Source organism: Bos mutus, chromosome 20, assembly GCF_027580195.1.
Source record: "Bos mutus isolate GX-2022 chromosome 20, NWIPB_WYAK_1.1, whole genome shotgun sequence".
Lineage (NCBI taxonomy): Eukaryota > Metazoa > Chordata > Mammalia > Artiodactyla > Bovidae > Bos > Bos mutus.
The window spans coordinates 67,448,751-67,592,258 of record NC_091636.1 but is presented as its reverse complement, the minus strand read 5'-3'; the positions used below and the strand labels follow the sequence as shown (position 1 = coordinate 67,592,258).

The 143,508-nt window shown below is 47.9% G+C and overlaps 1 protein-coding gene across 3 annotated transcripts; it reads left to right on the top strand.

Moving 5' to 3' along the window:
* The first annotated feature begins 61,701 nt into the window (after positions 1 to 61,701).
* ICE1 (interactor of little elongation complex ELL subunit 1) lies at positions 61,702 to 125,641 on the top strand. 3 transcript variants are annotated; one of them, XM_070357753.1, is made up of 19 exons: positions 61,702 to 62,724; positions 76,802 to 76,860; positions 77,544 to 77,578; positions 79,980 to 79,998; positions 80,774 to 80,885; positions 83,057 to 83,133; positions 84,078 to 84,115; positions 86,801 to 86,883; positions 87,095 to 87,134; positions 87,212 to 87,268; positions 94,340 to 94,426; positions 96,556 to 96,929; positions 98,943 to 103,490; positions 104,731 to 104,899; positions 110,184 to 110,344; positions 113,132 to 113,322; positions 115,138 to 115,244; positions 121,973 to 122,071; positions 124,349 to 125,272. In XM_070357753.1, the coding sequence occupies exons 1-19, from the start codon at positions 62,641 to 62,643 to the stop codon at positions 124,528 to 124,530; spliced, it is 6,522 nt and encodes a 2,173-aa protein (XP_070213854.1). In that variant the 5' UTR covers positions 61,702 to 62,640; the 3' UTR covers positions 124,531 to 125,272. The 3 variants fall into 3 exon arrangements, with proteins under 3 accessions (XP_070213854.1, XP_070213853.1, XP_070213852.1); XM_070357751.1 differs by lacking the exons at positions 61,702 to 62,724; positions 76,802 to 76,860; positions 77,544 to 77,578 and adding an exon at positions 125,324 to 125,641 and having other exon boundaries at positions 79,718 to 79,998; positions 124,349 to 124,497; XM_070357752.1 differs by lacking the exons at positions 61,702 to 62,724; positions 76,802 to 76,860; positions 77,544 to 77,578; ... (3 more) ...; positions 121,973 to 122,071; positions 124,349 to 125,272 and adding an exon at positions 105,887 to 105,993 and having other exon boundaries at positions 78,337 to 79,998.
* The last annotated feature ends 17,867 nt before the right edge of the window (positions 125,642 to 143,508 follow it).

The following is a 143,508-nucleotide window of genomic DNA, read 5'->3' as shown; positions in this document are numbered from 1 at the left end:
AATCCCAAACTCCTAATTCATTCCTCCCCGCCTTTCATGTTTGGTAACCATAGGCTTGTTCTGTGGGTCTGTGAGTCTGTTATCAAAAGTGTGTGGTGGGATCGAGCTGCTCAACACTTAAAAGCCAGTGAACAGGCCAGGTTGGTGGAAAGGAAAGTTTGCTTTACTTTAGATGCTGGCAAATGAGAGGGGAAGGTGACGGCCATCTTCCCAAAGGTTGCAACCAGTGGGCAACAGCTTTTATAGACAGAAGCGGAGGGGCTACATGCAGAAACAGCACAGTCATCTCTAACAGCCATATTCACGTTGTCGTAGATGGCCTGACCAGCGTCATCTTGGCTGTTTTAGGGACAGCTAATCTTCAGCTCCAGGGTCCATTTTTCTCCATTTCTTTGCAGTTAGTTCTCAGAATTGCAGCAGCTCAAGTCCTGGGCACAGTCTGGTCATCGTGTAGTTAACTTCTCTACCTGGTATTTCAGTATCTATAAGACAGCTCACAGGATATGGCTCAGAATATTATCTATAGCCCTCAAGAAAGAACTAAAAGTCCTTGACTGTGCTTAATGACACATTATTATTATTTAGTCTCCTTTGACTGTTTTCCCTTGTTTCCACATTTCTCATTTTTCTGGTTAAATTCATTATTTGACTAAAGTTTTCCACAGACAAAAGGCAGTCACAGGACATGGCGGGGCAAGGACCATAGGTCCCTGCCCTGTTTCAAGTTTGTTTCCGCTTTGTAAATAAGTTCATCTGCACCGGTTTTCAGCTTTCACGTATAAGTGGTATCAAATGATACTTGTCTCTCTCTGTCTTCACTTAGGATGATAGTCTCTAGATCCACTCATGTTGCTGAAAACAACATTATTTCATTCTTTTTTATGACTGGGTAACATTATGTTCTGGGCTTCCCAGGTGGCTCTAGTGGTAAAGAACCTGCCTGTCAATGCAGGAAATTTAAGAGACTCGAGTTGGATCCCTGGGTCAAGAAGAACCCCTGGAGGAGAGCATGGAAACCCACTCCAGTATTCTTGCCTGGGAAATCCCATGGACAGAGAAGCCTGGTGGGCCACAGCCCATGGGGTCACAAAGAGTCGGACATGACTGAGCACGCAGGCTCACAGCTTCTTTCAGAGAACAGAAGAGGGGGCGGTAAGGAAGCAAAGTAAAACAGTCAGAAGTTTTGCAGATATCTCCTGAAATGATCAGCCCTGGGAAGGGGGTGTCTTAATTTCCTTTTTCTTGCAGGCATACACAGGTGGACAGGGTCAGGATATCTCTCTAAACAAAGGCACTTCGGTTTAACATTCAGGCAGAGGGGCAGGGCCCTCAGAGGCAGGCCATTATGTATAGATAGTATCCTTTGAGTGAACAAAAGCCACGGGAAGCAAAGGTTAAAGTAAAAGAAACTGATCCAACATTAGTCAGATTTTGTTCTTCACATAAAAGTGATGGATAGCCACATCCCAACTGAATGGGGAGCTGCCTTCTTTTTGATATTCTGGGCTTGACTGTGTTTGAAGCCATTGTTTTATGCAACAGTCTCAGATGATAGTCTTTTGCATTAGTAAAAAAAAAAAAAAAAATTAAAACCTCCTATAAATTAAAAAAAGGTTAAAATGACCATTTTATTGTAGTTTGCTTTATATAAGTGTAATATTGAGACTAGTTAGGTTTTACCTGATGTATAATTTACATTCACTCTACAAACAAAGACAAATGACTTTTTTAGAGATGTTTATAAATAGAACTGTGTGGATCACAAAAAACTGTGGAAAATTCTGAAAGAGATGGGAATACCAGACCACCTTACCTGTCTCCTGAGAAATCTGTAGGCAGGTCAAGAAGCAACAGTTAGAACTGGACATGGAACAACAGACTGGTTCCAAATAGGAAAAGGAGTACGTCAAGGCTGTGGATTGTCACCCTGCTTATTTGACTTCTATGCAGAGTACATGAGAAACGCTGGGCTGGATGAAGCACAAGCTAGAATCAAGATTGCTGGGAGAAATATCAATAACCTCAGATATGCAGATGACATCACACTTACAGCAGAAAGAGAAGAACTAAAGAGCCTCTTGATAAAAGAGAAATAGGAGAGTGAAAAAGCTGGCCTAAAGCTCAACATTCAGAAAAGTAAGATCATGGCATCCGGTCCCATCACTTCATGGAAAATAGATGGGGAAACAGTAGAAACAGTGGCTGACTTTATATTTTGGGGCTCCAAAATCACTGCAGATGGTGACTGCAGCAATGAAATTAAAAGACGCTTACTCCTTGGAAGGAAAGTTATGATCAACCTAGACAGCATATTAAAAAGCAGAGACATTAACTTTGTCAACAAAGGTCTGTCTAGTCAAGGCTATGGTTTTTCCAGTGGTCATGTATGGATGTGAGAGTTGGACTATAAGGAAAGCTGAGCACTGAAGAATTAATGCTTTTGAACTGTGGTGTTGAAGAAGACTCTTGAGAGTCCCTTGGACTGCAACCAGATCCAACCAGTCCATCATAAAAGAAATCAGTCCTGAATATTCATTGGAAGGACTGATGCTGAAGCTGAAACTCCTATCCTTTGGCCACCTGATGTGAAAAAGTGACTCATTTGAAAAGACCCTGATGCTGGGAAAGATTGAAGGCAGGAAGAGAAGGGGATGACAGAGGATGAGATGGTTGGATGGCATCACCAACTCAATGGACATCAGTTCAGTTCAGGCGCTCAGTCATGCCTGACTCTTTGCAACCCCATGAATCGCAGCACACCAGGCCTCCCTGTCCATCACCAACTCCCGGAGTTCATTCAGACTCACGTCCATCGAGTCAGTGATGCCATCCAGCCATCTCATCCTCTATCATCCCCTTCTCCTCCTGCCCCCAATCCCTCCCAGCATCAGAGTCTTTTCCAGTGAGTCAACTCTTTGCATGAGGTGGCCAAAGTACTGGTGTTTCAGCTTTAGCATCATTCCTTCCAAAGAAATCCCAGGGATGATCTCCTTCAGAATGGACTGATAGGATCTCCTTGCGGTCCAAGGGACTCTCAAGAGTCTTCTCCAACACCACAGTTCAAAAGCATCAATTCTTCAGTGCTCAGCCTTCTTCACAGTCCAACTCTCACATCCATACATGACCACTGGAAAAACCATAGCCTTGACTAGATGGACCTTTGTTGGCAAAGTAATGTCTCTGCTCTTGAATATGCTTTCTAGGTTGGTCATAACTTTCCTTCCAAGGAGTAAGCAACTTTTAATTTCATGGCTGCAGTCACCATCTGCAGTGATTTTGGAGCCAAAAAAAATAAAGTCTGACACTATTTCTACTGTTTCCCCATCTATTTCCCATGAAGTGATGGGACCGGATGCCATGATCTTCGTTTTCTGAATGTTGAGCTTTAAGCCAACTTTTTCACTCTCCATGAGTTTGATTAAACTCCGGGCATTGGTAATGGATAGGGAGCCCTGGCGTGCTGCAGTCCATGGGATTGCAAAGAGTCAGAAACGACTGAGAGACTGAACTGAACTGAACTGTACTGATCAGAATCTAGACACAGACTCAGGACTTCTTGTTTCTGCCTTTATTTTTCCCAATTTTTAAATCTTTTCAGTGACGTATAATAATAAATTTATGATAATTCATAACAACAATTATTTATGTTTATGTATAATTATAATAATAATTTATAATAAATTAATGTTCTCTAGCTCATTGAAGACTTCCCTGGTGGCTCAGTGGTAAAGTATCCACCTTCTTATGCAGAAGACTTGGGTTCAGTTCCTGGGTCGAGAAGATCCCCTGGAGAAGGGAATGGCAAGCCACTCCAGTGTTCTTGCCTGGAGAATCCTATGGACAGAGGAGCCTGGCGGCTATAGTCCATGATGTCAGAAGAGTCAGACACGACTGAACAACTAAAGAACAGTAATAACAAGCTCATTGACATTTCATTTGCAAAACGGGTTCATAGATTCAATAACTGCATTGTTCTTGGAGAAAACAAAGGCTTTGCAACTCTTTTCCCTCATGAAACTATTCCCCACTTTTGGCAGAAGTGAATTTGAGTCAGGGTTTTGCCCGCTGCAGATGAAACTGTTTTACCTGACAGGTTATGTTTGAGGAGAACATTCCTGAATAGTGTCTTAAATAGTCACATTTTCTTTCAGGTCTTCCATATATTCTCTTGAAATCTTGCCTGAGGACTCTTCTCTTTCCCAAGGTGATGTGGCTGGGCGACAGCAGGGCTGTGTTTCAGAGCTGAAGTTGGGACTCTGATCTCATTCCCCTTAACTTCTGCAATGCCAGGAATGAGGCCTCCCTTGCTCCGCAGGGAAAATGAAGGGATGTGCTGCCTCTCTGGGATCTTTCAGCTCAAACTGACCAAAGTGTGCCCCGCTAATCTTTTCAGTTTCTCGTCTAGACCATATGGTCTCCCAGAGGGTCAGGTCCTCAGTGGGGTTATCCCCAACCTCGGGCTTCAGCCCCAGAGACAGAGGTGAGCCTGGGGGTCCGTGACCCCCTGAAGGCAGCTTGCACCCTGAGCACACTCTCCCTGCCAGGCTGCCTGGGCTCAATGCCAGGCCTGCCCGCCCCAGAGGGTGACTCAGGACCTCCAGCCTACAGAGTAACTGCGTGATTACATCCAGTGACTGCGTCCCACCCTCATAGCCACGGCCCTTGAGGTTCCTCGGGTGTCGGGCAGCTCTGGGTCACAGGGCCCACCTGCAGGGCACCCCTGTCCCCCCAGGGGCCAACTGCTGGGCAGTGACAGGCTTCAGGAAGCCACGGTGTGGCCATTTCCTGAGTTCCTTCATGGTCTGCTGAGGTCGCTTCAGCTCAACATCTAATTAAAACCTAGTGCGGACTGATTGAAGAGGGGCTTTATTAAGGGGATTCCTGCAGGAGGAAGAGGGGTCATTGTCATGTGGGGAGCAGTGACAGGTGTGCCAGCTTCTCATGAGTTAGGGGGCTTCTCTCCGGCAGAGATAAGTAACCGGTACGGGGAAGTGGGAAGAAACGGTGGCCCGGACGACGGTGTCCTATCCCAGAGGACGGGAAAGGGGAGGCTTCTGGGCAGGAGTGACCTGTGCCTCCGGCCTGGAGCAGGAGACGCCCCCCAAATGGGCCGCAGACACAGAGCCACATGCAGAGGGTGGGAGTCAAGAGGCCTCCCCTTTATCTTGAGTAGCCCAGCACCCACATGCTGTGTACATGCCAGGATTTGGTGGCTCATCTCCAGGGACACAATTTTGCTGCAAAAGCAGCAATTTTTTTTTCACAGATGTTCCATTTTATTATTTTTTCAACTTTTTATTTTGTATTGGAGTATAGCCAATCAGCAATGTTGTGATAGTTTCCGGTGGACAGCAAAGGGACTCAGCCATACATACACACGTATCCTTCTCCGCCAGACTCCCCTCCCTTCCAGGCTGCCACACGACGTTGAGCAGAGTCCCCTGTGCTGTATGGCAACTGGCCCTTGCTGGTTTTCCGTTTTAAATATAGCAAAGCTGAAGTTACAGTTTCTCTTCTCTCTCTGCTGTGTGCTCTGTTGTGTACAGTTCTTTGCGACCCCCATGAACTGTAGCCCACCAGGCTCCTCTGTCCATGGGATTCTCCAGGCAAGACTACTGGAGTGGGCTGCCATTTGCTACTTCAGGGGATCTTCCCGACCCAGGGATTGAACCTATGTCTCTTTTGCATCTCCTGTGTTGGCCTTGATGGTTATCCATTTTAAATATAGCAAAGCTGAGGTTACAGTTTCTCTACATGAGCTCAAAGAAGAGCCTTCAAGGAGACCCAGGCAGCTGCAGGGAGCCTGTGAGAAGAAGCCTGTGATGGGCTTCAGGCCAGGCCTCCTCGGGACTGCTGAACTAGGGTTCCAGGAAACCGACCCCAGTATCTGCATTCTCTTCTGAAACACCGTGTAGAAGACTCCCGGGCATAGACCCTGGGGCTGGAAAGTGAAGTTGCTCAGTCGTGTCTGACTCTTTGTGACCCCATGGACTGTAGCCTACGAGGCTCCTCAGTCCATGGAAATTTTCCAGGCAAGAGTACTGGAGTGGACTGCCATTTCCTTCTCCAGGAGATCTTCCCAACCCAGGGATAGAACCTGGGTCTCCTGCATTGCAGGCAGACGCTTTGCCATCTGAGCCACCAGGGGGCTGGAAAAGAACGATCCATACTGAGGGAATGATTTGAAAAAAAAGAGGCAAGAATTAGTTTTCAGAAAGCAGAGAATATTCTGTAGACCCAAGTCAGCTTAAAAGGAAAATTCTTGTTCAGGCAAGAGTGGAGGGTCCCTGGAAAAAGAGGCAGGTGCCTGTGAGGAAATTTCCAACACGGCCCCAAAGACAGGGGCTTCCTCTCCCAAATGGTGAGGAGCCTGGTTCACCTGAGGGCTACTTCTTGAGGTTTATTTTATGTTATTTAATTTTTATTTTGATAAAATTCACATAACATTCACCATAGTAATTATTTTCAAGAATGCAACTCAGTAGCATAATACATCAGTTCAGTTCAGTTCAGTCGCTCAGTCGTGTCCGACTCTTTGCGACCCCATGAATCCCAGCACGCCAGGCCTCCCTGTCCATCACCAACTCCCAGAGATTACTTAAACTCATGTCCATCGAGTCGGTGATGCCATCCAACCATCTCATCCTCTGTCGTCCCCTTCTCCTCTTGCCTTATGTACGTACATCATGTATAATACATACACATAGCAATACGATGGCGCTAGTGGTAAAGAACCCACCTGCCAATGCAGGCATAAGAGATGCAGGTTCAAGACCTGGGAAGGGCAGATCCCCTGGAGGAGGAAATGACAACCCACTCCAGTATTCTTGCCTGGAGAATTCCATGGACTGAGGAGCCTGGTGGGCCACAGTCCATGGGGTCACAAAGAGTCAGACATGACTGAAGCCACTTAGCAGGCAGGCAGGCCTGTAATGCATACTTTATGTTGTTGCTATTGTTCAGTCAGTAAGTTGTGCTGGACTGTCCTTTGCCAACTCCCGGAGAATACTCAAACTCATGTCCATCGAGTCAATGATCCCATCCAACCATCTCATCCTCTGTCACCCTCTTCTCCTGCCTTCAATCTTTCAGGCACCCTTCAATCTTCAGGGTCTTTTCCAGTGAGTCGGTTATTCACATAGGTGGCCAAAGGCATTGGAGCTTCAGCCTTTAGCATCAGTCCTTCCAATGAATATTCAGGATTGATTTCCTTTAGTATTGACTGGTTTGATCTCCTTGCTGTCCAGAGACCTCTCAAGAGTCCTTCCCAGGATCACAGTTCAAAAGCATCAAATCTTTGGCATTCAGCCTTCTTTGTGGTTCAACTCTCACATCTGTTGATGACTATTGGAAAAATGAGAGCTTTGACTATACAGATCTTTGTCAGCAAAGTGATGTCTCTGCTTTTTAATACACTGTCTAGGCATATGTATTATGATATTAGTATATGTATAATGCATATGTATTATATATAAGTAAAAGTGAAAGTCGCTCAGTTGTGTCCAACTCTTTGCCACCCCATGGATTATACAGTCCATGGAATTCTCCAGACCAGAATACTGGAGTGGGTAGCCTTTCTCTCCTCCAGGGAATCTTCCCAACCCAGCTCTTCCACATTGCAGGCAGATTCTTTACCACTTGAGCCACCAGGGAAGCCATAATCTTATTAAAATCCTCAGTGATTGATAAAGGAATTGGCTCTGGGAGGTGAAGGCATAATCCCAGGTATACCGCTGGCAAGACACTGGGTTTAGAATTCAGGATCACAGCTGCCACCAAGCCTCCAACGCCCTCCTGACAATCATAAATGTTTCTTTCTTCCATGACCATATCTGTCAGACTAAGGTGTTGGTTCTTTACAAAAGCAGAATGAAATAAAGTAAATAAAGTAAAACATTTGCCACCTGCCTGGGCAGCACTCCAGCCTACGCTTCAATTGCTTCAAAGGCTGAGCCTCCCCAGCCATCCCTACCATGCCCGAGACCCAGATCCCACCATCTCTTTCTTCCCTCCCCTCCACGTCTCTTTCCTTCTCCTTCTTGCCACTCCCTCATAACCACCAGGATTCTTGTTGACTGAAGGCTACAAGGAGACTGCACACACACTCACACACTGCAAATGGATGCTCTCACAGTCACACGCACACACACATACACACATACACACTTGTACACTGAACACACATGAGCATATAAACACATATGCACATTCACGCGTGCACACAAATACACACATATACACATATGTACTCACACATACATGCTTGTACACACTGAATACACACAAGCATATACATACACCATGCACACACATATACACATTTATGCACACTCACACATACACACAATGGCCTTCCAACCCCACTTGTCTCTCTTTAGATCCTTTAGAATCCTCTTTTCTCAGCCCTGTAACTCATTCCCTGCTGCTTCCTCTTTTAAGAATTTTCCTTTAGTAATCACTTTAGCGCTGAAACATGGATTATATCAGGAGACTAACTCTAGTTGGAGAAAAAATTTCACACGTTCCTCCACCTCTTCATAGCGTCTTTTGCAGATTATCGAACAACTGGCCATTCTTTTTGCAGGAGAACAGGATTCTCTTTCCCCCCCACCTGCTCTCCTCTCTGGACAGTACTGGACTGGTCCCTCCCCGTGGAGAATCTTGCATGACCCCAGCTCAGAGGCCACGCAAAGAGATACCACTTACGTTTAGGATGGAAGAAACTCAATGGTGAAAACGAGGGGTAGGACCACAAGTTATAAGAAGCGACTGCCTCTCCACTTCCTGCCAACGGAGCAAAGACTTCCACAGCTTCTACTTGCTTTATGTTAATATTTTATTATTGAAGTATAGTTAATTTACAATAGCATGTTAGTTTTAGGTGTGCAATATAGTAATTCAATATTTTTATAGACTACACTCCATTTAAAGTTATTGATAAAGAAGATGTGGTACATGTGTGATGGAATATTACTCAGCCACTAAAAAGAATGAAACAATGCCATTTGCAGGGATATGGATGGACCTAAAGATTATTGTACTAAGAGATGTAAGGCAGACAAAGAGAAATATATATTATACTGCTTCTATCTATGCACAATATTTTAAAAATTACACAAATTAACTTATTTATGAAATAGAAACAGACTCACAGATGTAGAGAATGAATTTATGGTTTCCAGAGGGGGAAGGGAAACATTAGGAGTTTGGAATTGACAGGAAAAAAACTGCTATATTTAAAATGGATAACCAACAAGGGCCTATTGTACAACACAGGGAACTCTGCTCAGTACTCTGTAATAACCTAAATGGGAAAAGAATTTTAAAAAGAATTGTTGTTGTTGTTCAATCACTCAGTCATGTCTGACTCCTTGCAACCCCATGGACTGCAGCATGCCAGGCTTCCCTGTCCTTCACCATATCCCAAAGCTTGCTCAAACTCATGTCCATCAAGTGGGTGATGCCATCCATCCATCTAGTCTTCTGTCGTCCCCTTCTCCTCCTGTCTTCAATCTTTCCCAGCATCAGGGTCTTTTCTAATGAGTCAGCTCTTCACATCAGGTGGCCAAAGTAGTGGAGCCTCAGCTTCAGCATCAGTCCTTCCAGTGAATATTCAGGACTGATTTCCTTTAGGATGGACTGGTTGGATCTCCTTGCAGTCCAAGGGACTCTTCAAGAGCCTTCTCCAACACCACAGTTCAAAGCTTCAGTTCTTCAGCGCTCAGCTTTCCTTATGGTCCAACTCTCACATCCATACATGACTACTGGAAAAAGCCATAGTTTTGACTAGATGGACCTTTGTTGGCAGAGTAATATCAGATCCATGTATGTGTGTAAGTGAACCACTTTGCTGTACACCAGAAACTAACATAACATTGTTAATCAACTATATCCCAATAAAAAATTAAAATTTAAAATATGAAGTTATTACAAAATAATGGCTACATTTCCCTCTGCTGTACAACATATCTTTATTGGTTCTTTTATTAATTTGTTATTGCAAGATATTGCCTTACCGGATTGTGTTAGTTTCTGCCATACACCAACATGAGTCAGCACAGGGACACACACGTCCCCTCCCTCTATGCATAGTGGTTTGTACATCTTAACCCCCCACCCATTTGCTCCTTCCCCCACCCCCCACTGGTAAATGCTGGCTTGTTCTCTCACAGCTTCTAATTTCTGACCTCGACTTTGGTCTTTGCTCCTCAGGCCTTGCAAAGCCTTTTCTGACGTCCGCATCCAAGTTCCAAGGTTGAGCAAACCCCTTCGAATTAGATAAGTCCAGTTTGATGTAACTTTGAATAAACAAGAAAAAGAAGACAGAAAATGAGAAGGTCCCTAAATTTACCAAAAGGCACAGAAATGTGACTTCCTCTCCCCAAGTTTACAGGGAGAGATAGAACTGAATTAAAACCTGGCTGCTTGAGCAACTGACATTCCGCTGGAAATGAAAGCTTAGAAAGGAGCCGGAGCCCAGCGGCTGTCACTCTGCAGTGAACACAGAACCACCCAAGGGCTTGTTAACACACCCAGAGCTCGGACTTGGCAGGTCTGCGTGGGGCCTGACGGCGTTTCTCTTATTCCCAGCTGACGCCGATGCTGCTGGCCGAGGGGCCCTCCTGCGGGAACGGCTGTTGTGATGCCTTTAGCCTGGCCACAGGGCAATGCCACAGCTCCCCTCAATTCCCGTGCTGCCGTGGGGGAGCAGGAGCATGCATGCAGGAGTGGCTGATGTAGTCATGATGTAACAGGGAAGAGCCAGTTTTGACTCTTCCCTGTTAGATCTGTGCCTTTGGCTGCTTTTGTTATTATAATCACACAGAACGGTTTGCTTCAGAGCACCCTGCCCCTCTGCCTGACTGTTGTGTCCTTGTTCAGAAGCCTGTCCTCCTGTGGATGGCAGGAAGGAAGAAATTAATGCATTCCCCTGCCTGAGGCTCGCCATCACAGGAGGTACTTGCAGGACTGAATGGCCTTTTCACTGTGTCTCCTCACCTCCCGGATCTCTGATCCATAAGAGAGCCTGGCATCCTGATCCCAGACGGTCATTTTGAGAGGTCAGTCTGCCATCTTCTTGGTCAGCCAGCTTTCAGAACAAAGCTTAATTCCTTGCCTCAACACCTCGTTCGTCTCTGATTCACTGGCCTCGCCTGTGGCAAGCAGAGCAAGCTTGGACTCGGTAACAGGGAGGAGCTCAGGGCTTCTCAGATGTTTGCTGATCCCATTTTCGTCCACTTAAAACTGAAGATCCCTGAAATCTTGGGGTCTAAGACACTGGATAGCTTAATTCTCTCTCTTACATTCAGGGCTTAAGTTCTTAGCTGTGGTTTCCTTCCAAATGATTTCAACTAGGATTGGGCAGAATTACATCCTCTAAGTCACTCTTGAAGGCCTTGTGGTATTTAAAGTGTCTTTTGTTTCCAACATCCTGGAATACTTAAGTAACCCTTTTCCAGATCGAATAATGTCCCCTGTGTTTTGGTTTATTTACAGTTTTTCTGAGGCTGCAGGAGAGCCAAGCCTTATTCTTGGCACGTGGCTGAGCTGTTTTCACCCTCTGCTACCTGGAGGTTAATCGAAAGAAACACCCTGGAAAAGATAAAATCGCTGAGCAGGAGGCAGAAAAGTGACGCCTTCAGGCCCAGCCTGTCTCCACCCTGCTGAACTCAAACAGCAAATCCCGAGACTGAGGAAGGCCCAGGGTGCTGGGCGACTCACTCCACCCTGCTGAACTCAAACAGCAAATCCCGAGACTGAGGAAGGCCCGGGGTGTCTGGGTGACTCACTGCCCCTGCAGAGCTGGGTTTTCTTCCTGGGGGATAGATTGCACCACTTTCGCTGTTGTTATTGGGAAATCATTTTGAAATTAGAGAAAACGTTTTAAAAATTGAACCAGAAGACTTGTGTGCCCTTTCCTCAGAATCAAATTTTATTTCCATTTTCCCCCATCTGCTTTTGCATGTGTTCTCTCTCTGTCTAAATATGCGTATCCATATTAATATAATATTCTCTGAACCATCCGAGACTAGCTTCTTACACCTAATAATGGGTGTGCTTTTGCGTAGCTGTAGTACAATGATCAACTGTGGTGAATTTAGCATTGATGCAATTGTTTCATCTAGCCCACCATCTATATTTTAATTTTGACAATTAATCCAATACAGTAAGTCCCCTACATACTAATGAGTTCCATTCTGATAGTACTTTTGTTTGTAAGTCCAATAAACTTGGCCTAGGTACAAAATAACACAAGGCCATATAGTATTGTACTGTAATAGGTTTATAATATTTTTCACATAAATAATACATTAAAACAAACACAAAAAATAAAGCAAACATTTTAATCTTACACACAGTGCCTTGAAAAGTACAGCAGTGCAGTTCAGCAGCTGGCACACAGGGGCGCACTCGCATCTTTGAAAATTTGCAACTTGAAGATCGTATGCAGGGGCCTTACTGTAATGTCCTTTATGGCATTTCCCCCCTCCAGAAAAAGAGTCAGTTCTAGGACCATTTCCTGCGTCCGGTTATCCCATCTTGCAATCCCCTTTCACCTGAGACAGTTCAGAATCCTACCCGTCTTGCTTGAATGGGCTGTTTGCCAATGATTGCTCACATAGAGCTGGGCATTTCCTCTGGAGAGGGACACTGAATATCATGCATCACACCCAGAGCATGGGGTGTGGTCTGCCCTCGACGCCGAGGCAGAGTTTGCTCAGCCAGTGATTGTGTGGTCCAATTTCTCACTCTGTAGTTACTAGCTTTTCCCTGATTTTGAACAAGGTAACTGAGAAGGCACATTAAGACAGGCCAACATCCTGCTCCTCATCTAAATCCATCCCCGCCCCTGAGATCTGAGCATCACTGATGACTTCCTAAGCATCAGTGATGACCTTGCCTGAGCCGCTCTGTGCAGTGACGGCCACCGAGTGAAGACCTTTCAATCCAGCTCTCCCTCTACTTTATCAGCTGAACGATCATGCCACAGTAGTTGAGAGCTCATCCTTCCCCTCTACTTATTTTGTGTATCGATGAATTGTTGGGTGTTTCCCTGGTAGCTCAGTGGTAAAGAATCTACCTGCCAAGAAGGAGACGTAGGTTTGATTCCTGGATCGGAAAGATCCCCCTGGAGAAGGACATAGCCCTGTAGTATTCTTGCCTGGAGAATTCCATGGACAGAGGAGCCTGGCATGCTACAGTCCATGGGGTTTCAAAGAGTCAGACAAGGCTTAGAAACTAAACAACAACTATTATTGTTGACATGGACACAGGGATTTTTGCAAAAACTCATTACCATCCTCAATGATGTTAGAGTGAAAACTGACCCAGACGTTTCTGCTGAGACCGCCTTCCTGCGGCATCTGCTCTGTGTCCTTGTACCAAGGATCCGTATCATTTTTTCACCCTTTTTCTTGTTTTCTGACATAATAATATGTCCCGAGTTCATCTTATACTTTATCTGCCCCAAGCCTGGGATCTGCCAGTTTTACACCTAGAACAAGGAAGTTGACTTCTGTTGGGTTTATTTCCATGCTATGAAGAGAGTTCTCTTTAATGAGTGCTTAGAGTCTAGAATTGAAATCTCTTAGTTAAATAGAACTCCTTTGGTGGCAAGAAACAGAAAACTTGAATGAGCGTAAGCAAAACATCAATTAATTGATCAATGGAATCCAAGCAAGAGTCGAACAGTCAACCTTTGAAAGTGGAGTGGTGGTTCTGAAGCCCAGAGGGCGTTAATCCCCAGATATAAATGCTGCCCCGCTTCCTCAGTTTCAGGACCTCATCCTTGCTCTCTCACTGGGCCACTGGGAGCCCAGCCTGCTCCTCCGAAGGGCAGGAAACCTGGCACCCAGAGTGCCCTTGGCTCCTGTGCTTCAGCCTCCAGCCTGGGGAATTCCTGCTCAGAAACCCTCAGGAAAGACTCAGCATTTCCTAGATGACCAGGTTTCCACCCCTGGGCTAACCTAGAGAGCCATGCAGATGCACTCAGAAAAGAACAGGGCAGCTTCTGAGCTGACAGACTGGGGAGGCAAAGGAGGGGTCCAGGGAGCATTAAGCAGATCCTCCCGCACACATCTGCTCAGACACAAGAGTGTTTGGCTAATCGCCTGTTCACTGTGCTCAGGTGCTGCAAATGAGTTGTTCTTTTCTTCTAGGAGACCCTGGAATGTAAAGTTTCCAACAACCACAAAACCGTGCCACAGCCCCAGCCGAGATTTATGGGGGGCAGCTGTGAAGTGTGTAGAGGCGCAGCCAGCACGGCCCTTGCATCAGGCTCACCTGTCCACACTGTGGCAACAAAAGAAACAATAGGGGGATTTCCCTGGTTGTCCAGTGGCTGAGACTCTGCCCTCCCAGTGCGGGGGCCTGGGGTCAGTCCCTGGTTGGGGAACTAGGTTCCACGTGCCAAAGCTAAATATCCCACGTGCCAAAATTAAAAAAGTAAAATAAAAAAAAGAACCAGAGTGCCACAAGTAAAACCAGGTGGGGCCAAATAAATAAATATTTTTTTAAAAGTAGGAAAAAGGCTGCTTGAAAGGAAGGGAGCTTGGAGACGGATCCCATTCTCTATGACCTTGGGCAACTGGTTGACCCTGTGACTCCTAGACTAGCTTGAAAGTCAGTTTCTGCTCTGACACCCCACGCCTATGTGGTCTGTGTTCAAGTAGAGACGTTATTTGACAGCTCTGGCCTTGCCTCCACATCGACCTCAGCCAACCATGACTGTTGGTGACCACAGATGGACAGAGAGTCCAGTCCTGGACTAGCCCCTTCCCCTCCCTATTACCTAATCTCCAACTCCCTTCTGGCACGCCCTGGACATTCTTCGGGTTTGGACCCAATCTCCAGGTCCTGTTTCACCCATCAAATTCCATATTAGGTGTGTCTAGTGCCATCACAAGGTGTGGCCAGACAGAGGCCAGCATGCCAGGCTCCTCTGCCCCAAAGTGGCAGGCACTACCCATCATCCCAAGAATAGCTCCCTGTACTCAGCCAAGCTTGAGTCCCCAGACCTCATCATCACTGGTTACCATGGTTACAAGGCAGCCACTCCTGCCACCTATAATGGTCTGTTCAATGAGTCCAGGGCCCCCACCAGGGTTACAGAACCTTCAGGAAGACATTTGGAAGTGGGTGCTGGGTTACAGGGCTAGGTGACTAGTGTTTGGGCTTGATTGTGAATGCGTCATGTTTCTAGGATGGTGAGCATGCCTGGAAAATGGATATGAGCCCAAACTATGGGCTCCACCATTAGGGGTGGGATTAGTGGTTCCGGGGCCCTGCCAGAAGCCCAGCTGTGTAGACAAGCCACGGTGACCTACTCTCCCAAACTATGAGCCAGCTCTCTCCAGCTGCAACGGGGGAGTGCTAGCCTGAGAGTGTGGAGCTGGCCTAAGTGCAGGGGAGAGGGATGTGAGTGTCTGTGGGTGTGGGAGGGGAGAGGGAGAGGACTGGGTGGAAGAGAAAGAGGAAAATCACAGGGAGAGGCCGAGTGAGCAGATGCGAGTGGTCCTGTACTTGGGGAGGAAAGAAGACATGAGATGAAAAGAAGCCAGTGCTCTTGCGGGGTGGGGGACAAAAATCAGCAGAGGAAGGGATGGATCGCTTCTGTCCAGAAGAAGTGAGTCATGTTTCTGTCTCAGAAGAAGAGTCTAATAAAAGGAAATGGGGGGAAATCAGTGAGTTTTAAAATACTTGGTTATTTTCAAGAAGGGATTAATGAGATGCAGAGTTCCTCATCTTGACAAGGTTTTCTCTGGGATAAGTGTGCTCACATCTCTCCACTACGTGATGGCTTGAGACTCAACGATGTGGCATCCCGTGGGGATTCCTTCCATCCCCTTAGCTGAGGTCTGCCAAGCATCTACTATGTGCTACTCTCTGTAGCAGATGCAAGGGCACCCAGAGACGGAGGCTTCACAGCTCAGCCCAGAGGAGAAGCAGAGATGCGAGCAGTGAGCACAGAGAATGGGCCACATGCTGCACGCAGCACGCGGGTGAGAGCGGGCCGGGTCTGGGCCCTCGGGGGTCGCCAGGGTGAGGACGTCGAGGCGCTGTTTGCTGTTTGCCGTGTGCTCCGTTGTCAGTCGTGTCTGACTCTTTGTGACTCCATGGACTGTAGCCTGTCAGGCTCCTCCGTCCATGGGATTTTCCAGGCAAGAATACTGGAGTGGGTTGTCATTTCATTCTCCAGGGGATCTTCCCGACCAAGGCATGGAACCCGCATTCTCTTGCATCTCCTGCATCGGAAGGCAAGTTCTTTAACCCGTTGCCACCTGGGCAGCCTGAGGATGCCCAGGACAGAAGCAGCTAAATCTCCCTGGGACCCTGGAGAGCAAGTGGGACCACAGCATCACTGCAGCAGGTACACAATGGTGGCATGTGGGACTGGAGGACTGGCCAGGATCCCTCAGGCTGACTCCTGAGCGGATGCTGACAGACATCAGGGTGTATGCACAGTGGGCACAGACACGATGAGCACTCTTCGCCCCCCTCGGATACCCACCTCACCCCCTCCGCCTCTTCATTCCTTCATTTCTCAGCCATCAGCGCAAACACACCCCTCCCAGGCAGGCACCTGCCCTCAACCAGCTCACCCCAGGCTTCTCCAAAGTCCCAAGGTTTTAAATATAATCTCCCAAAGTAACTGAATTCTTTTTTGACACTCAAGTGAATAAACTCTTATTTTATGTTTCTGTCATAGCAAACTGAGTCCTAATGAAAATTTCCTCACCTTTAAAAATGGCAGGGCCATCTCAGTTCATTCAAAAGCTAGTAATTTACATTCCTGCCACAAGTTGAAATGAACCCACATGTTCGGCAAGAAAGAATACTGTGTTTTCACCGAGAAAACAGAATTGAAAGAGACACGTGTACTCCAATGTTCATTGCAGCACTGTTTACAATAGCCAGGACATGGAAGCAACCTAGATGTCTGTCGGCAGACAAATGGATAAGAAAGCTGTGGTACATATACACAATGGAATATTACTCAGCTATTAAAAAGAATGCATTTGAATCAGTTCGAATGAGGTGGATGAAACTGGAGCCTGTTATACAGAGTGAAGTAAGTCAGAAAGAAAAACACTAATACAGTATATTAACACATATACATGGAATTTAGAAAGATAGTAACGATGACCCTATATGTGAGACAGCAAAAGAGACACAGATGTAAAGTCTGTTCTTTAACAGACTTTTGGACTCTGTGGGAGAAGGCAAGGGTAAGGATGATTTGAGAGAATAGCACTGAAACATGTACATTACCATAAGTGAAACAGATCATCAGTCCAGGTTCAATGCATGAGACAGGGTGCTCGGGGCTGGTGCACCGGGATGACCCTGAGGGATGGGATGGGGAGGGAGGCAGGAGGGGGGTTCAGGATGGGGGACACATGTACACCCGTGGCTGATTCATGCCAGTGTATGGCAAAAACCACCACAGTATTGTAAAGCAATTAGCCTCCAATTAAATCAATAAATTAATTATTTAAAAAATACTGTGTTTTCTTATGCCCACCAGTTTGTTAGCAATAAATAGCATTTTCCAAAGAAAGAATTTCAAAGCAGTAACAAGTCTGTATTCTAAAAGGATGCCAGATGCGGGCGTCTGCGGTTCACCTTGTGAGAAGCCATGTAAAGCAGAGGTGGGTGGTATGAGGCAATGAGGGGGCACTTTGACGCAGGGCATAGGTGCCCCGTCCTTCCTACAGAGAGATGGGGAAGGGCTGCTGCCCAGGGACCGTCCAGTGAAGTCACAAATACAGCTGGGGGCAGGAGTCCCACCAGCGGGGCTGGTGCGACGGGTGATAACATCATTGAGAAAGACGCCAAGCGCGTCCGTCCCAGGGAGTCCGTCCCAGAGAAACCCATTCGAGCACCTGAGCGTCCTGTCCCGCCACGCTCCTGTCCCCTTGCCACTTTGGTGCCGACTCACACATCTGCTTCCGTGAGACGCTGAGCCGAGTTCTGCTTCGCACTTGTTCCGAGGCAGGGATGCAGGCACTTAGGCCCCTCGTGCTGCAGTGGACAGTCGTCCGCGCAAGAGGCCGGGGGTTACTCAGCCGTGTCTCCTGGCTTCCAGATTCATCAAATTTGAAATAAAATAGAAACCAGTCACCTCTGCTGTCAGTTTTCAGTTTCTCAGTAAAGGGAATGGTTTTCCTGGTTAAATATGACAAATCAGAGAAACCTAAGCATTTTTAACGAACCCAAGGGGGGAAAACCCAGAGAGCTGGGCTAAGAGCTCTCTGACCCTGAGATGGCAGGAGCTGATGGCAACCCCAGTTGGAAATAAGATGACTTCAGCCTAAGTGAATTCTCCCAAGCAGGAAGAACCGGTTTGGGAAGAGACTTGCAAGCCTTCCACAAGCTGCCCAGATGTATTTGATGTATTCCACTGGTTTTGCTGCATGATAATGGGCCTCCCATTATAATGGGGTTTCCCAGGTGGCTCAGTGGTAAAGAATCCGCTTGCAAGGCAGGAGACCCAGGTTCAATCCCTGGGTTGGAAAGATCCCCCGGAGAAAGAAATGGCAACCTACTCCAGCATTCTTGCCTGGAGAGCCTGGCTTGCTACGCTCCATGGGGTCGAAAAGAGTCAGAGACGACTGAGAGACTAACACACACACACACACACACACGTGCCTCATAGGTGAACTTTTACGAAACCAAAAGGCAGACTTGAAGAAACAAGGCTGCTTGTCCAGAGTGAGGTCAAATCTGAAACTGGATTCCGTCCAATTGGCACTGTTAATTTAAAAGACCCACTGGACTTGGGGGCTGGAATGGCAAGGGCTCCTCTCTCTCCATCCCCTTCTCTCCCACACCACAGTTCAGGGTCTTAAGAGGAAGCCAAATTCAATAGGGACAGACATTTAAGAGGAAAAACCAATTTTATTTAAAACTTCATTTTATTAAACTCCAGGAATTTGTCTCTAGGTTTAAAGAGAGTTGATCCGATGACTCAAAGTTTTCGCGTTGACCTCCTCCGAGGCTTGGGGAGGCCTCCCAGGCCTGCAGAGGGTGCAGCTGACAAAACAGACAGCTGCTGAGTCCACATCAATGGGCACTTTCCGTCGATGCAGATGGCTTAGAAATCGCCCCCTTGGCATGGAATTCTCTGGCGCAGGAAAACAGAGAGGAGAGACATCAGGCTCACCTGCGAAGCCAGGCAGCATGTCCTGCCCTTCCATCACCTCCGCCTATGACTGCTTCTAAATTTGAGAAAGTTGTCCCGCTGCCCAGGTGGACAGATCTCTCGCCACACCTTCCTGCAGTGTCAGCTCTGCATGGATGACAGTAACGGATGTCAGAGTGGACAGAACAGATCACACACATGGACAGGGTGTCGCACATGGACACATAGACCATCGGCAGAGTACAGCCTCAGCAAGAGGCGAAGCCATGCACAGAAAGGCAGCTCCCAGACTCCTGAGAGTCCCTCAGATAGCAAGGAGATCAAACCAGTCAATCCTAAAGGAAATCAACCCTGAATATCCATTGGAAGGACTGAGGCCGAAGCTGAAGCTCCAATACTTCGGCCACCTGATGTGAAGAACTAACTCATTGGGAAAGACCCTGATGATGGGAAAGACTGAGGGCAGGAGGATGAGATGGCTGGATAACATCACCAGCCCAAGGGACATGAGTCTGAGCAAACTCCAGGAGATAGTGCAGGACAGGGAAGCCTGGCATGCTGCAGTCCATGGGGTCGCGGAGTCGGACACAACTTTATCGACTGAGCAACCATCTGTCCCAGCTATGGTTCACACAGTGCCCCCCACCCTCACAGTCCCAGGCATAAGATTCGGTGGGAAGCTCTGTCTGGCAGCTGTTTGTGATCACCAGGAGAAACACACTCCTCAAAGCAAACACTGAGAGCTGCTGTGTATCTGTGGAGAGATGAAGTGCAGATGTCGACTGTTGTACAATGAATTCAATTATTGGAATTTTTGTCATCCTTAATCCCATAAACCATCCTCAAAGAGCACTCTTTTCAACCCAGAAAAAGCTGAGTGATGCCCGGGTTAGAGGTGTAGTTGAGACCATTTGCCTCTGTGCAGTGGGGAAAAGGAAATGTCTTTCTCCCTAAAATGACCTCGTAAGAGTGACTAGAGGTCATTTTCTTAGAAAGTTTAGTGTGAAACAAAACAAAATCTATTTGCTCAACACACAGACACACACACACACAGGTATAAGCATCCCATGCAAATGTCTGTGTCTTTTAATTACCATAAGTAATTAGGAGAGTAGATTTTACTCCCAAGAGGTTAGTTGAGACATTTGTTTGTGATGAGCATTTTCCCCTCTATGGAGCTAGAAATATCACAGTAAATGTGGTGATTAACAATGTCTCTATCTCCAGCTCAGGAAGTGTTGACACAGATGTTTGGCTAATCATTGATAGCAAATAGCTATTCCCATAAAGGCGAAGATTAGTCGGAATTGGCATGCATTTTGTTCTTCTGTGAGCCTCATTTGATTATAGATGATGTTTTGTTAGAGTGTATCCATGCAACCTCATAGTGATGTAAAACCCAAGAAAACAGGGACTCTGTGCCAAAACCAAATTAAATACACGTTTGAAAAATGCAAACTTGATTCGAGTTCAGGTACCACGAAGTTTGCCTTCATGTCTATTGTTGCTAAATCCTTCAGGGAAACTATAAAAAGCAACCCTGAACATTAATATCAATTTAAAGTTGGTGTCACTGCCAACATTTCCTCCCCACGAAGCCCAGCTGCCGTATCGTCTCCAGCCCAACACGGAGTGGCAGCAGAGCCGCTCCCACAGGGCTGGGAAAGCTGCCCACAGACTGGGCAAGGAGAAGCCCTCTGCTCTGCACAAGCCCGCTGCACTGCCCTGGTTTCCCTGTGGGCAGCACGGACCCCTCTGGGAGCTGGGTACAGAGCCCGTTCTCCAGGAGACCACCTTCAGCATCTCTGAGCTGTCATGCCCCTTCCTCCTTCTTCAGCAGCTTCCAAGAAGCACCTACATTCAGATGGCTCCCACCTGCTTGCCACCCCACTCACATGTGTGCTGGGCTGTTTTCATCTTGTCCGACTCTGCCACTCCATGGACTACAGCACACCAGGCTTGCCCGTCCCTCACTATCTCCCAGAGCCTGCTCAGACTCGTGTCCATAAATCGGTGATGCCATCCAACCATCTCATCCTCCGTCGCCCCCTTCTCCTATCTACCAAACACAGCTTAGCCTAGCCTACCTTAAACGTGAGCAGATCACGTACGTTAAAAGATGGCTGTGAAAAATCATCTAACACAAAGGCTATTTTGTAATAAAGTGTGGACTGTCTCAGGTAATTATTGAGCTCTGTGCTGGAAGTTATCTGGGCACAGGATGGTTGTCAGATTGTTGACCATCATGATTTTGAGGCTGACTGGCAGCTATGACTTGCAGCCGCTGACCGGCATCACAAGAGAGTACTGCGATATAGATCACCAGCCAGGGAAGAGATCCAAGTTCAAAGTATGGTTCCTATTGAACATAGAGACATTTTGTGCCATCATACAGTCAAAAAAATCATAGGTCAAACCATCCATCATAAGTCAGGAACCATCTGAATACGTCGATCTCGCCAAAGAACAAAAGCATCCTGCTCTTTGCCTTTAAGGAAGTGGGGAGAGGACGAGAGGCAGCAAACACAGAAGTCAGGGCTTTGCACGCCCTCCTGAGGTCCTCGATGTTTCCATTTGCTTCCAGGACACTCGGTAGTGTTAGCCCCTCGTTTCCACACTCAGTCTTACCCGACGGCTCCTCCTCTTTCTTGAAAACTCGGCTCGGAGTCAGCAAGGCACGGTCTCTGTGACCTTTGTGTCCTCAGGATTTGGGCACAGCTCAAGTCCTCAGCACCTGTGCCCACGTCTCTCAGGGATAATTAGATGGCATCCAGCCATCTGTCCTTCCCTGGTAGACTCTGAACTTCTTGAAGAGGAATTCTCTTCCTCCTCTTGCTAAGTCATTTCAGTCGTGTCTGACTCTGTGCGACTGTCTGTAGATGGCAGCCCACCAGGCTCCCCCGTCCCTGGGATTCTCCAGGGAAGAACACTGGAGTGGGTTGCCACTGCCTTCTCCAGTGCAGGAAAGTGAAAAGGGAAAGTGAAGTCGCTCAGTCGTGTCTGACTCTTAGCGACCCCATGGACTGCAGCCTACCAGGCCCCTCCGTCCATGGGATTTTCCAGGCAGGAGTACTGGAGTGGGTTGCCATTGCCTTCTCCTCTTACAAGGACACTAATCCCATCACAGGGGCCCCACTCTCATGACCTCGTCTCTACCTATTCACCTCAAAATACCATCCCAGTGGGTTAGGACTTCAACATGTGAATGGAGGGGGTGTGTGCAGGGAAGAACAAAACCATTTAGTCCACAATAGGCAACCACTAGCCACATGTGACTGCAGAGTGTCTGAAATGTGCTCAGTGTGGTAGAGGAACTGAATATTTACCTGCCTCTGTGTGTGTGTGTGTGTGTGTGTGTGTGTGTGTTAGTCGCTCAGTCCTGTCCGACTCTTTGTGACCCCATGCACTGTAGCCCGCCAGGCTTCTCTGTCCATGGGATTCTCCAGACAAGAATACTGGAGTGGGTTGCCTTTTACTTCTCCAGGGAATCTTCCCAACCCAGGGATCGAACCCAGGTCTCCTCCTGCATTGCAGGCAGATTCTTTACCATCTGAGCCACCAGAGAAGCCCAAGAAGATGAGTGGAAATTGTATTTTATGTTAATTGATTTAAGTTTATGTTTCAATAGCCAAACATGGCCAGTGGCAACCACACTGGACAACACAGCTCCAGGATCTCTTGCGTGCATGGGTACTGGGGAATGAAAACCGACTTGAGTTCAGGCTTGAGTGGTTAAACTTCCTGACTGTATCAGGGAAGTGAAAAGCCTTCCCAGGTGGTGCTAGTGGTAAAGACTCTGCCTGCCAATGCAGAACACATGGGTTTGGTCCTTGGGTCGGGAAGATCCCCTGGAGGAGGGCATGGCAACTCACTCCAGTGTTCTTGCCTGGAGAATCCCATGGGCAGAGGAGTCTGGGGGGATACGGTCCATGGGGTCTCAAAGAGTTGGACACGACTGAGCGAGCACAGACACACACATCAGGGAAGTTACTTACCATTTTCTCACCAAACCTCTGCAGGACCACCTGTACCAGACTAGATGCCGCCTTCCCTGGGGGCCCCTGCAGGCTCCCCCCCACACACACAGTCAGTGGTGGGAAGGAGCCTCCCTGGAGAGGAAACACTTGAACAGACACCTGCGTCATTGGGGTGATCTGGAGGAAGTAGCTGCAGGTGGGGGGACGGGACCCACACCAGCCTGTGAACAGAAAGGGAGCCTGTGCTCTCAGCAGACAGGAGTAGGAAGATACAGGCACCCAAGCACGCAGGCCCACCCGCCATCGGAATATTTAAGTTTCCTTTCAAGCATCATGGGGAGTCGCTGCAGGCCTATGAGCAGGGGCGTAACATGATATTATTTAGGTTTCAAGCTTCCTCCTTGGACGCCTCTGAGGACACCAGGTCTCAGAGGGCAAGAAGGACAGCAGAGATGCTGGGGTTTCGGGGGCGGGGAGGAGAAGCAGCCTGGTCAGAAGAAGAGACAAAAGAGGGGGAGCCGAGAGGCCGTCCTGTCATTGGCACTGAGGACACAAGTGACCCATGGACACCGCCTGGGGTGAGGTCTGCGGCGAGGGGAGCTGCCGGCCGAGAAGGGCAAGGTTCCAGCTGTGCTCGGGTTGCCTGGATGAGATGCCCCCGGGATACCCACGTGGGCAGCTAAAGGGTAAACAAGCAGGGAAGAGCCTGCGCTGACTGACTGCTGAGCCAGTACCCTCTCCTCTGGAATAAGAAGTCTGCAGATGGGACAAGACACCGCATCAGAGGTGGTCCAGGAACGCTTCTGCTTTCTGGTCAGCGAAGACTGGGCAAGTCCTATGGGCCACTCAGCGGAGACCACAGCAGCCTGTCCTGCGGCTGGAACATTTCTTTAGCAGCAAGGGGATGGCTGAAGCCCCTTAAACCACCCCCACACTCTGCTTCCCATGTTTCAAACTGCTAGATGAAGTTGTTGAGAAATCCTGGAATGCCCCCCAAGTTTCCCTAAACTATATTTCTCACGGTGGACTCTCAGCAACGAGATAAATTTAGATTCCCCCCATTAAGCAAGCCCAGCACCAGGGCGATTGTATAGGCTGATGTTTTCAATTCCACTTTTATTATCTTGTATTTCTCTTCCAGGCTTAGAATCCCTCTTTCTCATCACCCTGCAGTTCTTCCCTGTCTGTATTCCTTTCTCCTCCTCAGAAGATGATCATGATACTGCTTCCGTCATCAGTAAGTGGCGTAAAGAATGAATGAGCTTGGCTTTTAACACTCCTAAACAGACAGTTGGGAGGTGGTGGAAAATTAAAACCAGGCAGCTCCATGACATTAGTGAGTCCTGCTTGAGCGGAAGATCCCGACTCCAGTCTCCAGTCTCGTCGTACCAATGACATCAGAGCAGAGGGGCTGGCCAGGACGGGGAGCCCTGGAGCAGAGGACACCATAGAGCTGGGCTTGTCTCATCTGCCCCACAGGAGCCCAGCTTGTCTCATGCTGAAGTGGGAAATGGCAGCTTCCTCCAGCCGACGAGGAAGTTGACGGTTCCTGAAGAGAGGAGCTTGGTGTGAAGGCGAAGGGAGCAGGGACAGTGCTGTAGCATCCTCGGGGGTCAGCACTTTCCCCGCTACCCTGGCTGAAAATGGGGAGCTCCTTCCAGCCGATCACCAACCCCATGGAGCCTGGTTTGACTAAAAGCTTTCACTTGCTAGATTTTGTGAAAACTTTACCAAGTGACTTTCACAAACTTGAGGTCCAGAACTCAGAAGAGGAGATCAGGTTATAGCCTGGGGAGAAAAGCAGGTTGGAGCATGGGATGCTTCTCAGGTTAGCAAGTCTCTGGCTGGGGGGTTGGGGTGGGTGCTTTCTTTCCAAGCATCACTGAGGGCAGACGAAACGTGAATTGCGTCAGCACCGCGTAAAGGACATCAGTGCCATGGCTGGTGATTATTTCATCAGCCTCAATATATTAAGCATGTTCATCAGCCACAAATAACAGTGAAGCTTAAAATAGACTCTGATTAAAGCGTTCAGAGAAAAGGCAACCTCAGGGCCCACACACAGATTCTTTCCATCCCCAGAACAACAGGGCCAAACAGCTGTGGGGAACGTGGCCTTGCCAGACACGGGCAGAACCCTGCCAGGTTGTCAGCATCAGTCTCTTGGGCGGCTCTCTGGGTTTCCTGTGCGTTCTACTACCCCTAGCCAAGAGCAAAGGCTTTCCATGTGGCTCAGTGGTAAAGAATCTTTCTGCCAGTGCCGGGGCCATGGACTCGATCCCTGGGTTGGGAAGATCCCCTAGAGGAGGGCATGACAACTACCTCTAGTATTCTTGCCTGGAGAATCCCATGGACAGAGGAGCCTGGTGGGATACAGTCCTTGGGGTCACATAGAGTAGGGCACAACTCAGCACACACAGGCACCCAGGTCTGTCCTGACTCATTTTTATCTTCCCGGTCACACGTGGGACATCTCAGCAGCACCGAAAATGTCTAAAGCCAGTGCAGTCCAGCTGTGCGCATGCTCAGTTGTGTCTGGCTCTTTGTGACCCCAGGGACTGTAGCCGAGGGCTTCTCTGTCCATGGGATTTCCCCGGCAAGAACACTAGAGTAGGTTGCCATTTCTTTCTCCAGGGATCTTCCTGACCCAGGGAGCAAGCCCATGTCTTCGCCGTCTCCTGCACCAGCAGGTGGATTCTTTACCACTGAGCCACCTGGGAAGCCCAAATTCTTGGTATCCCCAATAAAAGGCATGAGCGTGGAGGTAGCTCTGAAACAGCCCCAGGTTCCCACCACAGCCCCCCGACCCTGTGGTGGACACACATAGGCTCCCAGTTACTCAAACAGTAACCTAGGTACTGCTGTGATTGGATCTTGTTGATGGGATTCAGGTCAAAATAAATTGACTTCAAGATCTGGAGATTATCCAGGGTGAGCCTGACCTAATCAGGTGAGCCCATACAAGGGATAAGGTTCTTCCTGAAGAAAGAGATTGGAAGCATCAGGGGGACTCACATGAGGGGGTCCCTCTGATGCTGGCTTTGAAGATGGAAGGGCATTTCAGATGGCAGGGAATATGAACGGCTTCTGGGACCCAGAGTCCTCAGTCCTACAGCCATAAGGAAACAAATTCCACCAACAGCCTGCATAACTTGGAATCATAATCTTCCCTGAGCCTCTGGAAAGGAAGGAAGCCTAGCCAACAGCCCAATTTCCCCAGGTGGGACCCTGAGCAGAGAATGGCCCTCTGACCTGCAAAATTATGAGCTAAGGCAGTAAAGAATCTGCCTGCAACGCAGGAGATCTGGGTTCAATCCCCGGGTCGGGAAGATCCCCTGGAATAGGAAATGGCAACCCACTCTGGTATTCTCAGCCGGAGAATCCCATGGACAGATGAGCCTGGCGGGCTACAGTCCATGAGGTTGCAGAGTTGGACACGACTGAGTGACTACATTTTCACTTTCTTTCCAGCAGCTTTTGGTGACTTTACACAGCAAAGGAAAACTGACGGAATCTGCTGGGTAATGTTCAGATGCCGACTCCTGAGCAGGCCCCCACCGCACAGCTGCAGGATGTCAACGACCTCAGCAGAGAAGGATGACAGCTCCTGTCCTCCAGCCCCCTTGGGGGAGAGTGGGGGCCGCCCAGAGAATGCACAGAGCTTGCTCGGAAGACTGGAAACCGCCTCCAAGACAGAGCAGAGCCTGTTGCCTTCTTGTCAATGAGCATCGTTAATTACACTTGTTTTCATTTTCACTCTTGGAGATACCATTTCATTTTTTTTTTTTTTTTACAGTTTTGCTTGAAAAATTATGGTATCGGGAGACTAGCTTTGCCTGGGCTGCTCAGCTTAGGTAGCTGGTGTTCACAGGCGTGCTCATGGCTGTTGCTTGGAGAAGGTGCCAACGCTGCTGACCATCATGCTCTCAGAGAGTCACAGGATGTTCGCAGATTAAAAGCCCTGAGAAGTCTGGCTATGAAGGAATTTGCTCGACGTGATTTATTTAACCAGGCATCTTCTAATCCTTCTGCTCCAGAAAGCCCTTTCCTCCAGCTACTCTGATAAATTAGGGGGAGGAGCCTAGTATGAAAAAACTGGTTCAGAGATTAATAAAGGCAAATAAGTAATAGACAAAGATGCACAGACCCTGTGTTGTGTGCAATCTGATCGTGCTGTGTGTGATCATGAATGTGTGAGGGGCCTTCACTTGGCCAGATTTTGGACATCCCCCCTTGATCTTAAAACTTGGTGGCTCAGGCAATAAAGAACCTACCTGCAATTCAGGAGATCTGTGTTCGATCCCTGGGTTGAGAAGATCCTCTGGAGGAGGGCATAGCAACCCACTCCAGTATCCTTGCCTGGAAAATTTCATGGATGGACTCTGGCCAGGCTACGTTTCATAAGGTTGCAAGAGCCAGACATGACTGAGTGACTGATCACACCATGACCTTGAACCTAAACATTCTCAGACAATAAGGCATAGGGAAGGGAGCTTTGGTAAGAATATTTAAGACAGGGTTCATTGCCTTATATTGCACAGGAAGAAATTTCACTAAGTGAAAATATCTTTTTAATGGGAAAATAGCTTGATAAGAAAATGAAAAATCACTGTCCTTAGAAAAAAACTAAAGAATGCTGTTTTACTTACCTAAATCCTATACAAGTAGACACTCTATCGTTTGCAAATAAATGTTTTGATATTTAAAATGAGACCTACTCTGCCAGATGAAGAAGTCTATTATATATCAACAGTGACTTACGTTTTATGGTCTGGGGCCAAGACACAGGCAAATCTAGAGGCCGGAACAGACAGTCCAGAAACAGGCCCTCCTGTACCGGGCCTTCACATATGAGCAATAGGACTTAAAAAAATGAACTACTACAGTTTCTAGAGTCAAGAATGGGACAGCAGAGGATGAGATGGTTAGATGGCATCACGGACTTGATGGACATGACTTTGAGTGAACTCCAGGAGTTGGTGATGGACAGGGAGGCCTGGTGTGCTGCAATCCATGGGGTCGCAAAGAGTCAGACACGACTGAGTGACTGAACTGAACTGGAGTCAAGAAATCTGGCTAACTCCTTGGGGAAGAAACCTTATATCTCCAACTCTCATCCTATTTTAAAATGAACTGTAAGTAGAATACAAATTTAAATATAAAATAATAACTGCTAGATGTTTTGAAAGAAAGCACAGATAAATACAGCTGTCCTGCTACGCCCTTTGGTTACTGGTTCCAGGACACCCCCTCATCCCACGCAAATCCTTCTGAGGGTAATTGTGAGAATATCTATGACGATACTTATGACAGTCCTTATGAAACGGAGTCAGATGAGCCATGATCTTATTCTTGGACTATTTTTTCTTGCTAGTAAACTTCACTGATGTTCAAGTCTTTTATGTGAAATTGGCACAGTATTTGTGTTTAAATTTGCACAGTATTTGTATATAACCTAGGCACATGCCCTGGTGGCTCAGAAGGTAAAGAATGTACCTACAATGCGGGAGACCCTGTGTGGGGAAGATCCACTGGAAAAGGGAAAGGCAACCCACTCCAGTATTCTTGCCTGGAGAATTCCATGGACAGGAGAGTCTGGCAGGGTACAGTTCATGGGGTTGCAAAGAGTCAAACACGACTGAGTGACTAACACTTTCTCTCTCAGGCGTATACACCCCTATACTTTAAATCATTTCTAGGTTACTTGTGTTACTTAATGCAATGTAAATTCTATGAAAATCGTTGCAAATACAACCAGATGCTATGTGAAGTGTTGCAGTCCATGTGTGGCAAATTCAAGTTTTGCTTTCAGGAGCTTTCTGGACTATTTGTCCCAAATATTTTTGATCCACTGTGGGTTGAATGCAGACACAGAGCCAGGGGTACTAAGGGTAACTGTATTTTATCCACGTTTAAGAAAGGCTGTTTCAACATAATCCCAGAGTTCAATCATAAGAAAGATAATGATCAACCCACTTATACATACATCTCTTTATAATTTTTTTTTCTTTACTTTTGTCTGCACGGGGTCTTGGTTCCTGCCAGGGCTTTTCTCCAGTTGCATGAAGCAGGGGCTACTCTCTCGTTGCAGGGCGTGGGCTTCCATTGCAGTGCAGCACAGACTCCAGGGTGCCCAGGCTTCAGCAGCCGCAGCTCCCCGCTCTGGAGACAGGCTCAGTAGTCGCGTCACACAGGATTAGCTGCTCTGAGGCCTGTGGGGTCTTCCTGGATCAGAGATCGAACTTGCGTCTCCTTCACTGGCAGGCGGATTCTTTACCACTGAACCACCAGGGAAGCCCCTACAGACATTTCTGCAATAAAGAAAAACTAAACAAAAAGGCAAAGGAACATTTAGAAACATATCTCTAACATTTAAAAGAGACACATAACTGATGGATTGCAAACGAACGAGAAAAAGTTGACTCCTCTAAAAGGAGAATGGACAAAGGACCTGAACAGACAAATAAATTAGATCGTGAATGGACAGTATGTGGAACTATTTGGCCTCAAAGGCAGTGAAATAAAGGGGGGAAAAGTAACGAGATATTCATATGATTGAATACAGTAAAAAAAAGATTGAGAACCTACCCATTCATGCTGGGTATGGTTATGGGAGCTGGGTCAACTGAGATGAGAGCACGCTTTACAAAACTGCAGGAAGGCAATGTCAGGGGAAGAACAGTCAGAATCAGAAATGGCCAGTAGCCAGGTAAGACCCACCTGATTCACTAGGAATAAATACCTTTGGTTTGCCTACTATTACCTGTAGACTGGGGCATCCCCTGTGGCTCAGTGGTGAAGAATCCACCTGCAATGCCACAGAAGACACAGGTTCTATCCCCAGGTGGGGAAGATGCCTGGAGGAGGAAATGGCAATGCACTCCAGTATTCCTTTTTTTTTTTTGGTGAAAGTTTTCTTTTTATTTTTTATTTTTATTTTTTAATATTGTATTGGTTTTGCCATAAATCAACATGTATCTGCCATGGGTGTATACATGTTCCCATCCTGAACCCCCCTCCCACCTCCCTCCCCATACCATCCCTCTGGGTCATCCCAGTGCACCAGCCCCACGCTTCCTGTATCCTGCATCGAACCTGGACTGGAGATTCATTTCTTATATGATATTATACATGTTTTAATGCCATTCTCCCAAATCATCCCCCTCCATCTCCCACAGCAAAAGAGACACAGATGTATAGAACAGTCTTTTGCACTCCAGTATTCTTGCCTGGAGAATTCCATGGACAGAGGAGCCTGGAGGGCTGCAGTCCTGAGGGTCTCAAAGAGTAGGACGCGAATGAACTGACCTAGCACACACGAATCTGTTGATTATAGTATTTCACAGCCTTGGAAGAGTCCGCATCCACACAAAGCAATGAATGATGCTGGTAGCCTTGGAAAGGATTACAGCCCAAGGTTAGAGCTCACTTGTGTGCGTGATTGAATAACCTCCCTCTCCAGCATTTTTGCGATGCTCTGGGGCACCGTTTCTTCACTTCCTTCTGAACCAGCCTTCCCAGCCTGCTGGTTGTCTTACTAAATGAGACAAAGAAATCTCTGACACAGGTTCACTGTGCGTTTGTCTGAGAGTTGTGTTTCTAACTTAAAAAAAAAATGATACTTTGACAGAAATTTGGCAAAAGGATATTAAAGTTCTCAGATGGATGTTTCTGCTCTGAGACAGTAATTTAGCATTGAGGAATTTACCCTCTGGATAGAATTGGATAGAGATGGAAAGACAGCTATAAGGAAGTTCAGGCAACTTTGTGTAATGAGAGCTGGGGGGAAAAAAAAATACATACATCACTGGTTCTCTGTCCAGGGTGATTCTGCCTCTAACAGATTTTGGGCCATGTCTGAAGACAGTTTTAATTGTCACAACTCAAAGGGCCGCTACTGGCATCTGGTGGCCTGAGACCAGAGATCTGCTCAGTGTCCCACCGCAGAGAACGATCCAGCCCCAAATGCCAGCGGTGGCAAGCCTGAGAAACCCTAACCAAACTGTGCAACTGCAGGGACGAGGCTGAATCAAAGTGCAGTGCTTTGCAAGCGTAGGGAAAAATTATGATATTGCAGGTCTAGATTCATATTTATATTTAGAACTCGTTGCTAAGTGAAAAAAATATTTATAAAAATATACTTGAATCATCATAAGGTTAGGAAATATAAATGTATTAATAAGATATTTATATATTTATAGACTATTGTCTCTCATGTTTCCCACGGACAGAATAGATTCATTATATGGGTCTATAGAAAGTGGCATATGAGTGAACACGTGCGTGCGTGTGTGTGTGCATAGTCGTGTCTGACTCTTTGTAACCCCGTGGACTGTAGCCCGTCAGGCTCCTCTGTCCATGGAATTCTCCAGGCAAGGATACTGGAGTGGGTAGCCACTCCCTTCTCCAGGGGATCTTCCTGACTCAGGCATTGAACATGGGTCTTCTGTGGCTCCTGCCCTGGCAGGTAGATTCTTTGCCACTAAGCCACCTGGGAAGCCATGTGTACATATTATAGTATTTATTATTCTGTATCTTTTGTCAGTTGACTTCTATATTGATTGGCTTCCTCTGTGGTGTGATGATGCCCGAGAGTCCTTCACTAAGGAGTCCCGTCTCTAAGACAGTTCAAGCTGTTATTATGCATGTGTCTGGACAGATAGCACATTGACACTTATAAGCCATGAACCCTGCCTAGGAAGCTCTTGATTAAATCGGGTGGCCTGCCTGTCACTCACCTGAGGAGCAGACAGCTCGGGTGTTGAGCTGCAAGACCACTTCTTAGAAAGGTGGACCTCTGAGCAGCCCAGGGAAAGGACACAGATGGAGCGGACAAGGGTCCTGTCGCTTTCCCTTAGGCCAGCCTCTTCCATCCACTCACTGAGCCAGCCTGACAGTCTCAGGCCCAGTGAGATGGGGCCATGCAGGACTGTCCATCCCAAACCTGGCCGCCAGCCCTGGCTCTGTCACTGACTCCGGGTTCCTTGTCTGTGAAATTAGTGCACTAACCAGCAGCCTCCTGCAGTTTTCCAGGGCTCTGGTCCTCTGGATTCCCCATCACACATCTGTCCCTGCGATTTCACAACGAGTGGTGTCCACCCTGAACACTGACGTGCCTGTTGAAATTGTTCCCTTGTCTTGACAACTTTCTTCTGTTACTTTGGAATGATCACAGACCTCAGGGAGGAGAGTTTAGGTAAACCTCTTTCCAAGTTCTGGGCCCCAAAAATGCCCCCAGAACTTCCTCCTTGTGAAGCCTTCTCAAGGTCCTGTGACCGTGGAGATCTGGAGGGTCGGCCAGCTCTGCTGCTCCCTGGGGAGGAGGCTGGCCGTGTCCTGTGTTCTCCAATTTTTTGTGGGTTGCGAATCTTCACTTGATAACGTAATTTTCCCTTTTTTCCTTGAAGCCCAATAAATCTTCTCCCACCCTCCAGCAGTTTATTCTGGGAGTATACAATTTCTGCCTGATCTGTGAGTGCATGCGACTATCTCCCTAAGATTGTCGTGTGACTTAAAGAATGCTGAATTCTGCAAATGCGCTGAAACCAGGTGGCTTTCACTCCTTACTTCCACTGGGTAGAGCTGTGCAGTATGGTTGAGAGAGAAAGGGACACCTTTGAAAAGAAACAAAACCCTGATTGAGGTGAGTCGTTAACCAGCAAGTGATGACTGGTACAGGCAGCTTCCTCTCTTTTGTGAATATATGAACCAAATAACCTTTGTAAGAGGTTTATAAAGAAAGCTGAGTGCGAAGAATTGATGCTTTTGAACTGTGTTGTTGGGACTCTTGAGAGTCCCTTGGACTGCAAGGAGATCCAACCAATCCATCCTAAAAGAATTCAGTCCTGAATATTAATTGGAAGGACTGATGCTTAAGCTGAAACTCCAATTCTTTGGCCACCTGATAAGAAGAGCTGACTTATTTGAAAAGACGATGATGAAAAGAAAGATTGAAAAGAAAAATAAAAAGAAAGACTGAAGGCGGGAGGAGAAGGGAACGACAGAGGATGAGATGGCTGGATGGCATCACCGACTCGATGGACATGAGTTTGAGCAAACTCCGGCAGTTGGTGATGGACAGGGAGGCCTGGCGTGCTGCAGTCCATGGGATCGCGAAGAGTCAGACACGACTGAGCGACTGAACTGAACTAAACTGAACTGAAGAGGCTTATTATCTCCATCAGAGTGTTCCTAAAATAAAAGTAAAATGCAGGGCAACTTGTAGCTGGTGAAGTCAGCTACCTGTCAGTGCTTCCTATCATCACTGATGTTTGGAATGAAGTGATCAGCTAAAATACGAAGCTAATGAACTTCAATGTCATCAAATATCAAAGAATCAGCCAATAAACTCTATCCACATAGCATATACGTGCTGTGTGTGCCCTGCTCAGTGGCTCAGTCGTGTCCAACTCTTTGTGACCACATGGACTGGAGCCCGCCTGGCTCCTCTGTCCATAGGGATTCTCTAGGCAAGAATACAGGAGTGGGTGGCCATATCCTCCTCCAGGGGATCTTCCCAACCCAGGGATGGAACCCAGGTCTCCCACGTTGCAGGCGGATTCTTCACTGTCTGAGCCATGGGGGAAGCCCTTAGTGTATATACTGTACATTATACGTATATTATAATTACTGTGGCATCCGGTCCCATTACTTCATGGGAAATAGATGGGAAAACAGTAGAAACGGTGTCAGACTTTATTTTTTGGGGCTTCAAAATCACTGCAGATGGTGACTGCAGCCATGAAATTAAAAGACACTTACTCCTTGGAAGGAAAGTTATGTCCAACCTAGATAGCATATTCAAAAGCAGAGACATTACTTTGCCAACAAAGGTCCATCTAGTCAAGGCTATGGTTTTTCCTGTGGTCATGTATGGATGTGAGAGTTGGACTGTGAAGAAGGCTGAGCACCGAAGAATTGATGCTTTTGAACTGTGGTGTTGGAGAAGACTCTTGAGAGTCTCTTGGACTGCAAGGAGATCCAACCAGTCCATTCTGAAGGAGATCAGCCCTGGGATTTCTTTGGAAGGAATGATGCTAAAGCTGAAACTCCAGTACTTTGGCCACCTCATGCGAAGAGTTGACTCATTGGAAAAGACTCTGATGCTGGGAGGGATTGGGGGCAGGAGGAGAAGGGGACGACAGAGGATGAGATGGCTGGATGGCATCACCGACTCGATGGACGTGAGTCTGAGTGAACTCTGGGAGTTGGTGATGGACAGGGAGGCCTGGCATGCTGCAATTCATGGGGTCGAAAAGAGTCGGACATGACTGAGCGACTGAACTGAACTGAACTGACTGCATAAAGTAGGGCTTCCCAGGAGGCACTAGTGGTAAAGAACCCACCTGCCAATGCAGGGATACATCAGAGAAGCGGTTTTGATCCCTGGTTAGGGAAGATTCCCTAAAGGAGGGCATGGCAACCCACTCTAGTATTCTTGCCTGAGAATCTCATGCACAGAGGAGCCTGGTGGGCTGCAGTTCACGGGGCCTCACAGAGTCGGATGACTGAAGTGACTCGGCATGCATGCATGCACTGTGGAAAACAGGAAATTGTACTGTGTATTTTGGAAAGATTTGGGCTGTAAAAGGAGGAAAGGTAGAGGATTGTTATCACGATCGCCACTTGCCCAAGCATGTTAGTATGTCAGGAACGTGGTGTCCTACACAGAAACTGTTCGTGGATTTTGGACCTCGGCTCCATCCATTATTTCCCACCTAAATTCTCTGCAGTGGTGACAACCAGCTGTGCCTAAATCTTCAGGCAAGAGGACCTTTTGTGGTTGCTTTGGGATGTTCCCTGTTCACACATTCCAGGGATTCCCCGAGCCCCCCTGCCCCTGGGCCAGCACTCCCGGGCTGCAAGGGACAGCCTTGCTCCCCACTGCCAAGTCCGCGCTGCCCCTCTGCTGTCTCGGCGTCAGTCATCACCCCCCCTCACTGGCTCCAGCTCCTCACACTGTCCGCACGCCCTCCTCCCCGGCCTGGTCAGCCAGTGACGAGTGAGACTCGGGCCATCTCCAGCTCTGGCCTCCTGCTGTCCCAGTCCAGCTCACTCAGTGTTCCGTGTCTCTGTTGTTGACCGCTGTGCTTGGGGGAGGCTCAGAACTGCTCACCATTGGAAGAAAAGAGGTGCCCAGGGAAGGAGCCTGTCTCGCCTGGGAAGATAAGGGCCACACCCCTTCCCAGAGGCACGTCTTCGGGGGTGGGTGGCCACCCAGCCCAGGGCCGCCTGTAGCACTGACGGAAGACGTCCCCAGTAACTCCAAAGCACGCGTTCAGTAAAGATTTTAAAATGCTGGTTGTTCCTACAATGGTGGGAAGTCTCTGTCTTACTGAGTCGGAGAGGAGATGGGTCTTTTTACAACACCATAGGGAAATAGAATTCTGGAAGCCTGCTTTGGAGAACATCTTTTTTTAATTAAACAATTTCAGTAATTAGCACAATGTACTCAAGCCTAGAAAATTTTAGATCTTCAGAAAATTTATCAAATTTTTCTAAAACTAAAAAAAAAAGTGTAGGATCAAAATCAGATTGTATATAAATGACTCATTAGAGAGGATTTTGTGAAGAATTTTCTCAAGAAAGGAGAACTTTGTGATAGAAAAAATATAGCTATAAAATCCCATGATTCCATGCATCCTCAGAGATCATTTATAACTGCTGCTATGTTTGAGATACATTTGAGGAACCGGGTGATATGTGGAGGAGGGTGTCAAGCACGGAAAATGTGAGCTAAAGGCCCGGCAGAGTCTTGTGAATGGCCACTGTCGTCAGACTGATGGCCGGTCAAGGCTAAGGTCCTATTTGGGGAAAGTCCTGCGGCGCTCACTGGCGTGGGGACAGAAGAGGGAGACTGCCTTCGCGGCTGACTCCAGGAAGTCACGCTGCCTTCATTCTGCCTGCGTTCCCCTCACCAGCAAACCTCCCTCTTATAAGAATACCTGAGGTTACTAGGGCCCTCCTGGGTAATCGAGGAAAATCTTCTCTCCCCAAATCCTTAACCTTATCACATCTACAAAGTCCATTTTGCCATGCGAAGTAACAAGGATGGGAGATGGATAACTCTAGGAGCCATTATTCAGCACTCTGCACCAACACGATAGCCAGGGACCCAGAGCTTCGTCAAGGATGACGATGCTGGTGAGCAGTGCAGTCGGGACATGATGCAATGACCATGTTTACAGCTCCTAGTGGTCCTCGGAGACACACGTCTTCAACATAGAGCCCAGAGCAGTGAGGCGACCAGATGGACCTGGGCACAGGAGCATCCGTGCAGTTGAACCCCCGCTCCTTGAAAGTCCCGCCAGTGCAGGCTCTTGGCAGAGCAAGGCTGAGTTTGTGGCTTGCCAAAGAGCAGGAGGACTCTACTTATGTAACTGGAAATGGGGTCCGGCTGATCGCAGTTCACAAGCCAACAAGGCGCTAAGTTATTGGAAAGGAAAATTTGCCTTATTCTGGATGCTGGCGGGTGGGGGCGGGGGGCGGGGAAGGGCAGACTGTAGTCCAAAGCCCGACAGAATGAAGGCAGCGTGGCTTCTGGAAGTCAGCCGTGAAGGCAGTCTCCCTCTTCTGTCCCCACACCAGTGAGTATCGCAGGACTTTCCTCAAATAGGACTTTAGCCTTGATTGGCCATCAGTCTGAAGACAGTGGCCCTTTGCAAGATTCTACTGGGTCAACCCCAAAGCTTTAGCTCACATTTTCTGTGCCTGATATCCTCTTCCGCATATCACCTGGCTTCTCAAATCTGTCTCAGACATGATAATAGTTATAAATGATATCTAAGAAGTAGGCTAGAGCTTTTGTAGATGCAGTGAGGGGGCTACTTGCAGAAACAGCAGTCAGCTCTGACGGTCATCTTGAAGTTGGTCATCAGTGGTCTGACCAGCATCATCTTGATTGTTTTAGGTACAGTTTACCTTCAGTTCCAGAGTTGGTTTGTTCCAATTTCTCTGAGGCCAGTTTTCAGAACTGTGGCAACTCCTATCATGGCTGCAGTGTGGTCATCATGCAGTTAATTTCTCCACTTGGTGGAGTTTTCAGTATCTGTAAGACAGCTCACAGGATGTGGTCCAGAATAATTTTCTGGAATTACAAGTCTTTGACTTTGCTTAATGAGTAAGCAATTGCTATTTGGTCTCCTTTGACTGTGTTCCTCTGTTTCTGCATTTCTGCCAGAAGCAGAATTTTAATAAAGCATTCGGACAGTAATTCGAAGTAGAGGATTTATTTGGCAAAAACAGAACTATGTTCAGCAACATGGAACTGAACATTATTTTTCATACAAAGTTAAAAGCACATTGTGTCTCCTTCCTGACCACTTGCCCAGTCCCCATCTCTTCAAGAGAGATAATGTTCATCTAAATTATTTCATCTGATTGACGATTGTCATTTATAACTTTATTGCCGCTTCTGTCTCAGGTATTCCTTTGGAAAAGGTATATGAATTCTTTACCTATTCTAATGTATTGTCTATAGATTGTAAGATAAAATCAAGCATGTATCTGCTGATGCTTTTTAAGTTGATCTGTCTTTATACTTGGAAATGTCTCTTAATAGTAGGCTTCTCTGATGGCTCAGATGGTAAAGAATCTGCCTGCAATGCAGGAGACCCGTGCTGGATCCCTGGGTGGGGAGGAGTCCCTAGAGAAGGGAATAGTTACCCACTCCAGTGTTCTTGCCTGGAGAATCCCATGGACAGAGGAGCCTGCTGGGCTACATGGGCTACACGGAGTCGAAAAGAGTCAGCTATGACTGACTGACTCATTCACATTACAGTTGCTCTTTGCCTAAAGTTTTCCCACTGACAAAGGGCAGGCAGGGCACATGGGGGTGGGAAGGACCATGGGGCGCTGCTCCGTTTCACTGTGAAGGCCTTGGACTCGTCTTGGAGGCGGGTGGGGCAAAGCTGGGACATTTATGAGATTTCTGGTGTCTGGGTTAAGGCTGGTCTTTCAAAGCAGAGTGGAGTGGGATTGGGATGGCTTAAAGTTCGTGATAAAATATCTTGGGAGAAGCAGATTCAGCAAGTCTTGAGAACATATACACTACGATCCATTCCAGATTGGGTACATGAATGTTCATTTAAATTAATATTGTGGAAATTCCTGAGATTGGTAGTCAAATTATTTGCAAGCTTACTCCTATCTGGAGAGAAGAAGTCAGGTTGATGGAGACCATGGGGTGGTAATCTGTTACAATGTAGACAGTCAGTTCTGTGGGTATGCATTCCCACACTCAGTTCAGTTTCCCAACACTCAGCCCACCACAAATTCCTAAATGAACCAGATTCAAGCAGAGCATGCTTTTGAGGAGCCCCCACAAGATAGAAAACCCAGAAGGCACCCCTCGACACACAGTCAGACCAGTGGTGAGGACAGGAGGCAGTCCCCTGGGTCATTGGCAGCAAGGTCAGTGGTCAGAGAAGAACATTCTTTCTGCATGAGTTCCAAAACCCGCAGCCAGATGGCTTCCAAGGGTGCGTGAAGACGACGGGAAGTGTGGACACGGGCATGACAAGGGGGAAGAATTCCTTATGTGACAGCCACACACGTTGAAAGTGATGAGCACAGAGCTGGACGCCCTGCTGGGTGCCTTTCTGCTCTGAGGAGTGAGCAGGTCAGCCCAACACCGGGGTGAATTCCAGATGAAGGCAAAGTGGGAGGCTTTTTTGCAAAATTCGAATAAAACAAGGAGTTTTATTTGAATTTTTTTTTTGTTAACAAAACAAGCATTTTGTTAACCAGGTAGATCTGCTCCCAATGAGAGCTCAGCTGTGTGGCCGAGGAGTAGAGAGAAATTACCAAGTTCTGGACCTGTGAACACGAGATCTCCATGTTATAGCATCTACCACATACTAAGCATCCACTTGTAGGTCAGGTCTTAGGCATGCTCCTACATCATGGACAAAAGGGAAGTCTCATTGCCCCAGCTTAGAGAAGCATGAAGAAAGGTCCTCTCTCAGAGCTCAAGCGGCCGGCCAAGGCATCTCAGTGAGGGACCACGTCCTAAGGCTGCGAGTCTGCATGACCCCACGCTGCCCCCGGCATTCCTCAGAAGCTGCTGTAGGGGTCGCTGTTGACTCTGCAGGGTTTTGGGCACTTTGTGCACCTGATGTGTGCTGAGGCACCTGTGCAGCTCAGCATCAAGCATCCGTGATGCTGTGCGTGCTTTTGTCTGTCCTGCAGAGGAGAGAAGAAATCCACCTGAGAAGTTCCTCCTTTCCCAGTCCAGCAAGTTAGACAAAACCCTTCTCCTCCCTGACTCTCGACAACACACAAAATCCTTGGGGCCCAGACCAGTTTTTGGTAACTTAAGCACCCCACCACCCACCTCTTGTTCCGTCTTCCTTCACTTGGCCCTACCCGCCTTCCCTCCGGCCACGTGCTATTACTCATCTCCGCTCAGAAAGCCGATACTCTCATACCCAGTGACTTGGCCAAAGCTGTTTCCTCCCCTGGAGATGCGCTGGCCCTAATGGTTCTGTTCTTGGTAAAATCCTTTTTTAACGTCCATCCCTGAATTCTAAGCTCATCTCCTCCGTGCTGGTTCCTGAATATCTAGTAAAAATCCTTGCCCCACCCCCCAACGCTGCTCCTCCCTGTTCTGCTCCTGGGGTGCGGGGGACAGAGCATCCCAGCGCGCAGGGTGCTCACCTGGCCAGGTGTGCGCCCCAGCCACCCCCACACCCCAGAGCCGGGCCCAGCCTGGAGCAGACATGCTCAGTCCATGCTTGATCAGCAGACCAAAGTGGGGCAAACGTGCTGTTTCCAACACGGACCCTCACTTTCCTGGGGAGATATTTAGATGAGGAAATCATGCAATCTACTCCTGTAAAAAGTGGAAGTTTCATCAAACCTAGTGAGAAAAAGGAATTCCCCTCAAAAAGAATGAGAGAGACTTTTGGATAAGGGAGTTGAAAACATATACGCTGGCAACAATAAGGATTCTTTTTTTTTTCTTTGCCAAATTAGCACCACTTGGTTCAAAGACAATGGATCATATTTGTCAAGTTTAAAATTTGTTGGAACACTTTTACTTTTCTCAAATTTCAGATCTATGACTTAAACACACTTCATAAAGTAAATGACACCATTCTTTCCATGTTGCTACTTAGCAATGAGAAACAAGGTACTTCACAAATAACACTGCATTTTGCAGGATTCCTGTTAAGTGAGTCCATATACATGCCTCCATTTGGGGGCAGAAAACCTAAAACACACATTGAAAAAAAAATGTTTTAAGCACACACGCAATGCATACCCGGGTTGCTATTAGAACATAAAGCATTTAACACCACCCTCCAAGTTTGATGGCAGGAGTCACGGTTCCCCATCCATTATCTTCAAGTGTTGAGGTCAGTTAAGTCATTATGGATTAGAGCCCATCTTATGAATGGATTGTGATGTGCTTTGTGGAAGGTGGTGATAGCACGGACTTCTAAGCAGGAGGACCCTCCTGTTAGAGGGTAGAGAGACCCAGGATAAAACAAAAGCAGCACAGCGCACTGCGGGTGGGGGCATGGCCCAGCCGCACTCTAAGTCCTGTAGGAGTCACGGGACAGAGCCATTCCCCCGAGCTAGATAAATTTGGAATTCCTTGTGGAAGGGATGGGCTTGGCCTGGAGATCAAAGGTGGTGGCATTTGGGTGGATGAAATTATGGGCGGGTGGCACTCCCGTGAAGGAATTATGTGGCATGCAGGTACAAAGCGTGGCTGGGAGACCTGGGGGGGATTAAACGTACCAACTGGTAATAAAGCTTCAAGGAGGTGAGGGAAATGTGTGGGGAGGGGGAGGGAGCAGGCTTGAATCCCGTTCTATGACACCTAGACTTTGTCTTGTAGGTGACCTTAGCGACAGAGTTCTTAGGGAAAGAGAATAATTTGATTTAAAAAAAAAAAAAAAAAAACGCTTTAAGAGAACAAAAGCGTCAATGTTGTTAAAGATGAGTGGAAGGAGATGTCTGAGGCTGTGTGAGTCGGCAGTAATCTGGGTGTAGATGTGTGATGATGGAGCCTGCAGGAGCCAGGCCGTGAGGAGGCGGTGAGGAGGAGTGGAGCAAGTGGGAGGGACTGCAAGCCGGTGGGGGGGGGACAAGGGATCTTTGAGGAAAATAAGAAAGATGGCTGAGAAACCAGCTCAGGAATTAGGAGTTCAGGTGCCGTTTGCATTTCTGCCTCCAAAGTCAACCCTCATGCTAACAAACCAGACACCAGAACCACTCGGTATTTCTTTTAAATATATTTATTTTTATTTATTTATATGGTTGCGGCTTCCCAGGTGGCTCAGGGGTAAAGAATCCACCTGCCAATGCAGGAGACACAAGTTCCATCCCTGAGTCAAGAAGATCCCCTGGAGGAGGAAAAGGTACCCCGCTCCAGTATTCTTGCCTGGGAAATTCCATGGACAGAGGAGCCTGAAGGGCTATATAGTCCATGGGGTCACAGAGAATCAGACATGACTTAGCAACTGAGAACCACATATATGGTTGCACTGGATCTTAGCTGAAGCCCGTGGGATGTCATTGCAGCATGCGGGATCTATTTCCTTGCATGCATGATAAACGCGTGCATGCTCACTCAGTTGTATCTGACTCTTTGCGATCCTGTGGACTGTAGCCTACCAGGCTCTTCTGTCCTGGGATTTCTCAGGCAGAAGTACTGGAGTAAGTTGTTCTTTTATCCTCCAGGGGATCTTCCCAACCCAAGGATCACACCTGCATCTCTTGCCTTGCAGGTGGATTTTTACCCGCTGAGCCACCAGGGAAGATCTATATCCCTGCCCAAGGACTAAACCCCGGCCCCCTGCATTGGGAGTGTGGAGTCTTAGCCACTGGACCATCAGGAAGTCCCCAAGAATCACTAGGTATTTTAAATGAAAAGGGATTTAGTGCAACGAATCATGTGCTTCCAGTAGGGTCAAAAGGAGAAGGGGTCTGTTCACCAACTGGGCTTGGAGAATAACTCGAAGTCCTTTCTGGCTTGCACTTCTGCTACAAAGAGGACTGGGGGCATCGCGATGGAATCGTGACTTCAGGAACCTGTGGCCTTCTCTGTGTTCCAGGCACCAGAAGACTCACCCTGCAGGTGCAGGAAGTGAGCGTCTAGACAGTGGACCAAGGCTGCAGAAGCCAGCGTCTTGGTCCTGAGTGTCAGCTGACGTGGCCACGGCGGCAACAAGGCGAGCTCTCTGCCCTTCTTGCCTGGCAGTGGTCCTGGGAAGACAGCTGCTTCTCAGAAGCCAGTTTCATCCAGACTGTAACTGGAGAGGACGCAGAGAAACTCTGTCCCAACCTCGGCCCTCTAGGAAGGCACAGCTGGGGTTCAGGATGGACGCTGAGAGCGGCACCCAAACGTGCCATAGCAACCCGTTCTGGCAGCCCTGGACCTGTGCCCACCACCCACAAGGAATCTTCTCAGCCACTGGAAGGACAAGAAAGCTCCCTCCCAACATAATGGATTTATTCTTCATACAAATGAAAACTAACTCCATCTTCTCTGCACAAGAGGAGAGATCCATACTCTTGTCCATCAGCGCGTCCGTCATCAGACCACGGCCTCAGCAGTCACAATCTCCCCTTCTGCAGCTGGAGACTAAGGCACTGACCACGGCCAACACAGCACGTGTAAAATAAAAACAGAAGGGCAAGCAACGGAAAAGGGACTTGGCTAAGCCACCTTCACAGAGCAGGAAAGAAACATCGTCATTACTATGGTGCTCACTCCTGCAAGTGCACACAAAGCCATAGATATTATTTCTAGTTATGAAATTATTTACAAATGACTTCCTTTTCTCCACTTGGAAAATACTGCAGCTATTTACCTGGTCAATCGCACCTTTCCTCTTAGCAGACTTGAGCTCTTTGGGGTCCTATTTCGGTCAGTTGATTGAATTTTCCGTTAGCCTTTGCCACTGGCTCGGCGGTTCTAAGAGCCGTCCCTGAGGATAACCGGGTTTCAGCATTTCCTACCCGGAAATGAAAACCTTTAAACAAGGAAACCTGAAAGTTGGGGCAGCAGGAAGCAGTTTTGTGCGATGGTCATTATGGGTAATAACAAAAGGACCCAGCCCTACCTCCAAGGGCCTGGGGTACATATATTTTTGCCTTTGGGGAAACAGCACCAAGTACCAGGCACCATTCAAAGCAAACAGTGCTTTCTACAGGGCATCACCCACTCTCACATTACTCCCACTTCAGTAATGCCCCCGATGGATGTCTTGTCTGGGTACTCGATAGACTATTCCAGCATTTTGAACATCCAGCTGCATGTGGATGTTTGGGCAGGAAGGGAAGACCACATAACTCCACAGGGATGTTGAGGTCAAATCTCGCCTCTGCACCCCGACACGGAAATAAATCTTGGAGACAGAGATTTGGGTGAAATAGAAAATACAGCTTTATTGCTTTACCAGGGCAAAGGGGGTCCCAGGGGACAAAGCCCTGAAAATGGCGTGTCCCCACCAGAGGGGCGAGTGTGGGGTTTTATAGAAATGCTTCAAAGAGGACATGATCAGCTTGTGAGCATTCTTCTGGTTGGCTGATGGTGAGTGAGTAAGAGTCAGCATCATCGACCTTCAGGTTCCAAGGGTCTGAGGTCTGTGTGCTTGTGGGCAGCGTACCGCAGTTAACTGTTAACCTCTCCTGCCTGAAGGGGGTTTCCAGGTTATATAGAAGTTTTACAACAAGGGGCAGGCAGTCTGAACATCAAAAGCTTATTGTTAATTAAAGGAAGCCAGACATCTCAGGTTAAGGAATTCAGTGGTTTCCTACGTATGGCAAGATGCAAGAGTCTGGGCTCACTGAAGCCAGTCCTTTGATCTGCACCTCAGCTGTCTGGGGCCAAGATCCCGTGCTTTCTCATCCCGAGCCTCCGCGGGCCGCCCGGTGGGTGGGGGTTGGTGGTTGATTCAGTGTGACAGGACTGGCCGGCATTCCTCCTGAGTTTCCATCCTGAGTTCCCTCAAGGCTCCCTGGGGGGTGGCCTCAATCGCTGATGGCTCTCACATCCTTTGTTTTCTGATACAGCGGGCAACATTCCATTTCCCATTCCCGTGGAATGACACTGTCTCTGACACTCAGCCCTGTCAGCTCTTGGCCGGGGAAGCCCATGGCAGGCTGACAGATCAGCTTGGTGAAGGAAAGCCCAGGCTGTTACTCATCTTCATCCAAGATACCATGGCCAGCTTGCTGCTGGAAAACCAAGGTGGTGTGGGGAGAGGGTAAATGAGCCACACAGATAGGTCATCTGGGCTACCTGGATACTGAAAACTTTTGGGAGCAAAGCTTTTGTAAGAAGCAGATTCCGTAGCCGAGCCTGTGCTCCCGACCCCTTGTCACCAGGCCTCCAATCTGATTCCTTCCAAGTCCCTGAGCAGCCAAACTCCCTCAACTTCCCATGGATCAGTTAAGGTCTACACCTGCAGCCACAGCTCCTTCCAATAAAACTGAGATGTTACATGAACTGCTTGGTTTCCACCCCGGAGAGAAACTCCCTTGGCTACACATCAACAGGAACAAACCTGAGAGGAGATGTCAGTCTGCAAAGACCTACCCTGGGCTGCTCCTGGCATACTATGCCTGACCCTCTATTAACTGGTTTAATGGTTTTGCAATTTTAATTGACCTTCTAGGCCTGCTAATGCTCAAGCTCTCCAATGTCATCTCCCTTTGACCCAGTGCTGTTCTGGAATCCACACTTCATGACCGAATCTGTTAGATCATAAGGACATACGATGTCCCACGATCTCTTCCGTGATCCTGTAGCAATGAAGAGATATTTTAGAAAAAACATTGTGCTGAAACTCCAGTCCTTACCCTGATGCTGGGAAAGATTGAGGGTGGGAAGAGAAGGGGGTGACAGAGGATGAGATGGTTGGATGGCATCACCGACTCAATGGACATGTGTCTGAGCAAACTCCAGGAGACAGTGAGGGACAGGGAAGCTTGGCATGCTGCCGTCCTTGGGGTCACAAAGAGTCAGACACGACTTAGTGAGTGAACAACAATTTCCATAAAAGGCATTACCTTTTGTGCCAAAAGTCTAAGGGCCTCACCAGTTCCTCCAGGAAGGTCTGCAGGAGGTTTGACGGCACATCTGGTCAGTCCTTCTACGTCTGCTAGGAAGCCAGGTACCAGAGCATCTTGCCTTCTGCTTTGTATTCCTAAAAAGTTGGCTGTCTTTCAGGTTACTCAAATAAACGGGTCAAGGCTGTATTGAGGGGCCAAGGGGTCTGCAGCAGAGGCCCTGACACCGAATATAAGGGAATCTGCTTCCTACAAGTGCTCCCCAAAATACCCACACGTAGTGTATTCTTCCTCAAAACAAAAAAAGAGTCTGACCAAGCCCTGAGCTTCTTCTCCGTGGTAGAGCCTCAAACACCCACACATCATGCTCTGCCCTCCCATGTAGGCTGTGTGAGCACCTGCAGCGAGTCCACTGCTGGTGGTGACCCCTGAACTTTTCATCAGTTCTCTCTTGCCTGCTCCTACATGCGATAGGCTATTTCTGGCTCCCCAAGTTCAATGAGCACAATGCCATCAACAAATTGAATAAATATGGTACCCTAAGGGATGATGGCGGTGGTGGTGGTTTAATTGCTAAGTCATGTCCAACTCATTGCGACCCCATGGACTGTAGCCTGCCAGGCTCCTCTGTCCCTACAGGATGGTAAGATACTCAAATTTCCTGTGATTAATTGTCAGAGAATGAAAATGTTGACACAGATCAAAAGTGAGAGACTAGAACATCTGATACACTTTGCCCGAACTAAAGATATACTCCTTTTACTCTAGTTTATGTAGCGTGTTGCCAGACTATTCCAAAACATATTACCCAGGCTTCTCATGTCATTAAATACAATCCTTCCTAGATATCTAACCCTTCCCTTCCCTTTAAAGAATCTGCCTGAAATGCAGGAGACCCTGGGTTTGATCCCTGGGTCGGGAAGATGCCCTGGAAAAGGGAATGGCAGCCCACTCCAGTATTCTCGCCTGGGGAATTCCATGGAGAAAGGAGCCTGGAGAGCTACAGTCCATGGGGTCGCAAAGAGTTGAACATGACTGAGTGACTAACACTTCCTAGATATCCAAGAGGGATTGGTTCCAAGACCCCTCCCAGGATACAGAAGCATCTATGGATATTCAAGTAAAATGGTAAATGTAAAATGGTCTAGTGTTTGCCATATAAGCTACAGACATCTTCCAGCATACTTTAAATCATCTCTAGACCTAATACCTAATGCAATGTAAATAACTGTAAGTATAATGTAAATTCTACAAAGAGCTCTAAATACAATGCAATACTATGTACACAGCTGCCAGTGAGTGACACAAGTTTTGCTTTTTGGTAATTTTTAGAATATTTTTCCAAATATTTTCATACCGTGGTTGGTTGAATGCATGGATATGAAACCCACGGATACAGAAGGCTGACTGTATAAACAAATGATAATTCTTTTGATCAGTATGTCTTCTCTTCCTGAGTCAGATTCTATTCTTTGCCTCTGAAGCATGTGGGGATCTGATTCTAATTACAGGTCTAGGGCTGATGAGGAAGTAGGAAGAGGCAGGGAGAGACCCAGCATTCCTTTCCAGGAAACTATGTCAGATGTTGCTAAGATTGACCTCGTCAGACAAAGAAGGAGAAAGTTCTCTTAGCAAGGAAATCTCTCAACCAAAGTTCTCCAGTTCTAACTCGTAACCAAACAATCTCCTGTATTTCAAAGGAGCCCTGACAAGGCTTTGAATTCAGCTGACTCTGCAATTCAGCAACGAGAGTGATCATTTCAGCCATGTCCATGACTACCAGGAAGAAGCTCTACCTGCCAGACTGAGGAGCTCCTTGTCCGACTGTAACCACAGCACAGAATGTAAAAACCCGGGCTTAACACTTTCTTTCCCTGAAATCTCCAGTTTAGCCACACGCTGCCAGCCCGCCCACCACCTCATGCTGCTCATTCTGCCGCGAGGTTGTAGCGGCCGCTTGGTCCGCCAGTGCGTTGCTTTCAACAGGCTCTTTACTCCCGGACCCTTTGGGTGAGAATTTATGTAGCTTTTCCTACTGTCGGCCACACAGGTCCAATTTCTGTCACAGTGACTGAATCCTCACTGCCCTCAAATTCCACTGACAGATCACCTCACCATCTCAGTCCCCCAGGGTCTGTTGCCTATGACGACTTTGATTGCCAACTTCTGGATGAGTGAGAATTAAATTGCAAGGAATAAAAGACACCGCAACTATTTTAAGCATGAAAGGATTTAAAACAACGAATCCATACAGCTGTTGCACACTAAATTGGAAAAGTGTCTCCAGGCTGGGTGGGCCTTCAGGAATAGCCCAGTGCACCACAGACCCAGACTCACCAGGAGCGGCCACCTGTGCCCATTGGGGAAGGTGCGGGGTCAGAGGGACAGTGTCAACCTGGCGTATCCAGGGACCTCTTTCCCTAGCTGTCCAAAGATGTTCCCGCCGTCACTGCTGCAGAGGGTTCTCAACAGCTAAGAAACTAGTCATAGCATCTTGGAATACTGCTGGAGAAAAATAAAAAAAAAACAAACCTTACCCAGTCACAGCAACAGAAACATGACCTCCCCCTTGCTTCCTTCTTCTGTGGCCACTTTTAATTGGCAGACGCTAATTCACATCCATCAGCCTAGCTGCAAGGACATACACGTACAGTTGTGTTAGCTTTCTAGACCCTCTAATCTGCGAAAGACACACCAGGGAGATCACGAGAGGGTGTGATGGCCAATCACCTCGTTCTACCACGTGAAGTCACCTTTAAACAAACAGCATCTACTCTCATTTTATGCAATCCATTTCCTTGCATGTCATCTAAATTTATTTACTATAATGTATCATTTTTCTCTCGACTCCATATAAAGATTTGCAAATGCAGGACCACTGGGGAGTTTTGCTGTTTTCTTCTCTACTACTGAGTCTACAACCTGATTAAATCGCCATGATGTAAGTTTTGGTGTCCTGGTTTATAGCTTCTTAATCTGAACAACTAATCATTGTTGGGCAGTCAGCTAAACAAGTGCTGAGCAAGCATTTTTGCCTATCCTTTAAAAATAATTGCCTGTAAAGGGCCAAGCCCTTGGTTTTTATTTGATGTTCATATAAGCCTCTTGAAATAAATATCCAGGTATAACTCAATTTCCCAATGCTATTTGACCATTGGGCTTCTTCAAGACATCCTTTTTCTTGTATGGTTTCAATGACAGACACTCTTACCTCCTAACTCTCAATTACGTAACCCAGAGGTGAGCTCCTGGGACAAGGTAAGATGAGCCTGCATCTCCTTATCCCAGCACAGCACACAGTGCCTGCCACAGAGGAGGGTGGTGCCCTCCAAGATATACCCAGTAAATGAACAGATGAAAAAAGTCTGCTTTCATAATCACCCTTTCAAATCTGGTTTCCTTTTACTAAAGCCCCTGCTACCGTTAGTCACCTGAGGAATAAAAGGAGTCACTGCCCACCCACGAGACTACATCTCAGTCCGGTCCACAAAGTGGGAACCCACGGAGGGCAGTGCAGTCAGACAGGGTCCCCTGGAATCACCACCTGTGCTGGAGGGGTGGACAGCCAGCATCCAGTATTCTTACATGCGTAGAAGCATCTGAGTCCATTTCAATATCTGGCCCCACACACCATGGCCACTCACTGGAAAAGACCCTGATGCTGGGAAAGACTGAGGGCAAGAGGAGAAGAAGCAATAGAAGATGAGCTGGTTGGATGGCATCACCGACTCAGTGGATGTGAGTTTGAGCAAGCTCCTGGAGATGGTGAAGGACAGAGAAGTCTGGTGGGCTGCCGTCCAGGGGGTCACTAAGAGTCGGATATGACTGAGCGACTGAACAACAACACACCCCAGGCAGGTGGGCCTGCCTGGCTGTCCAGCAAGGCGTGTGACCCAGACCTAAGCTTCTCCCAGCCGCAGAGGCTGGTTCAGGTGCGTGCACCTGGCCTTAGGTAGCCAAGGTTTTGTTTGTTGGAGGAGCAACTTCGTTCTTAGTGCAGGAGAATCCTGAGGACACAGCCTATCATGTGCCTGGGCGGGGAGGGCCTGTCTGATCACTGACAGAGTTAAAAGCTCAGATCTGCTAACCCTGGATCTGCTAACCCTGGAGTTGACAGGAGCCAAGACATTCCTTTAAAAGTCAAATGAGATTACATTTCCTGTTCCTTACAACTGAATCATTTCCAAGTGACAGAGCTACCTGGCTTTAGCAGGGCCTTGAATCATTTGGCTCAGATGGCAACGGACCTACCTATGATGCAGGAGACCTGGGTTCGATCCCTGTGTTGGGAAGATCCTCTGGAAAAGGAAATGGCACCCCACTCCAGTATTGTTGCCTGGAGAATCCCATGGACAGAAGAGCCTGGCGGGCCACAGTCCATGCGGTTGGAAAGAGTCATACACGACTGAGTGACTAACACTTTCAACACTTTCACTGAATCACTTTGCCTACTTGAAAGGCCCGTGGTTGTTTGTTTGCTGTTGTTCAGTCGATAACTTGTGTCTGACTCTTTGTGACCCCATGGACTGCAGCATGCCAGGCCTCCATCTTTCACTATCTCTCAGAGTTTACTCAAACTCACACCTACTGAGTCGGTGATGTCACCCAACCATATCATCCTGTGTTGCCCCCCAGCTCCTCCTGCCCTCAATCTTACCCAGCAATGGGGTCTTTCCCATGAGTCAGTTCTTCGTATCACGTGGCCAAAGAATTGGAGCTTCAGCTTCAACATCAGTCCTTCCAATGAACATTCAGGGTTGATTTCCTTTAGGGTTGACTGGTGCAAGCTCTGGGAGCTGGTGATGCACAGGGAAGCCTGGTGTGCTGCAGTCCATGGGGTCACAAAGAGTCACACACAGCTGAGTGACTGAACTGAACTGAACTGACTGGTTTGATCTCCTTGTAGTCCAAAGAATTGCTTATATTTTCTGCAAAGAAAAGGGAAGCATCATCCCTCTCCTTGCCTCTTGCCTTCCACAAAAAATGGATGTCCTAGTTCTTGAGAACAAGGGTGGACTTGACAGCCTGCAACTTCTACTTCCAGAGTTAGATAGGCTGTAATCTGTCTTCATAACAGCGCTTCTCAGGTTTTACTTCTGAATTTTCAAAGAAATTTCAACCTGTGCTTAAACAGATTTAAAATTTTTTTCCTCAGAAGCTATAAAGTTCCTTACTGGCTACAAAAGTTCTTTTTTAACTAGGAATTCAAAATGTAACAACAAATTCAATAGGATATGTCCTAGAGGCATTTGGAGTTCACACTTTCCTAGTTTTTAAGGAAGAACATGTAGCTATTTTTTCACTCTAGTATATGTTGAATGATTATCTCCAAGACTTGGAGCCTCTACCATGTATCTGGAATGTATTGTTAGAGTTTAGCACCATTTTTCCTTATGTCAGGGCTTGAGGATGAGGCCAAAGGAAAATTTCTGGCCAAAGATGTTTGGTATCATTTTATCTAACATTCAAACAATTGCTCAACATTTATTCTAAATGAAAGATATATATTTTTCCCTCCTTGGCAATCCTTTCCTGCCTGGATAAATTACAGAATGTGCTATATTCTCATGATCTTAGAATAAAACCATCCCAACTCACAATCTGGACCTTCAGGTTCAGAAATAAGAAAGTTTTGAGAATCACGGCTTCTTAGGGCCAGTTTGTTGTAGCTGTTTAGTCGCTAAGTCGTGTTTGACTCTTTTTATGGACTGTAGCCCACCAGGCTCCTCTGTCCATGGGATTTCCCAGACAAGAATACTGGAGTGGGTAGGCATTTCCTTCTCCAGATCTTCCTAACCCAGGGATTGAACCCATGTCTCCTGCATTGGCAGGCGGATTCTTTATTGCTCAGCCACCAGGGAAGCCACGTAAAGGCCTCAAAAAGGCCACATAAGGAACTCAAGATATTACTTTTCAAAATCTTTTTGTCATTCAGGGGCCCAGATAATTTTATCGTGTGATCTCTCTTGTGAAAGCCATAAACAACTTCTTAAGTTACATGCGTCTTTACAGGAACGCATACTTGATTGTCTGCCCAAAGCTGATTACTCTTTCCCAACTCAGGAAAGGACACCCAGTCTCCTAAGCTATTTCTATTTGACAGCCAGAATGAAATGTTTTTAATGTAAATCTTATCAGGCCACTCCATTTCTTAAAACCTTTAATGGCTGCCTACTCAAAGCTATGGTTTTTCCAATAGTCATGTATGGATGTGAGAGTTGGACCATAAAGAAAGCTGAGTGCTGAAGAATTGATGCTTTTGAACTGTGGTGTTGGAGAAGGCTCTTGAGAGTCCCTTGGACTGAAAGGAGATCAAACCAGTCCATCCTAAAGGAAAATAGTCCTGAATATTCATTGGAAGAACTGATGCTGAAGCTGAAGCTCCAATACTTTGGCCACCTAATGTGAAGAACTGACTCACCGGAAAAGACCCTGATGCTGGGAAAGATTGAAGGCAGGAGGAGAAGGGGACAACAGAGGATGAGATGGTTGGATGGCATCACTGACTTGATGGACATGAGTTTGAGCAGGCTCCTGGAGCTGGTGATGGACAGGGCGGCCTGGCATGCAGCAGTCCATGGGGTTGCAAAGAGTCAGACACAACTGAACTGAATGACTTCCCATGGAATGGGCTGCCATTCCCCACCCAGAGATTGAATACGTCTCCTGAATTCCAGGCAGACTCTTTAGCATCTGTGTTTTCATCAGGCTTCTCAGGTGGGACTAGAGGTAAAGAGGCTGCCTGCCAACGCAGGGGACCTAAGAGATGCAGGTGTGATCCCTGGGTGGGGAAAATCCCCTGGAGGAGGGCATGGCAATCCACTCCAATATTCTTGCCTGGAGAATCCCGTGGACAGAGGAGCCTGGCAAGCTATAGTCCATGGGGTCACAAAGGGTCAGACTCGACTGAAGCAACTTGACATCTTTACCATCTGAGCCATCAGGGAAGCCCAGTGGCTGACCACTGCACCTCAAATCTAAAGCATTTCTACCCTGGCTTACCAGACTCTGTATGGTGTGTCTGTGCCCCTACCATCACTCCAGTTAATCAGTACTGCTGGTCTCTGGCTCACTGCACTCCAGAGGCCCTGACTCGGAGACTTATTGTGAGTCCTACCGAAACTTCTTGCATATATGTATCACACACACACACATATATATATTAAACTTTAATTTTTAGACATTTTAGGTTCTCTGCAAAATAGAGTGGTAAGTACAGATGTATCCCCTGTCCCGCCCCACCTCCACACAGCCTCCCCCGTTGCCAACACCTCCCTCCATGTGGTACATTTGTTATAACTGAGGAAGCCACACCGATGAGTCATCATCACCGAAAGTCCGTACTTTACGTGAGTGTTCACTCTTGGTGATGAACGGCCTACGGATTTGGACAAACATAAGACATCTGACCGTTATTATCCTCTAACACATAAAAATATTTTAACTGCTCTAAAAATCCTCTGTGCTCCACCTGTTCACCTCCCCTCTCCCCAAGCCCTGGAAACCACAATCTTTTCACTGTCTCCATGCATGCGTGCTAAGTCACTTCAGTATTGTCTGACTCTTTGTGAGCCTATGGACCATAACCAGCTGGCTTCCTCTGTCACTGGAATTCTCCAGGCAAGAATACTGGAGTGGGTTGCCATTTCCTCCTCTAGCGGATCTTCCCGACCCAGGGATGGAAGCATGTCTTAAGCCTCCTGTATTGGCAGGCTGGTTCTTTGCCACTAGCACCACCCGGGAAGCCTTTATTGTCTGCATAGTTTGCCTTTTCCAGAATGTCTTAAGAGTCAGAATCATACAGGATGTAGCTCACTAACACTGGCTTATTTCACTTTGTAATGGGCACTTAAGTCTCCCCCATGTCTTTTCATAGACCCTGATGCTGGGAAGATTGAGGGCAGGAGGAGAAGGGGATGGCAGAGGATGAGATGGTTGGATGGCATCACTGACTCAGTGGACATGAGTTTGAGCAAGCTCCAGGAGTTGGTGATGGACAGGGAAGCCTGGAGTGCTGCAGTCCATGGGGTCACAAAGAGTCAGACAGGACTGAGCGACTGAACTGAACTTTTCATGGCTTAACACACATTTTTTAGTACTGAATAGTATTCCACTGACTGGATGGACCGCAGTTTATCTATTTATGCACCTACTGAGGGTCATCTGAGTTGCTTTCAAGTCTCAGCAATTACGAACAAAGCTGTTACGAATACCCACATGGTGACATGCATTTTTCAGCTCATTCAGCTGAGTGTCACGGGGCACAACTGTGGAGTTCCTGGTTTTTAATCTAACCTATATTTTTAAATCCAGGTATTTGTTAATTAATCACTCATTTGTTAATTAGTGATTAGTTAATTGTTAATTGATCACTCATTAATTCTTTCCACAGTGAGACCTGTTGAATAACAGGCATGTTAGGCACATGAGGCAAGCTCTAGGTACAGGGGACCCAGAATGAATACAAAGTGCTTCTCCAGGAAGTGCCAGTTCCAGCCGAGTGAAGTTATCAGCACACAGGCAGGTCATGTCGGGTGGTGATGAGAGCTCAAAAGACTGACAGCCAAGCTGGTCTGGACAGACTCCCCTGGCAGACCCTCTGCTTGGGGGAGGGGGGTTCTGCAGCAGAGAAGTGAATGAGGTGGGGGAGGGGGCCCACAGATGTTGAGGGGAAGGAAGAGCCTCTCGAAGTGGGTCAGAGGTGCCTGGAGCCTCTCAGGGCATGTCTGGGAGGGGCGGGGGACAGTGAGAACACAGAGGCAGCAAGGTTGGCCGTGACTTCACTCTTTACCCGTCCGCTGGGGAATCTGAGATGACTCATCTGTCAAAGCTCTGCTGGGATGAGTAAAGGGGGACAGGCGCGGGGGAGGACGGTGGGCACGATGGGAGCCTGGGATGCATGCGCTTGGACTGCCCGGCTGCCCGCGAGCTGGACGTGCGGGAGAGAGGAGAGGAGGGAAGGGGCCTCCTCGGCTCTGGGCCTGTAAGTGGAGAACACGTGGCAGCTAACCCGGCCAGATGGTCAGGACGCCCCTTCCCCGCTGCGGGAGAGCGCACCAAGGCAGGGGACCTGCTCCTGTAGAGTTCAGGCCAGCGGACCAGGCTGCGTGGTGTCAGCTGGGACTGGAAGCCGGGCAGATGGAGGAGTTCACCGCACAGGGAGTGAATGTGGAGGGAGGGGAGGAGGCGGACCACTCCAGGTGTGCCCACACTGACACCCTGTAAGGGGCAGTCTGGGGGGCCAGTAAGAGAGACTGACGAGGAGCAGCCTGTGGGATGGGGGGTGTCCAGGGGAGAGGGTGTCTGGACCCCAGTAAGACCCCAGGGAAGGGGGAAAGGGTGACCAGCAGCTACGACAAAGGAAAGCGGTGCAGGCTGAGATGCGCATCCTCCGTCTTTAAGAAATCGCTCCCTCATCTCCACGTTTTCCCTTCCAGCCACCAAGAAAATTAAAGACACAACTTCCGTGAGGTAGTGCAGTGGTTCTCAAGGAGGGGTGGTTTTGTACCGCCCCCCACCTCCGCCCCGGGGATGTGAGCAAGGTCTGGAGGGAGTTTTGGTTTTCTCAAGGGTGACAGAGGGTGAGGGGCTCCTGGCTTCTGGTATACAGCCTGGGGGCTGCCATTTAATAACCTGAGGCACAGGAAGGCCCCACCATCACAACTCTCCAGAATTACCCAGCCCCAGGGTTGCTGAAGCCGAAGCTCCAATACTTTGGCCACTTGATATGAAGAGCCAACTCACTGGAAAAGACCTTGATGCTGGGAAAAATTGAAGGCAGGAGGAGAAGGGGGCAACAGAGGATGAGATGGATGGAAGGCATCACCATCTCAATGGACATGAGTTTGAGCAAGCTCTGGAACATGGTGAAGGACAGGGAAGCTTGGAGGGCTGCAGTCCATGGGGTCACAGAGAGTTGGACATGACTCAGCAACTAAAGAAGAGAGCAGCTGGTGAGGCTGGGAAACTCTGACGTAGAGTGAGAATTTGCAGTGTGTGAAGCTGACACCCAGTGCCCCTCAGAGCAGGCTCCAGCTGGGACCCAGGCCCAGAGCAAGCTCACAGATGCGTAAAGACACTTCCCAGGATGGGACTGAGGCCACCAAGGGGCAGTGTCACGTCAAAGCTCGAGTGGGGCTCACCGGACCTCATAGTTAATAACCACGAAAAGATGATGGTGAAACATCGTTGAACACACATGCCAGTTTAGGAGAGGTTCGGGCTATGTTAGCAAGGATGGGCCCCTTTAAATAGTGACGAGGATGCTAAGAGCACAGGGGCCACGGGGATCACAGGCATAACACGCCATTCCCAGAGTTGTTCCCCGATTGCTCAGGGATACAGGCCAGGCCAGCAGGGACTGTGAGGACCAAACCTCAGCTCAGAGCAGACTCTCAAGAGGGCGGGAGGGAATTGTGGCCCTAGAGAAGGCACAGGAGGGGGTGGATCCCTCACTGTCTCCATAAAACAGTGGGACACGGTATGACTTGCAGCAAAAATCGGGGCAGAGGGTTTCACGTGCCTGCTACGGAGGTGCCGGCAGGACTCCAGGGTGAGGACTGAGCCAGCAGTCGAGTGTGAAGGGCCAGGGGGAGAAGGGAGGCGCCCGCAGCACGTCCAGCTGGGAGGACAGCCTCCCAGGGCCTGGGGATGCTGCATCCGCATCAGCTTTGATTCCCATGAAATGGAAAAAGGAAGCCTGTCTCAAAGGAGCACCACTACCCTCAGACCGTGTCTGCCAGAGACCCTTCCTCCCTCTCATCTGCCCGAAAGGATCAGGGGTCAGAAGGCGCCACGGGTGGCCTGTGGTGACCTCTGTCTTCCCTCTCTCACCGTGCGTCCAGCCTTGCTGTCGTTGGTGCTGGGACCCACTGGCAGGCAGGCTTGAAGTGCTAACAGGGAAGGCTATTCTCATTCAGAAATGCCCTGGTGGATTTGCCCTGGTAACTCAGGTGGTAAAGAATCTGCCTGCAATGCAGAAGACCCAGATTCGACCCCTGGGTCAGGAAGATCCCCGGGAGAAGGGAATGGCCACCCACTCCAGTATTCTTGCCTGAAGAATCCCATGGACAGAGGAGCCTGGCGGGCTACAGTCCACGGGGTCACAAAGAGTCGGACACGACTGAGCAACTAACATGACACGGAATGGCCTCAACAGAGCTCCCCTCGTTCTTGGGCTGAGTGGTGGCTCTGAGAGACAGGTCCCCAGGCTTCTTCCGGGAGAGAGCGCTTCGCTTCAGGTGACATGTGGAGGGGCGGGCGGAGCAGACCCCGGGAGCACGGCTGCTGCTGCCCACCAGGTCTCCCCTGCATAGGCCTCCTCCGAGCTGTCCTCTCAGTGTGGCCCTGACCCCCGGGCTTCAGGGCTCATCCCTGCCTGGTTGGATCTGAGCCAGAGTCTTGTTCAGTCACTTGGACCAGGAGGCCCCACCCTGGGCACAGGACCCGGAGACGTGTGATCACGTTCGCCATCTTCCACGTCCCCGACATGAGGTCTGACCACCCTGCCTGCCTGCAGCTAGAGTCCTGTCAGGAAGCTTTAGCCAGGATCCCTGTCCCCACTCCCCCACCCCCAGGCTGGATGTTTCTCTTAGAAATGCTCTGCCCCCTGCCCCACCCCCACCCCGCCCACCGCTCTGTGCTGCGGCTGCAAATCCCCACCTTCCCTCTTGGTCGCTGGCTCAGAGCCCAAGCCCTCTCTCCTGCCTCAAAAGCCCAGCAGGGCTCCCTATGGCTGTCACCAGGGCATAAATAAGGGCTTTGCTGTTCTTTGCCAAGTGTCGGAAATAGCATGTTTTTTTTCTTTGACAGTTAGAACATTTTGAGCCCTCCTTCAGATTTTTCCTGGGGTCGCCCTGCAGTTATCCCAGGGCTCCGTGGAGTCTTACAATCACAGCCATAGGAGACAGGAGTGACCCACAACACAGGTGGCTGAGACCATGTGCAACCAGGATCATGAAGGGCCTGGACAGACGGACAGACAGGGAGGAGAGATGCGAGGCCTGGGATGAGAGCCTTCGGCGAAGCAAGAGGTCCACACACGATGTCTCTGGACTGGTCGGACTCTGTTGTCTCTTAGGACAGGAAGGGAGGACCACCTGGTGGGCTGAGTGTGGGAGCAGGGAGGACACAGCTCTGTGCTCCAAGGGTGGGAGGGTGGACCACGGCGGGAGGCGAGGGGAGCTGGGGGCAGGTCTGGTTCCAGACAGGGAGGCAGCGGGGCCACTTTCTCAGTGCGCTACCCATTGTCAAGACTGACCCTCGCTCACAAGAGGCCCGCCCCTGTTTGAGGCTTTGTTGTTGCATCTTAAAATTCATCAGAAGTTCTGAACAAGGTGTCTGGCATTTTCATCTTATATCTGGCCCCCAAAACTGTGTAGATGATCCTGGTGCTGGAAGGGGCCAGAAGTTACTGGGTCTGTAGGGTGGGAACTTTCAGGAAGCAAATCCTGGAGACCACAGAAGAGTCCTAGGTGACCAGGAGTTACAGCTGCCAGATGTTCACAAAACACCTCACACTCCCCTGCAGAGGGCTTTAGCAACCAGGAAAGTCCTTTAAATTGCGCTTCATCTGTATCAGCTGTATCAGTTCTGCCTTCTATTCCAAATCACGCTTGTTTTAAAGCAAAAACTGGTTCTTCAGGTTTCCAGGTTGTTGTTCAGTCGCTCAGTCATGTGTGACTCTGTGACTCCATGGACTGCAGAGGCTCTCAGTCCTTCACCAACTCCCAGAGACTGCTCAAACTCATGTCTATCCCATCTTGTCCTCTGTCCCTTCCTCCTCCCGCCTTCAATCTTTCCCAGCCTCAGGGTGTCTTCCAAAAACTGGTTCTTCAGGTTTCTGAGTAAACTCAATCTTTCAGGTAAGACCCCTTGACTTAAGATGTAAAACTCATTCTTACCTGGCAGGCTGTGCAAAAACAAGTGTAGTTGTAGTTCATAATGGAAACTGGTGTTGGCCGATGGTTAGGGAATGCTGGAAATGACATTTTTCTCTCCTGTAAGAATGGCCACCCCTACTGTGTCATACTGTAGCTCCTGATGTGAAGAGCCCATTCATTGGAAAAAACCCCAGTGCTGGGAAAGAGACTTCCTGGTAGTCCAAAGGTTAAGAATCTGCCTCACAATGCAGGGGACACAGGTCTGATCCCTGGTCAGGGAACTATGACCCCCATGTGCTGCAAAGCAAACTAAATCTGCACACCAAAGCTGAAGAATGTCTGTTTGCAACGAAAGATCTTGCATAATGTGACGAAGATCTCGTGTGCTGCGATTAAGACCCACTGCTGCCGAATAGATAAATAGTTTTTAAAAAAGCAGCAAAGGCATAGAGCCCACCACTGATCCCCGGAGAAAACTCAAACATCCCTCCCCACCCAGAAGGGACTGTTGCTTTGTTCAACCGCGGTCATGTTTGATTCGCTACAACCCCATGGACTGCAGAACTGCTGCCCTTCCTTCACTGTCTCCCCGAGTTGCTCAACTCATGTCCATTGAGTCCCTGATGCCATCCAACCATCTCATCCTCTGTCATCCCCTTTTCATCCTGCCTTCAATCTTTCCCAGCATCAGGGTCTTTTCCAATGAGTTGCCTCTTTGCATCAAGTGGCCAAAGTACTGCTGCTGCTGCTAGTAAGTCATAAACATGGTTGGAAATTCCATTTGGGTCTAAACCACAGACAGGGAAAGACAGCCATCTTGTGGGCTTATGGTAGCATTACATTGCAGATGCAGAAACTGGCACAACTTAGATAATACCACTGAACTGCAGACTGCTAGAGTTGCCATTATTCCCTAACACACCTCTCAGGAATTTAGAAGAAGGAAGAAACACAGTTTATTTTGCTTATGGGCAAATGCAGCAGGTGAAAGAATAGCTCTCCATAAAGCAAAATATCAGAACATTCAAAGAACAAACAGCTTTGCACTTTGAGTTCTTGTGATATAAGCCTTGACTTCTAGATAAAACCTATTAGCCATTTCAGTGGAATCATGTTAATAAATTAAATAATCAATTCAATTAAACTTTATTTTGTTATTCTTCAAAGCATTAACTTTGAGAAGCTACCAAGGATATGGGGGGTGATGAGGAGGGTGTGGGCCAAGAACTGAGACTATTATACTTGGATTCTCTAAGTAGCTTCCTGGACTCCAGGCACAGGGGTCCCCAAAATCAGAACCAGAATCTAGACATCCTCCAGGTCTTAGGACAGTCTGACAGAAAAACAGTTTTCCTTGGAAGCTTGATCAAAATTTAAAAAATTGCAAAAAAAAAAAACAAAACCCAAAAAACACACCCAAACCAAACCTCTTTTTTCCCTTTTCTATTATTTTTTTTATGTGAGTTGGATGGAGATATTATCTATTTTCCAAACTAGATGACACCATCAATAAACTGTGAATGCCTCTTCACTGTATGGTAGAGCCTATGGGCTTGGCCCTGCCCTTTTCATTTTACCCTTAAATTACAGCTACTCCTCTGTAAGGAAATAGCAGCTCAAAGAGATCACTTGCTTCAGAGTTTAAAGCCAGGTGCATGGTTCCAAAGCCTTTGCTTGCAGTTTTCTGCAATGTAGACATATGCTTGTTTGCTTCCATCACAATGACACAATGTTGCTGTCTCTCAGTTGCTAAGTTCTGTTGGACTCTTTGTGACCCCATGGACTGCATTATGCCAGGCTTCCCTGTCTTTCAGTATCTCCCCGAGTTTGTTCAAACTCGTGTCCATTGAGTCAGTGATTCTTTCCAACCATCTCATCCTCTGTGGTCCCCTTATCCTCCTGCCCTCAATCTTTCCCAGCATCGGGGGCTTTTCCAAGGAGTGGGCTCTTCACATCAGGGGCTACAGTATGACACAGTACGGGTGGCCATTCTTACAGGAGAGGAAAAATGTCATTTCCAGCATTCCCTAACCAGTGGCCAACACCAATTTCCATTATGAACTACAACTACACTTGTTTATGCACAGCCTGCCGGGTAAGAATGATTTTTACACCTGTAGACGGTTCCTCAAAAACAAACAAACAAAAAAAATGACATATGCAGTAAAGACCAGTATGTTCCCCAAATCCTAACATATTTACTGTGTGGCCGTTTATGGAAAGTTTGCCCACACTACATTACACAAAACGGACTGCTGCTATTGGGTTTTTTCCCCCTTTGAATATCTTATGAGAAATGGAGAAGATGGAGCAAATGCACTTTCACTTCTGAGCGGAAGTGCTTATTATTTTTCACTTTCAATTAGCTGCAGCAAATCTGACTCACTCTGACATTCATGGAGCACCTACTGTGTACAGCACTTTGCAGAGTTTCAAAGGAAAACTCACCTCTAAGACATAAAGACCACCATTATCCAAGTCAAAATGTGGTATTAATTTCAAAAAAAAATTAGTGCTAAGGGACAAAAACAGGCTTCCCTGACGGCTCAGCGATAAAGAATCTGCTTGCCAAGGCAGGAGACAGTTTCAATCCCTGGGTCAGAAAGATCCCCTGGAGAAGGAAACGACAACCCATTCCAGTTTTCCTGCCTGGGAAACGCCGTGGACAGAGGAGCCTGGTGGGCTATAGTCCATGGGGTCACATATGTTAGGATATGACATAGTAAGTAAACAACAACAAGCGGACAAAAAAGGACATACATATTGTGGTCGTGGAGGTAAAACATGCGGCCTGGAAGGACAGGAGGGTTACAGAATGCCAAGCTGGCAGGAAGGGCGTTCCAGGCAGGTGCAGGGGACAGGAAGGCAGCAGTGAATTCCCAGTTCCTGCAGGGGTAGGGATGTCGTGTAGGCGGGTGGACAGTGCAGAGGGAGCCAATGCTGGAGTATAAGCTGGTGCCTCCCTAACTAAGATACCCTGGGGGGGGGGGGGGACTACATTTGGGGAACCTTAGATAAAAAGGAAGTTACTGTTAAGACCTGTTTGTCCGAGGTTGGAAGGCAGACATGGAAAGTCATCAGGACCACAGGGGTTCCTCTGCTCTTTCTCGCTTCTCCTTTCACTTTTAACCCTACTTCTGTTTTCTGCACATCCCACAGTAGCCCCTCGGACGAGTACAGACGTGTCTTCAGTGCCAAGGACAGGCGATCTAAGCGACTGCTGGACACCTGGTCCCTCCACTTCACAGCCAGCTTCAACCGCAGAGCGTGTACAAGCAAGGACAGGGATGCCGGCGTTTGGAGAGGAGCACAGACTGCTTTCTTGGAAGGCGGGGGGGGGGCCGGGCGGACGGGGAGGGGACGTGTTTTCAGTTGCAATTTCCATCCTGAAGATTTAGGAAGGAGCTGATAGGGTCTGGGACGCCTCCTTAATGCATGCAGTTCTTGTATGGGACGCTAAGAATTCGGAGTTCCTAACCAGACGTCGAGAACCGACGTCTGAGGCTTCCGAGCAAGGTAACCGATGGCAAGCTGGGATTATCAAAAAGATTCTGGTGGCAGCGGATATTGGGGAAAACTTCGATTCAAACAAGAGGATGAGGACTTCAGGGTATCCGGGAATTGCTGTAAAGTGAAGATTTTCTCTTTTTTCCCCTTTGAAGAGATTTTAAAAAGATTTGGTAGCAGCCGGCCACTGACGGGAGGCGGGGTCGCTCAGGATTCGGCCAGGCGCTGTGCTTGGCTGGACTTCCGGGGGGTGGAGGGGAAAGAGGCCGAGGAGCGCGGGGCCGGAAGGCAAGTGGACACGGAAGGAGAAGGAGCTGCGGAGAAGAAAGACGTCTGAGAAGAAGGGCTGGTCAGCGGCGACGACGACAACGCCTAAGGAGGCGAACCGCCCCCTCAGGCGCGCCCGCGGCGGCCGGAAGAACTGCTCGGGGTCCGCCCGGCGCGCGGGGACCGCCGGGAGATGTAGTCCTCGGGTCTCCGCCTGGGCCCGGCCGCAGTCTGACGGAGCGCGCCGCTCCAGTTAAAACACGCGCACCGGCCCGTCAGCGTGCGGGGTCCTTCAGGGCCAGGAGGCGCCTGCAGTGACGTCACCTCAGGTCACCTCCCCCCTCGGCGAAGGTTTTTGGTGTCTATCGAAAGCCGTCTACAAAGCAAGCCGGCAAAGGAAGACTAAACCCTACACGGCGAAAGAGGGGACCCGTCCGACGCCTCTCCGCCCTGTGCCGTTTCTTCGGGCGGTGTACCCCCGCCGCCGAGGCGCAGCCCCGCGCCCCGTTTTTCCTCAGGCGGCGCGGCGGGCAGCCCCGAGCCGCGGCATGGGGGCGGAACGAGCCGGGGCGGGGCGGGGTCCTGGCTGAGCGGCGTCGCACGCTCGGGGGGCCGCGCCGGGTGTATCGTTTCTGTCTGCAGCGCCTGAGGTGGCTCTGGCTCGGAGAGCCGTTCTCCCGGCTCCACGGGGACCTCGGTGCACGGATGGACCCGCCCGGACTCGGCGGGAAGCGGCCCGATAGGGCCGGACGGCCCCGACGGCGTCAGCAGAGGCAGGACGGGGCCGAGGCCGCCGGCCCCTGAGGCGCGCGGGCTCCGCGGGCCCGGCGGCGGCACCATGATGCCGGGCGAGACCCACTCGGCGGCGCCGGGGACGGCGGCGGACCTCTCGCGTTGTCAGGGCTGCGCCTCTCTGCAGCAGGTGAGGCGTCTGCCCCTCAGGCCGAGGGCGCGGAGAGGTTGGGCAGGGCCGTGCGGGGCGCGGGGCGGGGGCGGGAGTGGGGGTGAGGGTCGGGCGGAAGCCCCCCTCCCCCTCCCCGTATTGGGAATGGCTACGGCTTCCCTGGTGGCTCAGCTGTTGAAGAATCCGCCTGCAATGCAGGGGAGAGATTCTGGTTCGATTCCTGGGTCGGGAAGATCCGCTGGAGGAGGGAGAGTCTACCCACTCCAGTATTCTTGGACTGCCCTGGTGGCTCAGGTGGTAAAGAATCTGCCTGCAATGCGGGAGACCTGGGTTCGATCCCTGGGTCGGGAAGATCCCTTGGCGAAGGGAAAGGCTACCCATTACAGTATTCTGGTCTGGAGAATCCCATGGACACAGGAGCCTGGCAGGGTACAGTCCATGGGCTTGCAAGAACTGGGCATGTCTTAGCGATTTTCCGCTGCGTTCTTCAGGCTTAGAATCCGGGATTCATTTCCTAGATGCAGCGCTGGTGGAGGGTTGGGGGGCCCCCCGAGATTCCCTTCTCCAATCCCGGTGTTTCCCCCAAGGCTGACTCCGAGGGAGATGAGTGGTGGTCAGAATGCCAAGGGAAGCTAATCTCTCCCAGGAGAAGGTGGTTGATTTTTTACTGTGCCGGGCCGTCCTTCCGTATTTCTTGCTTGTGGGGGTGGTGGGGGCGGGTGCTCATGTGGCCTGCGGGTTGGCCAGGAGGGTCATTCGTTCCCCGAAGGCAGGCGGACAATGCAGGTCTCTGAAGTGTAGCGTGGAGTGTGCGTGCCCCTGGCAGAAGAGGAGCCGCTGCCAGCGTCTGCCTCAGGTCCTGCGGAGTGCTCCTCCCCAGCTGGACTTCTCGCAGCTGTCTGATATCAGGAGTCTCTCTTTTTGCTGCTGTCATCAATATTTTTCAGTGGTAAAGCAGTGCTGTGCACCGCCTGTGCCTGTGTCCTCAGTCGCGTCCAGCTCTTTGTGACCCCATGGGCTGTGTGTGTAGCCCTCCAGGCTCCTCTCTCTGTCCGTGGGGTTTTTTTTTCCAGGCAGGAATATACTGGAGGCGGTTGCCATTTCCTTCTCCAGGGGATCTTCCCAACCCAGGGATCGAATTTGTGTCTTCTGCATTTGGCAGGTGGATTCTTTACCATCTGAAGGTTGTAGTCCAGCACGGTACTGACACGTAATTAAATTACTCCTGTTCTACCTGGTGGTGTAGGCACTAGGGACATAGTGGTGAATAAAGTAGTGGTGAACAGTAATCTTGTAGATAAGGTGTATGTGTGGACGTAAGGTTTGAAGTGTTAGGAAAATAGAGGAGGAGTTGGAGTGGTGGTTTTTCCTCCGCTGGGGGCTGCCCGGAGGGCAGGTTGCTCTTGAGCTGGTGACATTCGGACACGTGAATGATGAGAAGCAGACTGGAAAAGGTGTGGGAGGAGCTTCCTAGGTAGAAGGTTTGACAGGTGATCGAGTTTTGGGGTGAAAAGGAGCGAGGTGTCAGGAACTGGAGGAGCTCCGGTTGGGGCAGAGGCAGAGCTCTGTGAAGGCAGGAAGGAGTGTAGGCCCCGAGGCTATCAGAGAAGCTGAGGGTTTGGGGTTTTATTTTTCTAACAGCATCATCTATGAGCTAATACCAGACATTTTAAGGGCTGGGAGCAGGGAGGGAGAGAAGAAAGTCCTGCCCTGGCACTCTGAAATAGAGGAGGAACTAATGGGAAAGTCACTGTCTGAGCTGAGATGTCTCATGGAGGCATTCATAATGTGCTTTTGTTTTTCCCTCAAAACCCAGGTCCATGAGGGAAGTTCTCTTGAATCTTTTGTAAGTTGTATTTGTTCTTTGGGCTGTTTACTCACTCAGCAAATGTTTTTTGATTCCCTCCTGTGTTTTAGGAAGTACAGGTACAGCAGTGGGTGAAAAGGCAAATATTCTTCATCTCTTAGAGCCTCTATGTTAGGAGGTAGGGGGAGGAGATAGTCAACAAGTTATGTGAGAAGGTAATAAACATGTTGGAAATAAATTGAGCAGAGAAAGGAGGCAGAGGAATAAAAGGCTGAAGAAAGGGCCAGTATCTGGTAGAATTTAAGTAGGGAGTCCTGGAGGCCTCAGGGAGGTTGTCTTTGGGCAGAGAGGGTGAGGATAAGCTCTGGAGATGTCTTTGGAGAGGAGCACCCCAGACGGCAGAGAGGTCGCTGTGGTGGCCATTCACTCATGTGCTTGGGAAGACGTGGAGGCACAGCAGCTGGGGTGGAGCGCGTGCTGGGGTCTTGGTCGGTTTGGGGCCGCCCTGGCCAGGTGACAAGGGATTCACTCCTCACAGTCACGGTGGCCGCCAAGTCCAGGATCCAGGGACTGGCGGATCTGCTCTCTGATTCCTTCCTGCTGTGCCCTCACTTGGCAGTGCTCTGGGGTCTCCTTCGTAAGAGCACAGATTCCATCCCCAAAGGCTGTGCCGTTCTGACCTGTTTACCCAGCAGAGGACCACCCTGCTGTGCCCGTCCTATTGCTGATTATTCGTCAGTATATGAATTTGGTGGGGGCACGATGACCTACAGAATTTGATGAAGTTAGAACAGAGGCTGACCGGGGACGCCCTTCGAGACTGTCATAAGGATGTTGGCTCTTCTTCTAAGAGGACAGTGAGTCACAGGCTTTTCTGTAGGAGGACGATGAATGTAAATAACCCACTGTCCAGTTGTGGGTTCGAATCTCCTTCAAAGACCTGGTCTTCATTCAGAGTAGCAACTGCATCCTCCTGGTGGCTCGGGCAGAAACTAGATGTCCCCCTTGGTTCCTCACTTTTCTCTCACACCTTGTGTCCAGCCTATCAGCTTACTGTCAGTTCTTCTCCTGGTCCACCCGTTTCTCCCTTTCCCCACTGCTTCCCCTCTCATGTGAACCCCTGTGATCTCTGGCCCAGAAGCTGTTGCAGTCGCCTCCTGGGCACCTCCCTCCTTCCTGCTGCGCCACATTCTTCTGTTGGTTCTCAAGCCAGCCAGCAGCCGTAGGGGTCGTCCTCTGAGGTCTCTAAGTACAGGAGTCTGCAGGACTTTTCCAAAAGGGGCAGGATTGTAAATAGTTAGGTGTTGTGGTCTCCTTCACCGACACTCAGCTCAGCCTGTGTAGTGTAGAGACACCCACGGGTAGCACTGGAGGGATGGGTGTGGTTATGCTCGGGGGAACCCTTGTTTGTGGGATGGGACAGGCACTGAAAGTGTGGACTGAAGCCCCAAGGGGTTTCAGCTGTGTTCGTGTCTGGACGTGGAGCCTCCAGGTACCACGATCCCCTCCGGGGAAAAAGCAAAGCGGCTAGGTCAGATGGGCTCTGAGCTCACTGTGAGAACCGTAGTTGGGGAGAAGTGGGGACAGGAGAGTGGAGGAGTGTGTGCTGTCCATGCCTGCTGGTCTCTAAGGTGGATATGGGGTCATGAGGCCAGGAGCAGCAAACAGACGGAGGTAAAGAGGACGCGTGTGGGAGATCAGGATGGGGGAGCCCCGAGGGTGAGAACAGGCGTTTGCCAGTCAGCAGGCCTGCGGTCGGCCCCGCAGCAAAGACGTTTCTGCAGGATTGCGTAGTACCACAGCTCGTTGTGTGTCTCAGAGAGAGAGGGTATGTAGAGAGCACACTTTGCTGTGAGCTCTGGTGCACCGAGACTCCTGGGTCTTGCAGAAGTTTACCACGCACGTCAGGGGTGTCTGCCTGCAGGAGCCCCCGAGCCAGCGCTGTGGCTCCCTCCTGAGCCCCGTGGAGGCCGGTTGTCCCCATGGAGCGGTGCTCTGTGTGGGCTGCTCGGCTTCCTCCCCGTCTCACTCCTCCCGGCCCTCTTCTCTCTCTCTCTCTCTTTCTTACTTTGGTCATGCCTCTGGGTTGCAGGATCTTAGTTCCCTGACCAGGGATTGACCCCGAGCCCTCAGAACTGAAACCCTGGAGTCTTAACCACTAGACTGCCAGGGAATTCCCTGCCCTCTTTTTCTTTAGCAGGTGCAGAGATACTGCTTTTGTGGCTTGATGTAGAAGTTTATAGATGGACCACGTTTTTCCCTAGCCTCTGACATCACGTCATCTGTCTTCTCACCCTTACTGGTTACGATGGTTGATCACTGACCTGTAGCCCAGTGTCCGTATGGGTTGCCACACTTTGGAAATCCTAAACCTGTGTGGATCCTCACACTGGTGATATTATGTACCGTTAAACAGATCTTACGCTGAGAGGTTTTAACTCAAGCTGGCGGAAGCCCCTTTTTTCTGGTGAAGGAGAGGGCCTCTCCACCCACCTCCCTGCCTTTTTTTTTTTTACCAGTTTTGGTTATTGCAGAGCAAAACATTTTAATTCTCTGGAGAATCCAGATGAGAGTTTGAAGCGCATAGTTACACCGTTCGGCTTGTGTAACCAGAATAGATTCAGAATAAATGGTGTTCGGCCGTCCTTGGAGCGGCCGAGCCAGCTGTCTGTATGAATCGGCGTTGGACCCCCGCTGACAATCGCCAGTGCTTCCGGCTTCCATTACTTGCGACTTGAAACACGCTTGCATCTATACATACCGACGTGTGAGTGGTCACAGCAAATTCTCAGAGTCGAGATTCGGTCAGTGAATGTTTTTCGAGCGTCACCATGTTTGTGAGACTGTGGTGTGTGTTGGAATTGAGTGTGAACAGAGGAGGCGTAGAGTGTGTGTAGTGGTTGAGGTTACAGATGAATGAAACAGCGTCCACAGCGTACGTGTCTTGTAATGAGTGCTTACTGAGAAAATCTGAGTAAAAGGTGGGACCCACGCAGTTCAGACCGTGTTGGTCAGAGGTCAACTGTTCTCTTCCAGGGGACGTTCAGGGTAGGTGCTCTGGGAGCATCCAGGAGGGGCAGCTGAAGGCTTCATGGAGGAAGTGAGTCTAGGCCTGAAGAACCATTTGTGGTAAATGAGAGGGAAGAGATGGAAGGGGAGTGGTGTGGGCAGAGGAGGCATCCTGGGCAGAGACTAGGAGGGGAACGGCGGAGTCTCTGAATGATCAAGCCCCAAGAAGAGGCCCTCGAGGCTGAAGCCTGCCCTCCCCAGAGCCAGAGCCGCTCAGCGGCCCCCGAGGGTGGGTGCAGGTGGAGGGGTAGGTGTTCCCACTGTGCCAGGGGGCATCACCTGGGGCCCTGGCTGACCGCTCAGGGGACAGGCTCAGCCCTCATGAAGCTCGACCAGACTCCATTCAGCCGCAGTTGGTAAAAAGGTAGCAAACAGGAGGAGGAAACACAGCTCATTGGAGAGGATTCAAGCTGGTCATTTAGCGAAGTCACCCACAGCACAGCAATCAGAGAGATTTGTGGTTTTTAAAAAGAGTTTATTTTGAAATAGTTTAGAACTTCCAGGAAAGTTGCCAGAAGAGTACAGAGAAGGCTGATATTCTGTTCATCCTATTCACAGGTGGTCAGGATGTTTGTGTTCAGGTCCTCGTTGGTCTACACACACACACACACACACACTCCTACACACACACACTTTGTCCCCGCTCCACATTCTCGTTGGTCTGTACACGCACACACTCCTACATACACACACACTTTGTCCCCGCTCCACATTCTCGTTGGTCTACACACACACACACACACACACACACACACACACACACACACTTTCTCTCCGCTCCACATTCTCGTTGGTCTACATAGACACACACACACACTCCCTCGCACATACACTTTCTCCCCGCTCCTCATTCTTGTTGGTCTACACACACTGACACTCCCTCACACACACACACATGCGCACACACACATACACTTTCTCCCCGCTCCACATTCTCATTGGTCTACACATACACACACACTCCCTCGCACACACACTTTGTCCCTGCTCCACATTCTCGTTGGTCCATACACACACACACACCCACACCCACACATATACATACACACACACTTTCTCCTCGCTCCACATTCTCGTTGATCTACACACACACACACACACACACTCCACTCCCTCGCGCACACACTTTGTCCCTGCTCCACATTCTCGTTGGTCTACACACACAAACACACACACAAACACGCACACACACACACTTTGTCCCTGCTCCACATTCTCGTTGGTCTACACACACAAACACACACACAAACACGCACACACACACACTTTCTCCCTGCTCCACATTCTCGTTGGTCTACACACACACACACACTCACTCCCCACACACACACTTTCTCCCCGCTCCTCATTCTTGTTGGTCTACACACACACACACACTCCCTCACACACATACACATGTGCACACACACATACACTTGTCCCCGCTCCACATTCTCGTTGATCTACACACACACACACACACACACACACACTCTCCCCGCTCCACACTCAGTGTGCTTCCTCAAGATCTGAGCGCTTTCCAGCAGAGCCTCAGCTCTCCCATCGGGCCAGAAGCCTTCATGCCCACTTCCCTCTGGCCTCTCCATGTAGCTGTGATTTCCCTCAGGTCACTATCTGTAGACCCCTCCGAGGGGCCTGCATTAGGCCAGGTGTGGCTTCCCCTCCTGGTGCTAGAGCCCATCAGGAGGTGTATCGTTATGTTGTCGTGTCTTCTGCCTTTTTCCGTCAGTCTCTCTCTCGTGTGCGGGGAAGTTCCAGTACAGCCTTGTCTTCTCTGCGAAACACTTGGCCGGGTCTGGAGACGTTTGGGCGGTTACCCTGTATTAGCGAGCTCCACAACTGCCCCGAGTTTGGTGACGCCCATAAGGGGCTGATCCAGGGTTAGGTTAGTGGTTTATTGCGGTGAAAGCAGACCCAGGAAAGGCGAGCTAGATGCCAGTGGAGGAAGCCAGCTGAGCGCTTGATTCAAGGGTTGTGCAGCTGTGTGTTGTGACGCATGTCAAGTATTGTCCGGCAGGGCTGCTCATTAGAGACTCCGAGCCCAGAGGCTGCTGTGGTCACATGGCCACGTGGTCGTGCCTGCCTACGTGCCCAGGTGCCGGTCTCCCGGGAGGAAAGCAGTTTTCAGCAGCAGCCATGTCGCATCGTTGGGCCACTAGGTACCACTCTTAACGGTTTGGGGAATGGTGGGAGCCCTTCAGAAAGCTAGGTTCCCAGATGCCAGCCAAGGCCCCCCTCCTCGCAAGCAGGCCTTTCTGAGGACCGCAGTCTCAGGCCTGCCCTGTGGGCTCTGGTCTGCACCAGCCCTGGGGGGTGGACAGCCTCTGGCCATGGGGTGAGGAGTGACTGCGAAGGTGGCAGGCCTCCCACGGCGGGAAGGGCACTCCAGAGTCAGCTGAGAACCTTCCCTCCCCGAGCATCAGTGCTCACAGGCTGACTCAGGCAGTTTACTTAGCCTGCTGTCAACCGTGTGTTTCCTTATTTGCTTGATGTCTGCGTGTTGTAACACCACTTGCCTAACTCGAGGGCCATCCCCCGCCCGCCTCTCAGCCCCGGGCCCTCGGTGCCCCCCGCCCCGCGTGCACAGCTGCTGTGTTGAGGGAAGACGGGAATTGGAGAGGATTGCTTCTCTCCCCTTTCCCTTGGCTCTCTGTGTCCTCACTGACTCTCAGGGCTGGGACCTGGCTGATGGGAACCGCTCACTGTGGAGCAGGCTGCAGGACCCAGGGGGCTGCTCTGGGGGCTGGGTCAGCGAGCACGGGAGTGAGCACGATGGAGCCGGAGGAGCGCGCGCTGGAGGCCGAGGAAAGCCGAAGGAGGGAGTTAGGACAGCAGAGGGGACTGCGGGGACTTGAGGTTTCCAGGGGACGCTGGGGCAGCAGTCCCCGAAGGAGAGGAAGCTGTGTTAGCACAGAGACAGCGGGAATGGGGTCCCAGAAGGAGAGCACGGGCCGCGGAAGGAGAGTGGTCTCAGGACACCCCCGCCTTCACCTTGGACCGCGTCCGCCCTGGAGGCTGGGCACCGGGAGGGTGCGGCGTGCGCACGCGGGCGATCGGTCAGCGGGGCCTGCCGCCCTCTGCTTCACGCGCGGTCACTCTTCCCAGACGCATCACTCGCGGCCTTGACCGCGGGCGGGGTTGGAGAAGCACCGGAGACTGTTCCATGAGGTCAGGGCAGCGGCAGACCCGCCGGCCGGGCAGAGAAGGAGGTAGGGGCTGGGGCGCGGCGGCCACCACGGTGCACTCCTCACCCGCTGTGTGCTGCTTTCCTGGGTAGTGCTGTGCTTTGTGATTTTAAGCTTTTAAAATGTTAAGTTTTTAAAATCTGTGTGAGCATAGTTTAGAAAGACAGGTAGACGCACCATATTTGTTAAGCCCCCAGCCAGCCTGTCCGTGTTCTCAAGAGACACCAGTTTTGTTTGCACTCTTGCATATTGTTGAATAAAAGAGGTATGTGGCTACTTCTTGTTTTTCAGTTTCAGACATATTTTTCTATTTCTGCCTTTGGAGGGTGAGGCTGGAGCTGCACCCATCACCCCCTGCACCCCCAGTGGAAAAAACAATCCTCTCAGTGTAGTTGTGATGCCCCTTAGGTCACTATTCAGAGTTGACATCATTATGACTGTTTGTTAGAGCCAAATATGGGGTAAATTGCAGTTATTTTTCCTCATTTGTGTGTTTTCTAGTGTTTTCCCTGATTAATAGCTATATCCTTAATTCAGTGGATTAATCTTGAAAATGTTAATATGGCAGAGATGAAGTTAAATGCTTTATATGACTCCTTCTGTTTAATCCTGATAGCATGCCAGGTACATCACCTGCCCCACCCCCAAACACACACACAAACCAGGGTTTCAGTCTCCTTGCCTGTAAAATTGGAGATCGTACTGAGGCAGGGCAAGTTAAGTTGGTTTGCCCAATGCACCCTTCTAGAAAGTGGCGTAAGAGGAATTTAAGCCCAGCTGTGTGTAACCACAGAGCCTGAGGTTTCTGGAATGTGTCTGGCACAGTTCTGGACATTACAGAATGGCCCCCGGAAGAAAGGCTGGGAAGATGAGATTGACTTGCAAAGAACTTGAAAGAGAATTGGGGGTGGGTGGGAAGAGGTTATTTTAAAAAGTAATCCATCTCAGTGCGCAATGACACCGTGTTCCCTTGCAGCTCTCTGTCAGTCAGAACAGCTTAATGCCTTCGTTCTACCGGGTCTTCTGTCGTTTTATCCTTAAGGAGAAACATCCCCTCTGAGCCCTTGGGCCTGCCCCAGACTGGTGTACAGCTCCCCTGTGGGGTTCTCCGGACCTCTCTTTTGTGCCTGCCTCGTCCTCTCTTCTTTTATCTCATGATTAGGGTGGGCTCTGTTCACGTCCTTGGGTACCTCCTGAGCAGGGGCGCCTGGGGAGTGAGTTTGCGGAGACTGCAAGTGTTAGAATGTCTGTTTTCCATCGTGATTGATTGATAGCTCGTGTGGAATTTTACCTTGGAATTCGTTTTCCCCCAACATGCTAAAGGCTTGCTTTCTCAGGTCTCTAGTTGATTTTTGGAGTCGGAAGATATTCTGATTCCAGGTTCTTTGTATGTGACTTGTGTGATTGTATTGTTTGCAGCCAAAGATGGAGAAGCTTTATACAGTCAGCAAAAATGATACCAGAAGCTGACTGTGGTTCAGATCATGAACTCCTTATTGCCAAATTCAGACTTAAATTGAAGAAAGTAGGGAAAACCACGAGACCATTCAGGTATGACCTAAATCAAATCCCTTATGATAATACAGTGGAAGGGAGAAATAGATTTAAGGGCCTAGATCTGATAGAGTGCCTGATGAACTATGGACTGAGGTTCGTGACACTGTACAGGAGACAGGGATCAAGACCATCCCCGTGGAAAAGAAATGCAAAAAAGCAAAATGGCTGTCTGGGAAGGCCTTACAAATAGCTGTGAAAAGAAGAGAAGAGAAAAGCAAAGGAGAAAAGGAAAGATATAAGCATCTGAATGCAGAGTTCTAAAGAATAGCAAGGAGAGATAAGAAAGCCTTCCTCAGCGATCAGTGCAAAGAAATAGAGGAAAACACCAGAATGGGAAAGACTAGAGATCTCTTCAAGAAAATTAGAGATACTAAGGGAACATTTCATGCAAAGATGGGCTCGATAAAGGACAGAAATGATATGGACCTAACAGAAGCAGAAGATATTAAGAAGAGGTGGCAAGAATACACAGAAGAACTGTACAAAAAAGATCCTCATGACTAAGATAATCACAATGGTGTGATCACTCACCTAGAGCCAGACATCTGAAATGTGAAGTCAAGTGGGCCTTAGAAAGCATCACTATAAACAAAGCTAGTGGAGGTGATGAAATTCCAGTTGAGCTATTTCAAATCCTGAAAGATGATGCTGTGAAAGTGCTGCACTCAATATGCCAGCAAATTTGAAAAACTCAGCAGTGGCCACAGGACCGGAAAAGGTCAGTTTTCATTCCAATGCCAAAGAATGCTCAAACTACTGCACAATTGCACTCATCTCAGACGCTAGTAAGGTAATGCTCAAAATTCTCTAAGCCAGGCTTCAGCAGTATGTGAACCGTGAACTTCCAGATGTTCAAGCTGGTTTTAGAAAAGGCAGAGGAGCCAGAGATCAAATTGCCAACATCCGCTGGATCATGGAAAAAGCAAGAGAGTTCCAGAAAAACATCTATTTCTGCTTTATTGACTATGCCAAAGCCTTTGACTGTGTGGATCACAATAAACTGTGGAAAATTCTGAAAGAGATGGGAATACCAGACCACCTGACCTGCCTCTTGAGAAACCTATATGCAGGTCAGGAAGCAACAGTTAGAACTGGACATGGAACAACAGACTGGTTCCAAATAGGAAAAGGAGTACGTCAAGGCTGTGGATTGTCACCCTGCTTATTTGATTTCTATGCAGAGTACATGAGAAACGCTGGGCTGGAAGAAGCACAAGCTGGAATCAAGATTGCCTGGACAAATATCAGTAACCTCAGATATGCAGATGATACCACCCTTATGGCAGAAAGTGAAGAGGAACTAAAGAGCCTCTTGATGAAAGTGGAAGTGGAGAGTGAAAAAGTTGGCTTAAAGCTTAACATTCAGAAAAGTAAGATCATGGCATCCGGTCCCATCACTTCATGGCAAATAGATGGGGAAACAGTGAAAACAGTGTCAGACTTTATTTTGGGGGGCTCCAAAATCACTGCAGATGGTGATTGTAGCCATGAAATTAAAAGTCGCTTACTCCTTGGAAGAAAAGTTATGACCAACCTAGATAGCATATTAAAAAGCAGAGATATTACTTTGCCAACAATGGTCCGTCTAGTCAAGGCTATGGTTTTTCCTGTGGTCATGTATGGATGTGAGAGTTGGACTGGTGAAGAAAGCTGAGCACCGAAGAATTGACGCTTTTTAACTGTGGTGTTGGAGAAGACTATTGAGAGTCCCTTGGACTGCAAGGAGTCCAGCCAGTCTGTTCTAAAGGAGATCAGTCCTGGGTGTTCATTGGAAGGACTGATGCTAAAGCTGAAACTCCAATACTTTGGCCACCTCATGCGAAGAGTTGACTCATTGGAAAAGACTCTGCTGTTGGGAGGGATTGGAGGCAGGAGGAGAAGGGGACAACAGAGGATGAGATGGCCGGATGGCATCACCGACTTGATGGACACGAGTTTGAGTGAACTCCGGGAGTTGGTGATGGACAGGGAGGCCTGGCATGCTGCGATTCATGGAGTCGAAAAGAGTCGGACACGACTGAGGACTGAACTGAACTGAACTGTGTTCTGAAAGTGTGTGCTTCTGTTTCCTGGTTTGGATCCAGTTGGAATCCGTGTGCTGGACCCTTTCAGTTTGGCAACTCTGGCTGCAGTTCTGGGTTTTTCTTGACTTTCAGTGTTTAATGATCTCCCTATCTTTTCCATTCTTCCCTGAGACTCTTATCAGGCAGGTGACATTTCTTGCACTGACACACCGATTGCTTTTATTTTTCTGAATTCTTTCCTATGTGTCTGCTTTTTTTGGGGGGAGGGGTTTGGAGGACATTTTTTTTTTTTTCCAGTTTTACCACCAAATTTTTTGAGTCTTTTATTTTGTTTTCCTGTTTTTAATTTAGCTGTAACAGTTTTGTTGAAGTATAATTCACATACCATAAAATTCATCCTTTTAATATGTACAGTTAGGTGGTTTTCAGTATATTCACAGTTATGGAAACCGGTTACCACTTGTTAAACATGTCTTTCCTGCCCGTGTGTCCTCTCCAAGAACCCGTTAAGCACTAGCAGTCATCCCGCTTCCCCAGCCCAAGCCCCTGGTGGTCTCTAGTCTGCTCTCTGGCTCTCTGGCTTTGCCTGTTATGGGCAGTTCACATGAATGAAGCATACCGCGTTAGCCTTTTGTAACTGGCTTCTTCCACTTAGCAGGTTTTCAGTGTTCATCCATGATGTAGCATGGGCCATTCATTTCTGCTCATTGTCAGATATTGACATTGTGTGGCTGTACCACATTTTATTTTTTCCTTCATCAGATGATGATTCATCCATTTATCAATTGATGTTTAGTTTATTTCTACTTATTGGCTAGTGAATAAATGCTGCTTTAAATGCCAACTTGTTTCAGTGGTGTCTGACTCTTTTGTGACCCCATGGCCTGTAACCTGCCAGGCTCCTCTGTCTGTGGGATTCTCCAGGCAAGGATACTGGAGTGGGTTGCCATGCCCTCCTCCAGGATACGTTGTCTATCCAGGGATTAAACCATCAAACCCATGTCTCCTGCATTAGTAGGCAAGTTCTTTACCCCTAGCACCACCTGGGAGGTGCTTTAAATAAGAGTGTACAAACTGGCCTGGACATATGTTTTCACTTCTGGGTGTATACCTTGGAGTGGAATTGCTAAATCATATAGTCAGCTGTTCAACATTTTGAGGAGCTGTGAAGTTATTTTCCAGAGCAGCTGTACATTTCCTGTTCCACCAGCAGTGTTAGGAGAATCCCAGCTTCTCTGTGTGCTCGCCAGCACTTGTTATTTTCTGTAATTTTGATTTTAGCCGTCCTAGTGGCTATCTGTTTCTGATTTTTAAGAGCTTCTAAAATTTTTTCTAAGAATGGCCACAAGAGACAAGGGTGATTTCTCAGTTTCACTCGTGAGGAAATATAAATGAAAAACACGGCTCTGAGATGATCGCGCTTCCAGCTATCACTAATGCAGGGAGCCTGTTTGGATTTGAAAATAGATGTGTCTACCAGAAGACTGGGCAAGAAATATATTGCCCAGTGTGTTATTAACAATACGGTAAAGACTGAAAAGGACCCAGCCTGGTCTTCAGTAGGAAAATGGTGAATTGAATACATCCAAACATGTTTTAAATATACAGTGACAGTTCTGAAAAGATATATGCAAAAAGTAAGAGTGACTTTCAACAGGTGTTGAGATTATCAGAAGGTACATACTTTTTAATGTGTCGATTTCTTATTTCAGTAAATGTTACATGTATGATTGCAAAGAAAATGCACATGTTAGTGTAAAGGGAAATTGTCCTGTAATTCTCAAAATAAGTTAGTAAAGACATTTTGGGAATAATTAATGAAAAATAAGTTCTTATTTCTGAAATGTTAATGAGAAAAGGAGACATTAAAGGAAAAAGTGACTTAAAAAATATCTGTTCAATTTTAAGTATTAGAAACATTTTGAACAGTCAATTAATTTTTTCCATCAAATTGGTAGCAATAATTTAGAGCCAAATTTGTAGTTGTCCCAAAAGTATAAAGTAGATCCTTGTAAAAAGAAACTTCACTGACTCTTGACCCTATTTTAATATTCCTATTCATCTTTTCCATGTTATTTTTCATTGTTTGCTGTTTTTAAGAATTTATGTGTATTTTTGGATTAAGTCCTTTTGGAAATAATGCAGACTGAAGTGTGTGAGTGAACTAAAACTGACTACTTATTGAGCTCTCGCAGTGAAAAAGCACACCCAGTCAGAGCATCTTGCTGTTGGTGTGTGGTTGTTCAGGTAAAGAAGGAGCTTCTAAGCGATGCAGCAAGGGCCCAGGGTCACACAGAATATCCCTGGGGGGTTATGTGCAATGTGGATAATAGACTCACATATTTCTGAGTTTGTAGAATATAGTGAGCTGTATGTGTGTATTTTATCATAAATGTTACAGAAAAGTTTAAATTATAAAAACAAATGGCTAACTGCAGCTTTTTTTCTTGCAGAATTTGAATGAATACGTTGACGCATTAATTACCTTGAAGCAAAAAATTATTAACACAGAGTGAGTATGTTTCGTGTGTTTGGCTGAACTCCATGAACCTGCCATACAAACTGGAGCGGGTGGTGGTGGTAGCGCCTTGGCCTGAGGGTAGACCTGGGGTTGCTCGCCCGGGGTCTGCGTGGCCTGTGGGGCAGTGCAGCTCCTCGGGGCCTGGCCTGGCCTCGGGGAGGCCTCTGGTCTTACGGGTGTGCACACTTCTCTGCTGTGTGGCCACACCATGTGACTTGCAGGGTCTTAGCTCCCTGGACCACCAGGGAACTCCCAGTGCTCTCAGACCTTTACAGCAAAGCTCAGGGGCTAGGACATAATTTCTGCTCAGCTGGAAATGTTAAAAATTCTAAGAACTTTAAAAATTCTTTAAAGCCTTCTTAGCTTTAGGACTGGATAGATTTCCTGTGGTAGTTCATGGTCATGGTGTGAGATTGTTTTTTTAATCCTTTAAAAATCACAGGAATTTATGGGCAAAGATAGTATTTAGATCAAAGGAATTTTAAATTAAAAACTCATATATGTGCAGAGCTTCTAAGGAATTTAAGGTGGTGTATATGCGTGTGCACATATATTTAATGAATTAAATATGTTGCAGGAAACCTAGGAAGAAGAGTGCTTTGTATATTTTGAAATATGCTTGAAACGTATGTTTTCTAGATTGAAAACTAACATAACTCTTTTCTTTGTTGCAGTAATTTGTTAACAGAATATCAGAAGAAATGTGATGATATCCTTTTACTGGCTTTTTCCTTTGAATTTTTAAGAATAAACAAATGTGACAATTTTCATGGTTATCCTTTGGGAAGCAGTTGTTTACAGATTCAAAGTAGAAAGTGCCTCTAATAAGCTCAGTGAGCAGCTGTCTTCTACTCTAGACACATGCTAAATCAAGGCTGCTCATCTCCTCCTTACAGAATGTTTTGGTTTTGTCATTAATGCTGATTTTCTCAGATTTTGTAAGCTTTTTAAAGAGTCGGTCTTTTTCATTTGCACTGAGGACATCACATATATTCTTTAGGTTTAGGAGTAATGTGAAGCTGAGATGATGCTGCGAGAAGATTTGGGAGTTTCTGTAAGAAATAAACTGTAGGAGTATCAGAATGTTGGGAGGTTAACTTTTGTTCATTAGCTTTGTGATTTGTAGAGAGTAATAAATACTGCCAAGTCATAGTACTCTTGCCTGGAAAATCCCATGGACGGAGGAGCCTGGTGGGCTGCAGTCCATGGGGTCGCTAAGAGTTGGACACGACTAAGTGACTTCACTTTCACGCATTGGAGAAGGAAATGGCAACCCACTCCAGTGTTCTTGCCTGGAGAATCCCAGGGACGGGGGGCCTGGTGGGCTGCGGTCTCTGGGGTCGCAGAGTCGGGCGCGACTGACGCGACGCAGCGGCGGCGGCAGTGGACTCCCACTACTCGTCTCCTCCCCTCTCCCCGTGTCCGCAAGTCTGTTCTCTGTCTCGTTCTTTTTGTTGCCCCGTAAATAAATTCTTCAGTACCATTTTTCTAGATTCCATATATACGTGTTAGAATACAGTATTTATCTTTCTTTTTCTGACTCACTTCACTCTGTATAACAGGTTCTAGGTTCATCCACCTCATTAGAACTGACTCAAATGTGTTCCTTTTTGTGGCTGAGTACTATCCCATTGTGTATATATACCACAGCTTCTGTACCCAGTCACTGTCGATGGGCATCTAGGTTGCTTCCACGTTCTAGCTATTGTCAGTAGTGCTGCAGTGAACAATGGGATACATGTGTTTCTTTCGATTTTGGTTTCCTCAGGGTATATGCCTAGGAGTGGGATTGCTGGGTCATATCATCGTATGACCTAGTTTTTATTCCTAGTTTTTTAAGGAATCTCCATACCGTCTTCCACAGTGGCTGTATCAGTTCACATTCCCACCCACAGTGCAAGAGTGTTCCCTCTTCTCCACACCCTCTTAAGCATTTATTGTTTGTAGACTTTTTGATGATGGCCCCTCTGACCAGTGTGAGGTGATAGCTCATAGAAGTTTTGATTTGCATTTCTCTGATAATGAGCGATGTTGAGCTTTCCATGTGTATGTTAGCCATTTGTATGTCTTTGGAGAAATGTCTGTTTAGGTCTTTCCCACTTTTTGATTGGCTTGGTTGTTTTTCTGGCATTGAGTTCTATGAGCTGCTTGTATATTTTGGAAATGAATCCTCTGTCCGTTGTTTCATTCGCTGTTATTTCCTCCCATGCTGAGGGTTGTCTTTTCACCTCGCTTAGTTTCTTTTCTGTACTCTTTTGTGTCATTCTGGCCATCTTCTTGTTTATCAGTTTCTCTTTCTATAGGGCAGAGAGTATATTTTATTTCATCAGAAATTTTTGTGAATTTGTCTGTCTTGCAAAGACTGCAGTAATTTAGGATGAAAAACATATACTCCATTAGAAGTTTATGTTCTAATAGAGGAGGATACAGACATGTTATGACCCATAGGCATTTCTATATTGTGATATGAGAGTAGGGTTCTACAGAAATGAAACTTAAAGATGAAACTGCTGTTTTCGGTAATATTTTACTGGCAGCATGATGGGAAATGATGTTATCAAATTGTGCAGATTGTAAAAGTGAAAGGTTTTTCAGATTTTATGTTCTGCCTGTATTTCTTTTCTCAGATCTCCCACATTGCAGGCTAATTCTTTACCATCTGAGCCAACTGTATTCATTAAACATATAGATACATATATGTATACGATTTTAGTAAGTACAGAACTCTTGTTTGCTGGAACTGTGCTCTGGACTCTGAGAAAGGAAAGGCAGGACATGTGGGGATTCAGGGTCGTTTTTGTTAGTTGTTTATTCCTTTGTCTTTGCTTTTGTCTGGAGTTTCATATTAATCATACAATTAATCAAGAATCTTTTAATTTAGAGAAATATATATTTCGACTTACTGTAATGCTGTAAATTAGGAGTAGCTCAGTGAAAAGCTTTTTATCATATGTTATAGGTGGAACTTTGAATGTTGTTTTCTAGAAATTATGATCACCTGTATGTATATTGAACACAGATTATTACAGTTTTAAAGGGAGTTTTATCTTCAGACCCAGTACCTGGTACCTGTAGATAAAGTGGTCACAGTTTTCTTTAACCAGTTTTACAGCTGCAGTTTGCAAGAAGGTAAGCTACCTGTTTTCACAGTCAATGCAGGGTAGACATTTACTGAACTGGATTTCTACACAAATTCAGCAAAGTGCCACATAGCATTGACCCATCATGTAGGCTTTTTTGAGTGCTCATAATAAAAGATGTACATTTTCCTTCCTGTTAAATTGTCTAAATGAATTCTTACTGAGGTCTTAAATTACAGCCTAGGGTTTGGCTTTTCAGTTACTTTTACTGACCATGTGGCTTGAATTGAAGCTTATTGCTATCAGTTACTGTCTCTGAATTGACAGTTTAATGTGGTTCACTGTGTATATTTTAAACAATTTAAAATAATCTTACTTAGAATTTAGTAGTGTTGTATACAATGCTACTGATTACACTTACCAATTAGAAGAAGGCAAAGTGTAGTTATAAAATGAATCAAAAAGTTGCCTGTCGTTTAATTTAAATCAGTGGTGATGAGTTTATTATTGGAAAAGCCACATCACTTGATAGACAGTCCCAGTATTCTTATGTTCTCCAGTGGATTGAGAGCCTGTGGTGTTTGCTTCTCAGATGGCTTTTGATGTACTTTTATTAGAAATAGAGTCATGTCAAAGAAATAAAAAGTGATATGTAAATAATTTTGGTATTTAAAAATACCAAAATAAATAGAACGTGTTTAAAAAGAGATTCTTATTTTCTTTTTTGTTTTTAGAAAAAAAAAGTTGAAACTCACCAGTAGATATATTTAATAATTCATCATAGATACTTCTCATAATAACGTTAATGCTTTGTCCATTTTTAGAGAGAATAGTACTTTGCATCACCAAGTGGAGCAGATGCTTCAGAAAATATCTCCTCTACAGAAATGTCAGGAAGAACTGGGATTTTTAAAAGCTGAATTAGAAGAGAAAAAGGTACCTAAAGTAATTTTCCTATAAAGGTTTATCTTTGGTAAAGTAAGATCTGCTTATTTCCTGTCACTGGGATAAGGGGACGTTGTGTATCTTACTTAACAAGGAGAGAGAGGTGCTAAGACTCTTAAGTGTGCTGCTATCCTTAGAGAACACTGAACTAGTTGACTGATGGCTCAGTCCTTAACAGTAGTTATTAGTGATTAATGTAATGCTGTATTAGTTGCTTTTGGAGAAGGCAATGGCCCCCACTCCGGTACTCTTGCCTGGAAAATCCCAGGGACGGAGGAGCCTGGTAGGCTGCAGTCCATGGGATCCCAAAGAGTTGAACACGACAGAGCGACTTCACTTTCACTTTTCACTTTCATGCATTGGAGAAGCAACCCACTCCAGTGTTCTTGCCTGGAGAATCCCAGGGACGGGGGAGCCTGGTGGGCTGCAGTCCATGGGGTCGCATAGAGTCGGACACGACTGAAGCGACTTAGCAGCAGCAGTATTAGTTGCTTATGCTTTTTGAGAGATTTAGTAGAACCACCTTTTAGCTGTGAATTTGTATGACTTTGTGTCCTGCATAGCTTGCTTTCTCTGTTTTTCTTTCTGCCATTGGGGTGGCTCAGACGGTAAACAGTCTGCCTGCAATGTGGGAGACCTGGGTTCTATCCCTGGTTTGGTAAGATCCCCTGGAGGAGGGCATGGCAGCCCATTCCAGTATTCTTGCCTGGAGAATCCCATGGACAGAGGAGCCTGGCAGGCTACAGTCCATGGAGTCACAAAGAATAGGACACAACTGAGCGACTAAGCACAGCACATAAGTGTAAAATAACATGCAAAAGTTCAAACTTTATTAAACTTAGGAAAAAAATTAGGTTCTCTGTTTCAAAACCCGGTTTCAATAAAACAGTTTTAAGTGCTGTAAACTTATTTTTTAATATAAAATTCATGTTACTCTTATTGGAGCTCTAGAAGAGAATTCATGGCTTTTCCACATTACAAACTCTGAAGCCGATAGGTAGGTGTTTAGTGTGAGACGAGTGGTAGCCACGCTGCTGCCTGTCTCCTTGACCTGGTAGCACTTGTGCCTCTTAGTCTGCAAGTCATGCCGTAAGGTCATGCCGTGTGCCTCCTTGAGGTTTTTCTACTTTAACAGTGCTTGATTTTCCTGTTCGTTTAGAAAGTATTATGTATTTATCTACGTGGTGAAAGAAAACAATCGTGCTGAATTTTGTCTGCCCCTGATGACAAAGTAATGTCATCAATCATACCTGAGAGGAAACATTAATACTGGAGTCAGAGTTGAATAATAAACCCTCAACAGTCAATCCCTTAGTTTGGCTTTCAAAGAATTCCTCAGCTTCTGAATCCTCAGGCCCCTCATCTGTAAAAAAGGGGTCATGAAGACTGTCTCTCCGAGCTCTGGCCGTTGAAGAACCGTGTGCACAGGAGGACTATGTGACTAGGCTCAGTATGTTCCTTTCCCATCCCATGATGCCTGTAGCTGTGCCTGTGGTTGGTGTGAACATACCCCCTTGGTTACCAGGTAGGGTAATGATTGATATTTCTGCACGGTGGTAATAATTGTTGTGTAGTTGCTCAGTTGTATCTGACTCATTGCAACCCCATAGACTGTTGCCAGGTTCCTCTGTCCCTGGGATTTTACAGGCAAAAATACTAGAGTGTATTGTCATTTCCTACTCCAGGGGATCATCCTGACCTAGGGATTGAACCTGCATCTCCTGCATTGGCAGGTGGATTTTTTTACCACTGAGCCACCTGGGGAAGCCCAGTGGCAATAGTAACTTACATTTATTAAGCTCGAAAATTGCTCTAGGGTTGTTGAATTCTAATTGGTTGAGACAAAAATACTAGCTATTCAAATTTACGAAGATTTGGATTTACCTTAAAATTAGCATATTTTAAATTTTATAGCTCTGTTTGACTAGACTGTTAATCATGATACCTCTATTGAGAGTTTGGCTATATCTGTTAAAGTGTTCAATGAATTGTACTTTGGTTTCCTGCCTAAACATTTTATTCATTTGGTTAATTTCATACTATTAAATGATAGTGCTTTAGCTTACCAAAGTCAAAATCAGTTATCACTCATGGTCAGTGACTTTCACATTGGTGAATGTCAATCAATATGTACATTTCAATATATAAAATTTCTTTTCCAGAGTTCTCTAAAGTTGTATCAGGACACTCATCAGGAATATGCTCGTGTGAAAGAAGAATGCTTAAAAACTGATGCTCAGTACGTATTTAAAAATTACTGTGAAAATAAGGCGTCCAAACTGGAAACTGTGTAGTGCTTATATGAGTAGTGTTGTCTTCTCTCTGTCTTTGGGTTTATTCGCCATAATTAATGGGGTGATCTTGAACTAGTCTCGCAACCTTGATTTCCGCATGTCTGGAAATTCTGTGTTAAAGGATTAATAGGATAAAATACCCTGTCGTATGTTGCGGGCTTACACAAAGAAGGAACTCCATAAAAGTTTTATGTCTATATGCGTGTGTGTCTGTGCTACGTTTTCATGGAGAAAACAATTGTCATCTCCTTTTTTTTTAACCAGTCCTTTAACATGTATTATGTGGAATGGGTCTCTTTGTCCCATTAAGGCAAAGGGCTCTTCCAAAATGTCAGTTAACTGTTTTAAAGTCTAATACTACGTTCACATCATTTACAAAGCTTGTGAACTACACGTACAGTTATTTCACAGTAACTCAGGACACTTTCTCAGAGGGTTTCCTACCTTCTCTGACTCAGGAATCTTTCCTAAAACTGAAAAATTGTAGTTTTCTAGCCACTGTCTCCTATAAAATGGTGGTGTGACTGTTTCCATCAGACATGCTTCTTAAAGTAACCTCACCTGATCAGTACATCACCTGGACACATGAGCGTGACTTAGATGAACCACGCTCACCTAAGTTCGAGGCGTGGCATGCCTGATAAACAGAATTTTAAATCCATTTTCCAAACACTGCGTGAAAATAGCGTACCGTTGTTTCTGTGGTTTGCTCTGCCTTCTGAACAGTTGGTGGTGGTAGTGGTGGGTGTGTGATGCTTGTTGTGGCTAACGTTTTGTTACATAAATCTCAGTACTTTAAAAAAACATGTATCACAGATTGTGAGGTTGTAATACGTTTTTTCTGTTAATACTTCCCTAACCATGTTAATATGTACAATTGTGTTATCAGGAAGAAGAAGCTAGAAGCCAAAGTGAAGAAGCTGGAAGGTAATTGGCACCCTGTTACCCCGCTGGTGGGAGCCATCACCCTTGTGCGAGCGATTGGTGTCTGTGCAGGGCTGCAGTTCTCAGTCAGCCGGTCCCGTCCTGGTTGTGACGGCGTATCCCTGGGAGAGCACATTTAGGGTACCCTTAGGCAGAAGGGTGAGCACCACGCTCCTCTCAGTTCCTGAACAGACGTGCAGGTCCTTGTCGTGTTCACTCAGAACACAGCTCACAAGTTCCATGTAAGAAGCAGCAGTCATTCAAAGGAGTTAATTTTGAAAGCTGAATCTCATGGGGCCTTCTCATTTTTTCGTGATGAAATCAGTGGTTAGTAGGAAAAGATACTCCTTTTAATACTCAGAAACTCAAGAGTATTTGGATGTTCATGACTCCCGTGATGGAGAGATCTCTGTGAGGTTCCCTGCACCGGGGCTTTCCGCTTTGTCCCTGACAGTCCACCCACCCACCCCCGTCCCGCCCCACCACCACATGGTCAGGGCCGTGTGTCTGCACTGAGCAGGTGGGGTGCGGACGCCACACAGGGGGGTCTGCTCTGTCCTCCTGTGGCAACCAAGAGCCCTTTCAGGAGTCGAGTTTGAGATCTTCCCTTCTGTTTTTCCCCATTCACTCAGTGGCTGTGATGTGGAGACAGCATCAAGTAGAGACGAGGGGGCCCTGCAGACCCTCCCTGGCCCTGGTCCCCTGCGCGCTCAGCCCGGTGTGGGCCGGGCTGCCCTCTTACTGTGGGCCTTCCTGAGCCTGCACTGCCCTGTTTCCACACCACTAGTGCTCTGCTTCAGAGAACGGTTTACTTTTTTTAGTTAATTTTTTATAAGTATAGTTGATGTATAGCATTGTGTTAATCTCTGCCATACAGCATAGTGACTCACGTAATATAAACATTCTTTTTAAAATAAGCATCCTTTTTTATCTTTTCCATTACGGCTCACACAGCAGATTGAGTTTAGTCCCTGTGCTGTGTGGTAGGACCTTGCTGGTGTCCGTTCTGTGTATACTGGTTGGCATCTGCTAACCCCACACTCACACCGCCTCTCTCTCCGTCCCCTTTGGCAACCAGGAGTCCGTCAGAGAACAGCTTAGTTTCGAGTGTGAATTGAGAATTTGAATAGACGTTGCTGAATATGTTTCCAATTATTAACTTGCCTAAATTGAGCCCAGTTTTTCAGATTTAAGCTCTAAGTATTTTGGTAACAACTTTTCCCCTGATTTGGTTGTTGCAAAAGCATTGTGGCAGTAAGTACAACATCACTGTGTTCCTTCCCAGATGACCTCTCGCTAGTGTGTGGGGATAACTGTCTATTTAAAGACATGTTTTAAAGGGATCCAAAGTGCCTATGAGAGTGTATGAAGCTATTACAACAAACTTCCTTTGAATCAAAAATATATTTTTCATGTGACAAAAACATGTTTCTAGTAAGTGATGAAAGGTTGTTGTTGAATCGTGAAGACACTGGGATTCTTGGCCCCCGGAGGAGAAGAATTCAATCCAGGGCCAGTGATGAGGCTTGATCGCTCAGAGCTTTTGTGTAATAAAGTTTTATTAAAATATAAAGGAGATAGAAAAGGCTTCTGACATGGGCATCAGAAGGGGGCAGAAAGAGTACCCGCTTGCTAGTGTTAGCAATGAAGTTATATACTCTGCAATGAATCCAAAGAATGTCTGGAGGTTATAAAGACCTCACCAGACCTACTCCCATAATTTACATTTTAAGATAACAGAATTAGCCAAAAGGTTTAATCCAGAGACTGTCCTCAGGCAGGATACATTATTGTTATATAATCCTAAGAAATGTAGAGAAGGAAAAAAAGGTTTGTCCTTTCTTCCTCCTTGAGAATTCCAGACCCCTCTCTCCTTGGGGACCCCTAGACTCCTTATCAACCTGCCTAGGAAATGACTCTCTCAGTGATAGGACATAGAAATCAGGTGAAGAAATAGACAAGTTTGTTAGAGGAATCAGGAGGGGACTGTCTCTATGGTGTTTATAGGATTTTACTTCTCATAGCAATTGTCTGTGAACATACTTGGATGCAATCAGTACTGGTCAGGTTCTTCATAGTGTAGTTGAACCCTTCAGTGCTTCAGAGCCAAAAACTTGAGTGAAGAGTTTGCTCTTGGTCCACAGGGGAGCTACACAAACGTGTTAGAAGTGCCTCTGTGATAAAGTTACGGGACTTGGGGTGAGGTGACTTGAGGCAGGGTAACTCCGAGCAGGCAGGCACAGCAGAGTAGTGAACACCAGGAAGGCTGTCCCTCCCCTGGACGAGGAGCAGGGTCTGAACCTCTGCCGAGCAAATCATACGCCCGAGTCTGGCTCCAGAGTGCTGCTGGTTGTTGAAGAGTGTGCACATCAAGCCTCTCCTCTGCAGGTCTTGCGTGTGGGCCTTTTGCCTGACTGAAGGGATTGGGTTGGCTTGTTTGGGATTGGAAAGGTTTCTTAAGGCCTATGACAGTTCTTCATTTCTGTAGATAATAGTTCAATCAAAAGTGTTTCTGCCTTTATTCCTGATTCTGACAGAATACTTTAATGACAACTTTACAAAATCTGTTTCAAATTTGAAAAAAAATGAGAAAAGCTCTCAGTAGGTTTTTTGAGTATTTTATCAATGGTACTTATAAATTTGGTAAATAATTTTTTTCTTTTACTTCACTGTACTCTTTAAATAAAGAGGCTGCTGTCAAGCAAACTCAGGACTTCAAGCAATTAAGGAATGAAAAGAAAATACTTGAAAAGGAATTTAAGAAGACACAGGTAATAGATCACAGCAGTGCCGCCTGTGTTCGGGTCTTCTCTCCAGGCCTGCTCGTGTCCTCTCTCAGCACAGGGGGTCCCCATCATGCAGAGTCAGAGGCCCCACAGATGCAAGGGCAGTAAGGGGTGCCCCGGGCTGCCCCCGTGCATCCCGTCCAAAACAGCTGCCCTCCCATCCACTGCATACACTGCTTCTGTTTTGTTTTCACAGGAAAGACTTGATGAATTTTCTAAACAGAAAAATGAAAGGGGTGAGTATTCAGTTAATGCTTACTTAAAAATGCTGTTTCAACACACATTATTCTAACTCTTTTCCCCCACATTTTAGAACTGAGACATATTGGAACACAAATTTCAAGTGATTCTTATGGAAGCATCGATAAAAGTGAGTATATTACAAATTTGGTTTTAATCTCTGTGCATTTCTTTCAGTGGTTTGGGAGGTTGATTGTTACTGTCACCTATAATGATGGGGATTCTAGGGCTCATAGATGATTTTTGTTAGAAGAGACCCCTCCTGTTTCCTGTCATGATTAGATCTGTAACCTTGCTGTCGGATAAAACAGTCCAGTGAATGAAAGAGCCAAAAAGCTGGGAGAGGTATAACTTCCACACTTGGCAACAGTTTATCCAGTTAACGCTCGATTTCTTAGGTGCCAGGTATATGGAAGTGGCTAAAGGCAGGCAGGGAGACCATGGAGTCCGAGACCTCCAGGGTGTTTTGGCAGACAGAAGACCTGGGGAAGGCCGGGCGTCCCACGGAGGGTGCGGCTGTCCTCTGGGAGAAGGGTTGCCCCACGCCCTACTCGTTGCCTGCTGTGCCCACCACCACGTGGGTGGAGGCACGATGCGAGAAGTGGAGACCTGGGGCTCACATCACCACTTCCACCTTTCGTGGGACCTTTGGCCGTGTACTTCCCGTCTGTGTGTTTTCATTCTCAGTTTTGAAAAAGGTATGAATTTCTGCTGTGCTAGCTCATACTTTTTTGATAGAGATAAGTTCAAAATGATTAATAAGTAAGTAATGGTATTTTCATGTCATCCATCCATGTTTTTTCCAAATGGAAATTATTAAAAACACGTTTTGTGCAGGTATGTAGTGTGTCTTCAGAAGTCTCCTCTACCTTTTTTCCTTCCTTTATTTTTTTTAGTCTGCAGTTCAAGGCTTCAGCTTAGACTAACAGTTGGCGCATTTCAGCCGCCTGGGCCCCGATTCCCCGTTTGTCATCATCATTGATACATGGTTCCATGTGTCTGTGGCTCTTCCTGCTCCGAGGTGTGGAGACTCTTGCGTACTGGTGCTGCTGAGAGAAAGCGAAGGCTGGGCAGTGCTTGGCTTTGCCAGCTGACAGCCAGCTCTTGGGTTTGGTCGTCTCAGTTTTAGGAGTCAGCCGTTATCAGGCCTCCTGTTTAAAACAGAACCCTCACCCCCTTCCACAGTTGCTCACTAGCCTCACGTTCTGATTTTTCGTCAAAGAACTACTTAATAGTTTTACTAGAACTAGTAAAATCTTTTTTTTAACATATCTTCTCTGTAAGGGAAAGGATCTTGTTTATTTTAATTTTTCCAAATGAAGTCTTTAGGAATCTGCTGATTATTTAGCTTGGAGCTTGATGGGTTTAATTCCCAATGCTTAAGTATATCTTTTAACAGTTTCCTCTGTTAATACTGGACTTCTGAAGGACATTATGAGTTAGAAAGAGCATTGGGCCGGCTTCACTTTTGAAAAGACTGCCTGAGTCCTGTGTTGGCCTGTCTTTCTTTCATGTTCCTTATCTAAAGATGGCAGAAGATTAAAAAAAAAAAAAGAATAGCTAAAAAGTGCTAACAATTATTGAGGAAGGTATAAAGCAGATGGTGGCAATTGGTGATGAAATCCCCAGTCACAGAGAAAATCGCAGCCCTCCAAAAGCAGGCTTTGACTGCAGGAGCCTGGCATCCCCAGACTGGGGGTGGTGTGGGGGCGAGGAGGAACAGTGTGACTGATGGGGTGGGAGGGCTGCTGCTGTCTGGCTGCACGTTGTCACAGGCTGTGACCCAGACTGGCTGCAGGCCACGGCCCAAGTTTAGTCTTCTGATGAGTTAGGACACGGGAGAACCCAGGGTGGCTGTGGGTGTCAGAAAATTGGGTTAATGGTGCCGCTTTGAAGGATAGCTCCCCCTGTTTCCAGAGAGAGAGGTATGTGTGCACCTTGTGGCTCCTCACTGTTCTTGCTCGCTTGCCCTCCTGATGAAGGCATGTCCTGCAGGTTCATGGCACAAGGACCTGCGTTTATTGCCAGAGGAAGAGCACTGTGGATGGAGGCTGAGGAGATGTGCTCTGGCTGTGCGCGGTGCTCCTGTCCTGGGGAAGGGCAGGGACAGGAGAGAAAACCACCAGGAGCGAGCAGGCCCCAAGGGAACAGTGGTCAGTCGTGAGCAGGGAGAAATGTCTCCAGCCCAAGTCGTGTCCTTAGAGAGCATCTGAGGGCATAGCCATGGGCCACTGCTGTGACGTCTGAGTCAGTTCTCTGATACTAAAAACATGATTGTAGAGGTGAACCCCCTGGAAAGGCTGGATTGCTGAGTGGGCAAGTAGAAGATTGCTTTGATGAGCCAAGGGATTTAATTGTGGATATCTCTCAATATGTGGTATAAAAAGATAAGGAAATAAAAGGTGTTAGGGAAAATCTGAGATGTTGGAGTATAGAGCCAGGTGCTGTGATGGTCACCTAGGACTTCCCAGAGCAGAGAACAGAGCTACTGTTTGCAGAGAGAGTGTGATCAAGAAACGATAGAAAATTTCCCAGATCAAGACCCTGATGTGATAGTTACATTAGAAAAGCCTGTCAACTGTAGAGCATGATTTTTATGTACAGTCTCCATCCCTGACTTGTTCAAAGGAAATAAATTTAAAAACAAATGACACAGAAAGATTGAATAGAGGGGGATGGATATAGAAATTGCAGTTCAAGCAAATTCTAACTTGAAAGCAGTCATATAACACAAAGGGCTTCCCTTGTATTTCAGTTGGTAAAGAATCTGCCTGCAATGCAGGGGTCCTGGGTTCGATCCCTGGGTTGGGAAGATCCCCTGGAGGAGGAAATGGCAACCCACTCCAGTATTCTTGCCTGGAGAATCCCATGGACACAGGAGCCTGGCACTATGGGGTCACAAGAGTTGGACATGACTTAGCAATTAAACCAACTGTATAATGCAAAAGAATAATTCACGCCTAGGAATGAATTTGCCTGGATTAAAAGGAACTGTTTAGAATGGTCAGCAGTACAGTTCATCAAGAAGATCCTGCTCTTGTGACCTTCAGGCATAAAAGTGCACTAGGTGAAGTGCCTGGGCATTCTAGGGGAAAGAGCCACATCTGACTTCACGAAAGACTTCAGTGTGTTTGTTAGAAACAGAGAGTAAAAGCAAACAAATGGGAGATGGAATGGGAATAATGACTGCAGGATGGGTGATTTACATTGACTCTCAAAGCCCGGGGATTCTGTGAACTACTTGTCAAACATGCCTAAAAGCTGACTACTAAATAAAAAGCTGCAATCTGAGATTAGGTTATAGATATTTCAAAAGATATTAATAAAAACCTCTCCTACCTCCTTCCTGAAAAACTGGTAACCGAACACACATAATAAACTGCTCTTGGATAACAGAAAAGATAAAAGCTGAAATACTAAGCAGTTTTGGAAATTAACAAAAATAAGGCAGCATTTTGGAGAAGGCAATGGCACTCCACTCCAGTACTCTTGCCTGGAAAATCCCATGGACGGAGGAGCCTGGTGGGCTGCAGTCCATGGGGTCTCGAAGAGTGGGACACGACTGAACGACTTCACTTTCACTTCTCATTTTCATGCACTAGAGAAGGAAATGGCAACCCACTCCAGTATTCTTGCCTGGAGAATCCCAGGGACGGGGGAGCCTGGTGGGCTGCCGTTTATGGGGTCGCACAGAGTCAGACACAACTGAAGTGACTTAGCAGCAGTGGCAAGGCAGCATTTATTAAAATCTTTGAGATATTGCCAGTATTCAGTGAGTGATCCATGGTTGTAAGCGATGTTGTGAGGATATGTGAGGATAGACACAGGGCAGCCTCGGAGGAAGGGTCCCGGAGACACACCCTGTGTGCCAAGTGGCTTCGGTCACATACAACTCCTTGTGACCCCATGGACTGTAGCTCGCCAGGCTCCTCTGTCTGTGGAATTCTCCAGGCAGGAATACTGGAGTGGGTTGGCTTGCCCTTTTTCAGGGGATCTTCCTAAGACAGGGATCGAACCCAGAGTCTCTTTAGGTCTCCTACATTCACAGGTAAATTCTTTACCGCTAGCAGTACCTGGTAAGCCATGCTAGGACGCAGGAATTACCGTAAATGAAGCAAGAATTCCAGAAAATGAATGACTTAAGAAGGTAGCAAAATACAACAGAAACCCAAGGAAAATAGGAGGAAGGAACTGATGAAGAAGGAAACATAAATGAATGAAATAGGAAACAGAGCAGTTAACTTAGGGCCGTTGAAATGAACAGCTGGGTCTCTGCAGTGCTGGTGAAGCTGACCAAGAAAGGAAGGCAGAAAAGCTTCATAGCACCAGGACTGAGGAAGCTGTCAAACTACATCTTGAGAATTTCTGAATTCACAAATTTCAGATTTTATCATGTTTGTAAAATGGACTGTTTTGTAGGAAAACACACTCAGATTGACATAGAGCAGTTGTTGGAATATCCTGAACAGAGAAATAACTCGTAAGAAAGTTAAAAATTAAAGATAATACTATGGAAGCTCTGGATGGCTTGCAGGTGAGCAGATCTTCAGTGAAAACCTGATGTCTTTATTATTGTTTTTGCTTTAGGACTGCTCCTGTCTTGTTCTTCTGACTAGCAGAACCGTGTGCCAAAACTAACTGTGTGCGTGAAAATGCGCACACGTGTCTTCAGCACTCAGAACTGTCACTTAGCAGTGAAGCTGTGAAAATACTAAAACTGTAAGAACTCACATCTGTTAGTAATATAGAATACGGACAAAGTATGACTGAGGATTTATCTCAGGACTACCACAACAGCTGGTTAAGAGGGACATGATAGGGTCATCTCAATTCAGCATCCATTCCTCATTAAAAAAAAAGACGAGATAATAATAGGAAAAAGCACTTCGCACTTGAGAAATGTGAAGCACTGAGAGCCTAGTCGTTGCATCAGAGACGAGGCGAGCCTGCTCCTCCACCCTTCTGTGTCTGCTGGGGACCTGAGCCATGCGCCCGAGTGGACTCACAGCGCAGGAGCTGTCAGATTGCTGTCATTGGAAATGAGGGCACTGACGAGGTGGAGAAAGGAAGATAGCAGTGTTGGAGCTCGGGCGAGCGCTGGTGCTTACAGTGAGGACGCACGGTGGGTCTTCACTAGTCTGTCAGAACAGATGGCATAAGAACAGTCCGTTCTCAGGTGGCCGCAGATCGGTTTGACGCCCAGGGAAGTACCTGAAGGCAGCATGCCTGCCTCTGTGAAGACAGCTTTAAAACCACTGAACATGCACACAAATGCTGTGTTCCTGGATGTAAACAGTGAAGGCATAGAGATGGGAATTTTACCCCCATGTATGTATAAATATATATTCTTAAGACTGGATGGGGAAGGCTTATCAGAAGCAATAGACCCGTAATAACAATTTAATCCTGAGCCAGGGTCATGCTAGCACAGATACTGAAATATAGTTACAAGGTTGTTGTGATTAAGGATGCGTGCCATTCATGTGGACACTGACAAGTCAGTGGAGTAGGCAAGTCTAGAAACGCTGTCCTCGGAGACGCCTGGCGTTTGATAAAGGAGGCGTCTGTCACAGGGTCAGGGGAAGGCGTGTGGTTCAGCCGAAAGGTTTTCAGACCAAGTCCCGAAAGTGCCAGGATGTAGGCTGTTTTCTGCTTGCTGGTATCGGATAGTTCTCGTGTCAGACTGGAAGTAATGAAGGCGCTTAGCTGGAATAGGCATAGCTCTGGTTAATAGCCTCTGTAAGAACAGAGAAGGAACTTTCTTGTGTATTTTTTTTCAGGTTCCTTGTTTGCTGCTTTGGGTATTTGTAATAAGCAGAGATCCTGGTCAGGTCATTTAAGCAAAGGGTGTCATGGTATTTGGAAGCAGGCTTTGGGTGGGTTAACTACAGTGTAGATAAACTACTTGATTATAGAACTTTGCAACTTGAATATGGATGCACCTCACCAGCGACTGGCTAATGTGGGTCAGGAGAGGCTGGAAATGCCCACATTTCCCAAGTTCTGTACATTTGCCCCGTTTGTCCTGGTCCTTTTTCTGTGGAATTAATTTATTCATTATGGAATTCTACTATAGATGTAGTTTGCCATTAAATAGGGCTGTCCTGTTCCAAAATTTGTGATTCCTTGGAGATATTTTAGTTTAGAAGATTGATCTTTTTAACTTCTCTAGAACTGGATTAAAGATTTCAGTGTTTTCAAGACATGATTCTGTTTAATAACCTCAAGTGAGCTACAACAGAATTTTGAGGTGACTTGAAATTACCAGGTACTTAATAATTATTTTCAGTTAAATATTAAGTAATGTGGCTTGTCTTTTTATATGTATTTGACACAAACTATTCATATTTATATTTTGATGAATGTTTTTTGCTTGGAACATTTTGAGGAATTTGTATTTTTAATGTTAAATTTACTTTAAAACCACAGTGTGATATTCTTAATGTTATATGACTTTCATTTAGTTACAATTGTCCTTTGCCTTTCAACTTGAACCAGTGATTCTTAACCACTTTAGAAATTCAGACCCATTTGAAAAAAATTTTCAAAAATTACAAAGCTCTCACTTTGCTTATATAGACGTAGATGCTTCCTTCTGTGTGTCTGCTCACGTGGGTGACTCTCTCTCCCTCTCCATATGTCTATACCCGCACGTTGATCTCCTCTCATTTCCCCTTAAGGCCATAAAAGAATTTCCCAAGACCCACGAAGCCCCTAAGTTAACTACCGCCTGGTCACCTCTGGTGGCATTTCTGATGACCTCATGGAACTGAGCTGATACTGTTTCTTCTGTGTAGAATCTGTGGAGCGGTGATCTATACCGGTCCCTCTAGCTGGGCTTCCTCCCTGCGCTCCCCAGTCACGTCACTGTCTGTGGAAAATGCAGAGACCAGAGATTTGTTTGTCATGTGCGTGCATAATGGAGGTGAAGACCTTTCCCAACAAGCACGCTGGGTTTTCTGAGTCCTGCCCTGTGTGCTCCGCACCCTCCAAGCAAAACCCAGGCTTGTGTTCAGCCTTCAGTCAACATGCTTTCACATTAGTAGCCAGCTGAATTGTGTTCAGTGATGGAAGGAAGGGAAGGGGGTTTAAGTTACCTAGTTTTCTAATTCCCTGATAAATCCCGATTTCCCAGGAGTGTGTTTTGGCCTTGGGCTGAATGAGCCAAATGACATGACTAACACTTGCCTCTCTTCCACAGGGAAGGTAAAACTGCTTCTGAAGGAGCTCTGGCTGTGCATCAACACCACACACAGACTCCCGGGTGAGGCTGGCAGATACATCCCAGGTGAGGGGGAAGCTTCCAGAGCTTCATTTCATACAGCAGCAGCGGTGTTTACTGTGGACGTTGTACGTCTTTAGTTTTTAATTTCTCGAATCTCTCATTGAAAGAGTGAAATAAACTGAGATGGGCGCTTGCCATCATCCAAAACCCTGTTCCTTCCAGCATGATTTCTAGTCTCGTTGAATGCGTCTGGTTTTGAATTTTGTAATAGCTGCTTCATCAGGGAACATCCACTGGGAAACCAGAAGGACTCGTAGAGGGAGTGTGTGTGGCTGGTGCAGGTGGAGACGGGGTTTCACCGTTTCCCTGCCCATGTCACCTTCCCTGGATTCCTTTAATTCTGGTGGCTCAGATGGTAAGGAATCTGTCTGCAATGTGGGAGACCTGGGTTCGATCCCTGGGTCAGGAACATCCCCAGGAGAAGGGATTGGCTATGCACTCCAGAATTCTTGCCTGGAGAATTCCATGGACAGAGGAGCCTGGCGGGCCCCAGTCCATGGGGTTGCAAAGAGCTGGACCATGACTGAGCGACTCATGCTTCCACTCTCATTTTTTTCTGCCTTTAGTTGCCCCTGCTCTGGCAGTTACGGATCTTTCCTTGTCTCCTGACCCTTTTGGAGAGTACAGATCATTGGGTAGAAACCCTGTGGGTTGTGGCATGTTTTCTTGTATTAGAGTGAGGCTGTGTATTTTCCACTAGAGCTCCTAGTGTGTGCTGGGGAGAGAGCGTGTGGTCGGCCTTGTCCTGGGGGCTGTTAACCTTGATCTCTGTGGAAGGTGATGTCGGCCCGGTTCCTCCTGTGAAACTGCTGTTGCTTCTTGACTCAGTGACCACCCCGAGGGAGGCGCTGTGACATGGCACATATCTGTTTCTCTCTAGCCCTGGCCCACTGATTTTAGCTCTGCTGGTACATCTTGTAGGCTGCGATTACTACTTTGTCAAATAGTGGCTTTTGCAATTCCCTTGTTTTCCTAAAGGTATTAACTGCAATTCTTCTGTAAGGAAGAACTGTCATTTTTCTCCACTCACTCATTCATTCACTTTGCATTCACTTCTGTCAGTGTGGTCTCATAGACACTTGTTTTATTCTGTGCATCATAATCCGGTACTTTCACTAGTCATCTTACCGCTCAGGTTGCCCCAGGTGCAGTCACTGGGACCATCTGGGCCTCTTAGGCATGTCCGTCTTTACATCTGGTTCTGCAAACTGTCTCGGGCTCAGCTTGTCTTTTTCCCTCCCCAGCCCTGTAATCAGCCACTGCTCCAGGGAGCCCTGAGGCCTTCTACGAAAGGTGTTTTTGTAGCTTTCATATATTTTTATAGCTTTCAAATATGACAAGTGGTTGTTTCCAGTTAATTGCCAGGACACAGTATTTTTACTAACAATTAGCATTGCTGTTGTTCACCAAAATCAAAACCCAAAGAGAACCGGCATTTCATAGTAGCTTTCAGTTGTGTTACAGTGCAAAGTATTTCTGTGACGTAGTCAGGTTCCTTAGAGTATTGTACAAATACTTTCATGGGGTGGAGGTGAGAGTTGCTCAGTTGTGTCCGACTCTTTGTGACCCCATCGACTATACAGTCCATGGAATTCTCCAGGCCAGAATACTGGAGTGGGTAGCCTTTCCTTTCTCCAGGGGATCTTCCCAACTCAGGGATTGAACCCAGGTCTCCTGCATTGTAGGCAGATCTTTACCAGCTGAGCCACAAGGGAAGCCCTACATGGAGTAGGCCTGGTATAAGTTGATTTTAGAAGGAGAAATTTGTTTCTTGTCGCCTTGTGGCAGAAGGCTGTTTCTCCCCAATACTGCTGACTTCCCAAGAGAACGAGTGTGTCATCGAGGCCTGTCACCTTGGCCACGGACGGAAGCTTTGGCAGGCATACCCTGCTGCCCGTGGACAAAGGCATCTCACCCTTTCCCCCGGCCGTCTTCTCGTTTACTTGTTGAGGGAAGCGTACTTTGTGGAATGTGTTTAAGTTTTATAGGATATTCTTTAGGAAGGGATTGTTGGCTTTTAAAAATGTTTCTACTTGGATTTAATACAAGCATTTTGAAGTGTTAAAATAGGTGGTTTTTTTTTTTAATTGATAACTGTAAATAATTTGATATTCACTTTTTTCCCCTTGCAGAAAAACCTGCCCGAGAATACTGCAGATCCATAGAGTTCGGGGAAGATGGGGTGCCCCCTGCAGCAGGTGGCAGTCCCATCCGCACCTCAGCAGTGCAGACGTGCCTGGCAGAACTGTCCATGGAGATTGAGGGTGACTTCTCTGCCTGTGAGGATGTGGGTGGAGCAGCAGGTCGCGACAACGGCCTCTCTCAAGAGGACACGAGTCCCAAGGCTGTGGCGTGGAGGAGCGAGGCTCAGGGCCCTGGTTTCGACGAGGACCTCCAGGCTGCGGTCGACTTCTTCAGGCTGCCCCCGCCTCTGCTGTCCCCAGTGCCCTCCCCGCCGCTGGCATCGCCGCCTCACCTGGGTGTCTCACCCTCTCTGTTTGCACCTGTGAGTGGACACTTTGCACTGGCCTCCCCAGGTGGCCACCTTGTCCACCCTGACGTGTGAGCGCGTTCCGCATAGTGTCAGGGAGGAAGCCGGGAGTTCGTGAGGCACGCCACTGCCCCGGGGTCCGTATCTTGTACTCACACAAGCGCACACACACGTGCGCACATGTCGTGGCCTTCGTTGTGTGCTGGGGGTGCATTGTTACTGTCTTCATCTGCAGTGTGTTTTAAGTCTCCTGTGGAGGACTGTGTCTTAGTTGTTTACTCTTATCTTTAGACACGTAACAGGGATGGAATGAGTGAGTTACACAGGTGTTTGCCTGGAGTGTTTCAGAGACAGAAGGTCCGTGTATGGCATGCACGCCTGTTAACTTAGGTTGCTGCATTCTCCACCTTCATGCAATGAATTCATCATCTCTGTATATTTGCAGAATGGTTTATGTAATTTCTTAGGAAGTTAGTCTTTTTTTTCTCTTTCCTTTTTATTGTTTAAATTGTGAAAATGATAGGGGTCACAAAGAGTTGGACACAAATTAGCAACTTTCACTTCACAACACACTTACTAGGAGACTTGGAAAACACAGAACCAAATTACATATAGGGGAAGTTAGTCTTGACAGAGCAGATTTGCATGCTTTTTGACTTAAGGAAGAAAGAAATTAATGGCTCCTTTGAATCACTTCATTTAGGAACCGTAATGCATATCTGTTATGTTCTGGACATGATGCTGGACACTGCGGGCACAGAGGTGACAGGACCTGGTCACTCTTGCTTGGGTCCTGGGTGCTCGCCCATGAGGGCGCCGTGGTGGCGTCTGCGTTGCCGGGGGCTGGGTTAGGGGCTCACCCTGGTGGAAGGCCGGCGTACACCTAGTGGGAGAGGCCCCCGGATGCTGGCGTCTGGCCGGCCGTGGAGGAGGTGCCGGGTGTCTGGTGCTGTTTACAGAGGTGTGGCACTCTGGACACGGGGAGCGTGCACCCAGACCAGACCCAAGCCCATGTGAGTCTTCAGGGCTTGGCATTTTCTCCTGACAGCATGGGGAGCTGTCAGTGGGTCCAGAGAAGTGGACCTAAAGGTCGGGTTCCACGTGAGAGTTTCCGTTGAGTTGCGGTGGGGATGGGAAGAAAGTGGGAGACTCCGGGGAGAGGCAGGACCGTTGACTGGAATCTTGGGATCACCAGTGTCCTGCGTTCTTGACCCCTGGACCCAGTAGCCGCACTGGAGTTAACTGATAGACACTGGTTTGGAAAAGGTCTCCAGGCTGAGAGAGCAGCGAGCCTGGTGAGATTTGCAGTGTGGCTGTGAGAGGAGGGGTCGGCCAGGGATGCTGGAGACAACACAGAGAAGAGCCTCTCTGGGTGGGAAATGGTCCACCTTAGGGGTGGGCAGGCCTTCCCTGGGGGTGCCGGGGGGCAGCGGGGGCCTGGGGCCGGCGGTGTCACGGAAGGTCTCCGGAAGAGAGGGGCTGGTTGGGAGTCGAGGAGGGCTTTTAGAGCAGACATGAAGGTCACGGGCCATGGGGAAGGGGAGTAGTCCGTACACGGAGGGGAACTTGAAGGGTCCGGGGATAACTGCAGCTGGGGTGCGGCCTCGGTGAGAGGTATGGGCAGAGGGGCTCACAGGGCAGCCCCTTGAGCACGGGTCGGGCTGGGGGGACCGGGAGGGGCGAGTGGAGGTTGAGAGGACAGCTGGGCGGCTGCCTGCAGTGGGTCTTCTGAGTTGAGGACGGTTCACAGTCAGGACAGAGCAAGCCCTCAGCTGCGAGTGCAGCAGCACCTGGACGCCTCTTGGGGAGCAGCAGTGAGCGTGTGTGGAGCGCTGGGGGGTTTCTCTGAGGAGAGAGGGGGAGGGCCCTGGCTCCCCGACCCCCGCCCACCTACCCATGGGGCGCCTAGGGTGGCCTGCCTTTCTCAGACGCTTCCAGAGCGTGTCCGTGTCCAGTGCATTGAATCAGTAACTGTGTAGTTGGTTTAAGTGGTATTTAACTGATGGATACAATTCCTTTGTTTTTAAGGAACCCTTTGGAGAGGGTGCCAACTCCAGCGATTATGAGTCAGCCCCATGTAGGAACTCGGAGCCTGTGTCCAAAGAAGATCCGCCTGAGGCCCAGGACCGCTGTGGCTTATCTGGAGAGAAGAAAGGAGCTGGAGCCTGGGAGGAGCAGCCCCACACCCACGAGGCCACCCTGGCTCTCAGTGCAGGGACCACGCTCGGCTTTGGCACCTTCGCAGCAAACCTGCGGGAGCCCGCAGCTTCATTCGCCTTTGCTCGGGAGCAGCTCTGGACCGTGTCCTCTGAGCTCGGGAGTGGGAGAGAGAAGGGCGTTGTGGACAAGCTGGGCACACACAGAGAGGTCGGACAGAAGGACAGGTTGGTGCCCACAGTGTGGACACGTCCCAGAGCCCCGGGCGGCGAGCCTGCTGAGACGCTGTTGGGCGGCCTAGCTCGAGAGGAGGGCACGGCTCATGGTCGGTCAGACCCGCGTCCCCCTCCCCTGGGACTGCAGCCGCTCAGGGAGCCCAGGGCACCTGATGGGAAGACCCTGCTGTCCCCATGGATCGAATCACCCAAGTTAGAGCTGGCCAGGTGGACACTCATTGATGGAACTGCTTCTGAATCGGGGCGGCAGTCAGCCTCTGGTCATTTCCAGGGACAGCCTAGAGCCTTGGAGAAGGAAAGAGGAGCCACGCAGGGGTGTGTTTCAGAAGGGCCCCCCACCCCAGGAACCACGGGGCTCAGCCTGGGAGATGCCTGGTCTTGCTCCTCGGCCTCAGGCGCCTCCCCTTGCTGTGGCCACCCCCCGTCTCCCTCGGGGCTGGAGGATGGCGGTGGTCCCGCCATTCCCCCTGCAGTTGGCCCTCCCCGCCCTTGTGGCTCAGAGCAGACCGCGCCCGCTGCCGGGGTGACTGCGGTGGAGGTGCCCCCCGAGCCCCCGGGGTGCTCCTCAGGAGGGGCCCGTCTCGAGAGCAGCTTCCCGACTCTGAGCACGTCGGGCACGTCCGATCCTTTTGGTCAGAGGAGCGGCCTGCTGGGATGCGCAGCCTTTGTGAAGGACTTGAGTGATGCCCGCTTGCTCCCGCAGCCTCAGTTCCCTTCACGCTCATTGTTCCCCCCGCGCTCAGCGTTCCCAGGAGCCGCTGGCATTGGGCTGGCTGCTGGGCAGGCACTGAGAGTGGAGCTCGAGCCGGCTCGGACAGGTTTCAGAGCGTCGCCGGGGCCTGTGTCCAGCTTGGTCAGGAGCGGCTTCGGCTTTGGCAGGAGCGCTTCCTGGCACCACAGTGACCTCTTGCGGCGGGGCAGTGAGGCGAGGCCCCGGGCCGTATGGTCCTCAGAGGGCGGCGGATCGGCGTCCGTGTTCACCAGTGAGGACCGTGGTCCCGCTGCTCCCCGGGCCCCCACGTCCGTGCTGCCCAATCAAGTATCAGTGATCACCAGGCAGGCGCGGCCTGGCCCCGCGCAGCCTGCCCGCCCAGAGCCCCCAGACGCCCGGGCCAGCTGGCTGGCGTGTGGAGCGCAGCATGGCGGGGAGAGGGGGGACACGAAGAGCAGCGCCCGGAGCCCTGCCTCAGGAGCCCCCGCCTCCTGGGGAAGGTTAGATTTTGATGCTCCAAGTGGTTCTTTCCCAGTAGAAAATTCCCATCATCCTACAGACTGTAAATCCTCATTCTTTTCTGAGAACATCCCGGTCCCAAACCGGGATGCTGTGACAGGCGCCGCGGTGCAGGAAGAGGCGCAGAAGCAGAGCCCTGGTCTCCTGGCCACAGGCGTGGACACGGCCAGCTTGGATGTGGATAAATGTCCAGACACGGACCTGACTCTCTCCAGAGGTTTTCCTGCTGGAGACGCAGTCAGGTGCCCTGGGGCGGCTCTGGCGGTTTCACAGGCCCCACCTGCCCTACAGCGTGGCCTGAAGGAACGCCTGCTCCTGGAGTCTGAGAGTCCTGGCTGCGCGCCTCTTGAAGGCCTGGGTGCTGCCGAGACCGCATCTCCACGCCCTGCCCCGTGCTGTTACAGCGGCATCCGGGAGGCAGGCGGAGGCGACACCGAGGTGGAGGAGAGCGAGGCGCCCAGCAGCAGCGAGGGGGAGCCCGAGCCCGACCCCGCTCCGGAGCCGGACCTGCACAGCGCCCCCAGGGCCCGCGGGTGGGGTGCAGGGCCTGCAGAGGCTGGGCCTTCCATCGAGGTGGGCTCCCTGACCTCAGCTCTGCAGGACTTCAACATCAGCACGCTGTCTGAGATGGACAGACTGTCCACGTCCGAGGTCGTCATGTTTCTTGAAAGCTGTCAGCTGAGAGATTATAGTTCAGCGGACTCCGTTTCAGAATGTTCTAGCAAAGGAACACTGAATAGAGGAATGAAAGAGGAATTGAAGCCCAGTGGACCATCAGGAGAAGGGTATGGAAGTCAGCTCTGTGAAGAGGAAGCACTGGAGACCTCTGAAGAGTGGGTGGAGTCGGAGGAAGACGACTGTCCTTTGCGGGGTCAGCTCCCTCGCTGCTCCCTGGAGACGCTGTCCGAGGTGCTCACCAGGCTTGGGCAGGAGCTGCAGGCCAGCCAGGAGGACAGCGAGGCGGAGGAGGCCGCGGGGCTGCTCCTCTTCAGAGGGCCTGAGAGCGCGACGGCAGAGCACCTCCAGCAGCAACTTCCACCTCTGGACACAGCCATCACCGCCTCACCCACGCCGAGGGCCAGCGCACACACTCAGGGCGGGTCTCCCACCTGTGCTGAACCTGGCCGCGAAAACACGCAAAGCACTCCTGAGGGCCGCGTGGACGCGGTAAGGCCGGCGGGCAATCAGGAAGAGGTCCAGTCAGAACCCGAAGAGCCCTCGGTCCCCAACGCTGACCCGGGGGCGGGGCCTGGAGAGGTGAGGCTCCAATGTCAGATCTCCACGGTGACCTCTGAGGTCATCAATGTGCTCATCAACAAGGATCAGAACCTAGTCATTGAGAAAGGGGACAACTGGACCATCATCAACGGGGTGACGCTCATGCCGGAGCTGGGCCAGGTGATCCTGTGTGACACCCCGGAGGCCGCCCCCCTTTCCACCCATCCGGAAGAGCTGGCAGCTGGTTTCCTTTTGGTTCCTCCCGTGGAGAGGTCTCCAGAGGCTGGTCGCCCCGGCTCACCTCTTCAGGAGCCCCAATGTGGCCGCAGTGCGGCTGGAACCCAGGAGGATATCTCAAGCAGCGGGCAGAGTGGTAACTTTGATAAAAGTCGTTTGCGAAACAGACCCGTTAAACCCAGCGTGAGGATCAGCTCCGAGATATATGATCAGAACTTCGAGTCGCAGGCTGCTCCGTTCGATCACACTTACTGTAACTCGAAACTGGAGCCACTGGGCAAAAATAAGAATCGATCAAAGGTTTCAAACAGAGACCAGTCCAACAAGCCAGTCAGGACTCCGGCATCAGGCCGTGTTGAGACCATTGAGCGCGAAGTCTCTCCGTCGTTCTCAGGGGACAGAGGTCATGGAAGACCCCAAAGAAGTCACACGCACACCATCCTGGCCACCGCCGACACGTCCACACCCGCAGACTGCTGCGTGGACACGCTGAGCAAGATCCGGCAGGAGGTGGGGCCCCCGTTGCCCCCGCTGCTGGCCCCCCTGATCGCCACGCCGCCGAGGACGTCCCGCCTGGCATCTCCCCTCATCTCCAGCTCCAGCCCCTCCTCTCCACTGTCCCCACTCTGCCCAACGTCCCCGTCGTCCGAGCCCCCGGCGCCTCCTGTGACGTCCCCGCTGCCAGAGGAGCCGGGGCCCTGCTCTCCTCTGTGTGCCTCCCCGTCGCCGTCGTCTGCGCCGGCCGGGGACAGGGTCTTGTCGTCCCCGCTGCAGTTCTGCGCAGCGACCCCAAAGCACGCCCTCCCAGTGCCCGGCCGCCTGCCCCCACTTGCACCCGCCCATCCTGCGGTGGCAGCGCCCCCGGAGAACTCTGTGAAGATCCTGGACACCATGTACCCAGAGCTGTCCGCCCGGGCCCGCACCCTCAACATCCTCAAAGGGAACATCCAGCTCACACGTGGCCCTCCGGCGAACCGTAAGGGCCTGCCGGGGCCCGTGGGTGCCCTCGCAGGCTTCCAAGCCATCGCTTCCAGCTCCACCGCCTTTGTGAAGGCAGGGGGCAGCTCTGGCAGTGATGGCAAGCAGGACAAGGTGGGCGGCCTGGGGCCTCCGCAGGACCCGGCTGGGAAACGGACACTATCTGCCAGTGCACCGAGGAGCGCCAAGAGGCTGCGCCTGGACAACGGGTCCCCAGAGCCGGAGCCCACCCCAGAGGGCATGGGCTGCAGCCCCTGGACGGACCTCCCCCAGGCTGCAGCCCCAAGCACAGAGGACAACAGGCATCCTCTCCCGGCCTCGCAGTCCCCCTCCAGCCCTGAAGAAACCGCGGAGTCCCCCGACAGAGCCATCACAGAGGCCCTGAGAAAGATCGGGGAGGCGACCTTTGACCTGTTACCTGTCATCCGGAGTCACGTGTACGTGGGAAACGTCTCCACAAAGCCGGTGATGCGAGACCAGGAGAAGGACGTTGTCTATGAGTTCAGCACCACAAAAAAGGTACGCGGCTCCACTCAGAGAGCGCTGGGATTGCCCGTCCCCCGACCCAGGCTGCCTGCCACCAGCGAGGGGGGCCCTGAACAGAAGGTCCTGTCCCCAGACACAGGCTGCCTCCTGCCAGCGAGGGGGACCCTGAATAGAAGGTTATTGTCCAGGATGGACAGTCACCCCTGTAAGCGTCAGGACCTGTGCTCTATTTCTAGCCAGGAGTTTGTGCATCTGAGAAGCGGTCAGACATTGGAGACTTGGTGGTCTATATTCACTAGATGAGTTAAAATTTTAAAGGGAAAAAAAGGTGCCCGTCAGGACTTAAATTGCACAGTTCCTGTTGGTTCTGGCATGTTTAATGGCTCAAAATGGTTTGCCTCAGAGCATCAGTTGCTCTGTAATAGAGCCCTTTTGTCAGTAGTGTCACATACACATTTGAGAATTTTGAGAGAGGGTTAGTGTGTGGGTCTCCCCCTCGCCCCCCACACTTAATGCAGGTCACCAGTCAAATAGGAACACACGCTTAGTTTCAAGAGGAGGTGGAGAGAGAAGTGTGTAGGTTTGCATACAAGGTTTCTTAGGACTTTGCTAGGTTATTATCTTTTCCATGTTCATGTTGATAGTGGGTGGGTGACTTCCAGTGTCCCTGGATTAACATTATTGGTTGTCTGTATATGCCTGGAATCACAGTGGTATACATGTTTATTGTTCATTTCAGAAAGCATAAAGAGCAATGCAGGTAACTTTGGAAGGATGTTTATTTTCACGTGATTGAGTATATCAGGTTATTTAGTACTTCTTTACCTGAGTAAGGAAACTGTTACCCAGTATTCTAACATCTAAACAGGATAAATGTGTAGAGTGTATTGCAGTTCAGAAAACAAGAATGGCAGTAGAATTAGAGTGGATTTCATACACAGAGATTATTTTAGTAAAAGCCAAAAAATAGCAGCTTGTTGGAGTGGCAATAGTGACGAGCATCAAGAGTTGGACCAGCCATAGGCCCTGTGCCCTGCTGACCTCTGCTGAACTGCCCGTCTGCTCGCTGGGGGCCCCCTTCTCCGCAGAGCCTCCCGGCTTCCCTGCTGAGGGGTTACTGCAGTGGCAGCTGGCCTCTGTCCGAGACAGTGCCCCTTTTATTTTTCCAGCTTTCCCAAGGACTTGATTTTGTAACTTGTAGCTGTTCCATAGTAGGCTAACGATAAATATGAATGTACATTGCCTTTTTGTTTTTTTTTCCCCCCCAATTCAGCATTTAGCAGAGAGCTTGCTTCACTCTATCCTCTCAGAGCTGAAGAGTCAGAAGATGTCCGTGGAGCACAATTACATCCACGCGCTCTGCAGGGTGTACGTGGGGGTCTGCCGGCAGCTGGGTGATCTGGAGAGGGCGCGCCTCTTCTGCTACGGCCTGCTCAAGGAAGGTACTTGTGGGTGGTGGCGGTCTAGCCTCAGAAGCAGGGGCTTGCTCTTTTACCTGCTTACACGTGCCTCTGGATTTCCAGCTGAGTTGCTGCTGTGTGTCTTTTGTGCATCTCCCTGGTTTGCAGTGGGAGGATTTACGTGACTGACGCTTGCCTCGGTCAGCACGTACATCCCTGCTGTGTGTGGGAGGGCCTCTCCCCACTGCCTCTTGGTGGTATTCCTTGTGCAGCTGCTTTGGAGTCAGACGTGGTCGACACAGAGGAGGGAGTCATTGTGACGCAGCAACTGCTCTGCTGTGTTCCTGGCTGGAAATGGCAGAAACTGGTGGAGTCACAGGCTCACGAGCAGTTTCAGGGAGATGTGGGGAGGAGTGCTGCCCTTCGAGTCTTTCCCTTCAGTGCTGTGTCTTCAGTCTGCTGATGGGGAGCAGACGGGCCTCGTTCTTTACATCAGGTCGTCAGGGAAACATTTAAATAGCAACGTGATACGAAATGCAACTGAGTATCGCATCCATCCTATCTAGATCGCAGAGGCTGATAACCTTGTGTCACCACAATGTTTATGGGACTTTTGAATCGGGATGAACCTGCCGCGTGTAGACTTGTGCGTGAGGCTGCTGTGTTGGTTGCCCACTTTGTTTTTCTTTATTTTTTCAGTCACTGACTTATTAGCAAATAGTTACAGGGTGTACATAAGTGTGAAGGCTTTGATGGTGACCCGGCCCAGGTATTGGTACGGCCTTGCAGTGGTGCACGCATGACCATGACCTCACGGGAGTACCCAGCAAGTTTCCCGGTGAGGGCGGCAGGGAGGAGAGCCCTGCGGGGCGGCCAGGACCACCTGGGTCTCTGTTTCTTCCTCAGATGCACCCAGCACACTCTCCCTTCCGGATCTTTGTAACCGTTTCTCTTTTGGGAAGTGTTTCTCTCTCTCCACTAGATGCTGGTCAGACTGTTCCTTTCCCTTTGTTGTCTCTTCTCCGCTAGATCCCGTCAGAGTACCGGTTTTGTTTTTCTTGTTCCTGTTACATCCTCTCCCTGGAAAAACGTGTTGTGTGCTCCCACTCAGTGTCTACTGAATGAACGACAGGTACAGTGGAAGGTGGCTTTGAGCGAGTCTCAGGCCTGGGACGCTTTCTTTGTCAAAGTGACTTGTGAGCTTTGATGTGAAGACAGAAGCGAGGGAGAGAATTCCAGGCGGAGGGAACAACCTGTAATGTCTTGGGACAAGAGGAAGTGTGACCGGATAAGCAGTTTCCCGAATAACACGTCAAAGTAGCCTAGAGAGTGTATGCTTTGGGTTACTCTCCTTCCAAACACGTTGCAGCATTAGATAAAATAGAACAGAGAAAAATGAAAAAGATATGACTTCATGCCAAACAGGATACAGATATTTGTGTTGACTGGTATAACCACTTGAAAACACTTAGTTTCTTATAAAATTAAACATTAATTTATCATCGTCATTGTTCAGTTGCTAGGTCATGTCCGACACTCTGGGACCCCATGGGCTTCAGCACACCAGGCTTCCCTGTCCTTGACCATTGCCTGGAGTTGGCTCAAATTCATGTTCATTGAGTTGGTGATGCTATCTAATCATCTTGTCCTCTGTCATCCCCTTCTCCTTTTGCCTTCAGTCTTTCCCAGCATCAGGGTCTTTTCCAGTGAGTCACTTTTTCCCATCAGGTGGCCAAAGAATTGGAACTTGAGCTTTAGCATCAGTCCTTCCATTGAATATTCAGGACTGATTTCCTTTAGGATGGACTGGTTGGATCTCCTTGCAGTCCAAAGGACTCTCAAGAGTCTTCTCCAGCACCACGGTTTGAAAGCATCAATTCTTTGGTGCTCAGCCTTCTTTATGGTCCAGCTCTCACATCCATACATGACTATTGGAAAAAATATAGCTTTGACGATACTAATCTTTGTTGTGTCTGAGTGATGTCTCTGCTTTTTAATACAGTCTAGGTTTGTTAGGAGCAGGTGTCTTTTAATTTCATGGCTACGGTCACCATCTGCACTGATTTTGAAGCCCAAGAAAATAAAGTCTGTCACTGTTTCCACTTTTTCCCCATCTATTTGCCATCAGTGATGGGACCAGATGCCACAATGTTAGTTTTTTGAATGTTGAGTTTTAAGCAAACTTTTTCACTCTCTTTCACCCTCATCAAGAGGCTCTTTAGTTCCTCTTTACTTGCTGCCACTAAAGTGGTATCATATGCATATCTGAGGTTGTTGATATTTCTCCTGGCAGTGTTGACTCCATACTGTGATGAATCCAGATGGGCATTCTGTATGATGTACTCTGCATAGAGTTTAAATAATCATGGTGACACTATACAGATTTCTCCTACCCCTTTCCCAATTGTGAACCAGTCCATTGTTCCATGTAAGGTTCAAATTGGTGCTTCTTCACCCACATAACATATTTCTCAGGAGGCAGATAAGGTGATCTGATATTCCCATCTCTTAAAGAATTTTCCAGTTTGTTGCAATCCCCATAGTCAAAGGCTTTAGTGTACTAAGTGAAGCAGAAGTAGATGTTTTTCTGGAATTCCATTTCTCTAGAATCCAGTGAATGTAGACAATTGGATTTGTGTTTCCTCTGCCTTTTCTCAACCCAGCTTGTACCTCTGAAAGTTCACCATTCAGTTCACTTCAGTTCAGTCACTCAGTCATGTCTGACTCTCCCACCCCATGGACTGCAGCACACCAGGCCTCCCTGTCCATCAAGAACTCTTGAGCTTGCTCAAACTCATGTCCATGGAGTCCATCCAACCGTCTCATCCTCTGTCGTCCCCTTTTCCTCCTGCCTTCAATCTTTCCCAGCATCAGGATCTTTTCCAGTGAGTCAGTTCTTTGCATCAGGTGGCCAAATTATTGGAGTTTTCAGCTTCAGCATCCAATCCTTCCAATGAATATTCAGGACTGATTTCCTTTTGGATTGACTTGTTTAGACTGGTTGTAAAGCCTAGCTTGAAGGATGTTGAGGGTAATCTTGCTAGCCTGCTAAATGAGCACAGTTGTGTGGTAGTTTGACCGTTGTTTGGCATTGCCCTTCTTTGGGATTGGAATGAAAGCTGATCTTTTCTAGTCCTGTGGCCACTGCTGAGTTTTCCAAATTGGCTGACATATTGAGTACAGCACATCACTTTTTAGGATTTGCAATAGTTCAGCTGGAATTCCATCACCTCCACTAGCTTTGTTAGTAGTAATGCTTCCTAAGGCCCACTTGACTTCACGCTCCAGGATGTCTGGTTCTAGGTCAGTGACCACACCATCGTGGTTATCCAGGTCATTAAGATCTTTTTGTAGAGTTCCTCTGCGTATTCTGTCCACCTTGTCTTAATCTCTTTTGCTTCTGTGAGGTCCTTACCGTTTCTGTTCTTTATCGTACCCATCCTTGCATGAAATGTTGGTATCTCTAATATTTTTGAAGAGATCTCTAGTCTTTCCCATTCTGTTGTTTTCCTCTTCTTCTTTGCATTGTTTGTTAAAGATGACCTCTTTATCTCTCCTTGCTATTCTCTGAAAGTCTGTATTCAGTTGAGTATATTTTTCCCTTTTGTCCTCTGCCTTTCTCTTCTCCTCTTTACTTAGCTGTTTGTAAAGCTTCCTCAGGCAACCCCTTTGCCTTCTTGCATTTCTTTCTTTCCCTTTGGGATGGTTTTGGTCACCGCCTCCTGTACAGTGTTCCAAACCGCCTTCTGTAGTTCTTCAGGCACTCCTGTCTACCAGATCTAATCTCTTGCATCTGTTTGTCACCGCTACTATATAATCATAAGGGATTTGATTTAGATCATACCTGAATGGCCTGCTGGTTTTCCCTGCTGTCTTCAATTTGATCCTGAATTTTGCAATATAAAGCTGATGGTCTGAGCCACAGTCATTTTCAGGTCTTGTTTTTGCTGACCATATAGAATTTCTCCATCTTTGGCTGCAATATAATCAATCTGATTTCGGTGTCGACCATCTGGTGATGTCCATGTGTAGAGTCACCTCTTATGTTGTTGGAAGAGGGTGTTTGCTCTGACCGGTGCTTTCTCTTGGCAGAACTCTGTTAGCCTTTGTGCTCCTTCATTTTGTACTCCAAGGCCAAACTTGCCTGTTACTCCAGGTATCTCTTGACTTCCTACTTTTTCATTCCAATCCCCTGTGATGGAAAGGACATCTTCTTTGGTGTTAGTTCTAGAAGGTCTTGTAGGTCATCATAGAACCGTTCAACTTCAGTTTCTTTGGCATTAGTGGTTGGGGCATAGACTTGGATTACTACGATGTTGAATGGTTTGCCTTAGAAATGAACTGAGATCGTTCTGTAGTTTTTGAGATTGCACCAAAGTACTGCATTTCGGATTCTTGTTGACTCTGAGAGCTGCTCCATTTCTTCTAAGGGATTCTTGCCCACAGAAGTAGATATAATGGTCATCTGAGTTGAATTTCCCCATTCTGGTACATCTTTGTTCATTGATTCCTAAGATGTCCATGTTCAGTCTTGCCATCTCCTGTTAAACATGTCCAATTTACTTTGATTCATGGACCTAACACTCCAGGTTCCTATGCAATATCGTTCTTTACAGCCTCGGACTTTCCTTTCACCACCAGACGCTTCCGCAGCTGAGCGCCATTTCTGCTGGCCCAGCCCCTTCATCCTTTCTGGAACTATCAGTAATTACCCTTCACTTTTCCCCAGTAGCATATTGGACACCTTCTGACCTAGGGGACTCATCGTCCGGTGTCATATCTTTGTGCTTTTTCATACTGGTTACGGGACTCTCGTGGTAAGAATACTGGAGTGGATTGCCCTTCCTTTGTCCAGTGGACCGTGGTTTGTCCATAGTCTACGTTATGACCCATCCATCTTGGTGGCCCTGCACCCTCGCCACAACGAGGCTGTGATCCATCAAGGGGATGGCCTGAAAGGACACTCATCTAGTAGCAGGGTTCTGGGTGTGGACTCTTGAGACAAGGCGTCTGCTTTCTCTGCTTGTTTTAGAGTTTATTGCTCTTCTCTATAGTGGTGTATACTTATGCTGGGTTTCAAATTTGATTAAAGAAACTATGCCGAAGGGTAAAGTTGGCTGGAGGCTGGGGGAGAGGACGGGAGGGGCAGGCGGGAGGGACAGAGTGGATTTGAGGCAGCTGGGGCTGCGGCCTCATGGGGGCCACCTCTTCTTCAGGTGTAGGCGGCCTTGCTGCGCACCGTGGCATTGTTTAAATATGTTCTTGCTTTGTAATTTACTCACTTAATCAGACATGAAGGTTTATTATCTTGTTTTCTTTCTCATAGATTTTCCAGAGTCTGAGAAATTGACTTTGTTCATTGCAAACATGTGGCATGATGTATTTATCTCTCAGTCGGTGATTAATAAGGCGATGCAGTTGGTAGCCAGGCAGCGCGCCAAGGGAGAAGTTCTGAACTGTTTGCGTGCCTTCCTCAATTGGGAGAAGGTGAGGTTTCTTTTTATTTTGTGCAATAATGTACACATAGACCTTATATAAATGTTTTATTTGGTTTTGTGTTCGTGAGCATTTTAGAGCTATTATTCTTCATATTAGATCCTTCAGAATACCATTTTAGTCTAAGCTTGTGCATTTTGTTCATTAAGTATGTCCACTGAGCAGAGTTTATCTTGGGTACTAATTTGCCGCTGGTGAAATCCATACGCGTGCTTAATATATGTAGGGGCCCCGAGAAGATGCAGACCGCTGCTTCTACACGTGGTACTTAGGTGAGAAAATTGAGATCCCAACTCCTTCCTTTGATGATTTTTCTGAATGTAATCTGTGTTCTTCTTCCCAATTGATGAAATTTGTAGTTTTTGGAGTATTATGTGCTGTCTTTTATTTTCTTTAGTGACTGATGTGCTAATATAATATGTAGATTGGTGTTCTTTTCATAGATTTTCTCTAATGAGAATCCCTGGGTGCTGAATTGATAGTGATACACTATAAGAAGAGGTATTGAAGAGGCACTGAAGTCAGTGACAGGTTGATTTTCACTCTGTTCTGCCTTTTTTAGGACGGTATTACTGTCCTTTTTAGAAGGAGGCTGGCTCACGCCTGTGGACGGTGCTTATGTGCCATCATGCTTTCCTTTTCAGCGCTTTCTGGTGTTACTGTCAACTAGACTTCAGTTTCCTTAGAAAAGGGAAGGGCTTGGTGGATAAAAAGTTAGGGAAGTCTTAAACAGCGGGTCTGCAGTCAGCCCTCCATCAGCCCACTTCCACAGTCTAGAGTGTGTTGTGTGAGGTCCCATCTGATTGTGCTCCCTTGGCGGCTAGCAGAGCCCTCCGGGGTGCGTCCCGCCCTCTGTGGTTACCTGTGCACCCTCCCCTGCTGAATCCTCCCGCTTGTGCCCTGGGGGTCTCCTCCTCCAGCCTTCAGGGTGAAGCTAGATAGGATAGGGTGGTAAAAGCCATGATTAACGAAGAAGGGAGAATTTTAATAAGTGTATTTTATTTGTATCATATCAAATAAAAATATAAACTCAAAGTTATTTAAAAAAGAGAGAGAAATACCTGGGGGGGAAATACCATTATAGTCTAAGACGTCCATATTCTCTTACAGAACTCCACAGGTGTGATACTCAAAAGTAAGTAGAGAGATAGCACAATCAACAACAAAAAAGTAAACTGGATGAAGGCTATTTTTCGTGTCTGTGACATTTGCAAAAGCAGTCATAGATTTGGCCACACAAGAACCTTAATTTTTAAAAAGTAAATATTCTACACTCAAAATTGTCTGGTAATGATTTGGTAAAATTAGACATAAATGATTTAAAAATTGTATAAAAATTTCCCAGAGATTGAGATGCACAGTCTCTGGACGGTCTGTGAACAAACAGAAACTCAAAGTAAAATCGCAGTATCTGGAACCCTGCATTAGCAGAGACCTCTCGTTTTTGGAAGACTCACACTCACTGCGGTAGTTTAAATGTCTTCAGTATTAAACACAGAAACAAAGTTCTTTGATAACCATCTTGAAAATTAAAAATTTGAGAAGGAATCTAGGGAAGAAAGAATGTGATAAAGGAACAGTAATAAAGTTGAGAATGAAAAAAAAACCACTGCCTTTAAAAAAATGCTAATAAAACAGATAACTCAGTTCAGATGACTATAAAAAGAGCAAAGCAAAAAATATTCAAGATTTCAGGATGAGAGGAGTTGTGAGTAGAGACAGAGGGTGAAAAATGAGAAGATTGCTGCCTGCAGCGCCACAGAGGCAGCCCTAGACCCGGGCGGCCGCTTAGCGGTATACACACGTCACAGTTGGCTTCAGGGTCGAACACTGCAGTAAGCCAGTTTTCAGTTACAAAAGGCTGAAAAGATAATTGGAAACTTAGTATACAAGAAGGGTGTATAGATGTCACCCGAACATTAAATCTTATCTTTAAAGAACCAATTAATTCCAGTCTTTTTCAGGCATCAGAGATTGAAAGCTCCTTGTTCAGTTTAAATCACAAAACCCAATAAAAAAAAAAAAAACTGAAGAAAGAGAAGAACATTATAAATCCACGGCTGGGTGTGAACCTAAGGGAATTCAAGTTTATGTCCACAAAAAGGCTTCTACAGAAATGTCCAAAGCAGCGTTATTAACTGTAGCCTAAAGCTGTAAGTGACCCACACGTCTTCAGTAGGTGAAAGGACAAACCGTGGTGTATCCGTGCTTTGGTGTATCCAGACCGTGGTGTGACCCTGCTCAGCAGCGAGAGGCAAGCTGAAAGTCTCTCTGCACTCAGAACGTGGAAAGACACCCGGACAGCGCACAGCTGTAAAAGGAGGCAGACGAAAGACTCTAGTGCAGCAGTCTTGTTCAGTTTTTTTAATTTCTGGAAAAAGCAGGTTGATACATACGGTCAGAGAGATGGCCAAATGAGTTTATTAAAGAACTTTTTAAATATTAAAAACTTTTTTTATTTGTAACTTTAATTCTCTGATTTGAGTTAATGAAACTTGGCATTCCTATGTGGATTGCGGAGTCTTTTCTAGCCTGGCTGGCTTCTGCATTGTGCCTGGAGCTTTTTATCTGGCCTCTCTGCCGCTATTGCATAATCATTTAGGACAGGTGCTATGCCTAGGTAAACACAGTTCCCTCTTCAAAATCCAGCTTTCAAAGGGTGTCTTTTAAAGTTACATGATGATTCATCTGATGCTCGTTACGTGCTTTAAGATTACCCATAGAAGATGCATTGCATTTGAAATTCTAAATTCCCTTTTTTTTCCCTTTATTTGCCAGAATGCACCTGTAGATGTTGGCTTCATGGTTTCTAAGCTGCTTTTGACCATACAGTTATGTCCAAAAACAGAATTTCAGCCCAGTGTGAGGTTTGGGGAAGACCTGAGTGACAGCACTTGGGAGTACGTATGTGCCATCGACCTGCTCTGCTGCCATCAGAAGTGGGTCTGGACGCACGACAACATCATCAGGTACGGCTGCTTTCCTGACTCAGGCTGGACTATTTGTATTGTCAAGCAGTCCTTTCAGCGATTGCCGAGTTGTGGTTTGAATCATTTTTGCTTTTAAGGCAGCTGAACTGTTTAGAATGCACATTTTGATTTGGATAGGAATTAATAAAACTGCTCGTAAAATGCCAGTGTAGCTGTGACATCCCCTCGCTTTTTTTTTATGGTACCTTTCACTACTTTTCATTGTATTCTCTCATTACTGTCTCTCTCCCAATGGGAAATGAGTCTCATGAGTGGGGGGCCTTTGGTTCCCTGGCCTCCCCAGCATGTGGAGACCTGTGCCTACACAAGCGAGGCGCTCAGCGAGTACGTGTAGGTGGAATGCCGTGATCACTGTCTTAACGTTCAGGTGCTATGGAAGGGCCATAGGAACAAGGCTGTTCAGGATTCTACATTGGCGGCTCTTCTCACTGGGGTTGCAGGAGAGAACAGAGTCTGATACGCTCAGGCATCTGTTTTGCGTAATGAGCTAACTTTTCTCTGTGCATCAACTATGCAGCATATTTGGAGAATGGAAAAATAGTCAAGTATTTATAATTGTTCCATGGTTAAATATAACCTTAATTTTCTTACAACCCTGACTGAGAAAGGCTGGTTTAAAGGGGCTTATGACATTGAAAAGGAGTCCCCAAAGGATTGATAGCATGTATCTTGATATCCTGTGGAAACTTGTTCTTGTTTTCTCCTAATACTGGAAAAAGATGATACATCTAAATGTCAAGCAACAGATCACTAATTCTGGGATGTCTGTATAATGAGGTACAGCCATTGTAGAATTCAGAGCCGTACTACATAGATCTGTATGTGTTGAGATGAAAGTTGTTTTGTAGTCTGTTACTAAGAAAGTGCCAGGGCCATCTGTTCCGTGCTGTGTGATGACAAGCGAGAGGCCACCCCCGGTCCCCTCTTCCTAGGAGCTGGGGGCAGGGCCCTCCTCCCGGGGAAAGGTGAGACCACTGCGGGCGGTGCCAGGGAGAGGCGCCTCATCCAGGGTCCCCACTAGTGGAGTGGGCAGAGGGGCGGATAGCAGGATCTCTGCCTAAGCCGCTTGTGACCCTGATTCCTGAGCTCTGTGGTCACTCTGTCCGTGTTTTTTATATAAATGTAGGCATAGACGTGTGTGGAAGGCAAAGCCCCAAAATAAAAGAATGATAGTTACCTGACAGTGTGTTATTTGGGGTGCTTTTAATTTACATTTTCCTTTCATTTGTCTGTATTAAACTTTTCTAATGTTATAAATGCTATGTAAGAAGTTAATACATTTTTGAAACGAGAAAGCAAAGAGAAATTGCCACTGATCAGTAGAAAGTTTCTTTAATCCCTGTTAACTGTGGTTCATTTCCTCTGGTTTAGTTCTTTTTATGAAATACAGCCTGTCCTTGTTCCTAACTGGGAAACAAGGCTTCTAGAACACAGGTCCTCCTGATGTCTAGATGGTCCACATAAAAATCCAGACTCTGCTGCTTCCAGTTCTGCAGCTTGGGGACGATACTGGGTACTTTGCCTTGTGAAAAGGGTTTACACAGAATAAAGATGCCAGCACGGGTGTTTGCAGCTTTTTTAAAGCCACTTTGCGCACTGAGATCCTGAATAGTTGGAAAGTCTCAGTTTTCAGAGTCTGTTCTATTGTTAGCCAAAAATGCTACATCTTTAGAAGTTCCTCTTCTTCAGGGATTGTCACTTATGCACCATTTTTAGATAGGTTCTTAATATTTGAGCCATGGTGGGCATGCATACTTACATACATACATGTCTATATTTGTTTTTATTTTGCAGCAAGGAGCTGTGGCCTGTAATGGATAAGTGGATAAAGTATAGGAAAGGACATGCGAACGTCGCCTACACTCCCGATATCATCGTAGCGTCAGTACTGAGGCTCATCGGTGAGCTGTCTCTTGTACTGAATTTGTTCTTGTTATTGATGCTATCTTGGTGGGAGAGTACGTGTGGAATAATGATAAATGTTGACTGAAACTTCACTATGACTGACCTTATAGCCATTAGAGTAGGTACTTTTGCACTAAATTAATTTTCATTACTCATTCTCTTTATAAGTTAACATTTTATTCAACTTTGTCAGAGAGTCAAGCTTTTTCTTGTTAGTACATTTTATTTATAATTGAACTCTTGATTCTCAGATACTAATTTTAATATACAGACAGATATACACATATACATAGCAGGATACATAAATTGCTATAAGTTGTAGTCTAATTTGATTTATAAAATAAGTATATCTTCCCTACTTTCACCCTTTTTTTTGGAACTTGCTCAGTAAGGATGACGATGTGCTTCCATGATTGGAACTAGTTTTATTTTGTTTCTACAATTCTAAGCTGAATATACACAAATTAAATCATTGCTTAAAAATATTTTAAATGAAACATCGTTTTTAATCTCAGGTCTAAAGAGGACCTCAGTGACCCTTTAGTTCTGCTGCTTCCTTTGCACCTTACAAGTCTTTATTTTTCACTTTGACTTATTTTCTTCCTTTTTATGCCACATCTCTGACAAACTGCTCTCCATTCCTTATGTTATTTCATTATCATTGATACGATATATTCATTATTAGAAGGCTGTCTTTACTATGAACTGACTCTCTGCCATGTATTCATCTCCTGGGAGCAAACAAAACTGGGTTCACCCAATTGCTGTGTCAGGGCCCTTCAGGTCGTTGAAGGTAGTTATCATGACTAAACAGACATCTTGGAGTGTGAAGTCACGTGGGCCTTACGAAACATCACTGTGAACAAAGCTAGTGGAGGTCATGGAATTCCAGTTGAGCTATTTCAAATCCTAAAAGATGATGCTGTTAAAGTGCTGCACTCAATATGTCAGCAAATTTGGAGAACTCAACAGTGGCTACAGGACTGGAAAAAGTCAGTTTTCATTCCAATCCCAAAGAAAGGCAATGCCAAAGAATGTACAAACTACCACACAATTGCACTCATTTCACACGCTAGCAAAATAATGCTCAAAATTCTCCAAGCTAGGCTTCAATAGTACGTGAACCGAGAATTTCCAGATGGTCAGGCTGGACTTAGAAAAGACAGAAGAACCAGGGATCAAATTGCCAACATTTTTGGATCGTAGAAAAAGCAAGAGAAAAAACATCTACTTCTGCTTCATTGACTATACTAAATCCTTTGACTGTGTGGATCACAACAAACTGAAAAATTATTGAAGAGATGGGAATACCAGATCACCTTAACCTGCCTCCTGAGATATCTGTATGCAGGTCAAGAAGCACCAGTTAGAACTGGTCATGGAACAACAGACTGGTTCCAAATAGGAAAAGGAGTAAATCAAGGCTGTATATTGTCACCCTGCTTATTTAACTTATATGCAGAGTACATAATGCAAAATACTGGGCTAGATGAAGCACAAGCTGGAATCAAGATTGCAGGGAGAAATATCAATAAATAACCTCAGATATGCAGCAGAGAAGGCAGTGGCACCCCACGCCAGTGCTCTTGCCTGGAAAATCCCATGGGCGAAGGAGCCTGGTAGGCTGCAGTTGATGGGGTTGCTGAGAGTTGGACACGACTGAGTGACTTCACTTTCACTTTTCACTTTCATGCACTGGAGAAGGAAATGGCAACCCACTCTAGTATTCTTGCCTGGAGAAGCCCAGGGACGGAGGAGCCTGGTGGGCTGCCGTCTATGGGGTTGCACAGAGTCGAACACGACTGAAGCAACTTAGCAGCAGCAGCAGCAGATACACAGATGATACCACCCTATGGCAGAAAGTGAAGAGGAACTAAAGAGACTCTTGATGAAGGTGAAAGAGGAGAGTAAAAAAGTTGGCTTAAAACATTCAAAAAACTAAGATCATGGCATCGGGTCTCATCACTTCATGGCAAATAGATGGAGAAACAGTGGAAACAGTGACAGATTTATTTTCCTGGTCTCCAAAGTCCCTGCAGGTGGTGACTACAGCCATGAAATTAAAAGACTCTTGCTCCTTGGAAGAAAAGCTATAACCAACCTAGACAGCATATTAAAAAGCAGAGACATTACATTGCCGACAAAGGTCCGTCTAGTCAAGGATATGGTTTTTCCAGTGGTCATGTATGGATGTGAGAGTCGGTCTGTGAAGAAAGCTGAGCACGGAAGAATTGATGCTTTTGAACTGTGGTGTTGGAGACGACTCTTGAGAGTTCCTTGGACTGCACTGAGATCCAACCAGTAAATCCTAAAGGGAGTCAGTCCTGAATATTCTTTGGAAGGATTGATGCTGAAGCTGAAGCTCCAATACTTTGGCCACCTGATGTGAAGAACTGACTCATTGGAAAAGACCCTGATGCTGGAAAAGATTGAAGGCAGGAGGAGAAGGGCACGACAGAGGAGGAAACGGCTGGATGGCATTACTGGTTCAATGGACATGAGTTTGGACAAGCTCAGTTAGATGGTGAAGGACAGGGAGGCCTGGCGTGCTGCAGTCCATGGGGTCACAAAGAGTTGAAGAAGTCTCATTCTCTGTATCTTTGGCATTTAATTAAAACTCAAAGATAATACCATTTGAAATGAGGTTTAAGAATTTTTAAGTCATGTAAATCAGTCTTGTAAGTGGATCACAGTAAGAAATATAATAGCTCCGACTGATTTTGTTGCTGTGTCTGCTAACATGCACTGTGCATATTCACCTGCAAACATAGGAACGTTGTAAATGAATATATAAGCTGAGTCCTGACAACAGCCTGGTTTCAACATGGACATCTACTAATTTTCACTGGAGATAACCCAACATATACTTGGAGTTGAGATTCCAAATAGGAAAGCATGGAGGTGTGGGAGTGGAGATGGCTTCTTAGGGCACGGCTCTCCTGAGCTTGTGAGATCAGTGTCCCAGGCGGGGCCACCAGAACACGGACAGGCCAGTAGCTGCGTTTCTAGCCGTCACATGACGGCATCAGTGTGTCTGGAAACCCTGGTTGCAGTAGCAGCTTCTCTTACGGATTCAAGAAGAATTGTTCATACCTCTTGAGAATTCTCCTCCGTGCCTAGAGAATCCCATGCACAGAGGAGGCTGGCGGACTATAGTCCTTGGGGTTAAAGAGTTGGACATGACTGAGCAACTAACACTTGAGAAGATAGTTCATAAGATTTGATGATATATTAGAGTAATATATGTACATTTATATAATTAAAAGTGACGTATAATGCAATTGTGTATCTTATAGGAATAATTCATTTCCGTCTCTTTGTGACCCCATGGACTGTAGCCAACCCGGCTCCTCTGTCCATGCAAGAATACTCTCTCCAGGCAAGAATACTGGGGTGGGTTGACATGCCCTGCTCCAGGGGATCTTCCAAACCCAGGGATCGAACCCCGGTCTCCCACACTGCAGGTAGATTCTTTACTGTCTGAGCACAGGGAAGCCCAGAGGAGTAATTAATAATGTATAATTAATATGTAGTTAACAGTACTGTATAATAAAACGATAACGTAGAAGTAAATGTAGTTCAAAGGGAGGGTAATGAGGAAGCAAGTGTCATGTGGAAAATAAGAGAGTCCAGCCTACCTGCGAACACTGTGAACGCTGCGTGTCTCAGGAGGACCAGCGCAGGTAGAGCTCACGTGCCTGAAAGGCTGGTGTGCAGAGGGCAGGGGGCCGCCGGGCTGTTCCAGGAGGACCTCAGTGAGCTTCGCTCGGTGTCTGTTGGCACTGAAGGCTCTCCTGACCCCCGTGCACAGCGGGTGCTGGGGGCTTCCTTAGCTTGGGGGCTGGGGCTGGGCACCGGTGAGGCCCAGTCTGGGGACGGGGCGGAATCCTGTGAGACCTTGAGGGCGGGACAGGTGCTGTCCTTCCCGTGCACTCATCTCAGGTGGAGTTTGAGCCGTTTCTTGAGAAGAAAGCATTGGAGAAGCATCTTAACAGTTTCTGAAGCTGACATTTACTAAAGAATTTACCGAATAATTAAGTTGGTTAGTATGACTTCATAATAATAAATGAAGTCACACAGCAGGCGTTCATGAAACAGGAATCGTCTGTATTCTTAACTCTAAATGTGTAAATCCCAGTGGGTTTTCTGCTCCTTGGGAAATAAAGCAGGACGATCCAGAGCCATCGGTGCAGGGTTGGGGTGTAAACACCACCGTGAGCACACGCCGTGGGCATGCCTGGTTATTAACCTGCCTGAATGCCAGTGGAGCCCAGGGCTCTGGAGGACCAGAGAGCCTGGCAGAGCTGGGGTGTGGGGAGAGGTGAGCGCGTCTGAGGTCCTGAGTCGAAAGGGAGTGGAGCAAGGCCGGAAGTCGGCCTCCGCTGGACACAGGGGCGTATAGAGCCACGTTATACCACTTGCTGCCCCCAGAGTGTTCTGACTCTTAAACGGCCTGGCTGGGGTCAGCGGAGCCCCGAGCTCAGACGGCCCTGTTCCTCCTGCCAGGGTTGCACGTTTCCTGCAGTAGGCAGTCCCGCTTGATTTCTGTCCAGGGTCTTGCCACGTCGTTCAGCTTTTCTGTGGAACTGTCTTAACGAATGCATCCTTTCCTTACCATACCTGCGTATAAAACCGTGACAGAGAGCTCTGGGTGACTCTCCAGCTCTGAGCCCTGCCCTTTAGACTAGGCCACATTCCCTGTGACCGTCAGCTCTCCTCAGGCCTCCCTGAGTGTGGAAAATGTTGTCTTTGATCTGAGATCACCTCCATGTTTCTTACTTGAATTTCATTGTGGCCTAGTTGCCTTGGACTCACCCACATTCCTTCCGTGGGGGTACTTTTCTTCCTATCTCTTAGTAGATTTGTCCATCATCTTTGTCAGGTCATCATATGTGCAAGTGTTAAGTCCTAAACCATATACCTCAGACTCATGAGTTCCTCTTACTGTATCTCTGATTTACTCTGATAGATAGCTTCTAAAACCCAATTCATTAAGCATCTTTAATTAAAAGAAAAGGATCCAATATAATGCAGTCAGGTGTTATCTGGTGGTGATGGTGTAGTTGCTCAGTCGTGGTCAACTCTTTGCGACCCCATAGACGGTAGCCCACAAGGCTCCTCTGTCCATGGGATTCTCCAGGCAAGAACACTGGAGCGGGTTGCCATTCTTTTCTTCAGGGAGTTTTCCCAACCCAGGGATTGAACCCACATTTCCTGCATTGGCAGGCGGATTCTTTACCACTGAGCCACCAGGGAAGCCAATGTGTTTCCTGGGGACACAGCCACATGGTCCCACAGCTGTGGAGGCATGCACCCTACCCCTTTCTCTGCTGTGAGTCGTGCACTGAACACTCCTCATAGATGGCCTCAGAGGACAGGGCTGGGGACGGGCGCTTAGCACTTTGACCTCATGCAAGGAGGTATTTAAGAGTGACGGTGCCTTGACCTTTCTCATCTCTGAAGTCCGTTACTTTTCAGCCTCAGTGAAAGACTGCCTGAGACATGATCCAGATGTTTACAGTTTCACCCCGGGTTAGGCCTTATCCGGGGAGTCCCTGGTAGAAGGAATTTCCTGGAGGGCTGTGTCTGTCGCAGTGCTCAGGGTGCATGTGACCAGCACTGTGAGCCCCTACAGGGGATACAGAGTGACAGAGCTCCTGTGGTACCCCGTGCCTCAGTTTCTCCGTGTCTAACACAGAGGGGCAAGTAGACTGGTTCACGTACAAGCCTGCGGGCTGTCTGTAGTACTGAGAAAGCAGGTGGGCACAGTGGTGCCCGCGCAAGGTAACATAGCCACAAGAGCGCGGGAAGGGGCCCTGGGCCCAGCGACATCCAGGGCTCGCCCAAGAACCCCCTCCCGTGCACCAGAACCCCCTCCCGTGCACCAGAACCCCCTCCCGTGCAAGGGGTCAGGCCATGCAGCCTGGCCCTGGGGGAGGGAGGTGTCCCGCTCTGGAGCAGGCTGGTGCCCCCAGTTGAGTCGCGGCCCAGCGAGGAGCATTGTCCTGGTGAGACCCCCAAAGAGCTGTTGTCAGCCCAGGTTTTGTGTGTCAGTGACTGTAGTTGAAATTAGAACTCATGCTCAGACTTTAAAAAAATTCTGGCTATTCATTGGAAATTAATAAAATGATACTAGTAGTTGTAAATGGCATTTTTAATGAAAAACAGCTGTTTCCAAACAAAAATAGAATGGAACCGTATCTTGTCGAGAGCCTCTTCACTGTCTGGTTTCCCATAGCTGCTTTGCGTTCTCTTGTGGCTGTACATTATTTTGGTTGAGGTATTTGGAAAAAATCCGGTCTCGTACAGATCTGTAGTTGATGAGAGGAGTACTTTAATAGCCTGTTGGAGTAACTGTGGGTGTACTTCTTTGACACTGGGCTTTCTGGTGGCTCGGCAGTAAAGACCCCACCTGCAATGCAGGAGACCCGGGTTCCATCCCTGGGTTAGGAAGACCCCCTGGAGAAGGGAATGGCAGCCCACTCCAGTGTTCTTGCCTCAAGAAGCCCATGGACAGAGGAACCTGGCGGGCTACAGTCCATGGGGTCTCAAAAGAGTCAGACACGACTAAGCGACTAAACCAACAGCAGCAGCAACCACCCGGTTTCAGATCCTGAAGCTCAGTGCACATAATGTTGAACAAAAGAAAACATAAGTTTTAAATTCTTATGAAAAGTTAGCATTTAACCGAAGGTTGTTTACCGTTTTTTTTTTTCCCCTCTAGGTCGTTTAGGTCAGTTGGGTTTGAAGGAAGGGTTCCCGTCTGCGGTGAAGAACATTAGTACGGTGATTGGTATGTTTATCCAGCATGCCCAGGATGAAGGTACAGCTTCTGTCTATCACGCTTACTTTCAGATCATTTGCATTCCTCTCATCCAGTCTCTCTCGTGTTCTTAACCATGTGCCGTGCTCTGCGCGTCTCCCACTGCTCGGGCATGAGTTTGACGAAGCCAGACTCTGCCCGTGCTCTCAGCACCGGGATTAGAACCTGTGTGGGTTTCCTGCAGTTTGCGTGTTCGCCGCTCATGCCCTTGGGCAGTGAACCCCTAAGGAGGAAGGGACTCTTTCTGACCTGGTGCTGGCATTCTGTCTCAGCAGCCGTCGGCTCTGGCTTCATGCCGCCCCGTGACCCCCGCTGCCCCCACGTGCCCGGCTGAAGGTGTGTCCTGATGATAAGTGGGGTCACCCGTGTGAAGCAGCAGCTCCACTGCGGCCTGGGTGTCCGTCCAGAGCACCCGGGATAGCTCGGAGACTGGAAACCTCTGAGCCAGTCTTCACGCTCCCTAATTCCTTTAATGTGCATACCGCAGAGCATGTAATTTTATAGTCTTATTTGGGAAGAGCTTAAAACTCAAAAAGTGACCCTTTGAAGCAGTGAGTCCCTCTCGTTTTTATTTGAATACTGTGCCATCAAGGGGTGATGCCACTTCCATCAGGATTCCATCAGGAGCGCACAGTGACATCTGAAATCTGTGTCCCAGATGAGCTTAACCTCTAGATTGTCCTCTTTCAGGGTGAGGCTCGGCAGGTTGAGCTGCTGAGAACTTCTCTTTGATCTGCTGAGATAATGCCCGTGAGAGTGTTCCCTTTGCGCTAGATGGTGCTCCCCTCCCATCTGGACCATGTTCCCCTCCCGTCTGGACCGTGTTCCCTTCCCATCTAGATGGGGTGTTGTCATCTTAGAGTTGCTGGAGAGTGGCTGAGGGACTGTCCCCAGAGCCGCCAGCTCAGACATTTCCTAGCAGAAGGAGGCTCGAGGGGACTCACTCGGGCCTGCCGCCAGTGCAGCACGGGGTCCCTGGACAGCCCTCCCAGGCGGCGCTGACTGCATTATGCTCAGGAAGCTGACGCCCCAGGAGAAACCTCGAGCTGGATAGTGCTGCCAGCTCACAGCCAGGCCTGAGGCCAGAGCCACAGCCGTGCACGCACTCCTGCTCATCACAGTGGCTTTCACACCCTGTGTGACTCCTCTGTTAGGCCTTTTGTTTTAGTCTTGTGTCCCCTTCTCAACGGGAAAGTGACTCTTAAGCTGGTGCAGCGCTACCTGCATCTGCAGCATCACCATCTGAACCTGTGGGTTTTGTGATGTTTATTTGTAAACACTTGTTGTTTGCCTTGTTGAACACACTGCATCACTAACAGTGTATAGTTAATAAGTTTAAAGAAATGACTCCTAAATTTCTTAAACTAAATAATTTAAGTGAATTTAACTAAAATTGGAAAAGGAAATGGCAACCCACTCCAGTATCCTTGCCTGGAGAATCGCATGGACAGAGGCAGACTACCGTCCATGGGGTCGCAGGAGTCGGGAACAACTTAGCGACTAAAATTGAACTAAATTAAACTTTAATTAAATAACTCCTAAATAAACGCAGGCTAAATGAGAACTCTTACATACCATAATCTAAGCTAGCTCTAGCCTACAGTTAAATGCCGTGTCTGTGATCATGCACTGTGCTCTAGTGTGTAAGAGCGTTTGCTGTACTATATTGGGCTTTGGCTGGTGGCTCAGACAGTAAAGAGCATGCAGACAAAGCAGGAGATCCAGGTTTGATCCCTGGGTCGGGAAGATCCCCTGAAGATCATACTAAAGAAGATCAAACTAAAAACTAAAAACTACGACCTAAAAAGAAGGTCATACTGAAAACCAGTTTCTCATTTGCTCTCATTTCATTATGTTTTTCCTCTCCAAAGTCCCTGTGTCAGTACTCGCAGTGGGTATAATGGAGTCGTTTATTTGACGGATGCTTTGGGATCCACATTCTATCGAACCTTAAGTGCCAGTGTGGTCCCTCTGGAGCTGCCCCTGGAGAGCTCGCTGCGGTCCGGAGGAGGGGCACTCCTTGTGTGCCCCTGCCCGCCGCGCCTCCCGGGGTGCCAGCATCACCAGGGGCCTGTCGAGACTGGGCTCCGCTTGGCTTCTTCCATTCCTAGGAGGACTTAAATGAGCTTTTTTTTCATTGTCGGTTTTGTTTTTGTTATTATTAGTTTTCATTGCTGGCAGAAAGTAAATGAATAGTGATTCACTAGATTAACAACATTAAGATTGTGAATAGCAGAGCTTTTCTCATGTGATGACTGATATGGAAATGCTTTTCAGATATCCCGTGGGGGGTCCAGCTGGCCGCCGTGTATGCCTTGTGCGACTTGAGCCCCAGCAACCCAGCGGAGATCTCCAAGATCCTGGAGGCCTGGCGCAGGGAAACGGCGCGCAGCGTCCCCGCTGCGGTACTTGGCGCCCTGGACGAGGTGGGCGCACTGTGCGCGGAGGGGCGAGGCTGAGCGCCAGCGCCCCGCCCAAGTGCCTTCACATGTTTCGGGGCCGCGGGGCAGCTGGCCTCCAGGATGCGCCCCGGGCCCCGGGGAGAGGCTGGGCTGCGCCCCCTGGGCCGAGGCCGAGACACCGGGGCTGGCCCCGAGCTGCGCACGTCTCCCTTCCAGCTGTGGTGAGCACGGACGTTTGGACTGGAGTTTGTGTGTCTTGGTCAAACAACAGAAACTTGAACTTAGCCCTTTTTTGCTGCAGAAAGTGTCGTGGTTTTTTTGGTTTTTTTTTTTTGGTCGCTTTTTGAAACTGAGTGGCTTTTTGTAATGAGTTTAATATAAAAACATTAATTTGGTTCCTGAGCCAGTTTTGGACCTTGTGCCCAAACGACTGACTGGGAGGAAGCGCGGCTGAGACGGAGGCTGAAGACGCTGCCAGCGTCCTCGCCGGTAGGGGCCGCCGCTGCTCAGGGTGGAGACCTGGGGCGCCTCTCCCGCTGCTCAGCCCCGGGAGGAGAGAGAGTCCAGGCTCCCAGGGTCCGCACCCAGCCCAGCGCAGGCAGGCCCCCGCGTGTGCCCTGTATATACGGACAGCCGACAATGTGTCTCACATTTGATGATATTCCACTTTTTGGAATTTTAGTATTTGTACAGAGAAAAATGGGTTTAATAATTCACCCTGGTCCTGATTTGTCCGCTAGTCATCATTTCTTAAAATTCTTGTATGTGTTTTTATAATAAAAAGTGAAAGTAAGCCATGCACATGAGTCCTGGTGAGTACAGAGTGACCCTTGCCCACCTTCTACTCCAGCCAAAGATGAAGTGAGTGCCCAGTGCTGACCAAAGACAGGAGCCGCCGCCTGGGAGCCTCCTCTGCAGACATGGGCAGGGACGCCGGGGGGTGCTCGCTGCCTCATCCTCCAAGGCTTTCGGGGATGGCAGACCCCATGCCGGCGCTACCTGGCCCTCAGTGTTGGATGTCTTCGTTTAGCTAGAGATGCTCCCCTTAAAAAATTACCTCTGACAACTATTTTGTTATTCCTTCCCCTGTTTTTAAAGGAATTATAACAGACGGAGATTTATAAAAAGAAACCTCTGCCTTGCCCTTTGGATGCTTTTTGTCTGTGTGTTCCTTCTTTCTCCCTCTGTCTCTGGAGCGCGTGGTCCGGGCCAGAGCCTGGCTGGGAGGAGCTGGTAAAGAAAGTGGCCAGGTTTTCAAAGACTTCTGTGATCTGTCACCCCAAACTTTGGTTGCATGCAGTGAGGGGGACACGGGGACTTGGAGCAGGGTAGCAGGCCCAGGAGGGTCCCCCTGAGGAGGTCACTCGTGAGTTAAGCCCTGAGAGGAGGGACCTTGGAATGGTCCTGGTGGACAGGTGTGCTGGCTCTGAGAGCGGAAGGGCCTGCCCTGTGTCAGCAGGATGCCCCGCCCCTCCCTGGGACCTGGGCAGCCCTGGGCTCAGTCACACTCCGAGGGAGGTTTGAGCAGGTGTGACGGGGCAGGGGGCTGACGCTGGTGGGCACAGACCATCAGCAGGGGCAGGGGGCGGATGTCACACGGATCTTGCGGCTGAAAACAGTGCTGAGTTGGATAAAGGACAGAAAGGAGTCGGGGGTCCCACAGTTTTGAGTTGGAGACGGGGGTTCCAGGTTGGTGATAGGAGCCACAAACCCTGGGCGTGTGCTGGGATGCAGACATCCACGTGGAGGCAGCCGGGAGCCTGTACCAGCAGGAGTCGAGCTGGGACAAGCTGGGTCGGAGGTCAGAAAGGTGACAGAGCTCAGAGGGTGTTTAAAGCGAGCGGTCACCTAGGACAAGTCACTTCCCTCTCTCAGCGTCTCCTGTGATTTGAAGATGCCTGGGAGGGGGCGGAGGAGGAAGCACCAGGTGGGACAGGAGGGGCTGGCTGAGAATCGCATTGGTGCATGCGCCCTGGCCCGAGTTGGGAGCAGGAGGGCAGGCAGCAGCCTCTGAGCTGCTGGATGCCGTGAGGTCCGTGGTCCCGGAGAAGCAGCCAGGGTGGGTGGATTCTGCTGCTTGTAGGGGCGTGCTGAGCCTGGAGGGTTGCAGAGTAAAAGGGGGTAAGGAGGAGAGGGCAGATCTGGGGACACAGTGGGGGTTGAACTTGTCTGGCGTCACATGGTTTGTCATATGGCTCACAGCAAAGAGGGCTTCCCTGGTAGTTCAGCTGGTAAAGAATCCGCCTGCAATGCAGGAAACCTGGGTTCAATTCCTGGGTTGGGAAGATCCCCTGGAGAAGGGAACTGCTACCCACTCCAGTATACTTGGGCTTCCCTGGTGGCTCAGCTGGTAAAGAATCCGCCTGCAATGCAGGAAACCTGGGTTCAATTCCTGGGTTGGGAAGATCCCCTGGAGGAGGGCATGGCAATCCACCTCAGTATTCTGAAGAATTCCATAGACTGTACAGTCTATGGGGTCGCAAAGAGTCAGACAGGACTGAGCGACTTTTACTTTCACAGTAAAGAACCTTCCCACCAATGCAGGAGACTCAGGTTCCATGCCTGGGTTGAGAAGATCCCCTGGAGAAGGCAATGGCAACCCACTCCAGTATCCTTGCCTGGAGAGTCCCATGGATGGAGGACCCTGGTGGGCTGTATAGTCCATGGGGTGCAAAGAGTCGGACATGGCTGAGTGACTGGACTACCACGGTTCAGGTCGTGTTCTGAGCTCCGCAGTCCCATGTGCTCTCAGCTGGTGGGGAGCAGGTGGTGCTGACAGGGCTGCCCCTCTGCCCACAGGAGGCTGGCATCATTCCTGAGAATATACATGCCTGAGCAGGCCCATCCTACTGTGACCCCCTCAGAGGGGGAAGCAGTTTTAAACTGTTGGTAAACTGATCGTTTCTGGTTCCTGGGCAGAACACAGTTGTAGAGTTTCATCACTAAAAAAAAAGGATGCAGGCAAAAATGCAGGTAAACATTTGAACCTGGAGTGGGATGGGGCTCTGGGCCGGACTAGATCAGGGCATCCGGGAGGCACAGGGGTGCTGGGCGCCCCTTGGAAGCAGGCACCCAGCCCTCTGCCTGCAGCCACACACTTGACTCCGGAGCCCGAGGGGCAGGCGGTGGGGCAAGGAGGATGTGCAGCAGTGTGGCCAGCGGTCTTGTTTTTTACTTTTTTTTTTTTTTTTTAAACTTTACATAATTGTATTAGTTTTGCAAATATCAAAATGAATCCATCACAGGTATACATGTGCTCCCCATCCTGAACCCTCCTCCCTCCTCCTTCCCCATACCATCGCTCTGGGTCATCCCAGTGCACTAGCCCCAAGCATCCAGTATCGTGCATTGAACCTGGACTGGCATCTCGTTTCATACATGATATTTTACATGTTTCAATGCCATTCTCCCAAATCTTCCCACCCTCTCCCTCTCCCACAGAGTCCATAAGACTGTTCCATACATCAGCGTCACTTTTGCTGTCTCGTACACAGGGTTATTGTTATCATCTTTCTAAATTCCATATATATGCGTTAGTATACTGTATTGGTGTTTTTCCTTCTGGCTTACTTCACTCTGTATAATAGGCTCCAGTGTCATCCACCTCATTAGAACTGACTCAAATGTATTCTTTTTAATGGCTGAGTAATACTCCATTGTGTATATGTACCACAGCTTTCTTATCCATTCATCTGCTGATGGACATCTAAGTTGCTTCCATGTCCTGGCTATTATAAACAGTGCTGCGATGAACACTGGGGTACACGTGTCTCTTTCCCTTCTGGTTTCCTCAGTGTGTATGCCCAGCAGTGGGATTGCTGGATCATAAGGCAGTTCTATTTCCAGTTTTTTAAGGAATCTCCACACTGTTCTCCATAGTGGCTGTACTAGTTTGCATTCCCACCAACAGTGTAAGAGGGTTCCCTTTCCTCCACACCCTCTCCAACATTTATTATTTGTAGACTTTTGGATCGCAGCCATTCTGACTGGTGTGAAATGGTACCTCATAGTGGTCTTGATTTGCATTTCTCTGATAATGAGTGATGTTGAGCATCTTTTCATGTGTTTGTTAGCCATCTGTATGTCTTCTTTGGAGAAATGTCTATTTAGTTCTTTGGCCCATTTTTTGATTGGGTCATTTATTTTTCTGGAGTTGAGCTGGAGGAGTTGCTTGTATATTTTTGAGATTAGTTGTTTGTCAGTTGCTTCATTTGCTATTATTTTCTCCCATTCTGAAGGCTGCCTTTTCACCTTGCTGATAGTTTCCTTTGATGTGCAGAAGCTTTTAAGGTTAATTAGGTCCCATTTGTTTATTTTTGCTTTTATTTCCGATATTCTGGGAGGTGGGTCATAGAGGATCCTGCTGTGATGTATGTCAGAGAGTGTTTTGCCTATGTTCTCCTCTAGGAGTTTTATAGTTTCTGGTCTTATGTTTAGATCTTTAATCCATTTTGAGTTTATTTTTGTGTATGGTGTTAGAAAGTGTTCTAGTTGACAAAATTCAACACCCATTTATGATAAAAACTCTCCAGAAAGCAGGAATAGAAGGAACATACCTCAACATAATAAAAGCTATATATGACAAACCCACAGCAAACATTATCCTCAATGGTGAAAAATTGAAAGCATTTCCTCTAAAGTCAGGAACAAGACAAGGGCACCCACTTTCACCATTACTATTCAACATAGTTTTGGAAGTTTTGGCCACAGCAATCAGAGCAGAAAAAGAAATAAAAGGAATCCAAATTGGAAAAGAAGAAGTAAAACTCTCACTATTTGCAGATGACATGATCCTCTACATAGAAAACCCTAAAGACTCCACCAGAAAATTACTAGAACTAATCAATGACTATAGTAAAGTTGCAGGATATAAAATCAACACACAGAAATCCCTTGCATTCCTATACACTAATAATGAGAAAACAGAAAGAGAAATTAAGGAAACAATTCCATTCACCATTGCAACGGAAAGAATAAAATACTTAGGAATATATCTACCTAAAGAAACTAAAGACCTATATATAGAAAACTATAAAACACTGGTGAAAGAAATCAAAGAGGACACTAATAGATGGAGAAATACACCATGTTCATGGATTGGAAGAATCAATATAGTGAAAATGAGTATACTACCCAAAGCAATTTATAGATTCAATGCAATCCCTATCAAGCTACCAACAGTATTCTTCACAGAGCTAGAACAAATAATTTCACAATTTGTATGGAAATGCAAAAAACCTCGAATAGCCAAAGCGATCTTGAGAAAGAAGAATGGAACTGGAGGAATCAACCTACCTGACTTCAGGCTCTACTACAAAGCCACAGTTATCAAGACAGTATGGTACTGGCACAAAGACAGAAATATAGATCAATGGAACAAAATAGAAAGCCCAGAGATAAATCCACACACCTATGGACACCTTATCTTTGACAAAGGAGGCAAGAATATACAATGGATTAAAGACAATCTCTTTAACAAGTGGTGCTGGGAAATCTGGTCAACCACTTGTAAAAGAATGAAACTAGAATACTTTTTATTTTTAATTACAGTTACTCTACGATACTGTGATGGTTTCTGCCATATATCAGCGTGAATCAGCCATAGGTACACATATGTCTCCTCTCTCTTGAACCCCCTCCCACCTCCCTCTCCATCCCACCCCGCCTACAGGTGGCCAGCACTCTTACTGTACTTGTCCCCAGAACTCCTAGGGAGGCCCCAGCTTTTCATTCAGAGCTCAGAATCAGCCTGGAGGTGACACTTGAGGCTGTAATCCCCCTGCCGAGGAATGCTTGGTCACATTGCCTACTTGGGTTTTTTAAATAGGATGAGACAGCATATCTCACAAATTTCCTGTAGAAACTTGAAAGGGGCTTTGTTCCTGGCTGGGAAGGAGCAGTGTGGTGCCACTAGAGGGCGCTGTGGCCCCCACCGCGAACCGCAGGGCCCCAGACACAGAGGGCTCCTTGGGCTGCGTTGAGCTCTCCTGAAGACGGCTGCCCACATCTGCGGCCTTGAAAGGAGGTGGTTTTACTGCCTGGACCCTTTTCTCCAGGAGTTAAGTGGGGAAAACGTGTGGAAAGGATAACTTGTAAAATAGATGGTATTCAAGAGCATCAGACGGATGTTGAAGCGGAAGCTCCAATCCTTTGGCCACCTCATGCAAAGAGCTGGCTCATTGGAAAAGACCCTGATGCTGGGAAAGATTGAGTGCAGGAGGAGAAGGGGACGACAGAGGATGAGATGGTTGGATGGCATCACCAACTCAATGGACGTGTGATGATGGACAGGGAGGCCTGGCATGCTGCAGTTCATGGGGTCGCAAAGAGTAGGACACGACTTGTCTACTGAATAACAACAAGATCACAGTAATTCCTTCCTCCTCCCACCACCACAACCAAAAAAGAAGCAAATATTTGCCAGTTTGGTCAGATTCTTGGATATTTTATAATGATCCTAAACCAAAATACTTTGACAAAAATAAAATGTGCCAGATGGGCGGTGCTGATGATGGGTGTGGTGGAGGGTCGTGTGATGTGGCCCGAATCCGTGAATAAAGGTGGATAACTCCCCCTGCCCCCCCCGGGATGCATTCCGTTCTCCAGGAGCACGTCCTCTCGTGAAGAACCACGGTGCAGAGAGCCGTGACCCAGAATCTGGTCAACCTGCCTGATTAAGGCCAATGATGCCGCACAAGTCTCCCTGAGGAATGCTCTAGGAATTGAGGGGACTTTGGAAAGGAAGAGTCGTCCAGCTAAACACCTCCCACTTGCATCTCCTTCACTCACCCGACGCTTTCTCAGAGAAATTGAGCATGCTTGTTTCATGGTGGAACAGGCAGGAAGTTCCTTTTCTTGCCTCTTTTAAGGAAGGGTTTTAAGGAAGCCCTATTTTCATAGCAGGACGTTTCTGTCCTTATGTGCTCGGATTGTTTTCATGAATCAGCCGTCACGGTGTTGCGGCCAGTGTGTTCAGCACAGGAAGGGTTCTAACAATGTCAACAGAGACAGAATTAGTGAAGAGTGGTGGTGAGGGATGCTTCAGTTCAGTTTTATGAAAAATTTGTTCAGCACAGAAAAAGTGCTTCTAACGATGTCGATAGAGACAGAATTACCAGTAAAGAGTGGTGGTGAGGGATGCTTCAGTTTATGAAAATGGCAGCCTCTTGCTTTTACGAAGGACTCTGGGCTTTTGTGCCCGACTTGAGAACCAGGGCTCCCTGCCTGTGCTTGGATCCAGCCCTCGAGGGAGGCTCTGCTTCTCCAGCCAGGAAGGGTGATAGTACCTCGCACCTGTGAGGGTCTGTGCCCAGAGGGATGGGACAGGGGATGCCTGGCGGGCTGGTCCCCAGACCAGCGGTTCTCAGATGGTACAGCCTCACCCGGAACACACTGGGCACCAGACTGGGCTGTCCCATGTGCACCAGCCTCAGGAGAGGCATGTGGTCCGCAGCCCAGGAGTCCAACCTGCCCTGGACACCCACAGCTCAGACTCCAGGCGCAACCTCTGCTGCCCCGTCCACGCTGCCTTCAGCTCAGAGCTCCACTCTCCAGGCAGCCTCGCCTTGGCCCCCTTGTGACCCATTCAGTGGGGACTTGGGAGGAAGAGGAGCTGAGCACGTTGACCGCCTTCTACCATCAGGAGATGAGTCTTTGTTGTTGTTCAGTTGCTGTGTCTGACTCTCTGACCCCATAGACTGCAGCACGCCAGGCTTCCCTGTCCTTCATTCACTATCTCCTGGAGCTTGCTCAAACCCACGCCCATTGAGTCGGTGATGCCATTCAATCATCTCATCCTCTGTCATCCCCTTCTCCTGCCCTCAGTCTTTCCCAGCATCAGTGTCTTTTCAAATAAGTCAGCTCTTCACATCAGGTGGCCAAAGTATTGGAGTTTCAGCTTCAACATCAGTCCTTCCAATGAACACCCAGGACTGATCTCCTTTGGGATGGACTGGTTGGATCTCTTTGCAGTCTAAGGGACTCTCAAGAGTCTTCTCCAACACCACAGTTCAAAAGCATATCCAACTCACATCTATACATGACCACTGGAAAACCCATAGCCTTGACTAGATGGACCTTTGTTAGCAAAGTGATGTCTGCTTTTTAATATACTGTCTAGGTTTGCCATAGCTTTTCTTCCAAGGAGCAAGTATCTTTTAATTTCGTGGCTGCAGTAACCATCAGCATTGATTTTGATGCCCAAGAAAATGAAATCTGACACTGTTTCCACATTTTCCCCATCTGTTTGCCATGAAGTAATGGGAATGGATGCCATAATCTTCGCTGTTTTGAATGTTGTTTTAAGCCAGCTTTTTCACTTTCCTCTTTCACCTTCATCAAGAGGCTCTTTAGTTCTCTTCACTTTCTGCCATTGAGTGGTATCATCTGCATGTCTAAGGTGGTTGATATTTCTCCCAGCAGTCTTGAGTCCAGCTTGAGAGGAATCTGCTGAATCTAGTCCCTGCCCATTTTTCTTTTTTTCAGACTCTGGCTTTTTTGTTTTCATTTTTTTGGGGGGTGGAGCACAGGCTGTGGGCACATGGGCTTCAGCGCTGGTGGTCCCAGGCTCCAGGGCACAAGCTCAGTAGTTGTGACACATGGGTTAGCTGCTCCCTGGCCTGTGGGTTCCTCCTGGACCGAGGCTCGAACCTGTGTCTCCTGCATTGGCAGGCGGATTCTTTGCCCCTGAGCCACCAGCAAAACCCTTGTTTTTCATTCTTTATGTTGTTTTTAAGAACATTATTTTTTCTAATTAAAAATTTGTTCCTAACAAATCATCATTGATTGCTACTCAGAGACTATCTCACCCTAAACTGTGAGTGTTCAGATGACAAAAATGAAGAGGAAAAAAACTGTGGCTGAAGAAGTGAGCCCTGACCCCACCATACCCTCAGTGTTCACAGGAGGCCCCCTCTTGATTGCCATGGTTTTATAAGTAAATTAGCATTATTAAACGTCCACCTTGATAGTTTAAATGGTAATCTAGTGTGTTTTGGTTGTGTCTCATCTTTCCACGCTAGTTTTGTAGCGTACAGTTAGAGTTGTAACCTACAACTACAGTTGAATTAACCATTGAAACAGCTGATACACTGTCTACCCCGTCACCCAGGTCCTGCAGTTCCAGGCAGCCCTGTGAGCAGGCTCTGGATTTCCTTCCAGAGACCCCCGGCGCGGCTCTGGTGGAGGACTAGGGATGCCAGGGACCTTCCCTGCTCTGCTCTGCTCCATCTGATGGCCTTGGGGTTAGCAGCTGACTAGGCACTGGCTGTCTCCAGAGTGCATTTCTGCTTGGGGAAGTGGTCCCGGAGCGCCCTGGGGCTGCTGCCCACTGGCCCCCTGAATGGTCTCCGCGGGGCCCTGCTCTCCACTGACTCCCCTGAGCCTGCAGCTTGCTGGGGGTGCACCTGGGGCCAGCCCAGTGTTGTCGGGTCTCCACCCAGCTGTCACCCCAGGCGGCCTGCACACCTCAGCTCCCAACTCGGTAGGTGTTTGCTTTATGGTTCCCTACAGTCCAAGCCCACACCAGTCGTTAACAGATCCTTAAAACCATCGTTAGTAAAAAATGCAGCAAAACCAGAAAGGAGGTGAAAAAGTGAAGTCACTCAGTCGTCCCCAACTCTGTGACCCCCTGGACTGCAGCCCACCAGGCTCCTCTGTCCGTGGAATTTTCCAGGCAAGAGTCCTGGAGTGGGTTGCCAGGACTTCTCCAGGAGATCTTCCCAACCCAGGGATCGAACCCAGGTCTCCTACATTGCAGGCAGACTCTTTACCATCTGAGCCACCAGGGAAGAAAGGAGGTAATACTTGGGATTTTTGAGTAACAACCACATTTAAAGTTTGGGGACAGGTCTTTACGGAAAAGCTCCCTGTGAGGTTTCCGGGGTTAGGGCACACAGGCAATCACTGCGTCCTTGGTGGGGTCACCTTATTTGTGGGGATGCTGAGATGCTGTCTGTCCATTTACACCCATCTGCTCCCCCTGTACTGAAGTCACCTTAGTCATGTGGACTCTGGAGGGACTTGGGGGTGGGGGGCAACTGACAAGACAAGGCCTATCACAGGAGTGCCAGGCAGTCAGCCCCACCCCGGGCACCTCACCCAATTTGTCCCTCAGAGGTCAAGGACCTGCCCCACATGCAATGGGCAAAGCCCCGGCTCGGCCTGCCAGAAAACAGCAGTCCTTTGCAAGTGTTTGGACTTGGAACCCATGACTGACCTCCAGAAGCATCCTTCATAGGGAACCATGGTAAGTGTCTGTGTGTTTCTGCAGGAGAAAGGTCTCCTGACCCGTCCGTAGCCCTGTATGTTTTTCAACCTTTACTTCAACTTTGCGGGGGTGGGGGGTGGGGACCGGGGAGGGGGGGGACAGGGGGGTGCGGGGAAGTTTTCACAAGGAGGCATTTTGTTTTGTTAAGTGAAGCAAGCTGCTGGCTCTCACTCCCGACCAGACAGAGGAAGGTCCAAGGGGCCTGGATCTCCAGCCCTGTCACTGAGATGCTTCCCCTCAGTCATCCCGAGGCCAGCAGGTCTTCTGTTCTCCCGTCACCCTCAGATATTGGAGAGAACCTGCCCATGTAGGGTGTCTGCTTCCTCCGGAGTCTTGTTACTGTGGAAACATCTAAAAAAGCAGGGTTGGGTTCTGCAGTGGAATCAGCCTGCTCCAGGGTGATGGTATCTGCTCTGGAGCTGTGTCATCGGCCGAGGGAGAAAACCAGACTGGACCGTGTCCTGCCTTAGAATCCTGCAGGAGTGCTTGATGAAGTGTGGTCCACGCCTCCTGCAGGTCGGGTCAGAGCTGTTCTTCCTGCCTGAGACTCAGGGAACCTGGGTTGAACCGAAGGGCTGCTTGCAGGGTCAAGCCTTTGCCCTGAATATCTGCAACTGGGAAGCAGCCTTGATGTGCACATTGAAAATCTGTCTATTAAATCAGCAGTGGAGCAGAAAATAGAATTTTTAAAGCACTCACTCTTGACCTTTCCTATTCTATATTTTTAAAGAAACTGAAATTTAGCTCCTATGATCTTGCCAGATCATCCAGAATATTTTTAATGTGTCTTCTCCTCATAAAACTGTTTGATTAGTGACAGGGAAATGAATTTTCTGGATTTGGATGCAATTTTGCAGTTCATGACTTTAATTTCTAAATAGGGATATTGGCATAGGAAAAACTAAGGTAAAATGAAAAATACAATTTCAGAAACTAGGTTTGCTTCCTTTTTTTCTGGCTTTCTTTAGCTAAATATCACATTCTTAAAAGCTTTTCTATTTTATATTGGAGTATCATGGCATCTGGTCCCATCACTTCATGGCAAAGGGGAAAAGGTAGAAACAGTGACAGTTTTTTCTTTTCTTGGGCTCCAAAATTACCACAGACAGTGACCACAGCCATGAAATTAAAAGACACTTGCTCCTTGGAAGTAAAGCTATGACAAACCTAGACAGTGTATTGAAAAGCAGAGACGTCACTTTGCCGACAAAGGTATAGTCAAAGCTATGGTTTTTCCAGTAGTCATGTACGTATGTGAGACTTGGACCATAAAGAAGGCTGAGCGCTGAAGAATTGATGCTTTTGAACTGTGGTGCTGGAGGACTCTTGAAAGTCCCTTGGACTTCAAGAAGAACAAACCAGTCAATCCTAAAGGAAATCAACCCTGAATATTCATTGGAAGGACTGATGGTGAAGCTGTAGCTCCAATACTTTGTCTACCTATTTCAAAGAGCGGACTCATTGGAAAAGACCCAAATGCTGAGAAAGATTGAAAGCAAAAGGAGAAGGGGGTGGCAGAGGATGAAATGGTTAGAGGGCATCACTGACTCAATGGACATGAATCTGAGCAAACACCGAAATAATAAAGGACAAAGGAACCTGGCATGCAGCAGTCCATGGGGTCAAAAAGAGTTGGATATAATTTAGCGACTGAAAAAAACAATAGCTGGTTAATAGGACTTCCCTGATGGCTCAGTGGTAAAGAATCCACCTGCAATGCAAGAGACACAGGTTTGATCCCTGGGTCAGGAAGATCCCCTGGAGAAGGAAATGGCAACCCACTCCAGTATTCTTGCCTGGGAAATTCCATGGACAGAGGAGCCTGGTGGGCACCAGTCCATGGGGTTGCACAGAGTCAGACATGACTGAGGGACTAAATAGCAACATCACTGATTAACGATGTTGTGATAGTTTCAGGTGGACAGCAGACACAGGTATCCTTGTATCCATTGTCCCCCAAACTCCCCTCCCATCCAGGCTGCCACGTAACATTGAGCAGAGTTCCCTGTGCTGTACAGTAGGTCCTTGTTGGTGATCCATGTTAAATATAGCACTGTGCATATCCCCCTTTCAATGAACTTAAGAAAAGGGACATGTTATCATGAATGATTTTTTTTTTCACAGGTCGAGTGTTGCATTTTGTCCTTACCTGGCGTTCCTTCCCATTCAAATTCCACAATCTGACCAAGGGGAGAGAAAGGAGAGAGAGAACTGAACCTAAAGATAATAAAACCCTTGTGCCCGGCTCGAGTTGATACATACCTATTTTTCTTTTTCATTCCATGCCAGAGTTTTCAATGGAAAACACGTTGACCTTATCGGTTCCCTTGCTCTACTTCAAGCTGGGGTCTGCATCCGCCTAACCTTCCCAGCAGGTGGCGCTCTACACCTTGGTCTTGAGCTCAGAACCACCCACGCATCCACTCAGACACAGAAACACAGGTTTAGGAGAGGAAAAAACCCGGAGGGTATCAAGGCATATTTCACATGCTCCCGGTGTCTTGCAAGGAAGAAGTTTCCACGAGGCAAAGGCTGCATCTGTTGGTGGTGGCCAGGCTTCCGAGGGGCCTTGGAAGGGGTCCCCAGCTCCCAGGTTTTAGGGGAGCACTGGGCAAGTCCACCCTCGCCTGTTACCCGATCGCAGGGCAGCTCACCCGGGATCGCTGACCCGGAGTCTCTCGGGTGGAGGCTGAGTGGGGAACATCTGCCTTCCTTTTGTGGCTTCGCGTGGCTCCTTGCACCCCTGGGCCTTGTCTCCTGTCTCAGGGTAGCAATGATGAAACAAGCCAGGTATCCCATAGATGGTATTTTAAAGTCAACCAAGAAATGTCGGTGAGGTTTCAAAACTTTTTTTTTTTCCCCTATAGAAAATACAGACAGATGCCCCTAGGAATGCTAGCGGAACCACTGATTGAAATTGCCTGCCCTGACCAGGCACCATAGTTACCACTTGCGTGAGTTATCTTAAAGGGGAGGTCCTGGTAAGGAACACAGAACCAACGAGCTACCACCATCTGGAAGAAGCCAGGGAAGGTCAAAAGAAGAGAGTCGTTGCCGGTCCACACGTCCTACCGCCGCCCAGAATCCTCCTCGCTGGCAGCCATCTTGGCTGAGCGATGCCTGCGCCACCAGGAAGGACCCCAAGTCGGAATGATTGGCCAGAGACAGGCCAGAAACTAACCCCCTAGGCATAAAATCCGAGGCAGCGAGCCACGTGGCAGAGCCGTCCTCCTGGGTCCCCTTCGCCAGCTGCTCTCTGCCCCGGCGCCCCTTCCCGATAGAGCCTCTTGCTTTGTCAGCTCATGTGTCTCCTCTTTTAATTCATTCCTGAGTGTTAGACAAGAGCCCACTCTCAGGCCGGAAGGGATGGGTCCCCCTTCCTGCAGCATGAATGCCCACGCAGGTGATGAGGATCTGAGCTCAGGAGACATAAGCCTGTGGAGACATCTTAGCTGAGAGCGCGTTCCACTCAGTAATTCAGTAGTGGCCCTGCTGCTCTCTTGGTTGACACCGAAGCTCACCTTTGAAGTAAAATCATTTTGATCCCTTTCTTTCACCTTTATTATGTTCTTGTTTCTGAAGGGTATTTTTTAGCTAGAGTGAGGGGAGAGAAGGAATTTGCTTTAAGTGTTCAAGTTCCTACACAAATATCACAATACTCTTTGTTAACTATCGAAGCAATGATGGGCTGCTAACTTCACCTGGCTAGCTTTAAAAGTTTTACTTGGTAGTTTGTCAAGAAAAACTTCTACCAGAGAGGCATGCTCTATCTCTGTCTTCCTGGGAGCCTGCTTGAAACTCAGGCAGTGCTGCATACCTAGGCACAGGAGGGCACGGCGACCTCAGCACCATGGGGTATGGGCTTGCAGGGAGCCCTGAGTGGGACCCTAGAAACCCGAGGCTGCTCTTCGCATCCCGGGAGGTCTCTAACGTCCAGGGATGAAGTGTGTTTTCCACATCCCCGATCGAGCATTTCACCTTGAGCAGAGAGCAGATTTGACGAAAGATGGCAGAAAGGTTAGAACTGGTGTAAAGGCACTTCACTGTCTCTTGGCTAGAGAAGAAGGAGGCTGGCATAGCCCCTGCCATTACAGCAAGACAGCCAGCTGACCAACCACACGAGGCAGAGGAGCCAGGGCAGCAAGAGCCAGGCCAGGGCACCGTCCCCTCAGCGGCCCTCTGCAGTGGCTTCTCCATGACCCGTCTCACCTGGTCCACAGCGTCGGGGACCCTGCAGGACAGAGCTGATGGCAGCAGCAGGAGGGTGCAAACCAGTCTCTGGCTTCAATCTAGAGCCTGCCTGGCTTCACTGCCCCGGAGTGAGTCTAATCAAAGCTAGGTTTTTCCAGTAGTCTTGTCCGGATGTAGGAGTTGGACTGTAATGGAGGCCAAAAGCCAAAGAACTGATGCTTTCGAACTGTGGTGCTGGAGAAGACTCGTAAGAGTCTCTTGGACTGCAAGGAGGTTAAAACAGTCAATCCTAAAAGAGATCAACCCTGAATATTCATTGGAAGGACTGATGCTGAAGCTGAAGCTCCAATACTTTGGCCACCTGATGCGAAGAGCTGACTCATTGGAAAAGACCCTGGTGCTGGGAAGGATAGAAGGCAAAAGGAGAAGGGGGCAGCAGAGGATGAGATGACTGAGTGACATCACTGACTTGATGGACATGAATTTGAGCAAACTGGGAGATCGTGGAGGACAGAGGAGCCAGGAGTGCTGCAGTCCCTGGGATCTCAAAGAGTCAGACATGACTGAGCGACTGAACAACATGTGAGATTACTTATCTGCAGAAATGGAAAACAGAACGTTTTAAGAATGTCACAGTTACTTCCACTTTATCAGATACATTTTACCCCAGACTATCTCAAAACATTTCTGTGTAATTCCAGCTTGATTATATGCTTCCCTTCTAAGTTAAGCTTGCACAGACTTATTCAACCTTTTACAAAAAATATGCAAGCACAGTTAACACCAGACAATGTCTAGTCATTATTTAAGTGTATATTTCTGCCCAACAAGTAATGTAAAATTAGAAATAGTTGTTAAGCATTGTTCTTTAAAACATACAGTCTTGTTTGAAATTTAAAACAGTAAGTTTGTAGTAATGGAATGTAGTTCATAATTTCAGCAAACACAAAGAAACTACAAAAATGAATCAAGTAGAAATGCTAGAAATGAGATATGCACTATAAGAAATAAAAAATTAAATTTGTTTTAATAGCATAATGATTCAGCAGAGGAAATAATGAGTGAACCTGAGGACAGGTGAATTCAGAAAAAAATAGCAAATCAAAAATAAATGAACAAAAGAAAACATAACAAAACAAAAAACCAGAATAAATAAGAGTCTCTTAATTTATGGGACAATATCAATTACTCCAGTACTTTGGCCACCTCATGTGAAGAGCTGACTCATTGGAAAAGACTCTGATGCTTGGAGAGATTGGGGACAGGAGGAGAAGGGGACAACAGAGGATGAGATGGCTGGATGGCATCACTGACTCAATGGACGTGAGTCTGAGTGAACTCCAGGAGTTGGTGATGGACAGGGAAGCCTGGTGTGCTGCGATTCATGGGGTTGCAAAGAATCGGACACGACTGAGCGACTGAACTGAACTGATCAATTGGTCCAACATATCCATAATTGGAGCCCAAGAAAGAGAAAAAAGAACAAGAAGAAATATTTAATATTTGCTGAGAATGGTATGAAATTGTTGATGATGTCAACCCACACATCCAAAGAGCTCAGAAAACACCAATCAGGAAAAATAAAGCAGACACACACACATTCCCCTCACTCATACACGAACAAATGTCAACCTAGAAGTCCATATCTTACAAAAATAGCCTTAAAAATAAAGGTAAATCAGTCTCAAACTGGGCTTCTCTGGTGGCTCAGCTGGTAAAGAATCTGCCTGTAAAGCAGATCTGGGTTTGATTCCTGGATTGAGAACATCCCCTGGGGAGGGGAACAGCTACCCACTCCAGTATTCTGGCCACGGACTATATAGTCCATGAGGTTGCAAAGAGTTGGACATGACTGAGCGACTTTCACTTATTAGGCTTCCCTGATAGCTCAGTTGGTAAAGAATCTGCCTGCAATGCAGGAAACCCAGGTTTGATTCCTGGGTCAGGAAGATCTGCTGGAGAAGAGATAAACCACCCACTGCAGTATTCTTGGGCTTCCCTTGTGGCTCAGCTGTCTTCTTCTTATTGATTTTCAGGAGTTCTTTGTAGGTGCTGGATAGAAATATTTTGTTTTATGAACACATGAGGATGTGTTCCTCCTGAAAATCAATAACGAGAAGACAGCTCAATTTTAAGAGGCAAAGGCATGTAGACACCTCATGAAAGAAAATATGAAGTTGTCAATAAGCACATGAAAAACTCTTCAGCTTCATTATTTACCAGGACAGTGCACACTAAGAACCCAGTGAGACGTTATACATGCTCTGCTAGGAAGTCTAAGACACAGGAGATTGGCCATAGCAAATCTGAAAGAACTCTGAGGAAGCCGGAACCTGCATACGCTGTTGGCAGAAGAGTGAGACAGTACAGCCACTTTGGCAAAGTGTCAGTTTCTTGAAGTGTTCAATCTACTGTGTGTGTGCGCGCGTGTGTGTGCTAAGTCTCCTCAGTCACGTGCAGCTCTTTGTGACCCTATGAACTGTAGCCCACGAGGCTTCTCTGTCCACGGGATTCTTCGGGCAAGAATGCCACGAGCAGCACCTGGGAAGCCTCCCCAGTAACTCCACTCCGAGGTGTGTGTGCAAAAGAAATGTGTGTGTGTGTCCATGCAAAGCACTTTATCAGACTTTTATAATAGTGAAATCTTCACTATTGATCAACACAATGAATTGTTGTTGTTCAGTTGCTCAGTCGTGTCCGACTCTTTGTGACCCCGTGGACTGCAACACACCTGGCTCTTCTGTCCTCCACTATCTCCTAGAGTTAGCTCAAACTCATGTCCATTGAGTTGGTGATGCCATCCAATCATCGCACCCTCTGTCGTCCCCTTCTCCTCTTGCCCTCCATCTGATAGAAATGCATCAGAGTCTTTTCCAATGGACTTGCACTTTGCATCAGGTGGCCAGAGTATTAGAGTTTCAGCTTCAGCGATATTGCTTCCAATGAATATTCAGGATTAATTTCTTTTAGGATTAACTGGTTTGATATCCTTGCTATCCAAGGGACACTCAAGAGTCTTCTCCAGCACCACGATTCAAAAGCATCAATTCTTCAGCACTCAGCCTCCTTTATGGTCCAACTCTCACACCCCTACATGACTACTGGAAAAACCATAGGTTTGAATATACAGTCCTTAGTCGGCAAAGTGATGTCTCTGCTTTTTACTATGTTGTCTAGGTTTGTCATAGCTTTTTGTCCCAAGAGAAAGCATCTTTTAATGGATAAGCTGTGCTTGTTCAAAATGAAGCAGGACAAAGGCTAGCAGAGTTTTGCTAAGAGAACTCACTGGTCATAGCAAACACCATGTTCCAACAACACAAGAGAAGACTCTACACGTGGACATCACCAGAGAGTCGACACTGAAATCAGATTGATTATATTCTTTGCCACCAAAGATGGAGAAGTTCTATATAGACAGCAAAAACAAGACAAGGAGCTGACTATGGCTCACATCATGAACTCCTATAAACCAGATAGATTTAAATTGAAGAAAGTAGGGAAAACCACTAGACCATTCAGATATGACCTAAATCAAATCCCTTACAATTATTCAGTGGAAGCGAGAAATAGATTCAAGGGACTAGATCTGATAGAGTGCCTGAAGAACTATGGGTGGAGGTTCACGGCACTGCAACGGGAGGCAGTGATCAAGACCATCCCCAAGAAAAAGAAATGCAAAAAGGCAAAATGGCTGTCTGAGGAGGGCTTACAAATAGCTGAGAAAAGAAGAGAAGCAAAAGGCAAAGGAGAAAAGGAAAGATATACCCATTTGAATGCAGAGTTCCAAAGAACAGCAAGGAGAGATAAGAAATCCTTCCTCAGTGATCAATGCAAAGAAATAGAGGAAAACAATAGAATGGGAAAGACTAGAGATCTCTTCAAGAAAATTAGAGATACCTAGGGAACATCTCATGCAAAGATGGGCACAATAAAGGACAGAAATGGTATAGACGTAACAGAAGCAGAAGATATTAAGAAGAGGTGGCAAGAATACACAGAGGAACTATACAAAAAGATCTTCATAACCACGATGGTGTGATAACCACAATGGTGTGATCACTCACCTAGAGCCAGACATCCTGGAATGCAAAGGCAAGTGGGCCATAGGAAGGATCTCTATGAACAAAGCTGGACGAACAAAGCTGGTGAAGGTGATGGGATTCTAGTTGAGCCATTTCAAACCCTAAAAGATGATGCTGTGAAAGTGCTGCACTCAATATGCCAGCAAACATGGAAAACTCAGCAGTAGCCACAGGACTGGGAAAGATCAGTTTTCATTCCAATCCCAAAGAAGGGCCATGCCAAAGGATGTTCAAACGACTGTACAATTGCACTCATCTCACACACCAGCAATGTAATGCTCAAAATTCTCCAAACCAGGCTTCAACAGTATATAAACCATGAACTTCCAGATGTTCAAGCTGGACTTAGAAAAGGCAGAGGGACCAGAAGTCAAATTACAACATCCATTGGATCATAGGAAAAGCAAGAGAGCTCCAGAAAAACATCTACTTCTGTTTTATTGATTACACCAAAGCCTTTGACTTTGTGGATCACAACAAACTGGAAAATTCTTA

What these genes read in the sequence shown, in the direction of transcription:
- ICE1 (XM_070357753.1), top strand. Translation starts at nt 62,641, where the DNA reads ATGATGCCGGGCGAGACCCACTCGGCGGCGCCGGGGACGGCGGCGGAC. An exon ending in TAAACAGAAAAATGAAAGGG is followed by an intron (nt 87,135 to 87,211) that starts GTGAGTATTCAG and finishes CCCACATTTTAG; the next exon opens with AACTGAGACATATTGGAACA. An exon ending in GGCTGGCAGATACATCCCAG is followed by an intron (nt 94,427 to 96,555) that starts GTGAGGGGGAAG and finishes TTCCCCTTGCAG; the next exon opens with AAAAACCTGCCCGAGAATAC.